The sequence below is a fragment of the Cololabis saira genome, chromosome 3 (assembly GCF_033807715.1).
Source record: "Cololabis saira isolate AMF1-May2022 chromosome 3, fColSai1.1, whole genome shotgun sequence".
Classification (NCBI taxonomy): Eukaryota; Metazoa; Chordata; class Actinopteri; order Beloniformes; family Belonidae; genus Cololabis; species Cololabis saira.
Window position 1 is genome coordinate 53,802,141 of NC_084589.1, and position 144,179 is coordinate 53,946,319.

Here is a 144,179-nt window from a genome sequence, read left to right on the forward strand (position 1 = left end):
TCACCCCAGCCTGCCTTGGATCCAGCCCGCCAGGCCTCAACCCTTTTCCCCCACAAACAGCAATAAAGGCCCTCCCGGGCATTAAACCAAATCTCTGCCATCCTGTGTCGTGCACTTGAGCCCAACGCCTACCGAGACATAACAGAAGATCTGGCCATGGAATTTGACTCAGCCGACACAGGGAGCCTGATGCAAGCTTCGTCCCCTGGCCCCACACTCACGCCTCTCCAAACTCAGGAGAGGGTCCTTGCCGACCACTCCCACGCCCTCGCAGAGGCCTCTACAGCGGTCCGGGCTCTGAACACCCGCCTGGCGGTCCAGGAGGCTAACGAGGAGCGACGTGACGCCCAGGTCCAGCAACTCCTCAACATGACCCAGGCTCTGACGGCACAGGTTACTGCACTTGCAGCTGTCCCCCAACCCCCCGCCCCCCCCGCTGCTCAAGCTGCTCCCCAGGTCCCTGCTCCAGCTGCTCCCCCAGCTGGCCAGCCCCGTGAACCCCGCCTTGCCAGTCCACCCCCCTTCGACGGAACCTTTGCCCATTTCCGAGGCTTCATGATGCAGTGTGAGTTGCTGTTTTCCCACCAACCCAGCCAGTTCTTCTCACCTGCATCCCGTGTCGCCTTCGTCACCAACCTCACCACCGGTGACGCCCTGGACTGGGCGCAGTCCATCCTCTCCACCCGCCCCGACTTGTTCAATGACTATGCTGCCTTCCTCACTGAGTTCAGGAGGGTTTTTGACCACCCCACTGCAGGACAGGATGTCGGGGTACGGCTGATGTCCCTCCACCAGGGAAGCCGGACAGTTGCAGCCTACTCCATCGAGTTTCGCACCCTGGCTGCCAGCAGTGGGTGGAATGATGCCGGGCTGAAGTGTGCTTTCCGCCAGGGTCTGAGTGAGGCTGTCAAGGACGAACTCGTCAGGGACAAGTCCACCACCCTTAATGAACTTGTGGCCACGGCCATCGATGTGGACAGGCGCATCCGGGAGCGCCGGAGAGAAAGAGGACGCCACCAGACAACCTCACCTTGCCTCCCGGATTTCGGCCCACGGTCCACACCCAGAGCTAATCCCCCTTCTGCTGCGGAGCTGAGCGCCACTCTTTCCCCTGGTGAAGAACCCATGCAACTAGGCCGGGCCCGTCTCACAGGGGCTGAGAAGGAACGGAGAAGGGCTCAGGGCTTGTGTCTCTACTGTGGGAGGAAGGGGCACCTCCGTGACACCTGCCCTGTACTACCAAAAGAGTAGGCCCACCCGAGGGGGGATTCCGGGTGAGCCGTGTTACTCATTCCCCACCAACCACCAACCCAGCCAAGTTTAAAGTCACCCTCTCGTGGCCTGGCAGAACTCTCCCTCTGGAGGCCATCATCGACTCGGGGGCAGATGACAACTTTCTGGACGCTCAACTGGCTGACTCAGCGGCAATTCCCCTTGTCACCCTGGAGTCTCCGCTCGCTGTGTCAGCACTGGATGGACACAATCTGGGACCCCTCACCCATCGCTCGAGCCCCCTCACCATGACCATGTCTGGGAACCATGTGGAGGAGGTTCGATTTTACATCCTGAGGTCCCCCCACTCCCCTCTCATCCTGGGTCGACCTTGGTTGGAACTCCACATTCCCCATGTCAGCTATGGTGAGGGACGCATCCTGAGCTGGAGCACGGCCTGTTACGCACGGTGTCTCCGTGCCGCACCAGTCCCATTGTCACCCCCCAAACCGCCTCCTGCTGCCCCTGATCTCTCCTTGGTGCCTGAAGTCTACCACGACCTCGGAGAGGCTTTCAGCAAGGAGCGAGCCCGCACCTTGCCTCCTCACCGGTCTTACGACTGTGCCATTGACCTCCGCCCTGGCAGCGAACTCCCGGTCAGTCGCCTCTACAACCTTGCTCCCCCTGAGAAAGCGGCCATGGACAATTACATCTCTGACTGCCTGGCCGAGGGACTCATCCGTCCTTCACACTCCCCGGTGGCAGCAGGGTTTTTCTTCGTGAAAAAGAAGGATGAGTCTCTCCGGCCTTGCATTGACTTCCGTGGGCTCAACGCCATCACCATCCGGAACACCTACCCTCTCCCCCTCATGAGTTCCAACTTCGAGCCCCTCCTTGGGGCCACCATCTTCACAAAGTTGGACCTCCGGAACGCCTACCACCTGGTCCGGATTCGTGAGGGGGATGAGTGGAAAACGGCGTTCAAGACCCCCCGTGGCCACTACGAATACCTGGTCATGCCCTTCGGCCTCACCAACGCCCCCTCAGTGTTCCAGGCCCTAATGAACGATGTCCTTAGGGACATGTTGGACATCTTTGTGGTCCTCTACCTGGATGACATCTTGGTGTTCTCCAGGAATGCCGAGGAGCACGTCCAACATGTTCGACTCGTCATCCAGCGCCTCCTGGTGAACCGCCTATTCATCAAGGCTGAGAAGTGCACCTTCCATGCCCCCTCTGTGGAGTTCCTGGGGTTCATCGTGGAGGGTGGGCAGACTCGGCCTGACCCTAGAAAGATCCAGGCCATCGTCGAGTGGAGCCAACCCACCACCCGGAAACAGCTGCAGTCCTTCCTCGGCTTCGCTAACTTTTACCGGCGATTCATTCAGGACTACAGTCGGGTGGCTGCCCCACTCACTGCCCTCACCTCCTCTCTGCGCCCCTTCCACTGGACATCTGCAGCCAGCGCTGCTTTTGCTGAGTTGAAGAGGCGCTTCACCTCGGCACCAGTCCTGGTCAACCCGGATCCTTCCAAGCCCTTCATCATCGAGGTGGATGCCTCGGACACTGGCATTGGCGGCGTCCTTTCACAGCGGTCAGCAGACGAGAGGATGCACCCCTGTGCCTTCTTCTCCCGCCGCTATACCCCCGCTGAGGCCAACTATGACATCGGTAACCGTGAGCTGCTGGCTGTCGTGGAGGCATTCCAGGAGTGGCGTCATTGGCTGGAAGGCGCCCAGCATCCCGTCACCGTCTGGTCAGACCACAAGAACCTGACGTACATCAGGTCGGCCAGGCGGCTGAACTCGCGGCAGGCACGCTGGGCCCTGTTCCTCGGGCGATTTGACTTCTCCATCACGTTTCGCCCGGGGGCCCAGAACGCCAAGGCTGACTCCCTGTCGCGGCTTCATGCGGCAGGGGAGGAGGTGACCACTCCCGACACCATCCTTCCTTCCTCCCGGGTCATCGGCATGGTCACCATGGACCTCGAGACGGTGGTAAGAAGGGCCCAGCTTACCCAGCCCGACCCCCGGACGGGTCCACAGGGCCGTCTCTTCGTCCCAGATTCCGTCAGGACCCAGGTGATGCAATGGGGTCACTCCAGCCGCTTTGCCTGCCACCCTGGTATCCGACGTACCCTGTCCTTCCTACGTCGGCGATTTTGGTGGTCCACCATGGCCAAGGACGTCAGGGAGTTTGTTTCTGCCTGTCCCACCTGCGCTCGCAGCAAGGCATCCCACCGACCGCCGTCTGGCCTGCTGCAGCCCCTCCCTGTGCCCAGCCGGCCGTGGTCCCACATCTCCGTGGATTTTGTTACTGGTCTCCCTCCCGCCCAGGGCAACACTGTCATCCTCACCATTGTGGACCGGTTTTCTAAGTCCGTGCGGTTGGTGGCCCTGGCAAAGCTACCGACGGCTGCGGAGACGGCAGACCTCCTCACCACCCATGTATTCCGTCTGTATGGGCTCCCCCAGGATGTCGTTTCTGACCGTGGCCCCCAGTTCACTTCCAAGGTGTGGCAGGCCTTCTGCTCAGGGATTGGGGCCACTGTCAGCCTCTCCTCTGGGTACCATCCTCAGACCAATGGGCAGGCTGAGAGGGCCAACCAGAGCCTTGAATCGGCACTTCGGTGCATGTCCTCCCTTCACCCATCATCCTGGAGCAAGGACTTACCCTGGGTTGAGTACTCACTGAACACCATGGTCAATGACTCCACCGGTCGCTCACCCTTTGAGTGCTCCCTGGGTTACCAGCCTCCCCTACTGCCAGCTCAGGAGACTGAGGCATCGGTACCATCGGTGCAGGCTCACCTCTGTCGTTGTCATAGGGTCTGGACCTCTGTGCGCACTGCCTTGCTCCGGGCCACCGCCCGAGCCACCAGGAGTGCCAACCGACGCCGGTCTCCAGCCCCAGAGTACCAGACTGGCCAGCAGGTCTGGTTATCCACAGCTGATCTCCCTCTCAACGTCTCATCTCGGAAGCTGGCATCAAGATTCATCGGGCCCTACACCATTGACCGGGTCATCAACCCCGCTGCCGTCCGGCTGGTCCTCCCTCACTCCCTCCGACGTATCCACCCAGTGTTCCACGTCTCCCGGTTAAAGCCCTTTGTCACCAGTGACCTGTCACCCCCAGCCCCCCCACCGCCCCCTCCCCAGTTGGTGGATGGCCACCCCCAGTGGGCAGTGAGGAGGCTTCTGAAGGCCCGTCGCTGTGGCCGGGGTTTCCAGTACCTGGTCGACTGGGAGGGGTATGGACCGGAGGAGCGGAGCTGGATTCCCCGGTCCCAGATCATGTCTCCCGTTCTCCTCCAGGAGTTCTACCAGGCCCACCCGGACGCCCCCGGCAGGTCGCCAGGAGTCTCCCGCTCGAGGGGGGGGTCCTGTTACGGTGTCACCTTCACTCATTCCACCTAACACTCACCCTCCACAACAACCAGCCTGCCCCACCCCCACAGCTCGTGCACAGCGTGCTCTTCGCCGCAGGTGATGTGAGTTGTGGGTGATTGGGGAAGGAGCTTCCAGCCAGGTCCAGCACAGCTGCAGCCACTCCTCATCAGATCCCTCTGCCTACTTAAACCCCGGTTTTCCAGCCACTCATCGCCAGATCTTCCCTAAGAATGGCCTGGCAAGTATCCTGTCTGTGTTTGTCGCATACATAGCTGCTCGTTATATGTTGACACTCCTGAAGCTACCTTTTGTGATTTTTTGATAACTGCCTCCTTTTTGTTTGCTCCACAGTTTTTACCCTCACCGTTGTGCTGCAGTCTGGCTTGACCCCTTACCCACCTACTCCACTCCTTCACCCTGCTGTCACCCCAGCCTGCCTTGGATCCAGCCCGCCAGGCCTCAACCCTTTTCCCCCACAAACAGCAATAAAGGCCCTCCCGGGCATTAAACCAAATCTCTGCCATCCTGTGTCGTGCACTTGAGCCCAACGCCTACCGAGACATAACAGGACGCCAGGTCTAAACTGGTTCAATTCAAGATTCAACAGACTCTATTGGACACCTGTGAGAAAGCATAAGGCAGGACTGAGTCTTTCCAACATCTGCTGGCGATGCCATACGGCACAAGGGGATATCACCCATATGTTCTTTGACTGTCCTAATTTAGCTATTTATTGGCATAGGGTCATGAAAAAGATCAATGATAGCCTGAACACCGATGTCGCTCTCACACCCGCGCTTTGTCTCCTGAATAGCCTAAAAGAAAATATGAGAATAGTCGGGAAAAAAGCGCAATGGCTTAAGGTTGCACTCACTACAGCTAAGAGGGTTATACTGAGACACTGGGCGGGGGGTAACGACCCTACTTACTCAGAATGGTTCACAGCTCTGTCAGAAACTGCATCATACGAACGTCTGATATATAAAATAAATGGCAAATTAGACACTTACAATGAAATCTGGGACCCATTTCTAACACAGATCATGGATCAGGGAAATGTAAACTAACATAAAAATGACTGATGAGGATTCAGAAACAAAGTCTACAGTGCACCATGTTCGACTGGCGGGGCGGGGATAGGGTCAGGGGATGGGAGAAAAAAAAAAAAAAAAATTCCTTCCAGATCAAACATTCACTGGGTTAGTTTTTCACGTCTTCATATGTATATGTAAAGCAGGCATATGTTATATGTACTTCTAGGTATAGAATTTTATGTTCAGTCATTAGTTAATTTTGATCTTTTAGTATTATTTCACTTTTTCTGTGTCTTTAGTTTCTATCATCAATGTCAACCTTTGGTGAATTCAGCTGTATCTGCTATTTTTTTTATTTTTATTTATTTTTTTTTTTTTACTTATTTTCATATACCTCTTTATTTGCATATTTTTGCTGCTCTGATTATGCACCTGTGGATGCATTGGACTGTCGTGATTGTCTGTGAAGGAAACAATAAAAAGCATAATTGAAAAAAAAAGAAACAAAATAAAACCATCATCTTCTATTAAATTATTATAATCTAGAAGATCAAGGATTAAGCGAATGTTGTTGTGAATGGATCTACCTTTCACGAAGCCAGATTGGGAGTCACTTATGATTTTATGCAAGTGCTTTTTTAATCTGTTGGCATAGATAAGGGTAACAATTTTGTAGTCGTTGTTTAATAAGGTGATCGGTCTAAGATTTTCTAATATTCTTGGGTTTTTGCCCGGTTTTGGAATCAGAGTTATTATTCCTTGTTTCATACTAGAGGGAAATGTGATATTGTCTGTTGCTTCTTTTAACATAAGAGAGAATGGCTCTTTCAATAAATCCCAGAAATGTTTATAAAAATTTGCAGTAAGACCATCAGTCCCTGGGGATTTGTTCAAAGATAAACTGTTTACTGCGTTGTCAAGTTCAATAGAGGAGATATCGGAATCACATAAATCTGCAAACTCTTTCTCTATAGTAGGAGTGAGACCTTTAATATGGTTAAAAAGGTTGTCAGCTTCATCTCTAGAGAAAGACGAGGAGTATAACTTAGTATAGAAGGAAACAATTTCTTTAGCAATTATAGCTGGATCTGTGACAGTTTGATCATTAATCAACAGTGTTTTGATTGAATTTCTTTCCTGTCGTCCTTTTTCTAATCGACAAAAATATGCTGTGCTCCTCCATGAAGCCGACCCCAAGCTCCCTGCAGACTGCCGAGTCCTTGCTCATCCTCCACAGCGCGTCACGATGCATCCTCTGGGTAAACTGGACGATAACATGCCTTGTTTTGTTTTCCTCACGTCTGCCGAGTCGGTGGACTGAGTCCACAATATGATTAATGTTTGGGGACCATGACGGGGAGATTTTCAACAGAACATTAGCGACCAGTTCACGTGTATTTTCTCCATCCTTTTCTTTTATTCCTCGGATCCGAAGATTCCAGCGGCGCTTGTATCGTTCAATCTCCAGGACTCGCTCCATTAGCTCAGCGTTGTCTTTCTGTAGCGCCGACACTACTCGACCGGTGCTTTGAAGCTGAGTTTTACAGTCTTTGATCTCTGCCGCATTAAACTCGACTGCTGTGGCTATGCTAGTTAGCATTACGGAGTTTTGTTGCATCTGGGAACCGAGTGTATCCACTTTTTCAGTTAGCTGTTTTATAGCTTCCAAGACAACATTCAAAGCTTCATTACCGTTTTCTGCCCCTGTATCCGCTTTTTTAGTTGCTGGTGGGTTCTTGAGTGGCGAGAAGGGGTCTTTTCTTTTGGCGTTCACTGTGGAAGTTTCCATCTTAGCAGCGTAGTCATGTCCGGCGTCGGCAGGCGTGCTGGCGCGGGTTGAAGTAGTATTATTCTTTTTTGTTGACATTATGGTGCAGAATTCTTGGAATATCGTTGTTTACTTAATATCCAATATATGCTCAGTTAAAAGGGGGAATAAAAGCAGAGCTGGATAGTAAAGTTTGTGTACAAATGGGACAGGGAGACAGAGCTTAAAACATTGACTGCACCCGTTCCGCCATCTTGCCGGATCTCCCACTCTGTCACTACCTTATTTCAAATGTGTAGTTTTTTAGTGTGGCAGGGTTCCTACCATGCTCCTCAAAGTTACATAGTGCCAGTGAAGGTGATACAGACCCCTCAGACCATGACAGAGGTTCATTAAACCTGTTGGAAGTTGATGTTCCATCACAATGATGATGATGAAATATGATATTAAGGTGGAAAAGTTACGTAGTGTCGCTTATTATTTATTTATTTATTATTATTATTTCTTTTATTTTTATTAATATTCTTTTATTTTTTATTATTAACCCCATGTTGAAGCGACTCTCCGTGTGAACCGGAAGTGCCGCTCCAGACCGGAAGCAGCGCCCCCTTTAAGACAATAAAATAACATTTGAACCATTTTCAGACTAAAAAATAACATTTGAACCATTTTTCAGACAATAAAATAAAATTTAAACCATTTTTCACACAATAAAATAACATTTCAACCATATTTCAGACAATACAATAAAATTTGAACCATTTTTCAGACAATAAAATAACATTTGAACCATTTTTCAGACAATAAAATAACATTTGAACCATTTTTCAGACAATAAAATAACATTTGAACCATTTTTCAGACAATAAAATAACATTTGAACCATTTTTCAGACAATAAAATAACATTTGAACAATTTTTCACACAATAAAATAACATTTGAACCATTTTTCACACAATAAAATAACATTTGAACCATTTTCAGACAATAAAATAACATTTGAACCATTTTTCACACAATAAAATAACATTTGAACCATTTTTCAGACAATAAAATAACATTTGAACCATTTTCAGACAATAAAATAACATTTGAACCATTTTCAGACAATAAAATAACATGTTTTTATTGAAGCGACTCTCCGCGGGACCAGGAAGTGACGCGCCGGCTCTGCGGCGTGACTTCCGGCCCAGACCGGAAGCAGCGCCCCCTCTCGGCCGCCATGAGAAGCTCGGCTCCGCTAACGGGACAGAAGTCGTGGTTTCCTGCTCGTTAAAGCGTCTCCAGGTAGGAGAACCTGCCCGAACCTTCCCGAACCCTCCCGAGCCTTCCCGCCTTGGACCCGCGGGAAACTCACCTGCCTCACCTGGGCGGCACGTGACCCGGAAGTAGCTGCAACCCGGCCCGAGCTAACGATGCTAATGCTAACGGAATAATCTGTTACTGAAGCAGAAACAAATAAACTCCATAAAACTCTGTTTTTAACCAGAAACTGAGGTTAAAACTCTGTCTTTTTATCAGAAACTGAGGTTAAAACTCTGTCTTTTATCAGAAACTCAGGTTAAAACTCTGCCTTTTATCAGAAACTGAGGTTTTACGGGTTTATTAGAGTTTATTAGTTTATAGATAAATTTTGGACCAAAGTGCAGCAGTTTCTAGGTCACGTGACCTGATCCGGATTTCAGAGTTCTGATCAGCTGATCCGCGTTCCTAAGTTACTAAAGTAACTAAGTTACTGAGAGTTCTGATCAGCTGATGAAGTAACTAAGTTACTAAAGTAACTGAGTTACTGAGAGTTCTCTCACATAAAACATACATAATGTATAAGGCTCTCACACACCTGTAAATGCTGCATATAACAGTAATAACTACAAGAACAACAATATTAATGATAGTCTTTGTCACCTTCATTATTATACAATATATGAAAAAATAGATACATTTAGTGGTGGGGAAAAAAATCCATATTGCAATATATTGTTGTGTCTCTGTCGCAATAAATAATGGATAAACTGACGGCAAATATGGATATTTTATTCCAACACACATAATGGATTTACGCGGTTGTCACCGCACTATTGTTCATGCACTTTAATTAGTCCAACTGTTCAGAGTTTACATTTACAGACTAGCAGCAGTGAGGAAATATAAAAAATGCACTTTCTTTGTACATTGTAGGAAGTTTTGGCATTGAATAAATGCAGAACTGCAGACGTTTTCCTTTTTATGGGTATTTTTTCTTTTTCAGTCACATTTATCGTGATATATCGTTGATGAAATTTCTTACAATATATGGAATATGGTAGATATGGTGTATGTTGATATTATGGTTATCGTGGCCACGTGTCACCACAGTATTGAATGGTGAGTTACCGTATCGTCCCAGCGCTAGTAATAAAGGCTGGATTCTGGTTTTGCGTTAAATCCACACCGAGCCTGCGCCGCAGGTTGCGCCACAACAAGCCCCCCACGGTGCACGCCACGCCATAGCTACGCCGCGCCTGACGCCGCGCCTGACGCCGCGCCTGACGCCGCGCCTGACGCCGCGCCTGACGCCGCGCCTGACACACCTCCCAAAAAATGTAACTCCGCGTGGAGGCGCGCAGACCAAACGCAGACGAAAGGGCTGTGATTGGTTCTTGGAAGCAACGCATTTCCTGTTTCCGGTTTGAAGCAGTCGTGAACTCTCAGCCTCTTTTCTTCATGTATGTGTGATTTTTTTTTTTTTTTGTTTTTTTTTTGTTTTGTTTTTTTGCACAATAGTTGTCCTTATCTCTTTGATTCACTGTGACCGGAAAAGTCGGATAAACCATTCAGAAAAAGATCGCTAACCAGCGGTCGCGGGGGGTTTAGCACCGCAGAGAAATGGAGTGACGGAGAAGTCTGAAGGTTCACGACGGCGTCACAGCAACGGTGGCGTCGCGGCAACGGGGTCACGGCAACAGAGTCGCGGCGATGGCGTTGGCCCCGTTACTGACCTTCACACATCATATCTGGTCCATCACGACAAAATTACATCTAGGCATCCTTTACCGTTCAAGGAACGTACAAGGAAAAGATCAACCGTACAAGGAAAAGAATTGTCACACAACTGTTAAACCTGGATTATGGTTCTGCTCTAAACCAACGCAGAGCGTCGCGGCAACGTGGTCGCGGCAACGGCAAAAAAGAAAACAAGACAAAACACAACAAAAAACACAGAAACATTTGTTTTGGGAGAAATCTCAATTAGGTTCTAGGAGTGGTCGGCTGTACCAAAATGAATCACACACACACACCTCGCCTTTGCTATAAGATATGAATACATTTATTAGCAAAAAGCAAGCATTTACATAGAAGACATCCACAAAACTACTCGTTTGCTACGATAAGGTGCTAAGTTATCCCCCGCAAATGGCTGAGCAATATTCATCACAGACAACTACAAAGGTTTTAAGGCCTCTCTTACCTCGACACGGGACTGGAGAGCCGAACAGTCCTGACAGAGTAAGCCAAGGAAAAAACCGCGCCGGGCGTCCTGCACTGACCCACGGCAGACTCTGAATCCAAACTTCCGGCTATCGCGTCTTTATACCTTTATCTCAGCACCTTGCGGAGGGGGGGGAAGGCCTATTCGCCCCCCCCATCCCCAAGCTCTCAAAGTAAGTTTCGGCTCACACGGGACCAAAATCCCGTGCGAACCAGGCTCTTTCTCACAGAAAAACAGGCATTTGCTATGATAAACAGCAGGTGCATGGCTGACTAAAAACTAAATCTGTTTTGGGAATCCAGGGCATCTTCAGGACACAAAATTTATTTTTTCTCCCTTCAACATTCAACACAGATCAAACCTAGGGCTGTGCGATTAATCGATTTTAAATCTAAATCGGATTTATTAATCACAATCGATGTTAAAAAAAGGAAAATCGGAAAATCGATTTTCCTTTTTTGCAGCTGCATTACAGACAGAGCCCATTTAGTCGTCTTTGTTTGGTCAAGAAAATTGTAAATGTTGTCACTTTACTAAACTCAAGGAGGATTTACAGGATCTTTCAATTGCACTTCATTCCCAATAGGGAAATTTGTTTGCTATTTTTCTTTAAAAATAAATATTTGAAACAATTTATTCCATTGTCTTTTGTAGTTTTACCAAAAAAATCGAAATCGAAAATCGGGTTTTCAGAGAAAAAAATCTGGATTTTATTTTTGTCCAAAATCGCCCAGCCCTAATCAAACCACAGAAAGATAAAACGCAAATGTCCAGTGGACAGGTGTGATTTCAGGTGAAAGTTAAAGCTCCTCTCATTTGAGATCAGTTTGAGGGAAGTGCTCATTCCAGAGACATGTTGCCGTTTATGAAAAAAGTGTTTTTACCGAAATTATTTTTAATCCAGGGAAGACGTTTACCTTTAATTTCCCTCCAGGGGATGTGTTTATCCATAACATTTGTGACTTCAGAGTAGGTCCGTCTCCTAGCAACCTCTAACCGCTGATGTCATCTCTGTCTCCACAGGAGGCGGAGCTTCCCGGTGGTGGGCGTGATGGAGGACCCGCCCCCTGAGCAGGACAGCCCCTCCCCCTCGTCCGCATGCCCCTCCCCGTCATCTGACCCCGCCCCCTTGTCCTCCCCGTCCTCCAGCCCCGCCCCCTTGTCCTCTGGCCCCGCCCCCTCGTCCTCCCCGTCCTCCAGCCCCGCCCCCCCCTCGGCCCCGCCCCTGGGCGTCATCAGCGAGGGCGTGTCCGAGCTGCAGCTGGTGATCGACGCGGAGGTGGCGCGGCGGGCGTGTGAGGAGGTGCTGACGCGGGTCCAGGTCCCGGTCCAGGACCAGGTCCCTGTCCCCCCTGGGGGTCCCCCCCCGGACCCCAAGGCCCCCCCGGGCCCCCCGGACCCCCAGGACCCCGCCCCGGCGGCCGAGGGCCCCGCTGCGGCGGTGAAGAGCGCGCCCAAGCGGCGCCAGCGCAGCAACCCGTCCAAGTCGTCGGAGTCGTGGCTGCTGCGGCTGTTCGAGTCGCGGCTGTTCTCCGTCTCCATGGCGATCTCGTACCTGCACAGCTCCAAGGAGCCGGGGGTGCAGGCGTACATCGGCAACCGCCTCTTCTCCTTCCCCCACGCGCAGGTGGACTTCTACCTGCCGCAGCTGCTCAACATGTACGTGCACGGGGACGAGGACGTGGGCGACGCCATCAAGCCCTACGTGGTGGGTACCGCCGCTAACACTGCTAACGCTGCTAATGCTGCTAACGCTGCTAATGCTGCTAATGCTGCTAACGCTGCTAATGCTGCTAACGCTGCTAACGCTGCTAACGCTCACCTGTAACACACCTGTATCACACCTGTATCACACCTTTTACGTGCACGGGGACGAGGACGTGGGCGACGCCATCAAGCCCTACGTGGTACGTGCTAATGCTGCTAACGCTCATCTGTAGCACACCTGTATCACACCTGTAACTAGGGGTGGGTATGGGGAAGGACCTCACGAGACGATACACATCACGATACTTGAGCCACGATACGATACAAATTGCGATATCCCGATTATGCGATAAATCCCGATATATCGCGATATTCTACATAGTTCACAGAAAAATTTAAAAATGCATTACACATGTTAAAATCCAAGTTGTACAAATGTACATTAGACGATAGTGATAATTCATTGGACAGACTGAGTCAAAACAATGTAATTCAAACTTTCCATTTTAATTATGCAACATATTTGCATGAAAAAACACTGAAACACAATAAAAAGTGCAGTGTGTGCATTATTCTTAGATACAAAATACTCAGAATAAAATCACCCACACTGAAATTGAAATCACAAAAATACAGTACAGCTAGGGGTGAGCAAAAATATTGATACGGCAAAATATCGCGATACATACGTTGGATATCGATATCGTATCGGGAGACTATGTATCACGATATATTGAAGTATGAATATTTTTGCCCACCCCTACTCGTCAGACACAGACCACATCAAGAAGCCAGTTATTTGTATCATTTCAACAAAAATGTCAACAGAGAGATTCATAGGAAATTCAACACTCAACCCACGGACATCTAGTCCCAAAGTGAGAGGACACTTCGCTCTCAGGATTCACCTCTCACCCACGCAGCTCCTGGTGAACGGGCAGCCAGACAGGACACGCAGTGCGCTTACACACACACACACGCACACGCACACGCACACGCACACGCGTACACACACACACACACACACACACACACACACACACACACACACACACACACACACACACACACACACACACACACACACACACGTACACACGTACACACACACACACACACGTACACACACACACACACACACGTACACACACACACACACACGTACACACGTACACACACACACACACACACGTACACACACACACACACACACACACACACACACACACACACACACACACACACACACACACACACACACACACACACACACACACACACACACACACACACACACACACTCCATGACCTTTGGCCCTGCAACTTTGCAGCAGCTCCTTTTTCTGCACTTTCCAATTTCCCATCGAAACACTTTTTGGCTGGAACTTTGTCCCATTTTGCTTTTAGCCTTAAATTACTTACTAAAATTAAATTACTATTTTTTATTATTTTCCCGTCGACTAAGAGTCTTTTGGAAATTATTTTAGGTTCAAACCACGTATTTGTTGTTTTAGCTATCTTTTTAAAATTCTTTCAGCTCATAAGTTTCCGTTTTGACAGTTTGGTTTTAGCACCGATTAATTTAGTGAATAATCGAAACTTTACTTCATAATTTTGGAAACCGCAACATTGTCAATAAACAGTTTCAATCATGAACATTAGACAAAAACCATCATTATTCATTCATTCACATCTTCACTGGTGGTGGTAGCTACGTCTGTAGCCACGGCTGCTACGTCTGTAGCCACGGCTGCTACGTCTGTAGCCACGGCTGCTACGTCTGTAGCCACGGCTGCTACGTCTGTAGCCACAGCTGCTACGTCTGTAGCCATGGCTGCTACGTCTGTAGCCATGGCTGCTACGTCTGTAGCCACGGCTGCTACGTCTGTAGCCACGGCTGCTACGTCTGTAGCCACGGCTGCTACGTCTGTAGCCACGGCTGCTACGTCTGTAGCCACGGCTGCTACATCTGTAGCCACGGCTGCTACGTCTGTAGCCACGGCTGCTACGTCTGTAGCCACGGCTGCTACGTCTGTAGCCACGGCTGCTACGTTTGTAGCCACAGCTGCTACGTTTGTAGCCACGGCTGCTACGTCTTTAGCCACGCTAATGCTAATGTGTCCTAACGTGTCCCCCCAGGTTCACCGCTGCCGCCAGAGCATCTCCTTTAGCCTGACGTGCGCGTGGCTGCTCGGCGCCTACAGCTCCGACATGCACATCTCCACGCAGCGCCACTCCCGCGGCGCTAGGCTACGGAAGCTAATCCTGTCTGACGAGCTGAAGCCGTCGGGGCCGCGGAGCCGGCGGGAGCCGCTGACGCTAACGCCCTTCTGCCCGGCCCTGGCGGCGGCCCCCGCTAGCGGCGCTAGCGCGGAGCACGGCCTGTCCCCGTCCAAACGGACGCACCAGCGCTCCAAGTCTGACGCCACCGTTAGCATTAGCCTCAGCAGCAACCTGAAGAGGACGAGTAGCAACCCCAAGGTGGAGAGCAGCCAGGACGAGGTGAGGACGGGGGGACGGGGGGACGGGGGAGGGACACCTGCACACAGGTCGGGGACAGTCCAAGTTCTACCACTCCCGGTATAAGAGTCCGGCGCTGCAAGGAGAGACCGGCGGCTGCATATTATCCTAAAATACATAGGCCAGGCTAGGTAATGCTAGGCAAAGTTAGGCTAGGCAAGGCCACGTAAGGCAAAGCAAGGCAATACTAGGCTAGGCTAGGCTAGGCTAGGCAAGGCTACGCAAGACAAGGCAAGGCCACGTAAGGCAAAGCAAGGCAATACTAGGCAAGGCTACGCAAGACAAGGCAAGGCCACGTAAGGCTAGGCAAGGCTAGGCAGGGCAATGCAAGGTTAGGCAATGCAGGTCAATGCAATGCAAGGCAAGACTAGCCTAGCCAAGGCTAGGCAGGGCAATGCAAAGAAAGGCTAGGCAATGTAGGACAGTGCAGGGCTAGGTTAGGCAAGTCAAGTCAAGGTTAGGTAATGCAGGGTAAGGCAAGGCTAGGCAGGGCAAGGTTAGGCAAGGTTAGGCAAGACAAGGTGTTTTGGGAGAAAATCTCCCTTTAAGGTTCTAGAGTGGTCGGCTGCACCAAAATGAATCACACACACAACTCACTTTTGCTATAATGACATATGGATCTTTATTACCAGCAAGAAAAGCATTTACATAGAAGACATCCACAACACTACTCGTTTGCTACGATAAGGTGCTAAGTTATCCCCCGCAAATGGCAGAGCAATATTCCTCACACACAACTACAAAGGTTTTAAGGCCTATCTTACCTCGACACGGACTGGAGAGCCGAACAGTCCTGATAGAGTAAGCCAAGAAAAAAGCCGCGCTGGGCGTCCTGCACTAGACCCACAGCAGACTCTGAATCCAAACTTCCGGCTTTCTGTCTTTTATACCTTTCACTCAAGCCCGCCCGCAAGCTCTCACAATAAGCCCTCGTTCCCGTGTGAACTAGCGCTTCTCTCACAGTTACATAAACAACAGGTGCATAGCGGTGTTTTGGGAATTCAGGACATCTTCAGGACACAAAACATATTTTTTCTCCCTTCACAAGGTTAGGCAAGTCAAGGTTAGGCAAGTCAAGGTTAGGTAATGCAGGGCAATGCAAGTCAAGGCTAGGCAAGTCAAGGTTAGGCAATGCAAGGCATTGCAGGGCTAGGCAGATCCAGAAGGGTCCTCTTGGTGTCCTGGACCAGATGGTCCAGTCTTAGTCCTAATCCAGCAGGTCAGCTGGTCCCTGAAGACAGGTGGGGGGTCACCTGTAGGTGGGGTGTCACCTGTAGGGGATGCAGGTGAGTCGTGAGACCAAGACAAACCTGTTCTTCCTCTGACCCCCAGGATGGAAGCTCCAGCTCCGAAAGCCCGGACTCGGGTCCTGGTTCTGGTTCTGGTCCCGTAAGTTTAGGTTCCTCGTCTGGACCGGCACGGTGCAATCTGGGAAATGAAATCTGTGGTTTTGGTCTTGGTTTTGGTGTTGGTTCTGGGTCGGTCCACCGTCGAGGGAAACCCCCGTCGGTGGACCGACCCCTCTGATTCTGATTGGACTAGTCGTCGTGGCTCCGCCCACTGATTACTTGATTGATTGGCTGCTTGCCTGTGTCTCAGGTTCCAGTTCTGATTAAACATTTCATTGTTTCTGACCTTGAACCTGAAACACAGACGACTGCCCTCCTCTGTCTGAGTGGACTCGGGCCCTGGCCCCGCCCCCAGCCCTGGCCCCGCCCCCCCGTCTAACTCCACCTCTCTCCCCCCCCAGCCGGTCCGCCTGGCCCCCCAGCGGGAGTTCATCAAGTCCCTGATGGGCATCGGGAAGCGTCTGGCCACTCTTCCCACCAAGGAGCAGAAGACCCAGCGTCTGAGCTCCGAGCTGTCGCTGCTCAACCACAAGCTGCCGGCCCGAGTCTGGCTGCCCACGGCCGCCTTCGACCACCACGTGGTCCGAGTGCCGCACTCGCAGGCCGTGGTGCTCAACTCCAAGGACAAGGTGAGGAAACAAACCAATACCTTTACCTGATGAGTAACGACGTAGACGCTCAACTCCAACGACAAGGTGAGGAAACAATCAATCAAACAACCGGTAACGACAGGTAATGACGTAAACGCTCAACTCCAAGGACAAGGTGAGGAAACAAACCAATACCTTTACCTGATGGGTAACGACGTAAACGCTCAACTGCAAGGACAAGGTGAGGAAACAAACCAATACCTTTACCTGATGGGTAACAACGTAAACGCTCAACTCCAAGGACAAGGTGAGGAAACAAACCAATACCTTTACCTGATGGGTAACGACGTTAACGCTCAACTCCAAGGACAAGGTGAGGAAACAAACCAATATCTTTACCTGATGGGTAACGACGTTAACGCTCAACTCCAAGGACAAGGTGAGGAAACAATCAATCAAACAACCGGTAACGACGTAAACGCTCAACTGCAAGGACAAGGTGAGGAAACAAACCAATACCTTTACCTGATGGGTAACGACGTTAACGCTCAACTCCAAGGACAAGGTGAGGAAACAAACCAATACCTTTACCTGATGGGTAACGACGTTAACGCTCAACTCCAAGGAGAAGGTGAGGAAACAATCAATCAAACAACCGGTAAAGACAGGTAACGACAAGTAACGACGTTAACGCTCAACTCCAAGGACAAGGTGAGGAAACAAACCAATACCTTTACCTGATGGGTAACGACGTTAACGCTCAACTCCAAGGAGAAGGTGAGGAAACAATCAATCAAACAACCGGTAAAGACAGGTAACGACAAGTAACGACGTTAACGCTCAACTGCAAGGACAAGGTGAGGAAACAAACAATCAAACAGCCAGTAACGACAGGTAACGAGCGAGCGAGCGTGCATGCGTGCGTGCTTTCTTTCGTGCGTATGTGCGTGCGAGCGAGCGTGCGTTCTTTCGTGCGTATGTGCGCACGAAAGTATGCAAGCGAGCGTGCATGCGTGTGTGCGTTCTTTCGTGTGAGCGAGCGTGCGTTCCTTCTTGCATGCGTGCGTTTTTGCGTGCGTGTGTTGTTTTGTGCGTGCGAGCAAGCAAGTGTGCGTTCTTTCGTGCGTGTGTTCTTTCTTGCGAGCGAGCGTGCGTTCTTTCTTGCATGCGTGCGTTTTTGCGTGCATGTGTTCTTTGTGCGTGCGTTCTTCCGTGCGTGCTTGCGTTCGTTCGTGCGTTCGTGCGTGCGTTCTTTCGTGCGTATGTGAGTGCGAGCGAGTGTTCTTTCTTGCGAGCGAGCGTTCTTGCGTGCGTGCGTGCGTACGTGCGTTTTTTCGTGCGTGCGTTCTTTCGTGCGTATGTGCGAGCAAGCGTGTGTTCGTTCTTGCAAGCGTGCGTTCTTTCGTGCGTGCGTTCTTTCGTGCGTATGTGAGTGCGAGCGAGTGTTCTTTCTTGCGAGCGAGCGTTCTTGCGTGCGTGCGTACGTGCGTTTTTTCGTGCGTGCGTTCTTTCGTGCGTATGTGCGAGCAAGCGTGTGTTCGTTCTTGCAAGCGTGCGTTCTTTCGTGCGTGCGTTCTTTCGTGCGTATGTGAGTGCGAGCGAGTGTTCTTTCTTGCGAGCGTGCGTTCTTTCGTGCGTACGTGCATTTTTTCGTGCGTGCGTTCTTTCGTGCGTATGTGAGTGCGAGCGTGCGTTCTTTCTTTCTTGCGTGCGTGCGTTCTTTCTTGCGTGCGTGGGTTTTTTCGTGCGTATGTGCGAGCGTGCGTTCTTTCTTTCTTGCGTGCGTGCATTCTTTCGTCCTGAGGTCCTGGACTGTGACCTTTGACCCCTGTCCCCCCCAGGCCCCCTACCTGACCAGTCATGTGACCTCTGACCCCCTACCTGACCAGTCATGTGACCTCTGACCCCCTACCTGACCAGTCATGTGACCTCTGACCCCCCAGGCCCCCTACCTGACCAGTCATGTGACCTCTGACCCCCCAGGCCCCCTACCTGATCTACGTGGAGGTTCTGGAGTGTGAGAACTTTGAGACGTCGACGGTTCCGGCCCGGATCCCGGAGAACCGGATCCGGGTGACCCGGTCGGTGGAGAACCTTCCGGACTTCCTGACGGACCAGAGAGCCGGGAGTTTCTCCGTCGTCCCGAACTACGACAACGACGAGGAGGCCTGGTCCACGGACGACATCGGAACGCTGCAGGTGGAGGTGGGTAGACCCGCCAGAACCAGGGTCAGAACCAGAACCAGGTCTAGAACTGGATCATCATTACAGCACTTTATTTTTTATTACTTTATTAAACTGCTGTAGAATTTGATTATACTCTTGTAGTAAACAGGCTCAGAAATACTTAGTTGTTTAACTCTCTAACTGCATATATATTAATGGTTAATTCCATGTTGGTAAAAACCTAAGGGATGTATATATATATATATATGTATATATATATATATATATATATATATATATATATATTTTATTATTATTATTCTCCAGCTACCAGAAGGGATAGGTATGTATGTATATATATATATATATATATATATATATATATATATATATATATATATATAGATATTATTATTATTATTATTATTATTATTATTATTATTATTCCAGCTCCCAGAAGGGTTAGGTATATATATATATGTATATATATATATTTTATTATTTTTATTATTATTATTATTCCAGCTCCCAGAAGGGATAGGTATATATATATGTATATATATATTTTATTATTATTATTATTATTATTGTTCCAGCTCCCAGAAGGGATAGGTATATATATATGTATATATATATTTTATTATTATTATTATTATTTTTGTTCCAGCTCCCAGAAGGACACACCAGCAGCTGTGTATATTTATTTTTATTATTATTATTATTGTTCCAGCTCCCAGAAGGGATAGGTATATATATATATATATATATATATATATATATATATATATATATATATATTTTATTATTATTATTATTATTATTATTATTATTATTATTATTCCAGCTCCCAGAAGGGTTAGGTATATATATATATATATATATATATATATATATATATATATATATATATATATATATATATATATTTTATTATTATTATTATTATTGTTCCCCCAATCTGACCAGCGATGACATGTTTAGTCGCATGCTCTCGCTCCGCCGCTGGTTGTCTCAGTGGTGTTCAGAAAACGACGTGGACTTTATTGACAACTGGGAGACATTCTGGGGAAAGCCCGGTCTGATTAGAAGGGACGGCATTCATCCCACCCGGGATGGTGCAGCTCTCATGTCTAGAAATCTGGCCAATGTTATTAGACACTCCCCCTGACAATGCAGGGTCCAGGCCAGGATGCAGAGCTGTAGTTTAACAGGGCTGGAGGCGAGGCTTAGTCAGTTAGAGGTCCGGTTTGGCCAACTAGACCATAGTCCGATAGAATCCTCTGCGGGCCGGCCCGTAGCAGCTGAGCGTAACCGCTCCCCTGCAGCTCCCCGGCAGCCGGCCAGGCAGGGCAGCTGGGTGACGGTTCGGAGGAAGGGTAGTCTTAAAGGGCTCAGCGACACATCTGTTGCTTCTCAAGGACCAACGCCTGCCAACAAAACTGTAGGATTGCATTATGTAATTAGCGACTCTAAAACTGTAGGATTACATGATATTGGCGACTCTGGCCAGGTGCCTAGCAAAATAGAAGTGGTTGCAGTTCCCCGCCCTCCAAAAGTTCACCAGGTGCAGCGTTATAGAGGCGTTAACCAAGATAACCTTGTAAAAATTAAAACCAATGCACATTTGGTACCAATTACAGACCGAAAAATTAGATGCGGACTACTAAATATACGATCATTAAGCTCTAAGTCTCTGTTAGTAAATGATATAATTACAGAGAGCAGGAGTGATATTTTCTGCTTAACAGAAACATGGTTACAGGAGGAAGAGTATGTTAGTTTGAATGAATCAACTCCGCCCGGCTACTTTAATCATCACATTCCTAGAAGCACGGGCCGAGGCGGAGGAGTCGCAGCAATTTATAACTCCGGTCTCCAAACAAAAATTGAACCCAAGTGCAACTATAATACATTTGAAAGCCTCATGCTTGGTCTGAAATTTCCGAGCCGGAAATCAGAGAAGCCAGTTGTGTTAGTGGTAGTGTACCGGCCCCCTGCTGGTGCGTATCTGGAGTTTTTGTCTGAATTTTCAGATTTCCTTTCTGGATTATTGATCAGCACAGATAAATTCATCATAGTGGGTGATTTTAACATTCATATGGATGTTGAAAGCGATAATCTTAAATTAGCCTTCGATTCTCTTCTAGAATCAATGGGTATCTCACAAAAAGTGGATAAACCGACGCACTGTTTTAATCATACTCTCGATCTCGTTCTCACCTACGGTGTTGAAACTGATGGTCTGTTGGTGTCACCTGTAAACTCCCTTTTATCCGACCATTACTTAATAACGTTTGAATTTAATTTTGTTGATGTTGAAGTGCAAAATAGGAGGTATTATTTTAGCAGATGTTTGTCTGATGAAGTTATTGTTAAATTTAGGGAGGCCATTGCTTATCTTACGACAGTGCGAAATAGTGATGTAGTCGAGGCCAGTGACCTGGGTTCTACCTCTGCAGATGTTGATTTCCTTGCTAGTAACACTGCTGATTTGTTGCATTCAGCTTTAGATGAAGTTGCTCCTTTGAAAAGGAGGGTTTCTAGCCACAGGAGCTTAACTCCCTGGTACAATTCAGATATCCGCATGTTGAAACAAAACGTGCGTAAAATGGAAAGGAAGTGGTACTCTTGTAGGTCTGTAGACTCTCATCGTGAATGGAAAGATATTCTAATAGTATATAAAAAAGCCATTCGCAAAGCCAGAACAGCTTATTATTCAACGCTGATAGAGGATAACAAAAGTAACCCACGTTTTCTGTTCAGCACTGTAGCCAGGCTGACAAAGAGTCACAACTCTGTTGAGCCGTGCATTCCTGCAGCTCTCAGTAGTGAGGACTTTATGGGCTTCTTCAACAGTAAAATCGCGAGAATTAGAGAAGAAATCAACCAGCCGGTTGTAGGTGTTTCTTCAGCTTTAGCGACTTCCCTAGGCTCTGACTTGTCTCTAGACTGTTTTGATCCTATAGACCTCCCTGAGCTGACTTCACTCGTTAATAGAGCTAAGTCAACCACATGTATGTTAGACCCCATCCCGACTCGTCTATTCAAACATGTTTTTTCTCTTATTGGTACGACAATACTGGACCAAATTAACCTATCCCTAAGTTTAGGATATGTACCACAGGTTTTCAAAGTCGCAGTAATTAAACCTTTACTTAAAAAACCTTCTCTTGACCCAGACACCTTAGCTAATTATAGACCAATTTCCAACCTTCCATTTGTGTCTAAAATTCTGGAAAAGGCAGTTTCAAGCCAGTTATGTGACTATTTGTATAGAAATGATCTGTTTGAAGTCTTTCAGTCAGGGTTCAGAATGCATCATAGCACAGAGACAGCACTTGTTCGAGTCACGAATGACCTCCTTATGGCCTCAGATAAGGGATTAGTGTCCATACTGGTTCTACTGGACCTCAGTGCTGCTTTTGACACTATAGATCATGGCATTTTACTGCACAGGTTAGAGCATGTTGTTGGGATTAAAGGGACAGCTCTATGTTGGTTTAAATCATATCTATCTGACAGGTTCCAGTTTGTTCATGTACATGAGGTTTCTTCAGAACAGTCAAGGGTCTGTTATGGTGTTCCGCAGGGTTCAGTGCTAGGGCCAATCTTGTTCAGTTTATACATGCAGCCGTTGGGAAGTATAATCCAGAATCACGGCATACACTTTCATTGTTATGCTGATGATACGCAGCTCTATTTGTCTATGAAGCCGGATGAAACAGAACCGTTAGTTAAACTTCAGGCATGTCTTAGGGACATCAAGGACTGGATGTCCAGAAATTTCCTGCTTCTAAATTCAGATAAAACAGAGGTTATCATTCTTGGTCCAGAGCATCTTAGGAAGGGATTAGATGGTGTTGCGATGGCTTCCAGTGCAACTGTGAGAAATCTTGGTGTTATTTTCGATCAGGATTTGTCGTTTAAACCATATGTCAATCAGGTTTGTAAAATAGCCTTTTTCCATCTCCGTAATATTGCAAAGATTAGGAAAATCCTCTCACAGAGTGATGCAGAAAAACTAGTCCATGCGTTTGTATCTTCTAGACTAGATTACTGTAATGTGTTGTTAGCAGGATGTCCAAGTAATTTGCTGAATAGGCTCCAGCTGATCCAAAATGCAGCAGCACGAGTACTGACAGGAATTAGCAGGAGAGACCACGTCTCTCCAGTGTTAGCGTCGCTCCATTGGTTACCCGTAAAATTCAGAATCCAATTTAAAATTTTATTACTTGCGTATAAAGCCCAAAACGGCTTAGCTCCGCATTATTTGCAAGACCTGATAGTGCCTTATGTTCCTGTCAGAGCTCTCCGTTCTCAGAGTGCAGGTTTACTCGTAGTTCCTAGAGTATCTAAATGTAGATTTGGAGGGCGGGCGTTCTGCTATCAGGCACCATTACTTTGGAACCAACTTCCAATCTGGGTTAAGGAGGCTGACTCCACCTCCACCTTTAAAACTAAACTTAAAACCTTTCTGTTTAGTAAAGCCTATAGTTAGTGTTTAGTAAACCTCTAGCTGGTGTTGGTAAATCTCTAGGTAGTGTAAACTTTAGTGTGTCAGAGTCGCTCCTGTAGTTTCTTGTGCTGGCCCCCCCTTCTCCTCCCTTTTCTCTCTTTTGTCCATGTTGCAGCATCCTTTGCCGGACACCGGAACCTGCAGGTGGTCGTGGGTGGCTTGTAGCTTGCATTACGGAGCACAAGTCTTTCCCTGACCCTGCACCCCAACCTGGGACTTGCTGATTGGGCCGGAGCTTCGGGAGCTGTGTGCTGGCCTGCGGTCCCCACCCCTGGTCATCCCGTTGCTGCCCCCCCCTTCTCCTCCCTTTTCTCTCTTTTGTCCTGCAGGTGGCCATGGGTGGCTTGTAGCTTGCATTACGGAGCACAAGTCTTTTCCTGACCCTGCACCCCAACCTGGGACTTGCTGATTGGGCCGGAGCTTCGGGAGCTGTGTGCTGGCCTGCGGTCCCCACCCCCGGTCATCCCGTTGCTGCTTCCACCTGCCTGCTGTGCTGTTGCCGTCCCTGACCCACCAGTCTGGCCCTCGGCAGGAGGGTCCCCCCTGATGAGCCTGGTCCTGCTCAAGGTTTCTTCCCTCCTAAAGGGGAGTTTTTCCTTGCCACTGTTTGGCTTAAGGTTTTTCTCCCACTAGGGGAGTTTTTTACCTGCCATTGTTTATGTAATATCTGCTCGGGGGTCATGTTCTGGGTATGGGTCTCTGTAAAGCGTCTAGAGACAACTCTGTTGTATTAGACGCTATATAAATAAAATTGAATTGAATTGAAATTGTTCCAGCTCCCAGAAGGGTTAGGTATATATATATGTATATATATATTTTATTATTATAATTATTATTATTGTTCCAGCTCCCAGAAGGGTTAGTTATATATATATATGTATATATATATTTTATTATTATTATTATTATTATTGTTCCAGCTCCCAGAAGGACACACCAGCAGCTGTGACAACATCAGCCAGTTCTCCGTCGACAGCATCACCAGCCTGGAGGGGAAGGAGCCGGTTTACATCGCTGCAGGAGACATCAGGTAGGCCCCGCCCACCGGGACATCAGGGACTGGGACACGGTAGTGGGCGTGTCCTAACCCCCCTCTAACCCCTCTCTGTTCCAGGCGGCGTCTCTCGGAGCAGCTAGCTGTGGCTCCAACAACCTTCAAGAGAGATCCTGAGGATCCATCAGCTGTAGCTCTGAAGGAACCGTGGGAGGAGAAGGTTAGGTAGGTCTGGGAGGAGAAGGTTAGGTAGGGAGGAGAAGGTTAGGTAGGTCTGGGAGGAGAAGGTTAGGTAGGTCTGGGAGGAGAAGGTTAGGTAGGGAGGAGAAGGTTAGGTAGGTCTGGGAGGAGAAGGTTAGGTAGGTCTGGGAGGAGAAGGTTAGGTAGGTCTGGGAGGAGAAGGTTAGGTAGGGAGGAGAAGGTTAGGGAGGTCTGGGAGGAGAAGGTTAGGTAGGTCTGGGGGGAGAAGGTTAGGTAGGTCTGGGAGGAGAAGGTTAGGTAGGTCTGGGAGGAGAAGGTTAGGTAGGTCTGGGAGGAGAAGGTTAGGTAGGTCTGGGAGGAGAAGGTTAGGTAGGTCTGGGGGGAGAAGGTTAGGTAGGGAGGAGAAGGTTAGGTAGGTCTGGGAGGAGAAGGTTAGGTAGGTCTGGGAGGAGAAGGTTAGGTAGGTCTGGGAGGAGAAGGTTAGGTAGGTCTGGGAGGAGAAGGTTAGGTAGGTCTGGGAGGAGAAGGTTAGGTAGGTCTGGGAGGAGAAGGTTAGGTAGGTCTGGGAGGAGAAGGTTAGGTAGGTCCGGTAGGAGAAGGTTAGGTAGGTCTGGGAGGAGAAGGTTAGGTAGGTCTGGGAGGAGAAGGTTAGGTAGGTCTGGGAGGAGAAGGTTAGGTAGGTCTGGGAGGAGAAGGTTAGGGAGGTCTGGGAGGAGAAGGTTAGGTAGGTCTGGGAGGAGAAGGTTAGGTAGGTCTGGGAGGAGAAGGTTAGGTAGGTCTGGGAGGAGAAGGTTAGGTAGGTCTGGGAGGAAAAGGTTAGGTAGGTCTGGGAGGAGAAGGTTAGGTAGGGAGGAGAAGGTTAGGTAGGTCTGGGAGGAGAAGGTTAGGTAGGTCTGGGAGGAGAAGGTTAGGTAGGTCTGGGAGGAGAAGGTTAGGTAGGTCTGGGAGGAGAAGGTTAGGGAGGTCTGGGAGGAGAAGGTTAGGGAGGTCTGGGAGGAGAAGGTTAGGTAGGTCTGGGAGGAGAAGGTTAGGTAGGTCTGGGAGGAGAAGGTTAGGTAGGTCTGGGAGGAGAAGGTTAGGTAGGTCTGGGAGGAGAAGGTCTGGGAGGAGAAGGTTAGGTAGGGAGGAGAAGGTTAGGTAGGTCTGGGAGGAGAAGGTTAGGGAGGTCTGGGAGGAGAAGGTTAGGTAGGTCTGGGAGGAGAAGGTTAGGGAGGTCTGGGAGGAGAAGGTTAGGTAGGTCTGGGAGGAGAAGGTTAGGTAGGTCTGAGAGGAGAAGGTTAGGTAGGTCTGGGAGGAGAAGGTTAGGTAGGGAGGAGAAGGTTAGGTAGGTCTGGGAGGAGAAGGTTAGGTAGGTCTGGGAGGAGAAGGTTAGGTAGGTCTGGGAGGAGAAGGTTAGGTAGGTCTGAGCTGCTCCTCAGCCAATGTCCTTGATGTTATCAGACGGCTCGGTCAGTTCTGAAACAGGTCCACAGATGTTCCTGAGAGGGGAGGGCTAGTGGGGGCAGAGCCACCTTGTTTACATTCCACCAGGGAGATTGTGACCAGAGTGATCGGCCAAACCGCCCTGTCAAGGTCAGATTATAGAATCAACAATTATATTGCAAACAGACAGACTCAGTAATTTTCCGTCTGCCTTCAGTCTCGGGTTCATCAATGGCGACTCCAATCAGACGAATTTGTGATCAATTCCCGCCAAGCCGAGCTTCCAACTTCTCCAAGGTCTTCTCCATCTTGGAGAAGCCAGCCAGCCTGCGATTCTGTTCGAGAATCACATCCAGCTTACGGCTTTGCTCCCCGAACGTTAAAGTCTGAGAGTTGATCACCTTGCTTGATCCTTCAGCCACGTCCAGCAGCTCTGAAAGAGCCAGAACAGCTGTCGACGACTTACGCGTTTGTCGGTAGACCAGGAATCCCCCTCCTCCGATCAGGAGAAATCCTGCTATCATAAATCCAATTATGAAGCATCTTCAACGTCCTCGACAGACAGAATCACCAAACACAACGGTTTCCAATGTTTCCAGGAATCCATTGTGTATCCAGTAAAAAAACCTCCCATGGGGGCAGGAGGGCTCCCTTACCCCCTGACTTCTGGTTGTGCTGAGAGACCAGTTAATCAATTCCATGATTGTAGAGTTTGGGAGGAGTGAAAAGGAGAGGCTCTGAAGACGAGACAGGACAAAAGCAGCAGCAGATAGGGAGGGAGAGGAGCAGAGACAGGTGCCCCCCCCCCCCTCCCTCCAGGTGCACAGGTGCCCCCCCAGGTGCTAACAGGTGTGTGTCCCCCCAGGAGGATCAGGGAGGGCTCCCCGTACGGACACCTCCCCCACTGGAGACTGCTGTCCGTCATCGTTAAGTGCGGGGACGACCTTCGTCAGGAGCTGCTAGCGTCGCAGGTGCTGCAGACGCTGCAGGTAAGGAGGCTGTGACATCATCACCACAGGTGTTAGGCCCCGCCCCCTGGTCCTCACCTGTCCCCCCCCCCCCTCCCCCACCAGGCCATCTGGCAGCAGGAGCGCGTCCCCCTCTGGATCAAGCCCTACAAGATCCTGGTGCTGTCGTCGGACAGCGGGATGATTGAGCCGGTAGTGAACGCTGTGTCGCTGCACCAGGTGAGTTACAGAGCCAGCTAGCTGCTCCGCTAGCGCTGCTCCGCTAGCGCTGCTCCGCTAGCGTTGCTCCGCTAGCGGGATGATTGACTGGTGGTGAACGTGATTGAGCCGGTAGTGAACGTGATTGAGCCGGTAGTGAACGTGATTGAGCCGGTGGTGAACGTGATTGAGCCGGTGGTGAACGTGATTGAGCCGGTAGTGAACGTGATTGAGCCGGTGGTGATTGAGCCGGTGGTGAACGTGATTGATCGGTAGTGAACGTGATTGAGCCGGTGGTGAACGTGATTGATCCGGTAGTGAACGTGATTGAGCCGGTAGTGAACGTGATTGATCCGGTGGTGAACGTGATTGAGCCGGTAGTGAACGTGATTGAGCTGGTAGTGATTGAGCCGGTGGTGAACGTGATTGATCGGTGGTGATTGAGCCGGTGGTGAACGTGATTGAGCCGGTGGTGATTGAGCCGGTAGTGAACGTGATTGAGCCGGTGGTGAACGAGATTGAGCCGGTGGTGAACGTGATTGAGCCGGTGGCGAACGAGATTGAGCCGGTGGTGATTGAGCCGGTGGTGAACGTGATTGATCCGGTGGTGAACGTGATTGATCCGGTGGTGAACGTGATTGATCCGGTGGTGAACGTGATTGAGCCGGTGGTGAACGTGATTGATCCGGTGGTGAACGTGATTGAGCCGGTAGTGAACGTGATTGAGCCGGTGGTGAACGTGATTGAGCCGGTGGTGAACGTGATTGAGCCGGTGGTGAACGTGATTGAGCCGGTGGTGAACGTGATTGAGCCGGTGGTGAACGTGATTGAGCCGGTGGTGAACGTGATTGATCCGGTGGTGAACGTGATTGAGCCGGTGGTGAACGTGATTGATCCGGTGGTGAACGTGATTGAGCCGGTGGTGAACGTGATTGATCCGGTGGTGAACGTGATTGAGCCGGTGGTGAACGTGATTGAGCCGGTGGTGAACGTGATTGATCCGGTGGTGAACGTGATTGAGCCGGTAGTGAACGTGATTGAGTCGGTGGTGAACGTGATTGATCCGGTGGTGAACGTGATTGAGCCGGTGGTGAACGTGATTGAGCCGGTGGTGAACGTGACTGAGCCGCTGGTGAACGTGATTGATCCGGTGGTGATTGAGCCGGTGGTGAACGAGATTGAGCCGGTGGTGAACGTGATTGAGCCGGTGGTGAACGTGATTGAGCCGGTGGTGAACGTGATTGATCCGGTGGTGAACGTGATTGAGCCGGTGGTGAACGTGATTGAGCCGGTGGTGAACGAGATTGAGCCGGTGGTGAACGAGATTGAGCCGGTGGTGAACGAGATTGAGCCGGTAGTGAACGTGATTGATCCGGTAGTGAACGTGATTGAGCCGGTGGTGAACGTGATTGATCCGGTGGTGAACGTGATTGAGCCGGTGGTGAACGTGATTGATCCGGTGGTGAACGTGATTGAGCCGGTGGTGAACGTGATTGATCCGGTGGTGAACGTGATTGAGCCGGTGGTGAACGTGATTGAGCCGGTGGTGAACGTGATTGATCCGGTGGTGAACGTGATTGAGCCGGTAGTGAACGTGATTGAGTCGGTGGTGAACGTGATTGATCCGGTGGTGAACGTGATTGAGCCGGTGGTGAACGTGATTGAGCCGGTGGTGAACGTGACTGAGCCGCTGGTGAACGTGATTGATCCGGTGGTGATTGAGCCGGTGGTGAACGAGATTGAGCCGGTGGTGAACGTGATTGAGCCGGTGGTGAACGTGATTGAGCCGGTGGTGAACGTGATTGATCCGGTGGTGAACGTGATTGAGCCGGTGGTGAACGTGATTGAGCCGGTGGTGAACGAGATTGAGCCGGTGGTGAACGAGATTGAGCCGGTGGTGAACGAGATTGAGCCGGTGGTGATTGAGCCGGTAGTGAACGTGATTGAGCCGGTAGTGATTGAGCCGGTAGTGAACGTGATTGAGCCGGTGGTGAACGTGATTGAGCCGGTGGTGAACGAGATTGAGCCGGTGGTGAACGAGATTGAGCCGGTGGTGATTGAGCCGGTGGTGAACGTGATTGATCCGGTGGTGAACGTGATTGATCCGGTGGTGAACGTGATTGAGCCGGTGGTGAACGTGATTGAGCCGGTGGTGAACGTGATTGAGCCGGTAGTGAACGTGATTGAGCCGGTAGTGAACGTGATTGAGCCGGTAGTGAACGTGATTGAGCCGGTGGTGAACGAGATTGAGCCGGTAGTGATTGAGCCGGTGGTGAACGTGATTGAGCCGGTAGTGAACGTGATTGAGCCGGTAGTGATTGAGCCGGTAGTGAACGTGATTGAGCCGGTGGTGAACGTGATTGAGCCGGTAGTGAACGTGATTGAGCCGGTAGTGAACGTGATTGAGCCGGTAGTGAACGGGATTGAGCCGGTAGTGAACGTGATTGATCCGGTAGTGATTGAGCCGGTAGTGAACGGGATTGAGCCGGTAGTGAACGTGATTGATCCGGTAGTGATTGAGCCGGTAGTGAACGTGATTGAGCCGGTAGTGAACGTGATTGAGCCGGTAGTGAACGTGATTGAGCCGGTAGTGAACGTGATTGAGCCGGTAGTGAACGTGATTGAGCCGGTAGTGAACGTGATTGAGCCGGTAGTGAACGTGATTGATCGGTAGTGAACGTGATTGAGCCGGTAGTGAACGTGATTGAGCCGGTAGTGAACGTGACTGAGCCGGTAGTGAACGCCGTGTCTCTGCACCAGGTGAGGAAGCAGAGCCAGCTCGCGCTGCTCGACTACTTCCTGCAGGAGCACGGAGCCGCCACCACCGAGAACTTCCTGTCGGCGCAGCGGAGCTTCGTGCAGAGCTGTGCCGGCTACAGCCTCATCTGCTACCTGCTGCAGGTGAAGGACAGGTGAGTAACGCCCAGGTGCTTCCCCCCGTGGTATAACGAGCCTCAGCCGTGGTATAACGAGCTTATACCACGGCTGCTGCTCTAAAGCCTTAGCATAAAAAAGCCGAAATGTCAAGAAAAAAGTCAAAATTTTGTGAATAAAGTTGAAATGTCGAGGAAAAAAGTTGAAATGTCGAGAAAAAAGTCAAAATTTCTTGAATAAAGTTGAAATGTTGAGAAAATAGGCGAAATTTCAACATTATTCTTGAAATTATATTTCAACATTGATCTCAACATTTTGCCTTTTTTCTCGAAGTGCACAATAAAAAAAAATCTTCCCCTCTCAGATATTTTTTCCCTGATACTTCCACAGTGGGGATATTTTTACTGGATAATATGTATTTCTGATTAATTAAAAACTACATGAATAGATTGTGTATTCCTCTTTCATATTTACATTATTGGTAATCGTTTTATAAAAGCAACACATCACTCCAGGCCGTGGTATACGCTCATTATATGTATGTATACTTTGTGTCGGCCGGAGACGCCGCTCAGCTGTGACGATAATAAACTATAATGATCGTAAACCACGGCCTGGCGGGATGTGCTGCTTAAATACTAATATTTAATGTACCGTATTTTCTGGACAATAAGCCGCTACTTTTTCCATAGGTTTTCAACCATGCGGCTTATACAAAGGTGCGGCTATTCTGTGGATTTTTCTTCCACCGCTAGGGGGCGCACTAACCAGAATTAGAATCAAAACTAAGACAAAATAAAAGCAAAGAAGAATACGCTACTTCTTCTTTAGCAGATAGAAGTAGAATCAGATTTCAAACAGATGAATAGATAAATAAAACCAGTTATTTTCTCTTGGTTCTGTCCCGTTTTAATCAGCAAAGTTGCTGCCGTGTTAAAAGACACTGTTAGGAAAGATCTATTTAGGTACAAACATGTACATCAATTACAGTTCAGAATCCTTCTGTACATGTAGTAAATATCTAATCTAACAACAGAAATATCTGCGGCTAAATATCTTTTTTTTTATATATAGCGCGGATGCGGCTTGTATACAGGTGCGGCTTATAGTCCAGAAAATACGGTATATTATATGAATATTATTACATAATGAGGACAGGTAACCCCCACCCCCTCCCCCCCTGAGATGTCTCTAACTCCCCCCTCCCCCCCCCCGATGTCTCTAACTCCGCCCCCCTCCCCCCCTGATGTCTCTAACTCCGCCCCCTTTCCCCCCCAGGCACAACGGGAACATCCTGCTGGACGCCGACGGCCACATCATCCACATCGACTTCGGCTTCATCCTCTCATCGTCTCCCCGGAACCTCGGGTTCGAGACGTCGGCCTTCAAGCTGACGGCCGAGTTCGTGGACGTGAGTCACCGGGGGGGTTGGGGGGGGGGGGGGGTTACCGTGGTTACTGGGGGGAGGTTGGGGGGGGAGGACACCCTGAAGGACGAGTCCTCAAACCTGAAAAAACTTGAAAAAAAAACAGAAAAAACATGAAAAAACATGAAAAAGACCTGAAAAAAACCTGAAAAAACTTGAAAAAAAATCTGAATTTTTTTTTAAAAACCTGAAAAAAACTGAAAAAACTTGAAAAAACCCTGAAAAAACTGAAAAAAAACCTGAAAAAACCTGAAAATGTTCTTGAATCAAGAATCAATTCTTGACATTTGAATGGGTCCCTCAGTGTCGTCTGGCAGGTGACGGGTGTTTTAACCCCTCCTCTTGTCTTGCAGGTGACGGGTGTTTTAACCCCTCCTCTTGTCTTGCAGGTGATGGGTGTTTTAACCCCTCCTCTTGTCTTGCAGGTGATGGGTGTTTTAACCTTCTGTCTTGTCTTACAGGTGATTTCTGGGTGTCTTAACCCTCTGTTTTGTCCTGCAGGTGATGGGCGGCCCCGACGGCGACATGTTCAACTACTTTAAGATGCTGATGCTGCAGGGATTGATCGCTGCCAGAAAACACATGGACCGAGTCCTGCAGGTGGTGGAGATCATGCAGCAGGGTGAGGCCCCGCCCCCTTTATAACCCCGCCCCCTAACCCTCTCTAACCCCGCCCCCTCTGGACCGAGTCCTGCAGGTGGTGGAGATCATGCAGCAGGGTGAGGCCCCGCCCCCTCTCTCTCTAAACCCCGCCCCCATGCAGCAGGGTGAGGCCCCGCCCCCTCTCTGACCCCGCCCCTCTTTCTAACCCCGCCCCTCTCTCTAACCCCACCCCCTCTCTTCCTGCTCTGTGATTGGCTGCCTGTCTAACCCCCCTGCTCCCCCAGGCTCCCAGCTGCCCTGAAGGGTTTTATTGATCATGTATTGATCTGTTTCGGAACCCATTGGGAGAACTTTGGGGCCTCACCACTCGCACACCGTTACTCGAAAAATTCTGAACCGATTTAGAAAGTTGAAGACCCTGAATTTAACTACAGTCCTGTGGATTTTCAGAACGATGGCACAAATAGTTTTTGCACGAAGTGCAAAAACATTTCCAAATTTCCAAACTAATGGGGAACTATTTTCCCATGTATTTCTATGGCCTCATTCAAAGCGGATGGGAAAATGTCGAGAAAAAAAGACAAAATTCCCCTTTTTTCTGAGTCACGTATCTTTCTCATACTTGCACGTAGAAACGTCATTCAAACTTCAAAACGGAGGAAAACTTCTCTCTCCAAACCTGAAACAGTTTTTTCCTAAAATGTACACTTTTCAAGACATGAGTGCTCAAGCGAGGGCTGGAAATCACTTTTTTGTCAAATTTAGAGTGGAGCTCTAATTTTTTAAAGTGGGAGAAACAGTCAAAAAATGACCTTAATTTTTATTTGTAACTCGAGCTCACGGCCAAACCGTGAAAGCTAGAAAGATCATTTTTGGTCAGAATGTAGACATAGATGTTGGGATTCATAAAATGTGACTTTGACAGGCGGGGTATGCACAAAATTTAAACAGGGGGGGATGAAGCTGGGCCAATTCCTGCCTCAGTCCCCATTGACTGCAATATAAACAAAAGTTTTCTTCAAACAAATCTCACTTTGTTTTCAAACTGCCGTTACTAACACATTCTAAGGAATATCTGAATAAAATTAAGATTGTCAGAATCTGCCGGGTTCTGTCTCTCTCACGATGTCTTTGTTTTTCTGCTACGAGCTACGGTTTTCTCACAAGTCAGAGTTATTTGAGAACTTGTCACAAGGCAAAAGCTGGGGTTTTTCTCACAGCCATCCCGGGATGTTCTGAAGTCGAGGTTCTTGTTGCCCGGGCAACCAGAGCACAGCTGCTGACTGATTAGACTGAGCATGACTGGTCATGACTGGTCACATGACCCAGTCAGTACAGACTTCATATACTTTAACCTGGAAAATGGAGGAATCTGAACCCTGACCTTTTGACCTTAGATGATCCCCAGTCCTGCTGGGAACCGGTTCATGGGATATATATATATATATATATATATATATATATATATATATATATATATATATATATATATATATATATATATATATATATATATATATATATATATATATATATATGTACATATATATGTACATACATTTGTATATTATATATACAAATTAGCCCCGCCCCTTCTTCTGATTGGCCGATACGTGAGTCCTTCCGTGGCACTCTCGAAATTTCTGCGAGGAAATTGTCTAGTTGATCATATATTGATCAGATATTGATCTGTTTCAGGTTCCCAGCTGCCCTGAAGGGTTTATTGATGAGATATTGATCTGTAGGGTGTTACTGATCAGATATTGATCAGATATTGATCTGTAGGGTTATATTGATCAGATATTGATCAGATATTGATCTGTAGGGTGTTATTGATCAAATATTGATCAGATATTGATCAGATATTGATCTGTTAGTGTTATATTGATCATGTATTGATCTGTAGGGTCTTATTGATCAGATATTGATCAGATATTGATCTGTAGGGTTTTATTGATCAGATATTGATCTGTTAGGGTTTTATTGATCAGATATTGATCAGATATTGATCTGTAGGGTTTTATTGATCAGATATTGATCTGTAGGGTTTTATTGATCAGATATTGATCTGTAGGGTGTTATTGATCAGATATTTATCAGATATTGATCTGTAGGGTGTTATTGATCATGTATTGATCAGATATTGATCTGTTCAAGGCTCCCAGCTCCCCTGAAGGGTTTATTGATCAGATATTGATCTGTAGGGTTATATTGATCAGATATTGATCATGTATTGATCAGATATTGATCTGTTAGGGTGTTATTGATCAGATATTGATCTGTTCCAGGCTCCCAGCTCCCCTGAAGGGTTTTATTGATCAGATATTGATCAGATATTGATCTGTTCCAGGCTCCCAGCTGCCCTGAAGGGTTTTATTGATCAGGTATTGATCAGATATTGATCTGTTAGGGTTACATTGATCAGATATGGATCAGATATTGATCTGTTAGGGTGTTATTGATCAGATATTGATCAGATATTGATCTGTTAGGGTGTTATTGATCAGATATTGATCAGATATTGATCTGTTAGGGTGTTATTGATCAGATATTGATCAGATATTGATCTGTTCCAGGCTCCCAGCTCCCCTGAAGGGTTTTATTGATCAGATATTGATCAGATATTGATCTGTTGGGGTTACATTGATCAGATATTGATCATGTATTGATCAGATATTGATCTGTTAGGGTGTTATTGATCAGATATTGATCTGTTCCAGGCTCCCAGCTCCCCTGAAGGATTTTATTGATCAGATATTGATCAGATATTGATCAGATATTGATCAGATATTGATCTTTTCAGGCTCCCAGCTGCCCTGCTTCCACGGCTCGTCCACCATGCGGGCCCTGAAGGATCGGTTCCACATGAGTCTGACGGAGGAGCAGCTGCAGTTATTGATCGATCAGCTGGTGGACGGATCAATGAGGTCGATCACCACCAAGCTGTACGACGGCTTCCAGTACCTGACCAACGGCATCATGTGACCAACGGCATCATGTGACCAACGGCATCATGTGACCCACGGGGTCATGTGACCCGCCGACGGGGTCATGTGACCCACGGGGTCATGTGATCGATCAGCTGGGGGACGGATCAATGAGCTCCATCATGTGACGCCTTGTAGCTCCTAATGTAATAATATCCTGTAACGTTATAATTTACTATAACGTTATAATTTACTGTAACGTTATAATTTACTATAACGTTATAATTTACTGTAACGTAATCATTTCCTGTAATGTAATAAAACCCAATAATGTAATAAAATATCCTGACTGATTTTGTAATAACATTTTTTATGTAAAACCTTCTTAAATTATTGGGAATTTATTACATTTTCATTGGGTCTTTTTTTTTTCTCCAAAACTGATAATGTAATATTTACAGATAATGTAAGAGTTCTACATTTAGTGTTTTAATGATCTAAGAATGTTTTATACGCTGATTTAAACACCAGAATGATTATTGGCTTAAATTACAGACTTTAGTTCTGTGTAATAAATTCTCAATAATGTAATAAGGTTTTACATTATCGGTAAAAATGTTATTACAATATCAGGATATTTTATTACATTATTGGGTTTTATTACAGTTTTGATTGAGTTAAGAGCAGATTTTATTACATTTTCAGTAAATTATTCCATTATAGAAATTATTCCATCAGGAGCTCCAGGCCTCGTGTTTCTCCGTCTTCCTCCCGGGCCGAGGCCTCTGATTGGCTGATCAGCAGACTCTGCTCTGATTGGCTGCTCAGACTCTGCTCTGATTGGCTCAGCAGGATCTGCTCTGATTGGCTCTCAGCAGACTCTGCTCTGATTGGCTCAGCAGGACTCCCGGCCAATCAGGGCCCGGTAAACGGTAAACGGTGGATTCTGACCCGTGTTTTTGGACCAGTGTGTTTTTCTTGTTAAACGTTTGTAAAAACCCGTTTTTGTGTTTGAGCCATTAAAACCTGCAGCTGCTGCCGAGTCTCCGCCCCTTCCTGTCCACGCTCCGCCCCCTCCGCAGAGTCTCCGCCCCTTCCTGTCCACGCTCCGCCCCCTCCACAGAGTCTCCGCCCCTTCCTGTCCACGCCCCGCCCCCTGCACCGCTGGCCCCGCCCCTTCCTGTCCACGCCCCGCCCCCTCCGCAGAGTCTCCGCCCCTTCCTGTCCACGCCCCGCCCCCTGCACCGCTGGCCCCGCCCCTTCCTGTCCACGCCCCGCCCCCTCCGCAGAGTCTCCGCCCCTTCCTGTCCACGCCCCGCCCCCTCCGCAGAGTCTCCGCCCCTTCCTGTCCACGCCCCGCCCCCTCCGCAGAGTCTCCGCCCCTTCCTGTCCACGCTCCGCCCCCTCTGCAGAGTCTCCGCCCCTTCCTGTCTATTCTCCGCTGCTGGCCCCGCCCCTTCCTGTCCACGCCCCGCCCCCTCCGCAGAGTCTCCGCCCCTTCCTGTCCACACCCCGCCCCCTCCAGCGCTGGCCCCACCCCCGGAGGACGAGCCGGTTTAAACCAGACTCTAACTCAGACTCTAATCCAGACTCTAATCCCCGGCTGATGTCGTTCCTGCTGGGCGTTGTGTTTCCGATCAAAGAGTTTTATAATTCTAATGTTTTTACTAAACCATGTTTGACTGCAGTATTTCCTGTAAAGATTAGTTTTAGTTTGATTGTTTGTGTTTTAGATCAGAGTTTTTAAGTTTTACTTTTTAACTTTTAGTTTTTAAAGGGAAAGTTCGGTTTTTTACAACCAGGACCTTATTTATGACATTTTTTATGGTCGTATACTCACCCAGGCAAGTTTGGTGTCATTTGGAGTCCTTCGGAAGATACTAGGAGGTTTTTTGCGAGCCGCTTCTCCATGTAATGGAGCGCATGAGGGCATAGACGGACGCAGACGATGCAGCGTCTAAATAACACATGATTGCCACGAAACTCGTTCATTTCTTTTATGAATCACTAGATCTGCTTCCAGGACCTGTTGTAACATTGTGGCGCTGTCTGTGTAATAAATAAATCAGTTTGTAAACAAGACCTCTGAACTCAGGACGTCATCTCTGTGCGCGCATCGCAGACATAGCTCCGTGTACAGAAACCTCACGCTACTGTTAGTTTACTGTTAGTTATTTGAAACATGTCTGAATATTTGTCACATTCTGAGGTTGTGGACGACGACTTTGAATATGATGGCCGTCCTTACGGTTTTGAGCCGGAGTTACGGCTGAAGAGCTCACTGAACGGAGGACAGAGTGCTGCACAGAGATGACGTCATGAGGTCAGAGGTCTGGTTTACAAACGGATTTATTTGTTACACACACAACCCCGGATGTAGACAACAGATCCTGGAAGCAGATCTAGTGATTCATAAAATAAATGAAGAGTTTTGCGGCAATCATGTGTTATTTAGACGCTGCATCGTCTGTGTCCGTCTATGCCCTCATGCGCTGCCGTTATATGGAGACGCAGCTCGCAAAAAACCTCCTAGTATCTTCCGAAGGACTCCAAATGACTCCAAACTTTTCTGGGTGAGTATACGACCATAAAAAATGTTATAAATAAGGTCCAGGTTGTAAAAAACCGAACTTTCCCTTTAAGTTTTAGTTTGATTGTTTTAATGATTTAGATTTCAATTTTTCATTGTTTTAGAGTTTAATTGTTTTAGAGTTTTAGATCTTCTACCTCAGTAAATGTGGTCCAGACCTGCAGGTTCATCTTCCACCAGCAGGAGGCGCTGGGGGGAGGAGCTTAAGGAGGGGGAGGAGCTAAAGGAGGGGGAGGATTCAGAATCAGGGGAGGAGCTAAAGGAGGGGGAGGAGCCAGTGAGGTTTCCGGACCTGCAGGTTGATCTTCCACCAGCAGGAGGAGCCGGTTCCTCCTCGGTCTGCACTGAAACCTGAGAGGGGGAGGAGCCAGAATCAGGGGGAGGAGTCAGGGAGGGGAGGGGCTAGTGAGGGGGAGGAGCCAGGGAGGGGGAGGAGTCAGAATCCGGCTGGGGGAGGAGCCAGGGTGGATTCCAGATCTGGAACCAGATCTGACTCTAGACCAGGTTCTAGACCAGGTCCAGGTTCTAGACCAGGTTCAGGTTCCAGGTCCGGGTTCTTTTCTCCTCAGTGAAATAAACACTTGAAGCTTTATTATTATTATTATTATTATTATTATTATTATTATTATTATTATTATTATTACAAACATTAAAAAAATCGTAATAAATTGATCATTTTCTGTTTCTGTTTTTGATTAAATTAAAATTCCACCCAAAATGTTTGTTGCTCTTTTTTTTAACTGACTGAAATGTTTACCTGGTTTTTACTCAGTAATTAAAGTGAAACTGGACGGTAAAAAGAAAGCGTGTGTTGTTTCCATAATATTACCTGGTAATTGTAGATTATAATTATAAAGATTTGAACAAACACACTCCACCACCACCTTGTAACAAATACGCCAAAACAGGTGATCTGTCAAAGATTTTTTTTTCTTCCAAAGGATAAAGAAAAAAATAAAAAGTTGTGTATAAAAACATATTGTACAGTGTAAAACGTATTAGTGTAAAACATAAAACTGCACAGTGTTGAAAATATAGACACATTCAGTCAATCAATGCAACAAATAAAAAATACAGTGCATTCAATAACGATATAACAACATATTTAGATCTGAAACTGGCATGTCAAGGACATATTTATTATATATATATATTATTATTGTATTATCTGCCCCTTGTGTTTAAGTACCTGGTATTACCGGGTTATTACTGTAAAAGAGAGGGTTACCGAAAAAACATCGTCTTTACGTCCGGTTGAGTCTGTTTCTGTTTTTATGGTTCGTTCTTTCATTTCATTTTCATTTTATTCTTTATTTCATTCAAAAAACAATTCAATACAAACACAAATACAAATGTTCCTAACTTCTGAATGAAAGGGAGCAGAAAGAAGAAGAATCTTATCTGATCTGCCCCTTTCACAAATAACATACATTAAAAATAATAATAAAAAAACAACAAATAAGTGAATAAAAACAACTAAAATAAAATTACCACTGCCTACGGGGATGTCAATCAAACTCAACATTTTTCGTTATATTTCCTTAACATACAGGCTTTAATTGTTCTTTTGAATGTAATGTTTGATTTGATTCTTTGTTTTCTTTATTCAGATTGTTCCATAAACTGATTCTTTCACAGAAACACAACGTTCCATCAATTTAGTCCTGAATCTTGGTTTATAAAAATCTCTGTTCCTTTTAAGTTTTACTTGCTTTTTCCTTTTTCAAATCTTTTCTGAACGTTGATTGATTCTTAGTTTCGTTTTATTGATGTTCATTAGTTTTAAAAGCAATAAACAATTATTTTACTATTTATTTCTTGTAAATTATCTTATTTACAAGAAATAAATACTAAAGTTATTCCAAATGTTGTATTTATTTGTGTCCAGAACTTTGTTTCAGCTGCGGTTGTTGTAAAGTGCTTTATAAATAAAGTTGAGTTGAGTTGAACTACATTACCCAGAGTTCCACGGTGCAGAGGGGGCGGGGCCTCACTCGAGGGGGCGTGGCCTCACAGAGGGGGTGGGGCCTCACCCCCAGGGGGCGGGGTCTCCCCAGGGGGCGGGGCCTCCCCCAGGGGGCGGGGCCTCACCTGGGGGCGGGGCCTCACCTGCAGGGGGCGGGGCCTCCCCTGCAGGGGGCGGGGCCTCACCTGTCCACACCTGCAGGGAGTTGAGCTGAAGACGCAGGAAGTGCAGGAAGGAATGGAATGAATGTTGAGAAAAGTGAAGCGATCTGAAGATTCTGAGCCGGATTAGCAGGACCAGGACCTGGAACTGGTCTAGCTGGACCCCCTTTACCCCCCGGACCCCCTGGACCCGGTTTACCTGGACCCCCTTTACCACCGGGACCAGAACCGGCAGCTTTAACTCTGGGCTGAAGCAGGAAGTGGATCAGACATGGTGAGTTCAGACGGGAGGGTCCTGGTCCAGGACCTGGACCTGGACCTGGACCTGGACCTGGACCTGGACCTGGACCTGGACCTGGACCTGGACCTGGACCTGGACCGGGTCCAGGGTCAGGTCTGGACCCTGGACCAGAGACCAGAGATCAGAGACCGGTTCCTGATCAGGAACCGGTCTCTGATCTCCCGGTCGGATCTCCTGATCCAGGATTTATTTAATGTATTTATTTATGTATTTATTTCAGATCCCCATTAGTTGCTATTCTTCCTGGGGTCCAACACAAACATACATTTCTATAAAACTTCAACAGTACAATATAAAATGTTAGTTAAACAGAATAAAACAAAGTACAAAGAACAACAACTAAAAAGAAAAACAAGACAAAAAAGGAAAAACAAATTAAAACTAAAGATAATAATGAGCAGAAAACAATGAAAAAAGAAAATTAATTTTCCTAAATGAAAAAAAAAAACAAATAACCAAAAACAGATAGATTAAAGATAAATCCAAGTACAACTAAAGATAAATAAGTGCATACTAAATGAGGCAAATACAAAACAAAAACAAAGAAACATATTTCAATGGAAGAAAATTTAAAAATAGTGAAAATAACCGGAAACGTCACAAAACTTCAGCCAAATAAAATACTAAGAATTAAAATTAAATGCAGAACAAGAAAATATGTTTATTTATAAAAACACCTAACATAAATGATATGAAACTAAATGTGATTGATGGTATTGATCATTAATATATTCACACAAAAATAAAATAAATCTGAATCTGAACCGGTTGTTTTTTCTTTTGTTGCCGTGGAAACGTCCTGACTGCTGATTGGGTCGTTAGTTTTTTGTTGATCCGTGTTGATCGACCAATCAGACGCCGGGACAGGGATGGGCGTCGTCTTTCAATTCAATTCAATTTTATTTGTATAGCGTCTAGTACAACAGTTGTCTCTAGACGCTTTACAGAGACCCAGAACATAAACATAAACCCCCGAGCAGTTATTACATAAACAATGGCAGGTAAAAACTCCCCTAGTGGGAGAAAAACCTTAAGCCAAACAGTGGCAAGAAAAACTCCCCTTTAGGAGGAAGAAACCTGGACCAGGACCAGGATCATCAGGGGGGACCCTCCTGCCGAGGGCCAGACTGGTGGGTCAAGGACGGCAACAGCACAGCAGGCAGGTGGAAGCAGCAACGGGATGACCAGAGGTGGGGACCGCAGGCCAGAACGCAGCTCCCGAGGCTCCGGCCTGCAAACATGCACAAAAGAGAAAAAAGGGGGCCGGCACAAGAAACTACAGGAACGATGGACAAAAATGATAGCTATGAGATATTTATAATAAATAAAAATGTAAATGGAGAAGAGAGGAAGAGGAGAGGAGAAGAAGGGTGAGAGGCACCGCCCAGCGGATCATGTCGGTGCACAGAGCGAGAGACAGAGAAACTACCCGGGTCCTAATAGGGCCCCCCTGGTCTTACAGGGGCCCCTGTAGGACCCGGGGGCCCTGTAGTTCGCATTCTCTGACTGTTTACAACCGGAAGTAAATTTCCTCGGTGCGCAGCAGACGCATCACATAAGCGTGTCGTTTAGTTTATCTGTGTTCCATTTTCATCCAGTATATGGTGCTATCGAGTCAATAATAGGCACAACTGTCCTTGAATGAATAAAGAAAGAAAGTAAAACAGCTTCCTTTGTTGGGCCAGAGAAGCTTAGGTAGCTGCAGTAGCACATGGCTACTTAATATGCAGAATGACATCATTCTGCATTTTGTTTTGTTTTGTTCTCTTACTCTTTATCTAGAGAGTTTTGATGACTGCGTTTGTTCTATTGATGTCACAAACATTTAGTGACTTTTTTTTCCTGGTCCTGTCACCTGACGGAGATTTGAATGTGAAATTAACATTTTCAGGCAGTATTAAAGACAAAAGTAGCAAATATAATTAGGAAGTAATGTGAGTGTGAAGAAGGAGAAAGAAGTGAGAAGACTTCTTTCCACTGCAGGCAGGTGATGACATCGACAGGTGACTAAGAAGGATCCATGATGCACTGAAACATACACATGTAACATATCAAAGTGTTGTTCTCTCTCAACAGTCATATTTAAGATAATCTCACACAGCGCTGTCAGTAGCAGTAACGTAAGTTACACACGTTTCAGACTGCTATCATAAATATGCACTGCACTGCGGTGTGAATAATTATAATATTTAATGTAACTGCATTACTGAGGATCTGCAGGTTGTTGAGTCTCAAATTACTTCAATGCATATAAATAACCGCTGCAGTAATAATTACATGGCTGCAAACCAGAATCTATAAAACATGTAATGTTAATTAAAAACATGAACTGTTAGCTACCATCACAGCTTGTTAACGTTAGCAAGTGACATTGATATAAACTCGTAACTGAAGTTATGTGACAATCTAAATCCAGCTGAATAGATTTGCAGTCTGATGTGCAGTCTGATAGCTGGTCCAGCGCATGGCTACTGCACGCTATAATACTAAGCTTCTCTGGCCCCACAAGCAAAGCTGTCTTTATTTCTTTCTTTCTTCATTTAATGAGGCTTACATTAGTCATTTACAAGTGTTGAAATATATGAAAACCATAACTCAATGAACGAGTGTCTGTATAGTGTATTATTGACTTGATGGCACACACACACCTACAAACACACACACACTTATACACACACACACACACACACACACACACACACACTTATACACACACACACACACACACACACACACACACACACACACACACACACTTATACACACACACACACACACACACACACACACACACACACACACACACACACACACACACACACACACACACACACACTCCCAGGCGAGTTGTTGCAGGACTGAGGAATTCTGGGAATCCAGCAGCTGATGACATCACTGACACGGAGACGCAGCAGCCAATCAGAGCGCAGCTCCACTTCCTGCAGACGGGGGTTATTTTAAATGTAGATTTTAAAATCTACATTGAAGAGCTTCTGATTGCTGTCAGGAAGTGTTTTATTGGTGTTTTTACACATAAATTGTGCTGTTTTAAGGTCTACTAAATCTCTGAATTTAAGCACATTTGAATTTAGGAATAATCTATTAGTTGGTTCTTGATAATCTGCTTTGTTTATAACTCTGATGGCTCTTTTTTGTAATAAGTGATGAATGGGACGATGAAGCAGCTGTAACATGTTCAGGGAGTCATGAGTGACGATGTCCTGGTTCTGATCAATATTCCGATTGATTTAGAAGCCTTTGATTGATTTAGAAACCTTTGCCTTTAAATAATCAACATGTCTCTTCCAGCACAATTTATGGTCGATAACCCCTGTTGTTTTGGGAGAAAATCTCACTTTAAGGTTCTAGAGTGGTCGGATGTGCAAAAATAAATCACACACACACAGACACACACACACACACACACACTCGCTTCTGCTATAATGAATACATTTATTAGCAAGCAGTGCACACAAAAAGACTCACACACAACTGCCCTTTGCTAGGATAACTGTGTCAGGTTATCCCCCGTGAATGGCAGAGCAACAGACAATAACACAGGGGCTAGGCCTTGATAACTCTCACCTCGACACACAAAGGACTGGAGAGCCGGACAGTCCTGGCAGAGCAGCCATAAACCCGCTGGGCTACCGTGCACTAGACCCGCAGCTGACTCCGACTTTAACTTCCGGCTGTCCCGTCTTTATAACTTTCCTAGCTGGTGAGGGGGGGAAAAGGCACCTTCACCCCTACGCGAGCTCCCACACCAAATCGCTTCCCACGGGAACCCAGCCCCGTGTGAACAAGCCACACATCACAGCTATATTTGTTTTTTTTGTGATCTAATTTTTCTTTCTTTTTTCTGAAAAAACAACATGATGCATGTATATGATATTTTAACAAAAAAACACCAATACATAAAAACAACAAATGAATAGATAAATGTAATAACAAAAAGCAAATACAAAACAAAAAAAAAGTAATGCCCATATTATTAAGTATAACAATGCAAAATTAACACATAAATTAAGGGCAAAAATAAATGAATATATAAATAAATAAATAAAAATGAAATCATAACCCCAGACATTACCCACCCCACCCCCTGGATCCTATTGAACACAGCTACATTTGTTAACAAACAGCAGGTGCAGACTGTGTTTTGGGAACTCAGGGCATTTCAGGACACAAAAACATATTTTTTCTCCCTTCACCTGTATCTGCCCCCCCCCCCCCCCCCCCCCCCCCCCCCTCTATGTGCCCCCCCCCAGGGCAGTAAGGAACTAACGCCTGTATCTTCCCCCCAGGGCAGTAAGGAAGGTTTTCCTAACCCCTGTACCTGCCCACCCCCCCCCCACCTCCCCCCCCCCCCCCCCGTTACCCTCCCCAGGGCAGTAAGGAGCGCTACCACTGGCAGGCCCAGAACGTGAAGGTTTTCCTAACCCCTGTATCTGCTCCCCCCCTGTATCTGCTCCCCCCAGGGCAGTAAGGAAGGTTTTCCTAACCCACCCTGTATTTGCCCCTCCAGGGCAGTAAGGAGCTAACCTCTCTATTTGCCCCCCAGGGCAGTAAGGAGCTAACCTCTCTATTTGCCCTCCAGGGCAGTAAGGAGCGCTACCACTGGCAGGCCCAGAACGTGAAGGTCTCCGGCGTGGACGACATGGTTCTGCTGTCCAAGATCAGCGAGGAGGGAATCACCGACAACCTGAAGAAGAGATACATGGACGACTACATCTTCGTATCCTTTACTGGTCCTGGTCCTGGTCCTGGTTCTGGTCCTGGTTCTGGTGAGTCCTGGTGAGTCCAGAGACCAAGACCAGGACCAGAGATACATGGACGACTACATCTTCGTATCCTTTTCCTGGTCCTGGTCCTGGTCCTGGTTCTGGACCTGGTCCTGGTCCAGAACCAGAGATAGATACACAGAACCCTCCGGTTAACCCAGATTTTGGCTTCTGACAATGTCTCAAATCAGTAGCTCGTAGCAGAAAAACAGAAACATCGTGAGAGACACAGAACCCAGCAGATTCTGACAATCTTAATTTTATTCAGATATTCTTTATAATGAGTGAGTAAGCTCAGTGCGAAGACAGAGTGAGATTCTTTTGAAGAAAATGTTTGATTACATTACAGTAAATGGAGACCGAAACAGGTATTGGCGCCGCTCTATCCTCCCCACACCCCCACCCGTTTAAATTTGTGCATACCCTGCCAAGTCACATTTTATGAATCCCAACACCTATGTCTACATTCTGACCAAAAATTATTTGTCTCCTTTCTACGGTTTGGCCGTGAGCTCGAGTTACAAATAAAAATTTGGGTTATTTTTTGCTGTTTCTCACACTCTACCAACCGACACCCGCACTCTAGATTTGACGAAAAAGGGATTTCCAGTCCTCGCTTGAGGGCTCATATTTTGAAAAGTTTACACCTTACGAAAAAACTGTTTGGGTTTGGAGAGAAGAGAAGTTTTCCTCCGTTTTGAAGTTTGAATGACATTTCTACGTGAAGGTATGAGAAAGTTAGGTGACTCAGAAAAAAGGTGAATTTTGGCTTTTTTTACCTCCTCCCATCCACAGTGTGACATTCCGTGCCACACACATACAGTACATGGGAAAATCTCCCCATTAATTTGGAAATGTTTTTGCACTTCGAGCGAAAACTATTTGTGCCATCGCTCTGAAAATCCCCAGGACTGAAGTTAAATTCAGGGCCTACAACTTTCTAAATCGGTTCAGAATTTTTTCGAGTAACGGTGTGCGAGTGGTGAGGCCCCAAACGTCTCCCAATAAGTTCTGGATGGCGCCAAAAGCGCATGTTTTCGCACATTGCGCAAAAACGTGCCCGCCAATCGCTAATAAAAGTCATACCACCCGATTCCCGCTTAAGGGGCACGTTTCTAAATTTTTACTTAAGTTGTGGGACTAGTTATGCGCCGAAGTTCGTCCGGAAAATGAATAATAATAAGATGAAACGCACACAATAACCACAGTGCCTCTGGCTGCGCCAAGAGGCACTGCTCCTCCATTGCTATTGCATAGCTATGGAGGAGGCGTGCCACTTGGCACAGCCGTGGCACTAACTAGACAATTTCCTAGCAGAAATTTCGAGAGTGCCACGGCGGGCTGCTGCACATTTGTGTACATTGCTTGATTTTGCAAGCAATAAACGTGAATACTCACATATCGGCCAATCAGAAGAAGGGGTTGGGCTAATTGGCACCAATGAAGGTGAAGGACTCAATACCAAGTCCAATGACACCACCTATGACTCTCTATGTCAAACCATTCAAAAGATATTTGAATATCACATATCGGCCAATCAGAAGAAAGGGCGGGGCTAATTTGTATATATAATATACAAATGTATATATTTATATATATAATATATATATACCCCATGCACCGGTTCCCAGCAGGACTGGGTATAATCTAAGGTCAAAAGGTCAGGGTTCATATTTCTCCATTTTCCAGGGTAAAGTATATGAAGTCTGTACTGACTGAGTCATGTGACCAGTTCTGGGTCAGTCTAATCAGTCAACAGCTGAGCACTGGTTGCCCCGGCAACAAGAACCTCGACTCTAGGAACATTCCGGTATGGCTGTGAGAAAAACCAAGATTTTTGCCTTGTGACAAGTTCTCAAATAACTCCTAGCAGAAAAATAAAGAAATCGTGAGAGACACAGAACCCGGCAGATTCTGACAATCTTAATTTTATTCAGATATTCCTTAAAATGTGTTAGTAACGGCAGTGCGAAAACAAAGTGAGAGTTTTTTGAGAAAATGTTTTATTACATTACAGTCAATGGAGACCGAGGCAGGAATTGGCGGAGGAGGAGTAGCAAACCGAAATCTGTCCGGAAAATGAATAAGAATAAACATGCAGGATAACAATAGTGCAGGATAACAATAGTGTCTCTGGCTGCGCCAGAGACACTATTGTTATCCTGCACTCCTCCTCCATTGCTATGTCATAGCTATGGAGGAGGAGCCTCTTGGTGCAGCCATGGCACTAAGTAGAAAATTTCCTCGCAGAAATGTCAAGAGTGCCACCCACGGCGGCTGCTGTCCATCTGTCTACATTGCTGCAATTTGCAGCAATAAAAGTGAAGGACTGAAAACCAAGAAATAATTTACCTGACAAAAAGTCATAGCACACCATTCCCGATCGAGCCGCACGTTTTGATATATGATGCGTCTCGGTCGTCTGAAATCTGTAGGAGTAGCAGCAAACCGAAACCTGTCCGGAAAATGAATAAGCAGATGAATAATAAATCCACACAATAATAATACATGCCTCCTCCTCCATTGTTATGGCATAGCGATGGAGGAGGCGTGCCACTTGGCGCAGCCGTGGCACTAATAATAATGATAATAATAATGATAATAATAATAATGATAGCTCTGAAAACAGAAAGTGAAAAGATGTTATATATTACTATAGTTTTAGATAATTTTCTATTTACGGTATTAATGTTTGGCTTCCATGTTTTTCATCAATAATTATTCCTAAGAATTTCGTAATGTTTGTTTGTTCTAATTTTATGTTATTGATGATTAAGTTCATTACGTTCTGGTCCTGGTCCAGGTTCTAGTTCTGGTCCAGGTCTCTAGTTCTTGTCCAGGTCCTGGTTCTAGTCCAGGTTCTGGTTCTGCTCCTGGTTCTGGTATCTGGTCTTCAGTTCTGGTCCAGGTCCAGGTCCAGGTCTCTAGTTCTGGTCTCTGGACCTGGTCCTGGTTCTGATCTCTGTCTCTGGTTCTGGTCCTTGACCCGTGTCCCAGACCTACATCGGTCCGGTTCTGATCTCGGTGAATCCGTTCAAGCAGCTTCCGTATTTCACCGACCGGGAGGTGGAGCTTTACCAGGGAGCGGTGAGGCCACGCCCCCTTTACCTGTCTGTACCTGTAACCCCGCCCCCTCACCTGTACCTGTAACCCCGCCCCCTCACCTGTACCTGTAACCCCGCCCCCTCACCTGTACCTGTAACCCCGCCCCCTCACCTGTAACTCACCTGTAACCCCGCCTCTTTACCTGTACTTGACTCACCTGTACCTGTAACCCCCCCCTTCACCTGTACCTGTAACCCCGCCCCCTCACCTGTACCTGACTCACCTGTACCTGTAACCCCGCCCCCTCACCTGTATCTCACCTGCAGGCCCAGTACGAGAACCCCCCCCACATCTACGCTCTGGCCGACAACATGTACCGGAACATGATGATTGACAACGAGAACCAGTGTGTCATCATCAGGTGGGCGGAGCCTCGATTCATGTACATGTACCTGTACCGGACTCACATGTACCTGTACCATGTTTACACCAGAACAAGAACCAGGTGACTGACATGTTTGTTTTGTTCTGGTTGCCATGGCAGCGGAGAAAGTGGTGCTGGGAAAACCGTCGCCGCCAAATTCATCATGAGCTACGTGTCCAAGGTGTCGGGGGGAGGACAGAAAGTACAGGTTAGTACTACTACTGTAGTACTACTACAGTACTACTACAGTACTACAGGTCAGTGTCGGGGGGAGGACAGAAAGTACAGGTTAGTACTTCTACTGTAGTACTACCATAGTACTACAGGTCAGTGTCCAAGGTGTCGGGGGGAGGACAGAAAGTACAGGTTAGTACTACGGTACTACAGAGTTTAAAGACCAGTTGATGTTGTCTCCACGGTAACGGTGGTTGATGATGCTTGTCTCCACGGTAACGGTGGTTGATGATGCTTGTCTCCATGGTAACGGCTGATGTTGTGATGATGTTGTCTCCACGGTAACGGTGCAGCACGTGAAGGACATCATCCTGCAGTCCAACCCGCTGCTGGAAGCTTTTGGAAACGCCAAGACGGTCCGCAACAACAACTCCAGCAGATTCGTGAGTACAAGTACACACTAGTACCACCAATTATACACGCTAGTACACACCAGTACCACGTTATACACACTAGTACCTGTACTGATACTACCACTCTCTCAGGGGAAGTACTTTGAGATCCAGTTCAGTCGGGGAGGAGCTCCGGACGGAGGGAAGATCTCCAACTTCCTGCTGGAGAAGAGTCGGGTGGTGTCGCAGAACCAGGGGGAGCGGAGCTTCCACATCTACTACCAGGTACTACTACAGTACTACAACCAGGCTTCCTACAGGTGGAAGCAGCAGTGGGATGATCAGAGGGGGGGCTGCAGGTGGAAGCAGCAGAGGGATGATCAGAGGGGGGGCTGCAGGTGGAAGCAGCAGTGGGATGATCAGAGGGGGGGCTGCAGGTGGAAGCAGCAGAGGGATGATCAGAGGGGGGGCTGCAGGTGGAAGCAGCAGAGGGATGATCAGAGGGGGACTGCAGGTGGAAGCAGCAGAGGGATGATCAGAGGGGGCTGCAGGTGGAAGCAGCAGAGGGATGATCAGAGGGGGGGCTGCAGGTGGAAGCAGCAGAGGGATGATCAGAGGGGGGGCTGCAGGTGGAAGCAGCAGAGGGATGATCAGAGTGGGGGCTGCAGGTGGAAGCAGCAGAGGGATGATCAGAGGGGGGGCTGCAGGTGGAAGCAGCAGAGGGATGATCAGAGGGGGGACTGCAGGTGGAAGCAGCAGAGGGATGATCAGAGGGGGGGCTGCAGGTGGAAGCAGCAGTGGGATGATCAGAGGGGGGACTGCAGGTGGAAGCAGCAGTGGGATGATCAGAGGGGGGACTGCAGGTGGAAGCAGCAGTGGGATGATCAGAGGGGGGACTGCAGGTGGAAGCAGCAGTGGGATGATCAGAGGGGGGCTGCAGGTGGAATCAGTAGTGGAATGATCAGAGGGGGGCTGCAGGTGGAAGCAGCAGTGGGATGATCTGAGGGGGGGGGCTGCAGGTGGAAGCAGCAGTGGGATGATCTGAGGGGGGGCTGCAGGTGGAAGCAGCAGAGGGATGATCAGAGGGGGGCTGCAGGTGGAAGCAGCAGTGGGATGATCAGAGGGGGCTGCAGGTGGAAGCAGCAGAGGGATGATCAGAGGGGGCTGCAGGTCATGCAGCTCCTGAAGCTCTGGCCTGCAAACATACACAAATCTACCGAAGCTGTTTGAGAATAACTATTATAGTTCTGTAGCTGCAGCTTCTGACTCTTAACACACTAGAGTTTACACTAGCTAGAGGCTCTGTGTGACCTCTCTGTGACCTCTATGCCCCCCTCGACCCCTGTATGACAACCCCCCCCCCCCCCCCCCCCCACCCCCTCCCCGTGTCCCCCCAGCTGCTGGACGGTTATGTTTATACCCCATGTATGACCTCTGTGTGACCTCTGTCTGATCCCACCGTGACCTCTGTATGACCTCCAGCTGCTGGACGGTTATGTATGACCTCTGTGTGACCCCTGTCCCACCTCGTGACCTCTGTATGACCCCTGCCCCCCCCCTCGTGACCTCTGTACGACCCCACCATGACCCCCCCGTGACCTCTGCCCCCCCCAGCTGCTGGACGGGGCCTCGGCGGAGCAGAGGGAGAGTCTGGGCATCACCACGGCTGATTACTACAACTACCTGAACCAGAGCCAGACCTACACGGTGGAGGACGTGGACGACAAGGGGGACTTCAGTCTCACCACGGTGAGGACACGTCTGTCTGTCTGTCTGTCTGTCTGTCTGTCCACCTGAACCAGTCCCAGACCTACATGGTGGAGGACGTGGACGACGAGGTTTTTAGTCCTTGACCTTTATTGGTGAAAATTGCACGTGCGAGGGCCCGTTCATCCTTTCATCGCTGCTGCAGCTTTAGTTATCGCCACGGCTGCACCAAGAGGCTCCTCCTCCACAGCTATGCCATAGCAATGGAGGAGGAGTGCGGGATAACAATAGTTCACTCCTCCTCCATTGCTATGCGATAGCAATGGAGGAGGAGTGCAGGATAACAATAGATGCCTCCGGCTGCACCAGAGACACTATTGTTATCCTGTACGTTTATTTTTATTCCTTTTTTGGCCAGATTTCGGTTCGCTACTCCTCCTACATATTTCGGAGGACCCAGGCGAATCATATATCAAAACGTGTGTCTCGACCGGGAATATAGTGCTATGACTTTTGGTATTCTCAAAAAACGGCCAAAAAAACCCATTGAGAGCGGATGGGAAAACGTCAAAAAAAGCGCCAAAATTCACCTTTTTTCTGAGTAACCTAACTTTCTCATACTTGCACGGAGAAATGTCATTCAAACTTCAAAATGGAGGAAAACTTCTCTTCTCTCCAAACCTGAAACTGTTTTTTCCTAAAATGTACACTTTTCAAGATATGAGCACTAAAGCGAGGACTGGAAATCACTTTTTTGTCAAATCTAGAGTGCGAGAAACAGTGAAAAAATAACCAGAATTTTTATTTGTAACTCGAGCTCACGGCCAAACCGTAAAAGCTAGACAAATCATTTTTGGTCAGAATGTAGACATACGTGTTGGGATTCATAAAATGTGACTTTGACAGGCGGGGTATGCACAAAATTTAAAGCGGTGCCAATTCCTACCTTGGTCTCTATTGACTGTAATGTAGTCAAAAGTTTTTTTAAAAAAATCTCACTTTGTCTTCGCACTGACCTTACTCACTTATTTTAAGGAATATCTGAATAAAATTAAGATTGTCAGAATCTGACAACTTCTGTGTCTCTCACGATGTTTTTGTTTTTCTGCTAGGAGCTACGGTTTGATCTCAAATCAGAGTGATTTGAGACCTTGTCAGAAGCCAAAATCTGGGTTTTTCTCAGAGCCAAACCGGAAGGTTCTGAAGTGGAGGTTCTTCCTGCAACTTTTGAATTGTTTGACATAGAGAGTCATGGGTGGTGTCATCGGACTTAGTTTTGAGTCCTTCCCCTTTATTGCTGAAAAATGCAGCAATGTACACAAATGGGCGGCAGCCCGCCGGGGCACTCTCCAAATTTCTGCAAGGAAATTTTCTAGTTATTATTATTACCTGTCTGTCCACCTGTACCCCCCTGTCCCCCCTCTAGGAGGCCATGGCGGTGGTGGGTCTCTCGGGGGACGAGCAGGACTCTGTCCCCCTGTCTAACCACCTGTCCCCCCTCTAGGAGGCCATGGCGGTGGTGGGTCTCTCGGGGGACGAGCAGGACTCTGTCCCCCCCTGTCTAACCACCTGTCCCCCCCTGTCCCCCTTTAGGAGGCCATGGCAGTGGTGGGTCTCTCGGGGGACCAGTAGGACTCTGTCCCCCCCTGTCTAACCACCTGTCCCCCCCTGTCCCCCCTGTTGTGCAACTCAGGTAGCTTGGCTGATCAGTTATCGAAGGCTTATTAATAATTTTTTTCAAGAATTATTAATAATTAATAAAGTCGACTATTTATCAAATTGAATGACCAATATGATAAATAAAATCCTCGGGGCACCACCCTAGGGCCTTAATCCAGGGAAATGATAACTTAACAGCAGAATATCAGTCTCAAAGTAATTACTATACCCAGTTATTAACTTGAAGGAGTGAGATCCGAACACTAGGCTCTGTCAAACAAATCAATTGTGACCAAACTTTATATGAAATAACAACCACTCATTAAAAATCAATCAGGATTTATTTACATACAAGTGTCAAAAGATGATAAACGCAACACCCCAAATAAAATCCTGATGGCACACTTACATTATTATAACACCATTAGCTAACTAGAAAAACAACAATCAATAAAAATGAAATGAAGGTTAAATGCATGGAATGAAAAGAAAAGAATCAAATGTAATGATAAACATGGTATCAACGAACATCTACAGTTCAAACGTGGCTGCAGTGTTTAAAGAAGCCGGGGCTCCTGTGGTCTTTTAAAGATGGCAGAACCCTCTTTAAGCCACGCGCAAATCTAGACCGGATGTTACTCCCGGTGTTTTAAACTGTGATCAACTGGCGAAACGGCGCCACCAAATGAACAAATAACCGTAATATGCACACAGTAATTTCATTAAACATAAATTCAGGTCTACACCAGTGACTGATCGCCCAGAACACAGCCTCACGCGTCCTCGGGAGTCCGGATCTGAAGCTGCAGGCTTCGTCGCCTGCGGGCGCGGTCCTGCAGGAATTTCCCCGTCAGTCTCCCGGCTCACGTGGGTCGGCTTTTGATCCCCCCGCCGATCGCTTCTGGCGGGGATTCGTCAGTCTCAGCGGCCGCTCAGTCCCTCTCTCCTGCTCCTTAACTTCAAAGAAAAGCAACAGTTGCTGGAGCAATCTCACCCCGGCTCCTACTGGTCCTGCGGCCTCAACACGCCGCCTCGCTGCGCACGGGGGCCGGTTCCTCCCTTCGGAACGTCGGCTCGTCCCGTGTTGTGTCGCCGGGCAGCAGGAGGGTCTCGCGGTCCAAAGGCTGGAGCTCCTGGCGGGGTTTGGCTCCCGGAGCGGTCGTCCTGAATGAACGACAGGGCTCAGAGGAAAAAGAAAGGAGTTAAGACAGGGAGAGAGTCCAGAGCGCAGGGCTCTGGGATCGGATCTTGCGCCCGGTCTCGACGGCTCCTTGAAACCCCCCCCCCCCACAGCTCTTAAAAGCTGCTGGACAGCAAAGCGCGTCCCGGATCGTTTGCTGAAGAGAAGAGAGAGATCTCGGTGCAGCACGGAGTTTTGTATTTCCGCGCGCTGCGGTGACGTCATCAGTGCCTCGCTCGGGATTGGGTGCGCGTCGCTCTCAGGCACCGCCCCATCCCGCAAGGCATGCTGGGATTGTAGTTCATGGCGCAGCGGCCATTTTAGGAGGCACATTAAAGCGGGTTTCAGGCTGGGGGGGTTGACCAGGATTTCAAAGTTTGAATATACATTCACAAAATGTTCATAAACCTTTATAACAGTCCACATGATCACTGGGTGTGGCCCAACACCCCTCTAGGAGGCCATGGCAGTGGTGGGTCTCTCGGGGGTCCAGCAGGACTCTGTCCCCCCCTGTCTAACCACCTGTCCCCCCCTGTCCCCCCTCTAGGAGGCCATGGCGGTGGTGGGTCTCTCGGGGGATGAGCAGGACTCGGTCCTGCAGCTGGTGGCAGGAATTCTCCACCTGGGGAACATCAGCTTCAGGGAAGAGAACAACTACGCCGTGGTGGAGAGCCAGGACTGTAAGAGGGGGGGGGGTCATGTGACCTCTGACCTGGGGGGGGGGTCAGCTGGGGGGAGAGTCAGGTGTCTAACCCTGGATTCACATTGAAAGTGTCACAGGCGTCGCTACCATTCATGTCTATGAGAGCTGCTACCATTCATGTCTATGAGAGCTGCTACCATTCATGTCTATGAGAGCTGCTACCATTCATGTCTATGAGAGCTGCTACCATTCATGTCTATGAGAGCTGCTACCATTCATGTCTATGAGAGCTGCTACCATTCATGTCTATGAGAGCTGCTACCATTTGTCTATGAGAGCTCGAGTAGAGTTGTGTGTTGTTGTTGTTGTTCTGGTGTTTGACTGATGCTCGGACCCATGACCCTCCTCTCCTTCCTTTTGAATAAAGTCGAAATTTCGTGAATAAAGTTGAAATTTCGCCTTTTTTCTCAACATTTCAACTTTATTCACGATATTTTGACTTTTTTCTCCAAATTGTACTTCAACATTAATCTCAACATTTCCACTTTTTTCTTGACATTTCCACTTTTTTCCCCAGTCCTGGCGTTCCCGTCCTACCTGCTGGTCTCTGACCTCCCTGTCCCCCCAGTCCTGGTCTGACCCCCCTGTCCTCTGTCCCCCAGTCCTGGCGTTCCCGTCCTACCTGCTGGGGATCTCCCAGGATGGTCTCTGCAGTAAACTGACCAGCCGGGTTATGGACAGCAAGTGGGGCGGCCGGACCGAGTCCATCGCCGTGACCCTGAACACGGAGCAGGCCGTTTTCACCAGGGACGCCCTGGCCAAGGCGCTGTACGCCCGGCTCTTCGACTTCCTGGTGGACGTAGGTGACCCGGCTCTGGGTCTGGGTCTGACCCGGTTCTGGTTCTGACCCGGGTCTGACCCGGTTCTGGTTCTCCCTGCAGTGCATCAACAAGGCCATGCAGAAGGACCAGGAGGAGCTGAACATCGGAGTCCTGGACATCTACGGCTTCGAGATCTTCCAGGTACAAACACCTGCTTTAAATCTAATGCTACTGCTAATGCTACTGCTACTGCTACTGCTAATGCTACTGCTAATGCTACTGCTAATGCTACTGCTACTGCTAATGCTACTGCTTATGCTACTGCTACTGCTAATGCTACTGCTAATGCTACTGCTACTGCTAATGCTACTGTTACTGCTACTGCTAATGCTAATGCTACTGCTACTGCTAATGCTACTGCTAATGCTACTGCTAATGCTACTGCTACTGCTAATGCTACTGCTACTGCTAATGCTACTGCTAATGCTACTGCTAATGCTAATGCTACTGCTAATGCTACTGCTACTGCTACTGCTAATGCTACTGCTTATGCTACTGCTACTGCTACTGCTACTGCTAATGCTACTGCTACTGCTACTGCTAATGCTACTGCTACTGCTAATGCTACTGCTAATGCTACTGCTACTGCTACTGCTAATTTAGCAGAGACTTGTATCTAAAGCGACTTTAGCATTAGGGTTAAGTCCTTGCTCAGGGACCCAAGGTGGTTCATTTTGCTTGTCATTCCGGGGCTTAAACCTGGGACCTCCAGACCAGAACCTGGATCCCCCAGACCAGAACCTGGATCCTCCAGACCACCTCTGTAGCCACTAGACTACCACACCCCGGTAGAGGAGTGGTACTCTCCCCAATCTAGAGGCACAGTCCCCAATATCCATAACATCCCCCAATATCCCCAATATTCCCCAACATCCCCCAATACTCCCCAACATCCCCCAATACTCCCCAACATCCCCCAATACTCCCCAATATCCCCAATATCTCCAATATCTCCAACATCTCCAACATCCCCAGTATGTCCAACATCCCCAACATCTCCAATATCCCCAACATCTCCAGTATCCCCAGTATGTCCAACATCCCCAACATCTCCAATATCCCCAACATCTCCAGTATCCCCAGTATGTCCAACATCTCCAATATCCCCAACATCCCCCAATACTCCCCAATATCCCCAATATCTCCACATCCCCAACATCCCCAGTATGTCCAACATCCCCAACATCTCCAATATCCCCAACATCCCCCAATACTCCCTAATATCTCCAACATCTCCAACATCCCCAGTATGTCCAACATCCCTAATATCCCCAACATCTTCAACATCTCCAACATCCCCAACATCCCCAGTATGTCCAACATCTCCAATATCCCCAACATCTCCAATATCCCCAACATCTCCAGTATCCCGAGTATGTCCAACATCCCTAATATCCCCAACATCTCCAGTATCCCCAGTATGTCCAACATCTCCAGTATCCCCAGTATGTCCAACATCCCCAATATCCCCAACATCTCCAGTATCCCCAGTATGTCCAACATCCCTAATATCCCCAACATCTCCAGTATCCCCAGTATGTCCAACATCCCTAATATCCCCAACATCTCCAGTATCCCCAATATCCCCAACATCTCCAGTATCCCCAGTATGTCCAACATCCCTAATATCCCCAACATCTCCAGTATCCCCAGTATGTCCAACATCCCTAATATCCCCAACATCTCCAGTATCCCCAGTATGTCCAACATCCCTAATATCCCCAACATCTCCAGTATCCCCAGTATGTCCAACATCCCTAATATCCCCAACATCTCCAGTATCCCCAGTATGTCCAACATCCCTAATATCCCCAACATCTCCAGTATCCCCAGTATGTCCAACATCCCTAATATCCCCAACATCTCCAGTATCCCCAATATCCCCAACATCTCCAGTATCCCCAGTATGTCCAACATCCCTAATATCCCCAACATCTCCAGTATCCCCAGTATGTCCAACATCCCTAATATCCCCAACATCTCCAGTATCCCCAGTATGTCCAACATCCCTAATATCTCCAATATCCCCAACATCTCCAGTATTCCCAATATCCCCAATATCCCCACTATGTTCAACAACCTCAATATCCCCAACATCCCCAGTATGTTCAACATCCCCAATATCCCCAACATCCCCAGTATCCCCAATATCCCCAGTATGTTCAACAACCCCAATATCCCCAACATCCCCAGTATCCCCAGTATACCCAATATCTCCAGTATCCCCAACATCCCCAATATCCCACCATGTCCCCCACTATCCCCAATATCCACACCACAGTCGTTTCCAACAAAACAAATCCCTACAACCTCCGGAGCGTGAAGGAACTCGGGGTGGATCTCACCCCCCTCTGGTGCCAAACCACCCAGGGGCATCGGTGGGTCCCCCCCTCCGGTGCCGGTAACCCTAACCCTAACCCAGGGGACCAGCTTCTCAACATCCTCGGGGAGCCCCCCCCCCCACCACCGTCTCACAACGTCCCTATTCAGCGTCAGCAGCGCAGCATGCCCACTATAGGGGATGCTGGTCCCCCTCCTGGGCCACCGGATGGGGGACCAGAATCTCTTTAACTTGTCCAGGAGTCCACGGCATCTCCACACTCCTCCCACCACTGGGTTCTTGCCTCGGCAACCACCGAAGCCTTTGTTCTGCCGGCCTGCTGGCACCTATATTCTGCCTCGGGAGTCCCTCAGGTCAAAGGGGTCTATAGGACTCCCGATCCACTGTAGCCCAGCAGCGTGGTCGGGGATTAACGCCAGGACAGGCACCGACAACCTAGCGGCCACAGCCTTGGTCAGCTGGCTCGCCAATGGAGGCGTGGAACGTGGTCCACACAGACTCCGTGACCCCCACCTCCATGACCCCCACCTCCATGACCCCCACCTCCTCAGGGATGGGGTTGAAGCTCTGCCGGAGAGGGGTGATAAAGTTCTATCAGACAGGCTAGCGCTGAGTTTGGAACCGCGCTTTCTGATTCCACGGAAAAGAACTGGCTCCGGTTCCAAGGTAGCAGCAACTCTTTGCTGGCGTTTTTAAGGACGATCTGTGATGAGCACAGAAGTTAATGGCTTTACAACACAAACACATCCAATCTATAATTTCCTTCATCTTCTCTTGACTATTTTTTATTTTTTCTTCCAGAAAAATGGATTTGAACAGTTCTGCATCAACTTCGTCAACGAGAAGCTGCAGCAGATTTTCATCGAGCTCACCTTGAAGGCTGAACAGGTTGGTCTGTTTAAATCTGAGGTTCCTCCCTGGGCCGGGGGACGTTGTCCTCTTCCTCCGGGGGACGTTGTCCTCTTCCAGCCGGTTCCTACCGGATCTGGGAGCTTCAGGGTTCTAGACTCTAATGCTGGTCCTAGGACCCAGATCTTTGATGATTAATCAACCACCACGTCGTCAGGTGGATGACGGATCTGAGCTCTCCTGCTAATCTCACCTGAGTCTGGTTTAGGGTTGTGTTTTAGCTTGAAGACGTCCAGACGTCCAGCTGCAGTAATCCAGTCTAAAAGTAACTTTTACAGCTGCAGTAATCCAGTCTAAAAGTAACTTTTACAGCTGAAGTAATCCAGTCTAAAATGACCAGACACATTTACTTTTACATTTCAGAGGTGAATCAGTTTGCAGACGATTGTTTAGTGTGATTTAAAGAATCAGAATCAGAAAGGGGTTTATTGCCAAGTTTTCACACGAGGAATTTGTTATGGGGATTGGTGCAACACAATACAAATATAAAAACAAATATATAAGAGATAAATGCAGGTATTAGTGTGATTTAAAGGAGGTATTAGTGTGATTTAAAGCAGGTATTAGTGTGATTTAAAGCAGGTATTTGTGTGATTTAAAGCAGGTATTAGTGTGATTTAAAGCAGGTATTAGTGTGATTTAAAGCAGCTATTAGTGTGATTTAAAGCAGGTATTAGTGTGATTTAAAGCAGGTATTTGTGTGATTTTTAAGCTGGTATTAGTGTGATTTAAAGGAGGTATTAGTGTGATTTAAAGCAGGTATTTGTGTGATTTTAAGGAGGTATTAGTGTGATTTAAAGCAGGTATTTGTGTGAATTTAAAGCAGGTATTTGTGTGATTTTTAAGGAAGTATTAGTGGGATTTAAAGGAGGTATTAGTGTGATTTAAAGCAGGTATTAGTGTGATTTAAAGCAGGTATTAGTGTGATTTAAAGCAGGTATTAGTATGATTTAAAGCAGGTATTAGTGTGATTTAAAGCAGGTATTAGTATGATTTTAAGGAGGTATTTGTGTGATTATTAGTGTGATTTAAAGGAGGTATTTGCTGATTGTCTCTCTGCAGGATGAATACGTCCAGGAAGGAATCAAGTGGAGACCGATCGAGTATTTCAACAACAAGGTGGTCTGTGACCTCATCGAGTCCAAACTGGTGAGTCGTTGGTGGAAGAAACGGATAAAGTATTTGATATTTTCAACCAAAACTCAATACATGTGGACTCCAGGACGATGACCAGTTACCGGGATAATAGAGAGCAGGTTGTTGATGTAAACGGTGTCTCATCTACTAAAGTGTTCTCTCTGGAGTTCCACAGGGATCCATCCTGGGCCCGTTACTGCTTCTAATTTACATTAATGACTCACGGCCTTTAAGGAGCTGAACCGTCAACCCTCCTGCGTGTGTGTGATTTCCCAGAATCCTCCTGGGGTCATGATTGTGTGTGATTTCCCAGAATCCTCCTGGGATCATGAGCATGTTGTGTGTGATTTCCCAGAATCCTCCTGGGGTCATGATTGTGTGTGATTTCCCAGAATCCTCCTGGGGTCATGAGCATGTTGTGTGTGATTTCCCAGAATCCTCCTGGGGTCATGAGCGTCTTGTGTGTGATTTCCCAGAATCCTCCTGGGATCATGAGCGTCCTGGACGACGTGTGCGCTACGATGCACGCTAAGGGCGAGGGCGCCGACCAGACGCTGCTGCAGAAGCTGCAGGGACAGATCGGTTCCCACGAGCACTTCAGCAGCTGGAACAAAGGCTTCGTGGTGCACCACTACGCCGGCAAGGTCCGTTCACACGTTCATACGTTCATACATTCACACGTTCACCCGGTCACCTGGTCACCCTTTAACCTGTTAACACTTTCACCTGATCACACGAGCACTTCAGCAGCTGGAACAAGGGCTTCGTGGTGCACCACTACGCCGGCAAGGTCCGTTCACACGTTCACCTGGTCACACATTCACCCTTTAACCTGTTAACACTTTCACCTGATCACACGAGCACTTCAGCAGCTGGAACAAGGGCTTCGTGGTGCACCACTACGCCGGCAAGGTCCGTTCACACGTTCACCTGGTCACACATTCACCCATTCACCCTCTCACCTGTGTCCAGGTCTCCTACGATGTGGGCGGGTTCTGTGAGCGGAACAGAGACGTTTTGTTCAACGACATCATCGAGCTGATGCAGAGCAGCGAGTTGTGAGTAATCAGAGTACTCAGAGTAGAGTTGTAAGTAATCAGAGTACTCAGAGTAGAGTTGTAAGTAATCAGAGTAAATGTTGCTTTTTAAAACGTCTAAAACGTTTTTAAAAGTGGTATCTGTGGTGTGTTTGTGTCAGTCCGTTCATCAGAGCTCTGTTTCCGGAGAACCTGGAGGCCGAGAAGAGAGGGAGGCCGTCCACGGCTAGCAGCAAGATCAAGGTGAGATAAATATATACACACATGTCTGTCTGTCTGTCTGTCTGTCTGTCTGTCTGTCTGTCTAGTATCTCTCTAGACGTCTAGTATCTCTCTAGACGTCTAGGCAGGTGTGTGTGGATCCACGTGGCTCTCTCTGCAACCTTGACTGCTGTCTCCGTCACCAGAAGACTTGGAACGGTTTAGCCACTTTTGCACTAGTATCGGATCAGCCCGGCTCTGCTCGGCGCGGCACGGCACGATTCCACACGTGTGTTTTCGCACTGCCAGGGGAGAAGCGGGCAGGTTGTGGTGAAGCTGCTGTGACGTACTCGATTGCGCAACACCTTTGTTCATGTCAGCGCTGATCAGAAATCAGCTGGAGCCGCGAGCGGCTGAGAGTAAAACAGCCCGTCTACATCCCTTTTTTAATTCTCTCGTCAGCCACCAGGTTTATGAACATCTGCACCTCAGAGTTGGATCACCAAACACACGTTTTGCGCTTTATAATAAAATCGCTGCGAGCCGCGAGTCCCCTCGCTCTGACTCCCGCTTCCTGATTCAAACGTCTGACGGCCCCGCCCCCCGACCAATCAGAGGCGCGGAGGGTGATGACGTCAGAAATAGTCCCTGCTCGGCAAGCTTTCAGAACCTCACTGAAATGGTTACAGAAAAAGGTATCGACTTGGAGCGGCTCTACTCGTCTCAGCCCTAGTGCGAAAGCGCGAAACGGGTAGAACCGAGTTAAGGTGGTACTAATGCAAAAGCGCCATTTGTTCCACCTCCGAGCTTTCCAGTGTTTACGTCTGAAGTCTTTCACCACGATGTAGTCTCCACTCCGAGGTCATGGAGTTTTGTCTCTGCCGGTTTGGGGAGGGCGACCTTAACCTGTTTGTGAATATCAGAACAGAACGACAAGGTTGCACAATATCGTAACATTTCATCTTCTTAAAGGCCAGTCTCTTGCAGCTGCCTCTTAACGGGCCCAGTCCCTGTTTAGAGGTCTCCCAAACAGGATCTCAAGGGGCTCAGGCCATTTCTGCTTCTCTGGCAGCCCTCATGTGCATCAGCACAATGGGGAGCGCTTTGGTCCAGGGCAGTTTTGTAGACTCACACACTTTAGCAAGTTTGTTTTTCAAAGCCATTTTCCCTTTCACATGCGCCACAGGAGGACGGATGGTAGGAGCAATGTCGTCTTATATCAGTGCCCATATACCGTATTGTCCTAAATATAAGACGGTGTTTTCTGCATTGAAATAAGACGGAAAAAGTGGGGGTCGTCTTACATTCGGGGTCTAGACGTTATACCCATTTACAACGCTAGATGGCGCCAGATATCTTTAAAGCGAATGCTGAACTTAACTCCCCAGGCCAAAGGAACCCCTGTCACGAAGAAGAAAAATAAAAAATAGTATAAGAAAGAAAAGAGAAGAAAATAAGAGAAGAGATAACAGAAAGTGGAGAAACGTAGCGACAATCTGGAGAAAAGTGTGTGGAAGTTCGGCAGGTGAACCGGCAGCTGAGGAGAAGTTATGATGCAAACTTCAAGATAATGATTTCAAATAGTCAAAATAACAGGCTTTTTCTCTCCAATATATTGTTATAATCATTTGTTTCAGATTTACTGTAATTATTTTCTGTATAGAAATTGAATTTGGTGTTCAAAAAGTCTTTCTTCAAACTTGAGTCTTGAAAAAGAGGCTCGTCTTATAATCGGGGTCGTCTTATATTTCGGGACAATACGGTACTCACCAACCTGTTTCAGTGCAGCACTCACAAAAGGAGTGTCATTGTCTGAGCTGATGTTTGCTGGAACTCCCCACCTGGGAATTATCAGGTGCATCAAAACCTTCTCCACTGCAGCGGAGTCCTGTTTTGTTGTGGGGAAAACATGCAAACGATAACCAAAACAAACTTTTTGCCTTCACTGGGTGTAGGTTCAATGAAATCCATCTGCAAATGCTGAAACGGTCTGTCTGGTGGGGAGTGAACCGCCTGTGGCACCTTTAACCCCCTCCCCACATTGTTTGAGGAGCAGATCACCTCGTGAACCAGTGTCTTCATATTTCACTCACCATCCCCCCCTTTGACACATGGTCCAATCCGTGTATCAATTTAGCATAGGGAGGGAAAAGACATTTCTCCAGAAACAAGCTAACGTCCTGGTCCAGACCCTGATGAAATGATTTATCTCTCCAGAAACAAGCTAACGTCCTGGTCCAGACTCTGATGAAATGATTTATCTCTCCAGAAACAAGCTAACGTCCTGGTCCAGACCCTGATGAAGTGATTTATCTCTCCAGAAACAAGCTAACGTCCTGGTCCAAACCCTGATGAAGTGATTTATCTCTCCAGAAACAAGCTAACGTCCTGGTCCAGACTCTGATGAAGTGATTTATCTCTCCAGAAACAAGCTAACGTCCTGGTCCAGACTCTGATGAAATGATTTATCTCTCCAGAAACAAGCTAACGTCCTGGTCCAGACTCTGATGAAGTGATTTATCTCTCCAGAAACAAGCTAACGTCCTGGTCCAGACCCTGATGAAGTGCACCCCCCACTACATCCGCTGCATCAAGCCCAACGAGACCAAGCGTCCCCGGGACTGGGAGGAGAGCCGGGTCCAGCACCAGGTGGAGTACCTGGGTCTCCGGGAGAACATCCGGGTCCGGCGGGCCGGATACGCCTACCGGAGAGCCTTCAACAAGTTCCTGCACCGGTGAGACCTGGTCCCTGCTGGAACCAGAACCAGGACCAGGACCTGGACCAGGACCTCCTCAGCTGGACTAACCAACCCTCTGGTTCCAGGTACGCCATCCTGACCCGGGAGACCTGGCCCACCTGGAAGGGGGACGAGCGCCAGGGCGTCCTGCACCTTCTGCAGTCGGTCCACATGGACCAGGACCAGTTCCAGCTGGGCAAGAACAAGGTCTTCATCAAGGCCCCGGAGTCGGTAGGTAGAGCTGACCCGGATCAGAGGCTCCTGGAACCAGATCCTGGACCTGGAACCAGATCCTGGTCCTGGAACCAGATCCTGGTCCTGGAACCAGATCTGGACCTGGAACCTGATCCTCCATCAGAGGTTCCTGGGGGGTCAGATCTGGTCCTGGAACCAGATCTGGTCCTGGAACCTGAACGCAGATAGAACATGTTAATGTTTCCTGTTCCAGCTGTTCCTGCTGGAGGACATGTTTCGTGCGTGCTTTTATTCATGCGTTCCTTCAAGCGTGCATGCGTTTTTTTGTGTGGGTGCGTTTTTTTTGTGCGTTCTTTCATGCATGCATGCGTTTTTTCGTGTGAGTGCGTTTATTTTGTGCGTTCTTTTGTGCGTGCATGCGTTTTTTTGTGTGCGTGCATTTTTTTCGTGCATTCTTTTGTGCGTGCATGCGTTTTTTCGTGTGCGTGTGTTTATTTTGTGCGTTCTTTTTTGTGCGTGCGTGCGTTTTTTCGTGCGTGCGTGCATTTTTTCCGTGCATGCGTTTATTTTGTGCGTTTTTTCGCGTGCGTGCGGTTTTTTCGTGCGTTCTTTTGTGCGTGCATGCATTTTTTCGTGTGAGTGCGTTTATTTTGTGCGTTCTTTTGTGCGTGCGTGCGTTTTTCCATGCGTGCGTTTTTTCATGCGTGTGTGCATTTTTTCTGTGCATGCGTTTATTTTGTGCGTTCTTTTGTGCGTGCAAGCGTTTTCCCGTACGTGTGTTTTTGCGTGCGTTCCTTCATGCGTGCGTGCGTTTTTTCGTCTGCGTGCGTTTTTGCGTGCGTTCCTTCATGCGTGCGTGCATTTTTTTCGTGCGTGCGTTTATTTTGTGCGTTCTTTCATGCGTGCATGCGTTTTTTCATGTGGGTGCGTTTTTTTGTGCGTTCTTTCATGCGTGCATGCGTTTTTTCGTGTCCGTGCATTTTTTTTGTGCGTTCTTTTGTGCGTGCATGCGTTTTTTTGTGTGCGTGCATTTTTTTCGTGCATTCTTTTGTGCGTGCATGCGTTTTTTCGTGTGCGTGTGTTTATTTTGTGCGTTCTTTTGTGCGTGCGTGCGTGCATTTTTTTCGTGCGTGCGTTTATTTTGTGCGTTCTTTTGTGCGTGCATGCGTTTTTTCGCGTGCGTGCGGTTTTTTCGTGCGTTCTTTTGTGCGTGCATGCATTTTTTCGTGTGAGTGCGTTTATTTTGTGCGTTCTTTCGTGCGTGCATGCGTTTTTTCGTGTGCGTGCGTTTTTTGTGCGTTCTTTCGTGCGTGCATGCGTTTTTTCGCGTGCCTGCGGTTTTTTCGTGCGTTCTTTTGTGCGTGCATGCACTTTTTCGTGTGCGTGCGTTTATTTTGTGCGTTCTTTCGTGCGTGCGTGCGTTTTTTCGTGTGCATGCGTTTTTTGTGCGTTCTTTTGTGCGTGCATGCGTTTTTTTGTGTGCGTGCATTTTTTTCGTGCATTCTTTTGTGCGTGCATGCGTTTTTTCGTGTGCGTGTGTTTATTTTGTGCGTTCTTTTGTGCGTGCGTGCGTTTTTTCGTGCGTGCGTGCATTTTTTTCGTGCGTGCGTTTATTTTGTGCGTTCTTTCGTGCGTGCATGCGTTTTTTCGCGTGCGTGCGGTTTTTTCTTGTGTTCTTTTGTGCGTGCATGCATTTTTTCATGTGAGTGCGTTTATTTTGTGCGTTCTTTCGTGCGTGCGTGCCTTTTTTCCCGTACGTGTGTTTTTGCGTGCGTTCCTTCATGCGTGCGTGCGTTTTTTCGTCTGCGTGCGTTTTTGCGTGCGTTCCTTCATGCGTGCGTGCATTTTTTTCGTGCGTGCGTTTATTTTGTGCGTTCTTTCATGCGTGCATGCGTTTTTTCATGTGGGTGCGTTTTTTTTGTGCGTTCTTTCATGCGTGCATGCGTTTTTTCGTGTCCGTGCATTTTTTTTGTGCGTTCTTTTGTGCGTGCATGCGTTTTTTTGTGTGCGTGCATTTTTTTCGTGCATTCTTTTGTGCGTGCATGCGTTTTTTCGTGTGCGTGTGTTTATTTTGTGCGTTCTTTTGTGCGTGCGTGCGTGCATTTTTTTCGTGCGTGCGTTTATTTTGTGCGTTCTTTCATGCGTGCATGCGTTTTTTCGTGTCCGTGCATTTTTTTTGTGCGTTCTTTTGTGCGTGCATGCGTTTTTTTGTGTGCGTGCATTTTTTTCGTGCATTCTTTTGTGCGTGCATGCGTTTTTTCGTGTGCGTGTGTTTATTTTGTGCGTTCTTTTGTGCGTGCGTGCGTGCATTTTTTTCGTGCGTGCGTTTATTTTGTGCGTTCTTTTGTGCGTGCATGCGTTTTTTCGCGTGCGTGCGGTTTTTTCGTGCGTTCTTTTGTGCGTGCATGCATTTTTTCGTGTGAGTGCGTTTATTTTGTGCGTTCTTTCGTGCGTGCATGCGTTTTTTCGTGTGCGTGCGTTTTTTGTGCGTTCTTTCGTGCGTGCATGCGTTTTTTCGCGTGCCTGCGGTTTTTTCGTGCGTTCTTTTGTGCGTGCATGCACTTTTTCGTGTGCGTGCGTTTATTTTGTGCGTTCTTTCGTGCGTGCGTGCGTTTTTTCGTGTGCATGCGTTTTTTGTGCGTTCTTTTGTGCGTGCATGCGTTTTTTTGTGTGCGTGCATTTTTTTCGTGCATTCTTTTGTGCGTGCATGCGTTTTTTCGTGTGCGTGTGTTTATTTTGTGCGTTCTTTTGTGCGTGCGTGCGTTTTTTCGTGCGTGCGTGCATTTTTTTCGTGCGTGCGTTTATTTTGTGCGTTCTTTCGTGCGTGCATGCGTTTTTTCGCGTGCGTGCGGTTTTTTCTTGTGTTCTTTTGTGCGTGCATGCATTTTTTCATGTGAGTGCGTTTATTTTGTGCGTTCTTTCGTGCGTGCGTGCCTTTTTTCATGTGCATGCGTTTTTTGTGCGTTCTTTTCGTGCGTGCATGTGTTTTTTCGCGTGCGTGCGTTTATTTTGTGCGTTCTTTCGTGCGTGCGTGCGTTTTTTTGTGTGCATGCGTTTTTTGTGCGTTCTTTTGTGCGTGCAAGCGTTTTCCCGTACGTGCGTTTTTTTTGTGCGTTCTTTTGTGCGTGCGTGCATTTTTTCGTATCGTCTTTCTTGCTGTTCCAGCTTTTCCTGCTGGAGGAGTTTTTTTCTAGTTCAGATTTGTTGCAGATTTATGTTAATGTTTTCTAGAACATGTTAATGTTTCCTGCAGCTGTTCCTGCTGGAGGAGATGTTTTCTAGTTCAGATTTGTTGCAGATTTATGTTAATGTTTTCTAGAACATGTTAATGTTTCCTGTTCCTGCTGGAGGAGATGTTTTCTAGATGTTTTCTAGAACATGTTAATGTTTCCTGCAGCTGTTCCTGCTGGAGGAGATGCGGGAGAGGAAGTACAACGGTTACGCCCGGCTCATCCAGAAGGCTTGGCGCAAACACATCGCCGTCCGCAAATACGTCAAGATGAGGGAGGAAGGTGAGGCGCAGCCGCTAACCCGGTCCTTGCCGTCTGAGGTCGTCTGACTCGTCAGCGTTTGTGTCTTTAGCCTCCGACGTCCTGCTGAACCGGAAGCAGCGTTTGTTTCCAGAGTTAGGAACAGTTCTATAAAGGTTTTTGGAACAGTTCTATAAAGGTTTTTGGAACAGTTCTATAAAGGTTTTTGGAACAGTTCTTGTAAAGGTTTTTGGAACAGTTCTTGTAAAGGTTTTTGGAACAGTTCTTGTAAAGGTTTTTGGAACAGTTCTTCTAAAGGTTCTTGTCTCCAGCGTCTGACGTCCTGCTGAACCAGAAGCAGCGTTTGTTTCTGGAGTTAGAACTAAAGATTTTACTCGTTTGTGTCTGGAGTTAGGAACAGTTCTTCTAAAGGTTTTTGTTTGAGTTAGGAACAGTTCTTATGAAGGTTTTTGTTATTAGCCTCCGACGTCCTGCTGAACCAGAAGCAGCGTTTGTTTCCAGAGTTAGGAACAGTTCTATAAAGGTTTTTGGAACAGTTCTATAAAGGTTTTTGGAACAGTTCTATAAAGGTTTTTGGAACAGTTCTATAAAGGTTCTTGTTCTTAGCGTCGGACGTCCTGCTGAACCAGAAGCAGCGCCGCAGGAACAGCATCAACAGGAACTTCGTGGGCGACTACATCGGCACCGACAACCACCCCGAGATCCGGCAGTTCGTCGGCCGACGGGAGAGAATCGACTTCGCCGACGTCGTCGTCAAGTTCAACCGACGCTTCAAGGTAAAGACGGGAAACCTGAGGGTTCTGGGGTCCAGAGAAGAACCTGCACAGCAGGAACCGGGTCTCAGGTTCTGCTCTCTCCACAGACCACCGTTGAGGAATTTATCAAAATCAGTTCATAAGTCCGCTCGTGGTATAGTGAGTTTTTATTCAGCCGGCGGTGAGCAGGACCAGCACAGATCAGGTCTGAGTTGGTGTGCCAACCCAGAGAGACAGGGTTTTTATACAAGAAGTTCAATCAACAAAAGGTAGGAATAAACAAGCCAAGTGAGAGACAAAAAGTAATTTACAGTCAGGTGTGATCTTTCAGTTTGGGACTACCCCCTGAGGAGTCAGGAAGTCCATGATATGGCATCTCCGTGGATCAACTCCTCGTCTCTGCAGGAGCTGGAAGTCAAAGCCACTTCCAGGGTCCCTGTCTCAGCAGGGATTCAGGACGCCGGGGGTTGCAGGGGTATGAGGCTGGGGCAACCTGCGCGGCGTCGTTCCCCTGCAGGGGTTTCAGGAAACTGGAACTTGCATGACAATGCGTCTCGACACCACCAAGCAGGACCTGGTCCTCACCCCCCGGTTCTGACCCGGTTCTGACCCGGTTCTGACCCGGTTCTCTCTCCACAGACCACCAAGCAGGACCTGGTCCTCACCCCCCGGTTCTGACCCGGTTCTGACCCGGTTCTGACCCGGTTCTGACCCGGTTCTCTCTCCACAGACCACCAAGCAGGACCTGGTCCTCACCCCCCGGTTCCTGTACCTGATTGGTCGGGAGAAGGTGAAGACGGGCCCGGATAAGGGACAGATCCGGGAGGTTCTGAAGAGGAAGATCGAGGTCGACAAGGTCCAGTCCGTCTCCCTGAGGTAGGAACCAGAACCAGAACCATGAGAACTGAACCAGAACCAGAACCATGAGAACTGAACCAGAATCAGAACCTGAACCAGAACCAGAACTAGAACTGTCATCTGCATAGAGTCTTAGGGAATAAAGTTCTGTCATCAAGAAGCTTCACAGTTTTTACTCGCTGAATTGTTTCTATCGATTTGCATGTTCATGTGGTGAGGACGTCTCTTGGACGTCTCTTGGACGTCTCTTGGACGTCTCTTGGACGTCTCTTGGACGTCTCCTGGGAGGTGTTTCAGACATGTCCAACCAGGAGGTGTCTCTGAGGCCGACCCGGGACCCTCTGGTCTGGAGACGCCTCAGGTTCCTCCTCAGATCTGGAGGAGAACGGAGGAACCTCTCTGCTCCCCAACAACCACAACCCTAACCGTTGTCCTTGTCCTCGTGTCCGTCTTTAGCACCAGGGTGGATGTTTGACGGACAGATGTCTCTAACTTGTCCTCGTGTCCGTCTCTAGCACCATGCAGGACGACATCTTCATCGTCCACGAGGAAGAGTACGACAGCGTCCTCCAGAGCGTCTTCAAGACGGAGTTCCTGAGTCTCCTGGTGAAACGATACCAGGAGAAGACGGACAGGAAGCTGCCGCTCAAGTTCAACAACCTGTGAGTTCCACCGGTCCTCCTGTATACGTGTCCATCTGTCCACACCTTTCCACATCTGTCCATCTGTCCACATCTTTCCATCTGTCCACATCTTTCCATCTGTCCACATCTTTCCACATCTGTCCACATCCGTCTCAGTCCTGTCTCCAAAACCTCCCCCATGTCAAACTGACGTAGACCCTGTAGGTCCTCAGTTGTCGTCCAGGTCAGGTTTTTCATGTTTTTAAGGACTCTCATATCCCCATATCCCCTGCAGCCTGGAGTTTGCATTTTTTCGTGCGTTCTTTGGTGCGTGCATGCGTTTTTTCGTACGTTTTTTCGTGCATGCCTGCGACCTTTCGTGCGTGCGTGCATTTTTCCGTGCGTGCATGCGTTCTTTCGTGCGATCTTTCGTGCGTGCATTTTTTCGTGCGTGCGTGCGTTCTTTTGTGCGTGCGTTTTTTCGTGCGTGCGTGCATTCTTTCGTGCGTGCGTTTTTTTTCGTGCGTGTGTGCGTTCTTTCGTGCATGCGTTAATTTTTGTCATTTGTTTTTTCGTGCGTGCGTGCGATCTTTCGTGCGTGCATTTTTTCGTGCGTGCGTGCGTTCTTTTGTGCGTGCGTTTTTTCGTGCGTGCGTGCATTCTTTCGTGCGTGCGTTTTTTTTCGTGCGTGTGTGCGTTCTTTCGTGCATGCGTTAATTTTTGTCATTTGTTTTTTCGTGCGTGCGTGCGTTTTTTTGTGCATGCATGCGTTTTTTTGTGCGTGCATTCTTTCGTGCGTGCGTTTTTTCGTGCGTGCGTGCATTCTTTCGTGCGTGCGTTTTTTTTCGTGCGTGTGTGCGTTCTTTCGTGCATGCGTTAATTTTTGTCATTTGTTTTTTCGTGCGTGCGTGCGTTTTTTCGTGCATGCATGCGTTTTTTTTGTGCGTGCGTGCATTCTTTCGTGCGTGCGTTTTTTCGTGCGTGTGTGCGTTTTTTCATGCGTGCGTGTTCTTTTGTGCGTGCGTTTTTTTTGTGGGTTCTTTCGTGCGTGCGTTCATTTTTTTCGTTTGTGCGTGCATGCTTTTTTTTTGTGCGTGCGTGCATTCCTTCGTGTGTGCGTTTTTTCGTGCGTGCGTGCGTTTTGTTTCGTGCGTGTGTGAGTTCTTTTGTGCATGGGTTTTTTTCATGCGTGCGTGCGTGCGTTCTTTGGTGCGTGCGTTTTTTTGTGCGTTCTTTCATGCGTGCGTCCGTTTTTCCGTGCGTGCGTTCTTTCGTTCGTGCGTGCATTTTTTTTCGTGTGTTCTTTCATGCGTGTGTGCGTTTTTTTGTGCGTGCATGCGTTTTTTTCGTGTGTCCTTTCGTGCGTGCGTGCGTTTTTTCGTGCGTTCTTTCGTACGTGCTTTTTTGTGCGTGCGTGCGTTCTTTCGTGCGTGCGTTTTTTAGTGCGTTCTCTCATGCGTGCGTACGTTTTTTCGTGCGTGCGTGCGTTTTTCCGTGCATGCGTGCGTTTTTTTCGTGCGTTCTTTCATGCGTGCGTTTTTCCGTGCGTGCGTGCGTTCTTCCGTGCGTGAATGCGTTTTTTCCGTGTGTTTTTTCGTGCATGCGTTTTTTTCATGCGTTCTTTCATGTGTTTTTAAGGTTTTTAAGGTTTTTAAATGTCCCCTGTCCCTCCAGACTTGAGTTTAAGGTGAAGAAGGGCGGCTGGGGGCCCTTCAGCTCCGCCGGGTCCAGGCAGATCCAGTTCCACGCGGGTCAGGGCGACGAGGCGGTCCATAAGCCCAGCGGGAAAGTCCTGCAGGTTTCTATCGGACCAGGTCTGCCCAAGAACTCCAGTAAGTTATTATTATTATTATTATTATTATTATTATTATTATTATTATTATTATTATTATTATTATTATTATTATTAGGGCCCTAGCCCTATTGTATCTGTAGGAATTGTTCTTGTTCTCGTTTTTATTTTCCTCGTTTTTCTTCCGACTAAATGAGGGTCTTTTTCCCCCTAAACGTTCCCCAAAAGTCACCAAATGTTTCACCAAGCCAGGCCTGGTGATAAATGTGATATTTAATGGTTTGCATTAATGGTCGTGGCCTAACGGCTCAACAGCGCCCCCTAGAAAACTTTGTTCCTCAAGCCCCACAATACGGTTTGACATACATGCACGAAAATCACTACACACCTGTATCATGTCACAACTCAAAGAAAAGTCTCTTGGAGCCATGGCCGAAACCCAACAGGAAGTCGGCCATTTTGAACATTTTGAATTAATCGTGTAATTTTCGCGCACTTTATGCCATTCCTTCGACAGTTAATACGGCCCGAACCGTAACGTGCATCCAGGTGTGTTATACATCAAAATGTGCGTCTCCATCCTGCGACACCACGCATTACTTTTCTCAGTCAAAAGTGTTACCGTGGCGACGCTAGACATAATAATTATTAGGGCCCGAGCACCTTCAGTGCGAAGGCCCTATTGTATCTGTAGGAATTTTTCTTTCTTTCTTTCTTTCTTTCTTTCTTTCTTTCTTTCTTTCTTTCTTTCTTTCTTTCTTTCTTTCTTTCTTTCTTTCTTTTTTCTTCTGACGAAAGGAGGGCCTTTTTGCCCCCCTAAACGTGCCCAAAAAGTCACCAAATTTTGCATGCAAGTCAGGCCTGGCGAAAAATTTGATATTTAATGGTTTGCATTAATGGGCGTGGTAAAATGGCTCAACAGCGCCCCCTTGAAAACTTTGTGCCTCAAGCCCCAGAATGCGGTATGTCGTACACGCACGAAAATCGGTACACACCTGTATCATGGCGCAACTGAAAGAAAAGTCTCTTGGCGTCATGCCCAAAACCGAACAGGAAGTCGGCCATTTTGAATTAGTTGTGTCATTTTGGCGAAATTTATGCCATTCCTTCGAAAGTTAATTCAGCCCGAACCGTAACGTGCACCCAGGTGTGTTATACATCAAAATGTGCGTCTCCATCCTGCGACTACACGCATTACTTTTCTCTTTCAAAAGCGTTACCGTGGCGACGCTAGACGCCAAAAAGCGCGGCCACCCTTCATCTGGTTGGTTCAGACAGAAAAAACTTTGCGCCTCAAGCCCCATAATACGGTTTGACGTACATGAACGAAAATTGGTACACTCCTGTATCATGTCGCAACTAAAAGAAAAGTCTCTTGGCGCCATGGCCGAAACCGAACAGGAAGTCGGCCATTTTGAACATTCTGAATTAATTGCGTAATTTTGGAGCAATATATGCCATTCCTTCGAGAGTTAATTCAGCCCGAACCGTATCGTGAACCCAGATGTGTTATACATCAAAATGTGCGTCTCCATCCTGCGACTGCACGCATTACTTTTCTCTTTCAAAAGTGTTACCGTGGCGACGCTAGACGCCAACAAGCGGACCCCCCCTTCATCTGATTGGTCCATATTTGATAGTTCCCCAAAAGGCACCAAATTTGGCACGCAAGCCAGGCCTGGCGATAAATTTGATCTTTCATGGTTTGCATTAATGGGCGTGGCAAAATGGCTCAACAGCGCCCCCCGGAAAACTTTGTGCCTCAAGCCCCACAATACGGTATGTTGTACACGCACGAAAATCGGTACACACCTGTATCATGGCGCAACTGAAAGAAAAGTCTCTTGGCGTCATGCCCGAAACCGAACAGGAAGTCGGCCATTTTGAATTAGTTGTGTCATTTTGGCGAAATTTATGCCATTCCTTCGGCAGTTAATTCAGCCCGAACCGTAACGTGCACCCAGGTGTGTTATACATCAAAATGTGCGTCTACATCCTGCGACACCACGCATTACTTTTCTCTCTCAAAAGTATTACCGTGGCGACGCTAGACGCCAAAAGGCGCGCCCCCCCTTCATGTGATTGGTCCATATTTGATAGTTCTCCAAAAGTCACCAAATTTTGCATGCAAGCCAGACTTGGCGATAAATTTGATATTTCATGGTTTGCATTAATGGGCGTGGCCTAACGGCTCAACAGCGCCCCCTAGAATACTTTTATCTGCCATAACTTTTGAATGGTTTGACATAGAGAGTCGTGGGTGGTGTCATCAGATTCTTTATGGAGTCCTTGACCTTCATTGGCCTGAATTAGCCCCGCCCTTTCTTCTGATTGGTTGTCCCTTTTTTCTGCTATAACCTTTGAATGGTTTGACATAGGAAGTTGTGGGTGGTGTCATTTCTGATATGCTTATGGGGGGCGGTGGACGTGAGTGCGAGGGCCCGTTCATCGCTGCTTGCAGCTTTAATTATTATTATTATTGAGTATTGAAAGGTGATACGTGGTAGATTCCGGTAGAATATCGTTGTAGACGAAGCCACTACAACCATCACTGTGTTGTGTTGGTGTTTGAGTGAAGGTTGGAGGAAGCCTGTTGGATATTGTTGAAGCTAGTTAGCTAGGAAGTCCAGGCAGCATCCAGGGAGGGACTGGACGTAGGGCTGGGTGATATGGACCAAAAGTCATATCTGGATATTTTCTATCTGAATGTTGATACTCGATATATATCAATATTTTTTCTGTGCCATAATTGGGGTTTCCCCCAAAGCATTATAGCTTAGCATCTCTGTTAGCATCTCCGTTAGCATCTCTGTTAGCATCTCTGTCAGCATCTCTGTTAGCATCTCTGTTAGCATCTCTGTTAGCATCTCTGTTAGCTTCATTTTTTTCTGAGGCAAACCCTTAAAAAACAGTCAGTTTTAATACAAAGCCTCGTGCCAAATGTCACACAGGTTCCTTTATTAACAGAGGTCTGCACAATATCAACATGTATAAAACAAATGAAATAAAAATAAACTGCCTGCATATATAGAATAAAAATGCTTCTTGAATAAAATAAAACAAATATCCCTTTCCTGCATAACAATTAAATTAAAATACACTGTAATTAATACAATGTAGACAGTAACAGGCAGAATTTTCCACTGAGGTTGACAGTTGTGCAAATAACAAAACATTTGTGCAAATCTCAAATAAAACATTCAAGTCAATTTGTCACAAAATAAGCTATATCAAAATCATTAAAAAAAAATATTTTTTTTTTTAATAATCGATATAAACGATATCGTCTCGTACCATATCGCGTTTGAAAATATATCGATATATATTAAAATCTCGATATATCGCCCAGCCCTAACGGGACGTGGACAAGACGGTATCGTCGGCGTACAGAATGACTGTGTGAACCGCCTGCAGAGGAAGCAACGTTGTTTATGTAGGTTTTAAACAGGTTGGACCTGGAATGGACCTAGATCTGGTCCAAACACACCTGACCTGTTTCGACGGCAAACTACCGACTTCGTTAGAGCCGTTTTTTTTTTATTGTATTTTTATATTTTCAAACACAAAAAGAGGGGTATACCTTAGATACATAGAACACAAAACCCCCACAACTCAACTTCCAAAAAAAAAAAAAGTCAAAGTCCATACGTACCAAAACATATTTCATAGTGCTATAATCATGCCAAATATACTAACCAAAAATTCTACTCACTGCACTAATTGAGAATACCAGATAGTACTAACATATCTGTTCTATCAATGACTCTGAAATAATAATTAAATAGTTAAATAATATTCCTACCCTCCTTAATGATGAAGGGGACTTATCAAAAAAAAAAAAGGTAGGAAACACTTAATGTCATTACTTTCTTATCCTAAGTTGGGGCTTGTCCGTTAAAGAACCAAAATGATATCCAAACATAAACCCTCAAAACACAACAAAAACAAAACCAAAAACCTAACAAAACAAACAGACATAAATGGTGGGAAAACCCACTTAAAACAAACATGACAACAAAACTAAACAAACCATTACACTCAGGTCTTATCATTGTCACTATGCCTTACATTGACCTACGGAATTCTTAAAATCAAATTCTGTATGAGATTGCCATATTTTTAGAAAGTCTGAGGATCTGCCTTTACTCTCGTAGTAAATATGAAGTGTACGGAGCTTGAGAGTTCGTTCCACCGGTGGACTAATACTGGGGGTTTAGAGCCGTTTTAAACTAAGACACTTCCTGTCTGTGTTTGTGCAGGACCGACCCGGAGGGACAACCGGAAGAGCCGCTACATGGGCGGCCAGGCCCCGTCCTCGGACCAGAACCGCTCAGGACCCGGGTCCAGAGGGGGCGGGGCTCGGCCCGGAGGGGGCGGGGCTCCCCAGGGCTCCTCCTCCAGAGGGGGCGGGGCCAGAGGCTCCTCCTCCAGAGGGGGCGGGGCCAGAGGCTCCGTCCTCAGGCAGCAGTCGTCCATGGACCAGCCCACGCTGCCCCGCCACCACAACCACAACCAGAACCAGAACCGGTCCCAGCGGCCCCCCCAGCAGGACATGGGCTTCATGGACGTCCCGGACCACGGAGCCGCCGGGTGAGACGCCCTGACCCAGTACCAGTACCGGTCCGGTACCACCAGTACCGGTCCAGTAATGACCTGATGGAACCAGTACCGGTTCCCGGTCTAACGGTTCCCGGTCCGGTTGAACAGCCTCACGTTGACCTTTAACCCCGTTCCTCCTCTTCCTCAGGCTCCACCGGCGCCGGTCCAAGGAAAGTAAACCGGTTCCGGGGGCGGGTCGGCCCAAACCGCGGCCCCGGTCCCCCCAGTGCCGGGCCCTGTACGCCTACGACGCCCAGGACACGGACGAGCTGAGCTTCAACACCGACGACGTCATCGACATCATCACTGAAGGTAGAACTGGTCCGGACCGATCGTGGGGGCGGGTGCACCTGCCCGCGTCGGCGGCCGGGGCGGCTCTGTCTCTCCGGGCAGGCTGGCCCCCTGCCGGGTGGGGGTCGTTGGCCTGGAGGGTGAGGGCCTCCTGGCCACGTGTCCGGCCCGGACCGGGTGGCCGGGGATTGCCCTAACCCTAACCCTAACCTGATTATAAGACGACCTCCTCTATTGTTTGAAAAAAACTTTTTCAACACCAAATTTTTATACAGAAAATAATGACGGAACATCTGAAACAAATGATTATAACAATATACTGGAGAGAAAAAGCCTGTTATTTTGCCTCATTCAAACCATCGTCCCAGTTTCTTAGAGACAAGTGGAAGAGAAAGTGGAGCTGAGAAAACGTCAACATAAAGACCTTAAATTCGGATCATTAGTCTGTGATAATTGTTGGAAACGCAGGATAGAAAAAGGAGCCTCGTTGTTTCGTTTGTGCATCAGGCTACAACAAAGAAAAACTAGTTGAACAAAAGCTAAATTAGCAGATCCACTGACTTTAACCTGTCAAACTCTACACTCACACTTTCATACGTCTCTATATTTAATTTATTTACCAGGAAACGGCATCAATACCTGAATTTTAGAGATGAACTAAGGCCGCGTTCAGACTGCCAGCCAATATCCGATTTTTAGCCCATCCAGATTGAAACTGGATGACTCTTTTGAAGTCTGAACAGTCCCAAACCGCATGAGATCCGATTTTTGCAAACCAGATCAAACCAGATCAAACCAGATCAAACCACCTCCGGGAGGAAGTTTCATATCCAATCATTATCACATTTGTGCAGATGCGTGTCAGTCTGAACATCCAAACACTCAGATCGGATATGACTGTCCCAGACGCTCCAAACCACCCGCCCATTTCCAGTTGTGGAGCTACTCATCCTTTCACAGAGAGCATGTACAGTCTCTGATGTCACGTCAAAAACTATTATTTGTAGTTTAAGTGTTGCAAATTCACATTACAAATCATGTTTTAATAGCAGAAAAAAAGACCGCATTTCCACGTACGGTGCGCGTCGCCACGTCCCCTACGCCGTAGGTCTGCGTTGGTGTAACGCGGAACCATAAATCAGCCTTCAGTCGCGCTGTGAGCCTGAACCTGCAGCCCGTCAGCTCATCAGGAGGAGGTTAAAGGTTAAAGACGGGGCTGCCAGTTGTTCATTGCTGGTTGGCTTTGTTAACTCTGAGCTTTGTTGGTTGGTTTGTTAGTTTGCTGGTGGTTTTTGTTCTGAACACTTTTCTCTGTTTCTCATTTTGCTGGGACGCCGGTCCCTCCACCGAGACACAACTTTTGCGGTATGCGTTCATTTTTATACTAAAAATGATGCGCAGTGCCGACCCAATCAGAAACGGTACAGATATTTTGGGATTTTTCTATATATATAAAAAAAAATACATGACTTCACACAATACACGCGCTGGGTGACGCCTCCGCTCCGACGTCGTTGCTACGGCAACCCGTCAGATCAGTCAATGATGTGGCCCAGTCTGAACAGCCAGATCCCATTTGGACACTTGCTAAAAACAGTGTGGACAGTCAGTCCTGAAAATATACGGATATGAGAAGGAATCAGATATGAATCAGATTTACCTGCAGTCTGAACGCGGCCTAAGTGTTGCCATCTAGTGGTTGTTGGAGGAACTGCAGCTCAAAACTGCGTGCCGATCTTCCACCCACTTTTCTCCACTTTCTGTTGTCTTTTCTCTTATTTTCTTCTCTTTTCTTTCTTACCGCTCTATTCTATTCTATTGTATTCTATTCTCCTCTGTTCTATGACATCACTAACGTTCTGGTTCTGGTTCTGTTCCAGACCCGTCTGGTTGGTGGTTCGGTCGGTTACGAGGCAAAGAGGGGATGTTTCCTGGGAACTACGTGGAGAAGATCTAGAACCTCGGGTGGAAACGTGCTGAGAGTCCTGCAGCGCCCCCTGGAGGCCCCAGCCGTCACTACAGCCATCATTACACCTCCCAGGATCCCCCACCGGCGCCCCCTCAGGCTCCAGCCGGAACTACAACCCCCAACAGAACTCTGGGCCGTAACCTGCTGATCACATGACCTGCTGATCACATGACCTGCTGATCACATGACCTGCTGATCACATGACCTTTGCTCTCATCACAAGATCAAAACACATAAACTCCATAATTGTATTAATACAGATAAATGTTTCCATCCTGTTTCATCACTTTTCCTGTCACATGATCAGTGTTTCCTGTCACGTGATTGTGTTTCCTGTCACGTGATCAGTGTTTCCTGTCACATGATCAGTGTTTCCTGTCACGTGATCAGTGTTTCCTGTCACGTGATCAGTGTTTCCTGTCACGTGATCAGTGTTTCCTGTCACATGTTTGTTTATTGTCACATGATCAGTGTTAAACTGTCCCATCAGCTGATCCTGGATCAGGTTAAAGACTGAAATTTCAGGATATCAGAGATGATATCGTTGTCTTTTATCAGCTAATGAACTAAACAGAAAAGGAACCAAAACACACCTCATTCTTTCTCATTTTTTCCCAATTTTTTTTATTTTTCTTTCAACTTTTTGCATTTTTCATTTACAAACACGTCAAATTCTTCCTTTTTTTCCCCAAATTTTTTATTTTTCCCTCAACTTTACACTTTCTTTGAGGATATTGCTTTAAAAAGTTGATTACATTTAAAATGTTTAAGAAAAGTCTGATTTTAGGACAAAGTTGTTCCAGTATTAGCACATGTGGTGACGGAGGTCACATGACCCGAGGAAACTGTATAAGTTTATTTACTACTTTAACCGAGAATTTACAACTTTAATGAATAAATGTTGATTTTAATAAACTGTGTCAAAGTTCATCTTGTGATGGATGGGTGATTGATGGATGGATGATGGATGGATGATGGATGGTTGCCATGGCAACACCTTGTCAGGTAAATTATTCCTTGGTTTTCAGTCCTTCACTTTTATTGCTGAAAAATGCAGCAATGTACACAGATGGACAGCAGCCGCCGTGGCACTCTTGACATTTCTGCGAGGAAATTTTCTAGTTAGTGCCACGGCCGCACCAAGAGGCTCCTCCTCCACAGCTATGCCATAGCAATGGAGGAGGAGTGCAGGATAACAATTTACATGCAGGATAACTATTGTTATCCTGCCCAATGGTGAACATCGAACATCATGCCCCGGGGCAATGACGCGAGTATTAATATAATATGTATCAATATAATATATTAATTAATGTATATTATTACATGTATAGTATTACATATATTATTAATCTATTAATATAATTACATAATATATATTAATATAAACATCCATGAATGCACGGACACGGCTGTGACGTCAGCCGTGACGTCACGCCCAGAAAGAGACTTTTCTTTGACTTTTCTGGCCGTTATAAAACATTTTTGACGGATATAAAGTCCATGACTTAAAAATATAGAATACAAAGATTAGTAATTGCCGGTGATTCCAGCTGGAGGTTCCTGTGAACAGTTTTAGAGGCTTCTCTTTTACTATTGCGGTCTATGGGAAAAAAGCTTTCTGGGCCCCATGGGGTTTTCTGTTGCAGTACCGCGGCTGGACACTGGGGGGAACCGGCATGCCTTCTGAGCGCCAGACCGGGGGGCTGTTTCATATACTTTAACCTGGAAAATGGAGAAATCTGACCCCTGACCTTTGACCTTAGCCGATCCCCAGTCCTGCTGGGAACCGGTTCATGGTGTATATATATATATATATATATATATATATATATATATATATATATATATATATATATTTATTATTATTATTATTATTATATATATTTTATAAATACCCCCCTTACACACACACACAGACACACACACAAAAAATCACTTCAAATCGAAAAAAATATTTTCCATGAGATAAAAAACACTTAAATCAATTTTTTACATTTTTTTGTTTAAATGAAAAATTTGTTTTGATTGAAGCAACTTTTTAGGGGATTGAATAATAAAGACACAAATGTCGTACCCATAATACGGCCCAAACACAAAAACTTCACTTCAATCAAAGAAAACATTTTCACTCCAAAAAAAAGTGTTCAAATGCACAGTTTTGGGTCTCAAATATTTTTTGCATTCAAACACTTTTTTCTTTGACTGAAAAAGTTATTTTTATTGAAAATATTTTTTTTGATTGAAAATATTAAATTTTTTTTAAGCAACTTTTGATTAAATGATAAAGACACAAATATCCATCCCATAATAATACGGCCCAAACACAAAACAGCTTCAAACAAATAAAACTTCACTTCTATCAAAGAAAACATTTCCAATCAAAGAAAAAGTGTTCAAATGCAAATGTTTGAGTCTCAAATATTTATTTGCATTCAAACACTTTTTTTCTTTGTTAGAAACAATTTTGTTTGATTGAAGTGCACATTATTTTTCTTGAAAATGTATTTTTTGATTGAAGAAATCTTTTTTTTGATTGAATAATTAATATTTTTAAACCGGGACCTGGAAACCAGCGAGTCTCTAAACTCCGACGGCCCCTGAATGCGCCCTGACCCTTCACCGAGCAGCGGCCGTGACGTCACGCGAGGCAGCGCGTGTTTGACCCGCAGCTGATTTCCCTCGGAACCGGTCAGAACCGGGTCAGATCCTGGTCCAGAGCCGGGTCCAGATCCTGGTCCAGATCCTGGTCTAGAACCGGACCAGAACCGGACCGGGTTAGCCTCCCGAAGCTAACGGTTACGGAGATGGAGGAGTTTCTGCGCAGCTGCGGGCGGTCCGTGAAGGTAACACGGCTGCGCATGCGCAGCAGCAGCTGCTCCGTTATTACTATTATTATTATTATTGTGGTTTTATTATTAGGAATATAATATTATCTGAACATAAACCGGAAGCTGAGGCGGAGAGAAACCTTTCAAAGTAAACTTCCGGTCAGGTGCATCCTTCAAAGTTTCCTTTCAGAATAAGTCTCTTTATTAAAAACATGTTTTATTTCTTCAAACTTCTATTTCTGCCAAATATTTATGATATAAACCGATTATTCATCCCCAGGTAAATATAATAATCAAATATATCATTGCAATATATATATATATATATATATATATATATATATATATATATATATATATATATATATATATATATATATATATATATAAATGACCAATTCTAATTCTAATATTTATTCCTGGCATTATCATGATATATTGTTTTATAGAGTATTATTATATTATGTTATGAGATCTCATGGGATGTTTTATTATAATATTATTATATTGTTATATATTATAGTATTGTGATATATTTTTGTTATATGTTATAATATTATAATCATTATTATGTTATATTAGTATATTATTATATTATATGCTATTATAGTATTACATATATTACTTTATATTATATTGTGTTATATTATATCACTCTATATGATAATTATTCATTTATTTATTTTTGAAATTCATATTCTTAATTTATTTATTTAGTTTCATTATTTACACGCACGCACACACACTTAGATACATGTCATTGTAACTCAATGTCGTCTTTTGTTGTTTGTACTGTATGTTAATAAAAAAGTAATTCATAAATAAATCATAATAAACATAAAACCCCTATTCCACTAAAGTTGCACGCTGTTTAAAATGTTAATAAAAGCAGAATTCAATTGTCAAATCTACATTTTATTCCCAACACAAGATATCAGATGTTGCAGTGTTTAGTACAGGTTAGTGCTGGGCGGTATGAGCAAACATTTATATCACAGTATTTTGTTTTCATGCACAACTGGGTGTTAACCACATTTTCTAATGATTTGGAAAGGAATTGCTGCAGTAAATTGGCTTAGAATGGCCCATTTTACTGTCATGAGGAGGAAATATTGTAGAAAAACATGAATGTCCACACTAGTATAAATACAGGTTTACACTAGTATAAATACAGGTTTGCACTAGTATAAATACAGGTTTACACTAGTATAAATACAGGTTTACACTAGTATAAATACAGGTTTACACTAGTATAAATACAGGTTTGCACTAGTATAAATACAGGTTTGCACTAGTATAAATACAGGTTTACACTAGTATAAATACAGGTTTACACTAGTATAAATACAGGTTTACACTAGTATAAATACAGGTTTACACTAGTATAAATACAGGTTTGCACTAGTATAAATACAGGTTTACACTAGTATAAATACAGGTTTACACTAGTATAAATACAGGTTTACACTAGTATAAATACAGGTTTAGACTAGTATAAATACAGGTTTACACTAGTATAAATACAGGTTTACACTAGTATAAATACAGGTTTACACTAGTATAAATACAGGTTTACACTAGTATAAATACAGGTTTATTACACTAGTATAAATACAGGTTTACACTAGTATAAATACAGGTTTACACTAGTATAAATACAGGTTTACACTAGTATAAATACAGGTTTACACTAGTATAAATACAGGTTTACACTAGTATAAATACAGGTTTACACTAGTATAAATACAGGTTTACACTAGTATAAATACAGGTTTACACTAGTATAAATACAGGTTTGCACTAGTATAAATACAGGTTTGCACTAGTATAAATACAGGTTTGCACTAGTATAAATACAGGTTTACACTAGTATAAATACAGGTTTACACTAGTATAAATACAGGTTTACACTAGTATAAATACAGGTTTACACTAGTATAAATACAGGTTTGCACTAGTATAAATACAGGTTTACACTAGTATAAATACAGGTTTACACTAGTATAAATACAGGTTTACACTAGTATAAATACAGGTTTAGACTAGTATAAATACAGGTTTACACTAGTATAAATACAGGTTTACACTAGTATAAATACAGGTTTACACTAGTATAAATACAGGTTTACACTAGTATAAATACAGGTTTATTACACTAGTATAAATACAGGTTTACACTAGTATAAATACAGGTTTACACTAGTATAAATACAGGTTTACACTAGTATAAATACAGGTTTATTACACTAGTATAAATACAGGTTTATTACACTAGTATAAATACAGGTTTAGACTAGTATAAATACAGGTTTATTACACTAGTATAAATACAGGTTTACGCTAGTATAAATACAGGTTTGCATGGCCGGCACTTCTGATTCTAATGAAGTTAGAGAATCAGTCAGACAACACTTAAAGACTTTAAGTGTTGTCTCACTGATCTTTTACAAAATTACAAGGTAGAAAATATTTATTGAACATAAAAAACTGAACATGTTTTAATTCCCAGCATTATGTTGTTTTGGTTCCACCTGCTGGTGAATGTTGGTAAAATTCTTATGTGGTTACTTTTTGGTTGGCCAACGATTTATGTTTGTGTTGCAACCGTTACGGAGCGACCAGGTTATTTCCTTATTTTACAACGCCGTTATTAATGGTTTGGTTTTTTTCCCACTTATTCCACCGAACACCCAAAGTGTTTTTTTACCATTTTCGGCCGAACAATTTGGGTTACCGAACAATCGGTGCATCACTGCTGCTAAACAGTCCCCTCACAAACAGTGTCCAGCGGCGCTAGCGTAGCGGCGCTAGCGTAGCGCTACGTTCCCAACGTTGTGTAGCTACTGTACAAACTCACCGGTATTACGGTATATGAAACATTCATATCATAAGAAAAATAAACACCGGTATTCGGTATGAACCGGTATGAACCGGTATGGACCGGTATGACCCGGTATGAACCGGTATGACCCGGTATGAACCGGTATGACCCGGTATGACCCGGTATGGACCGGTATGGACCGGTATGGACCGGTATGATCCGGTATGGACCGGTATGAACCGGTATGAACCGGTATAAACCGGTATGACCCGGTATGGACCGGTATGGACCGGTATGGACCGGTATGAACCGGTATAAACCGGTATGACCCGGTATGGACCGGTATGGACCGGTATGATCCGGTATGGACCGGTATGGACCGGTATGACCCGGTATGAACCGGTATGGACCGGTATGACCCGGTATGAACCGGTATGGACCGGTATGGACCGGTATGACCCGGTATGGACCAGTATCCCGCCAGCACTAACTCCTTTTATCACGTTGTGCTGGAGCAGGAAACACCTAAAACCTGCAGGACGCCGGCCCTCCAGGACCCACTTTAAACCCCTGCTTTAGTATTTTGGGGGATTTATTGTAGTAGTATTGTAGAACCTGGGTCGTCCCAGGTTCTGGTTCTGGTTCTGGTCTCTAACTGTGTTCTGGTTCTGCAGGACCTGGACCTGGACCGGGCCGGTCCCCCCTACCACGTGGTTCTGGGTAACGAGGCCTGTGATCTGGACTCCATGGTGTCGGCGCTGGCCGTCGCCTACTTCCTGTCCAAGGTGAGAACCGGTCCTGGTACCAGTCCTGGTCCTGGTACCGGTCCTGCTGGACCTGGACCTGGACCAGGACCAGGACCAGGCAGGTGGAAGCAGCTCCTGAAGCTCCGGCCTGCTAACATGCTAACATGCTAACATGTTACCGGTCCCCCCCCCAGACGACCCACCAGAACCTCGCGGTCCTGCCGGTTCTGAACATCCGGCACCAGGACCTGGTCCTCCGGTCCGACAACCTGCACCTGCTGGACCAGACGGGTCTGGACCAGAACCTGCTGCTGTTCCGGGACCAGCTGGACCTGCAGGACCTGCAGGACACGGGCCGGCTAACGCTAACGCTGGTGGACCACAACGTGCTGCCCAGGTACGAGCTAATGCTAACGCTAACGCTGGTGCACCACAACGTGCTGCCCAGGTACGAGCTAACGCTGGTGGACCACAACGTGCTGCCCAGGTACGAGCTAATGCTAACGCTTACGCTGGTGCACTACAACGTGCTGCCCAGGTACGAGCTAGGCTAGGCTAATGCTGGTGGACCCAAACGTGCTGCCCAGGTATGAGCTAGGCTAGGCTAACGCTGGTGGACCACAACATGCTGCCCAGGTACGAGCTAACGCTAACGCTGGTGGACCACAACGTGCTGCCCAGATACGAGCTAGGCTAGGCTAGGCTAGGCTAACACTGGTGGACCACAACGTGCTGCCCAGGTACGAGCTAGGCTAGGCTAATGCTGGTGGACCACAACGTGCTGCCAAGGTACGAGCTAACGCTAACGCTGGTGGACCACAACGTGCTGCCCAGGTACGAGCTAATGATAATGCTAACGCTAACGCTGGTGGACCACAACGTGCTGCCCAGGTACGAGCTAACGCTAACGCTGGTGGACCACAACGTGCTGCCCAGGTACGAGCTAACGCTAACGCTGGTGGACCACAACGTGCTGCCCAGGTACGAGCTAGGCTAGGCTAGGCTAACGCTGGTGGACCACAACGTGCTGCCCAGGTACGAGCTAACGCTAACGCTGGTGGACCACAACGTGCTGCCCAGGTACGAGCTAGGCTAGGCTAGGCTAGGCTAACGCTGGTGGACCACAACGTGCTGCCCAGATACGAGCTAGGCTAGGCTAACGCTGGTGGACCACAACGTGCTGCCCAGGTACGAGCTAGGCTAGGCTAACGCTGGTGGACCACAACGTGCTGCCCAGGTACGAGCTAACGCTAACGCTGGTGGACCACAACGTGCTGCCCAGGTACGAGCTAACGCTAACGCTGGTGGACCACAACGTGCTGCCCAGGTACGAGCTAGGCTAGGCTAGGCTAATGCTGGTGGACCACAACGTGCTGCCCAGGTACGAGCTAACGCTAACGCTGGTGGACCACAACGTGCTGCCCAGGTACGAGCTAGGCTAGGCTAGGCTAGGCTAACGCTGGTGGACCACAACGTGCTGCCCAGATACGAGCTAGGCTAGGCTAACGCTGGTGGACCACAACGTGCTGCCCAGGTACGAGCTAGGCTAGGCTAACGCTGGTGGACCACAACGTGCTGCCCAGGTACGAGCTAACGCTAACGCTGGTGGACCACAACGTGCTGCCCAGGTACGAGCTAACGCTAACGCTGGTGGACCACAACGTGCTGCCCAGGTACGAGCAAAATACTACGATAAATACCCCAAAATACTACAATAAATCCCCCAAAATACTACGATAAATCCCCCAAAATACTACAATAGATACCAATATATACTACAATAAATCCCCCAGAATACTACAATAAATCTCCCAAAATGCTACAATAAATCCCCCAAAATACTACAATAAACCCCCCAAAATACTACAATAAATCCCCCAAAATACTACAATAAATCTCCCAAAATACTACAATAAATCCCCCAAAATACTACAATAAATCCCCCAAAATACTACAATAAATCCCCCCAAATACCACAATAAATCCCCCAAAATACTACAATAAATCCCCCAAAATACTACGATAAATCCCCCAAAATACTACAATAAACCCCCCAAAATACTACAATAAATCCCCCAAAATACTACAATAAATCCCCCAAAATACTACAATAAATCCCACAAAATACTACAATAAATCCCCCAAAATACTACAATAAATCCCCCAAAATACTACAATAAATCCCCCAAAATACTACAATAAATCCCCCAAAATACTACAATAAATCCCCCCAAATACCACAATAAATCCCCCCAAATACTACAATAAATACCAATATATACTACAATAAATCCCCCAGAATACTACAATAAATCTCCCAAAATGCTACAATAAATCCCCCAAAATACTACAATAAACCCCCCAAAATACTACAATAAATCTCCCAAAATACTACAATAAATCCCCCAAAATACTACAATAAATCCCCCAAAATACTACAATAAACCCCCCAAAATACTACAATAAACCCCCCAAAATACTACAATAAATCCCCCAAAATACTACAATAAATCCCCCAAAATACTACAATAAATCCCCCAAAATACTACAATAAATCCCCCAAAATACTACAATAAATCCCCCAAAATACTACAATAAATCTCCCAAAATACTACAATAAATCCCCCAAAATACTACAATAAATCCCCCAAAATACTACAATAAATCCCCCCAAATACCACAATAAATCCCCCAAAATACTACAATAAATACTACAATAAATCCCCCAGAATACTACAATAAATCCCCCAGAATACTACAATAAATCCCCCAAAATACTACAATAAATCCCCCAAAATACTACAATAAATCCCCCAAAATACTACAATAAACCCCCCAAAATACTACGATAAATCCCCCAAAATACTACGATAAATCCCCCAAAATACTATGATAAATCCCCCAAAATACTACAATAAATCCCCCAAAATACTACAATAAATCCCCCAAAATACTACAATAAATCCCCCAAAATACTACAATAAATCCCCCAAAATACTACAATAAATCCCCCAAAATACTACGATAAACCCCCCAAAATACTACGATAAATCCCCCAAAATACTACGATAAATCCCCCAAAATACTACAATAAATCCCACAAAATACTACAATAAATCCCACAAAATACTACGATAAATCCCCCAAAATACTACGATAAATCCCCCAAAATACTACGATAAATCCCCCAAAATACTACAATAAATCCCCCCAAATACTACAATAAATCCCACAAAATACTACGATAAATCCCCCAAAATACTACGATAAATCCCCCCGAATACCACAATAAATCCCCAAAATACTACAATAAATACCAATAAATACTACAATAAATCCCCCAGAATACTACAATAAACCCCCCAAAATACTACGATAAATCCCCCAAAATACTACAATAAATTCCCCAAAATACTACAATAAATCCCCCAAAATACTACAATAAATCCCCCAAATACCACAATAAATCCCCCCAAATACTACAATAAATACCAATATATACTACAATAAATCCCCCAGAATACTACAATAAATCTCCCAAAATGCTACAATAAATCCCCCAAAATACTACAATAAACCCCCCAAAATACTACAATAAACCCCCCAAAATACTACAATAAATCCCCCAAAATACTACAATAAATCCCCCAAAATACTACAATAAATCCCCCAAAATACTACAATAAATCCCCCAAAATACTACAATAAATCCCCCAAAATACTACAATAAATCTCCCAAAATACTACAATAAATCCCCCAAAATACTACAATAAATCCCCCAAAATACTACAATAAATCCCCCCAAATACCACAATAAATCCCCCAAAATACTACAATAAATACTACAATAAATCCCCCAGAATACTACAATAAATCCCCCAGAATACTACAATAAATCCCCCAAAATACTACAATAAATCCCCCAAAATACTACAATAAATCCCCCAAAATACTACAATAAATCCCCCAAAATACTACAATAAATCCCCCAAAATACTACAATAAATCCCCCAAAATACTACGATAAACCCCCCAAAATACTACGATAAATCCCCCAAAATACTACGATAAATCCCCCAAAATACTACAATAAATCCCACAAAATACTACAATAAATCCCACAAAATACTACGATAAATCCCACAAAATACTACGATAAATCCCCCAAAATACTACGATAAATCCCCCAAAATACTACGATAAATCCCCCAAAATACTACAATAAATCCCCCCAAATACTACAATAAATCCCCCAAAATACCACAATAAATCCCCAAAATACTACAATAAATACCAATAAATACTACAATAAATCCCCCAGAATACTACAATAAACCCCCCAAAATACTACGATAAATCCCCCAAAATACTACAATAAATTCCCCAAAATACTACAATAAATCCCCCAAAATACTACAATAAATCCCCCCAAATACCACAATAAATCCCCCCAAATACTACAATAAATACCAATATATACTACAATAAATCCCCCAGAATACTACAATAAATCTCCCAAAATGCTACAATAAATCCCCCAAAATACTACAATAAACCCCCCAAAATACTACAATAAACCCCCCAAAATACTACAATAAATCCCCCAAAATACTACAATAAATCCCCCAAAATACTGCAATAAATCCCCCAAAATACTACAATAAATCCCCCAAAATACTACAATAAATCCCCCAAAATACTACAATAAATCTCCCAAAATACTACAATAAATCCCCCAAAATACTACAATAAATCCCCCAAAATACTACAATAAATCCCCCCAAATACCACAATAAATCCCCCAAAATACTACAATAAATACTACAATAAATCCCCCAGAATACTACAATAAATCCCCCAGAATACTACAATAAATCCCCCAAAATACTACAATAAATCCCCCAAAATACTACAATAAATCCCCCAAAATACTACAATAAATCCCCCAAAATACTACAATAAATCTCCCAAAATACTACAATAAATCCCCCAAAATACTACAATAAATCCCCCAAAATACTACAATAAATCCCCCCAAATACCACAATAAATCCCCCAAAATACTACAATAAATACTACAATAAATCCCCCAGAATACTACAATAAATCTCCCAAAATGCTACAATAAATCCCCCAAAATACTACAATAAACCCCCCAAAATACTACAATAAACCCCCCAAAATACTACAATAAATCCCCCAAAATACTACAATAAATCCCCCAAAATACTACAATAAATCCCCCAAAATACTACAATAAATCCCCCAAAATACTACAATAAATCCCCCAAAATACTACAATAAATCTCCCAAAATACTACAATAAATCCCCCAAAATACTACAATAAATCCCCCAAAATACTACAATAAATCCCCCCAAATACCACAATAAATCCCCCAAAATACTACAATAAATACTACAATAAATCCCCCAGAATACTACAATAAATCCCCCAGAATACTACAATAAATCCCCCAAAATACTACAATAAATCCCCCAAAATACTACAATAAATCCCCCAAAATACTACAATAAATCCCCCAAAATACTACAATAAATCCCCCAAAATACTACAATAAATCCCCCAAAATACTACGATAAACCCCCCAAAATACTACGATAAATCCCCCAAAATACTACGATAAATCCCCCAAAATACTACAATAAATCCCACAAAATACTACAATAAATCCCACAAAATACTACGATAAATCCCACAAAATACTACGATAAATCCCCCAAAATACTACGATAAATCCCCCAAAATACTACAATAAATCCCCCAAAATACTACAATAAATCCCCCCAAATACTACAATAAATCCCCCAAAATACCACAATAAATCCCCCAAAATACTACAATAAATCCCCCCAAATACTACAATAAATCCCCCAAAATACCACAATAAATCCCCCAAAATACTACAATAAATCCCCCCAAATACTACAATAAATCCCCCAAAATACCACAATAAATCCCCCAAAATACTACAATAAATACCAATAAATACTACAATAAATCCCCCAGAATACTACAATAAACCCCCCAAAATACTACGATAAATCCCCCAAAATACTACAATAAATCCCCCAAAATACTACAATAAATCCCCCAAAATACTACAATAAATCCCCCCAAATACCACAATAAATCCCCCCAAATACTACAATAAATACCAATATATACTACAATAAATCCCCCAGAATACTACAATAAATCTCCCAAAATGCTACAATAAATCCCCCAAAATACTACAATAAACCCCCCAAAATACTACAATAAACCCCCCAAAATACTACAATAAATCCCCCAAAATACTACAATAAATCCCCCAAAATACTACAATAAATCCCCCAAAATACTACAATAAATCCCCCAAAATACTACAATAAATCCCCCAAAATACTACAATAAATCTCCCAAAATACTACAATAAATCCCCCAAAATACTACAATAAATCCCCCAAAATACTACAATAAATCCCCCCAAATACCACAATAAATCCCCCAAAATACTACAATAAATACTACAATAAATCCCCCAGAATACTACAATAAATCCCCCAGAATACTACAATAAATCCCCCAAAATACTACAATAAATCCCCCAAAATACTACAATAAATCCCCCAAAATACTACAATAAACCCCCCAAAATACTACGATAAATCCCCCAAAATACTACGATAAATCCCCCAAAATACTATGATAAATCCCCCAAAATACTACAATAAATCCCCCAAAATACTACAATAAATCCCCCAAAATACTACAATAAATCCCCCAAAATACTACAATAAATCCCCCAAAATACTACAATAAATCCCCCAAAATACTACGATAAACCCCCCAAAATACTACGATAAATCCCCCAAAATACTACGATAAATCCCCCAAAATACTACAATAAATCCCACAAAATACTACAATAAATCCCACAAAATACTACGATAAATCCCACAAAATACTACGATAAATCCCCCAAAATACTACGATAAATCCCCCAAAATACTACGATAAATCCCCCAAAATACTACAATAAATCCCCCAAAATACTACGATAAATCCCCCAAAATACCACAATAAATCCCCAAAATACTACAATAAATACCAATAAATACTACAATAAATCCCCCAGAATACTACAATAAATCCCCCAAAATACTACAATAAATCCCCCAAAATACTACAATAAATCCCCCAAAATACTACAATAAATCCCCCAAAATACTACGATAAATCCCCCAAAATACTACAATAAATCCCCCCAAATACTACAATAAATCCCACAAAATACTACGATAAATCCCCCAAAATACTACGATAAATCCCCCCGAATACCACAATAAATCCCCAAAATACTACAATAAATACCAATAAATACTACAATAAATCCCCCAGAATACTACAATAAATCCCCCAAAATACTACGATAAATCCCCCAAAATACTACAATAAATTCCCCAAAATACTACAATAAATCCCCCAAAATACTACACTACACTACACTACCACCCCCTCCGGCCTGGAGGGGGCGGTAGTGAAGTTGATGTAGCTAACCGCTAACCGCTAACTCTCTCCTGCAGGGCTGACTCCGGCCTGGAGGGGGCGGTAGTCGAGGTGATGTAGCTAACCGCTAACCGCTAACTCTCTCCTGCAGGGCTGACTCCGGCCTGGAGGGGGCGGTAGTCGGGGTGATGTAGCTAACCGCTAACTCTCTCCTGCAGGGCTGACTCCGGCCTGGAGGGGGCGGTAGTTGAGGTTATGTAGCTAACCGCTAACCGCTAACTCTCTCCTGCAGGGCTGACTCCGGCCTGGAGGGGGCGGTAGTCCAGGTGATGTAGCTAACCGCTAACCGCTAACTCTCTCCTGCAGGGCTGACTCCGGCCTGGAGGGTGCGGTAGTCGAGGTGATCGACCACCACGTGCTGGAGAGAGAGCCGTCTCCTTCCTGCCCCGTTACCATGGAGACGGTGGGATCCTGCGCTACCTTGGTAACGGAGCGGATCCTCCGGGAGGCCCCGGGGATCCTGGACCAGCAGCTAGCGCACCTGCTGTACGGTACGTAGCTGTTAGCATAGCTGCTAGCTCACCTGCTGTACGGTACGTAGCGGCTAACGTAGCTGCTAGCGCACCTGCTGTACGGTACGTAGCGGCTAATGTAGCTGCTAGCGCACCTGCTGTACAGTACGTAGAGGCTAACGTAGCTGCTAGCGCACCTGCTGTACGGTACGTAGAGGCTAACGTAGCTGCTAGCTCACCTGCTGTACGGTACGTAGCGGATAACGTAGCTGCTAGCGCACCTGCTGTACGGTACGTAGCTACTAACGTAGCTGTTAGCTCACCTGCTGTACGGTACGTAGCTGCTAACGTAGCCGCTAGCGCACCTGCTGTACGGTACGTAGCTGCTAACGTAGCTGCTGCTAGCTCACCTGCTGTACGGTACGTAGCTGCTAACGTAGCTGCTGCTAGCTCACCTGCTGTACGGTACGTAGCTGTTAGCGTAGCTGCTGTACGGTACGTAGCTGCTAACGTAGCTGCTGATAGCTCACCTGCTGTACGGTACGTAGCTGCTAACGTAGCCACTAGCTCACCTGCTGTACGGTACGTAGCTGCTAACGTAGCTGCCGATAGCTCACCTGCTGTACGGTACGTAGCTGCTAACGTAGCTGCTGCTAACTCACCTGCTGTACGGTACGTAGTGGCTAACATAGCTGCTAGCGCACCTGCTGTACGGTACGTAGAGGCTAACGTAGCTGCTAGCTCACCTGCTCCAGGTTATTGATTATTGATCTCTGTATTGATCGTAGCGGCGGTGGTGGTGGACTGCGTCAACATGGCCCCCTCGTGTCTCCAGGTTATTGATTATTGATTGGTTATTGGTTCCAGCGGCGGTGGTGGTGGACTGCGTCAACATGGCCCCCTTGTGTCTCCAGGTTATTGATTATTGATTGGTTATTGGTTCCAGCGGCGGTGGTGGTGGACTGCGTCAACATGGCCCCCGCGGCGGGGAAGGTGACCCCCAAGGACAGCCAGGTGGCGGCGGCGCTGGAGACGCGGTTCCCCTCCCTGCCACCGAGGGGCGCTCTGTTCACCACGCTCAGCAACGCCAAGTTTGACGTCTCAGGTCAGTTTACTAACTAACTAGAGGTTTAAACACTAACTAGAGGTTAACTAACACTAACTAGAGGTTTACTAACACTAACTAGAGGTTTAATAACACTAACTAGAGGTTTACTAACACTAACTAGAGGTTTACTAACACTAACTAGAGGTTTACTAACACTAACTAGAGGTTTAAACACTAACTAGAGGTTTAAACACTAACTAGTACCTGAACACTAACTAGAGGTTTACTAACACTAACTAGAGGTTTACTGACACTAACTAGAGGTTTAAACACTAACTAGTACCTGAACACTAACTAGAGGTTTATTAACACTAACTAGTACCTGAACACTAACTAGAGGTTTAAACACTAACTAGAGGTTTACTGACACTAACTAGAGGTTTACTAACACTAACTAGAGGTTTAATAACACTAACTAGAGGTTTACTAACACTAACTAGAGGTTTACTAACACTAACTAGAGGTTTACTAACACTAACTAGAGGTTTAAACACTAACTAGAGGTTTACTAACACTAACTAGAGGTTTACTGACACTAACTAGAGGTTTAAACACTAACTAGTACCTGAACACTAACTAGAGGTTTATTAACACTAACTAGTACCTGAACACTAACTAGAGGTTTAAACACTAACTAGTACCTGAACACTAACTAGAGGTTTATTAACACTAACTAGAGGTTTACTAACACTAACTAGTACCTGAACACTAACTAGAGGTTTATTAACACTAACTAGAGGTTTACTAAACACTAACTAGTACCTGAACACTAACTAGAGGTTTACTAACACTAACTAGTACCTGAACACTAACTAGAGGTTTAAACACTAACTAGTACCTGAACACTAACTAGAGGTTTATTAACACTAACTAGAGGTTTACTAAACACTAACTAGTACCTGAACACTAACTAGAGGTTTACTAACACTAACTAGTACCTGAACACTAACTAGAGGTTTATTAACACTAACTAGAGGTTTACTAACACTAACTAGTACCTGAACACTAACTAGAGGTTTACTAACACTAACTAGTACCTGAACACTAACTAGAGGTTTATTAACACTAACTAGAGGTTTACTAACACTAACTAGAGGTTTACTAGCACTAACTAGAGGTTTAAACACTAACTAGTACCTGAACACTAACTAGAGGTTTATTAACACTAACTAGTACCTGAACACTAACTAGAGGTTTATTAACACTAATTAGAGGTTTATTAACACTAACTAGAGGTTTACTAGCACTAACTAGAGGTTTACTAACACTAACTAGAGGTTTACTAACACTAACTAGAGGTTTACTAACACTAACTAGAGGTTTACTAACACTAACTAGAGGTTTACTAACACTAACTAGAGGTTTAAACACTAACTAGAAGTTTATTAACACTAACTAGTACCTGAACACTAACTAGAGGTTTATTAACACTAACTAGAGGTTTACTAACACTAACTAGAGGTTTACTAACACTAACTAGAGGTTTAAACACTAACTAGAGGTTTACTAACACTAACTAGAGGTTTAAACACTAACTAGAGGTTAACTAACACTAACTAGAGGTTTACTAACACTAACTAGTACCTGAACACTAACTAGAGGTTTATTAACACTAACTAGAGGTTTACTAACACTAACTAGAGGTTTACTAGCACTAACTAGAGGTTTAAACACTAACTAGTACCTGAACACTAACTAGAGGTTTATTAACACTAACTAGTACCTGAACACTAACTAGAGGTTTATTAACACTAATTAGAGGTTTATTAACACTAACTAGAGGTTTACTAGCACTAACTAGAGGTTTACTAACACTAACTAGAGGTTTACTAACACTAACTAGAGGTTTACTAACACTAACTAGAGGTTTACTAACACTAACTAGAGGTTTACTAACACTAACTAGAGGTTTACTAACACTAACTAGAGGTTTAAACACTAACTAGAGGTTTACTAACACTAACTAGAGGTTTAAACACTAACTAGAGGTTTACTAACACTAACTAGAGGTTTAATAACACTAACTAGAGGTTTACTAACACTAACTAGAGGTTTACTAACACTAACTAGAGGTTTAAACACTAACTAGAGGTTTAAACACTAACTAGAGGTTTACTAACACTAACTAGAGGTTTACTAACACTAACTAGTGTGGTGGCAAAAATAGTTGTTGGTTCAATAAAGTGTTCAGAAAGAATGTCAGGACACGTCAGCTCTTTCTGGAGTTTAAATAAAGGCATTCATGAATGGGGTCACATAGTGCAGTCTGACTAGACTAGACTGGACCTCAGCAGGACAGAGAGCTGGACAGAGAGCTGGACCTCAGCAGGACAGAGAGCTGGACAGAGAGCTGGACCTCAGCAGGACAGAGAGCTGGACAGAGAGCTGGACCTCAGCAGGACAGAGAGCTGGACCTCAGCAGGACAGAGAGCTGGACCTCAGCAGGACAGAGAGCTGGACCTCGGCAGGACCTCAGCAGGACAGAGAGCAGGACCTCAGCAGGACAGAGAGCTGGACCTTGGCAGGACCTCAGCAGGACAGAGAGCAGGACCTCAGCAGGACAGAGAGCTGGACCTTGGCAGGACCTCAGCAGGACAGAGAGCTGGACCTCAGCAGGACAGAGAGCTGGACCTCAGCAGGACAGAGAGCTGGACCTCGGCAGGACAGAGAGCTGGACCTCAGCAGGACAGAGAGCTGGACCTCGGCAGGACAGAGAGCTGGACCTCGGCAGGACAGAGAGCTGGACCTCAGCAGGACAGGGAGCTGGACCTCGGCAGGACAGAGAGCTGGACCTCAGCAGGACAGAGAGCTGGACCTCAGCAGGACAGAGAGCTGGACCTCAGCAGGACAGAGAGCTGGACCTCGGCAGGACAGAGAGCTGGACCTCGGCAGGACAGAGAGCTGGACCTCGGCAGGACAGAGAGCTGGACCTCAGCAGGACAGGGAGCTGGACCTCGGCAGGACAGAGAGCTGGACCTCAGCAGGACAGAGAGCTGGACCTCAGCAGGACAGAGAGCTGGACCTCAGCAGGACCTCAGCAGGACAGAGAGCTGGACCTCAGCAGGACCTCAGCAGGACAGAGGGACCTCAGCAGGACAGAGAGCTGGACCTCGGCAGGACAGAGAGCTGGACCTCAGCAGGACAGAGAGCTGGACCTCAGCAGGACAGAGAGCTGGACCTCAGCAGGACAGAGAGCTGGACCTCAGCAGGACAGAGAGCTGGACCTCAGCAGGACAGAGAGCTGGACCTCAGCAGGACAGGACTGTCCTGTCCTTTAGTCTTAAACCAGACGAGATGTTTTACTAACATTTCCCATTACACTAGAATCTAAATCTAATCTAAGTCTATTTGTTGGTATTTATTGTAGTATTTCCGGGTATTTATTGTAGTATTTCCCCCAGGCCTGAACGTGGAGCAGATGTAGGTGTATGTGTTGTATTATTTGGTAGTATTTATTGTAGTATTTATTGTAGTATTTCTCCAGGCCTGAACGTGGAGCAGATGTAGGTGTATGTATTGTAGTATTTGGTAGTATTTGTGAGTATTTATTGTAGTATTTCTCCAGGCCTGAACGTGGAGCTGATGTAGGTGTATGTATTGTAGTATTTGGTAGTATTTATTGTAGTATTTATTGTAGTATTTCCCCAGGCCTGAACGTGGAGCAGATGCTACTAAAGGACATGAAAGTCGTCACAGGAAGTTTGAACGTTGCAATCAGTGTCCTGTACATCACCCTGGAGGTTAGTACTACACAGTACTACACAGTACTACACAGTACTACACAGTACTACACACTACTACACACCTGTACATCACCCTGGAGGTGAGTACTACCCAGTACTACACAGTACTACACACTACTACACACCTGTACATCACCCTGGAGGTTAGTACTACACAGTACTACACACTACTACACACCTGTACATCACCCTGGAGGTGAGTACTACACAGTACTACACAGTACTACACACTACTACACACCTGTACATCACCCTGGAGGTGAGTACTACCCAGTACTACACAGTACTACACACTACTACACACCTGTACATCACCCTGGAGGTTAGTACTACACAGTACTACACACTACTACACACCTGTACATCACCCTGGAGGTGAGTACTACACAGTACTACACAGTACTACACAGTACTACACACCTGTACATCACCCTGGAGGTGAGTACTACACAGTACTACATTGTTGATTCTATAATCTGGCCTTGACAGAGCGGTTTGGCCGATCGCTCTGGTCACAATCTCCCTGGTGGAATGTAAACAGGTGGCTCTGCCCCCACTAGCCCTCCCCTCTCAGGAACATCTGTGGACCTGTTTCAGAACTGACCGAGCCGTCTGATAACATCAAGGACATTGGCTGAGAGCAGCTCTGAGTGAAGTTCACGGACTTACCGCTACACACACACTTGCTGATAACCACCTCCCTCAATTCAACGCCTTCCTCGGCCCCTCCCTCTTATCAGCCCCCCCCCCCCAACAGTCTCCGGGTTTCGAGCGCCACGAAGCCGCAGCGATCACTTGGATGTGCCGGGATCCCCCCAACCCCCCCCCATCCCAGTGGAAAAACAGGCGCATAAAACCATCGTGTCGCCGCCGGTGTATCCGAAGTCAAAAACAGTTTTTCTGAACTGCCAATAATAAACCTGATTCTGATTCTGATTCTGATTTGTATATAAATGTGTATATTTACAGGAGTTCCTGAAGGGGGCGGGGCTGGAGGCGGAGCTTTCCTCCTTCTGTCAGAGATCAGGGTTCGACCTGCTGGTTCTGATGACCATCAGTTTCTCCGGGTCAGAACCGAACCGGGACCTGGGAGTGTTTAGTACCAGTACCAGCTACAGGGAGCAGGTATGTACTAGTACACACCTGTACACACCTGTACACACCTGTTCACACCTGTGTATATACCTGATACACACTAGATACACACCTGTCCTCCCCCCTCCCTCCCTCCCCAGGTGAGCCGGTACCTGGAACAGACCAGAAGCCCCGCCCTCGACCTCCGTCCAATCAGCAGCCCCCACTCGCTCATCACCGCCTTCCACCAAGGTAGGTCCTTCTTTCTTTCTTTCTTTCTTTCTTTCTTTCTTTCTTTCTTTCTTTCTTTCTTTCTTTCTTCTTTACGAAAAAACGCACACACGCCCAAAAAAACGCACGCACGAACGAAAAAACGCACGCATGCACGAACGAAAAAACGCACACACGCCCAAAAAAACGCACGCACGCACGAAAAAACACACGCACGTACGAAAAAACGCACACACGCACAAAAAACCCAAGCATGCCCAAAAAAACGCATGCACACCCAAAAAAAACGCACGCACACACAAAAAGAAACGCACGCACGCACGAAAAAACGCACACACGCACAAAAAACCCAAGCATGCCCAAAAAAACGCATGCACACCCAAAAAAAAAACGCACGCACACACAAAAAGAAACGCACGCACGCACGAAAAAACGCACGCACGCCCAAAATAACGCACGAACGAAAAAACACGCACGCACGGAAAAACACACGCACAAACGAAAAAACACACGCACACACGCACGAAAAAACGCAAGCACGCCCGAAAAAACGCACACACGCACAAAAAACCAAAGCATGCCCAAAAAAACGCATGCACACCCAAAAAAACGCACGCACGCACGGAAAAAAACGAACGCACGCACGAAGAAACACACGCACACACGAAAAAACGCACACACGCACAACAAAACCCAAGCATGCCCAAAAAAACGCATGCACACCCAAAAAAAACGCACGCACGCACAAAAAAAAACGCACGCACGCACGAAAAAACGCACGCACGCCCAAAATAACGCACGCACGAACGAAAAAACACGCACGCACGGAAAAACGCAAGCACGCCCGAAAAAACGCACACACGCACAAAAAACCCAAGCATGCCCAAAAAAACGCATGCACACCCAAAAAAACCACGCACGCACGGCAAAAAACGCACGCATGCACGAAAAAACGCACGCACGCCCAAAATAACGCACGCACGAACGAAAAAACGCAAGCACGCCCAAAAAAACGAACGCACGCACGAAAAAACACACGCACTTACGAAAAAACGCACACACGCACAAAAAACCCAAGCATGCCCAAAAAAACGCATGCACACCCAAAAAAAAACGCACGCACGCACAAAAAGAAACGCATGCACGCACGAAAAAACGCACGCACGCCCAAAATAACGCACGAACGAAAAAACACGCACGCACGAAAAAACGCACACACGCACAACAAAACCCAAGCATGCCCAAAAAAACGCATGCACACCCAAAAAAAAACGCACGCACGCACAAAAAAAAACGCACGCACGCACGAAAAAACGCACGCACGCCCAAAATAACGCACGCACGAACGAAAAAACACGCACGCACGGAAAAACGCAAGCACGCCCGAAAAAACGCACACACGCACAAAAAACCCAAGCATGCCCAAAAAAACGCATGCACACCCAAAAAAACGCACGCACGCACGGCAAAAAACGCACGCATGCACGAAAAAACGCACGCACGCCCAAAATAACGCACGCACGAACGAAAAAACGCAAGCACGCCCAAAAAAACGAACGCACGCACGAAAAAACACACGCACGTACGAAAAAACGCACACACGCACAAAAAACCCAAGCATGCCCAAAAAAACGCATGCACACCCAAAAAAAAACGCACGCACGCACAAAAAGAAACGCACGCACGCACGAAAAAACGCACGCACGCCCAAAATAACGCACGAACGAAAAAACACGCACGCACGAAAAAACGCACACACGCACAACAAAACCCAAGCATGCCCAAAAAAACGCATGCACACCCAAAAAAAAACGCACGCACGCACAAAAAAAAACGCACGCACGCACGAAAAAACGCACGCACGCCCAAAATAACGCACGCACGAACGAAAAAACACGCACGCACGGAAAAACGCAAGCACGCCCGAAAAAACGCACACACGCACAAAAAACCCAAGCATGCCCAAAAAAACGCATGCACACCCAAAAAAACGCACGCACGCACGGAAAAAAACGCACGCACGCACGAAAAAACGCACGCACGCCCAAAATAACGCACGCACGAACGAAAAAACGCACGCACAAACGGAAAAACACACGCACGAAAAAACGCAAGCACGCCCAAAAAAACGAACGCACGCACGAAAAAACGCACACGCACGAAAAAACGCTTGCACGCACGAAAAAACGCACGCACGCCCAAAATAACGCACGCACGCACGAAAAAACGCACGCACAAACGGAAAAACACACGCACGAAAAAACGCAAGCACGCCCAAAAAAACGAACGCACGCACGAAAAAACGCACACGCACGAAAAAACGCTTGCACGCACGAAAAAACGCTTACACGCGAAAAGGAAAATAAAGAGTTTTGTCCCCGGGACGGAGCCCTGAGGAACTCCATCCTCACATCCTCCTCTCCTCCTTTAACAGGAAACGCTCTGGCATCCAGGAAGAAGCTCCTCCCCCTGGTGAAAGACTTCCTGTCTGAGCGGGCGGGCGGGGCCTGTTGCCCCGGCGACGGGGAGGGGGAGGAGCCAGACGTCCCCCCCACCCCCATGAACAGCCTGGTGGACGGATGTCCCCTGGACGGGGGTCTGCCCCGGATCAGCTCCCGGGACCTGCAGGACCTGCAGGACCGGTTTGGGCGGATGGGGGACGCCTGAGGACCTGTCAATCATCCTGGTCGCCACGGCAACGGGCCGTCAATCACCCCGGGGTCTCCGGTCGCCATGGCAACAGGCTGTCAATCACCCCTGCATGGCAACGCCTGACCAAGGCAACGACGGACACTTGTAAACTTCACGGTTGGTTTGGGGTCCAGATTGTGGTCCAGCAGGTCCAGCAGGTCCAGCTGGTCCACAATCTGGACCTGCAGGTCCAGATTGTGGACCAGCTCGTCCAGCAGGTCCAGCAGGTCCACAATCTGGACCTGCAGGACCAGGTTCTGGTCCACCTGGTCCAATCCGACCCTTTCCGACCACCACGTTTCTGTTTTTGTGAATCTGATGAATAAAACAAAAGCTGAGGACAATCTGGACTTTGAGACGCACCAAAGACGACCCGGGAGTCCTGATGGTCCTGAACCCCCCCCTTATTATAATCCTTCAAAATAAAAGCTCCTGGATGAAACCTTCAGAGTAAAGCTGCTTTTATTAAAACAACCATTCACAGCCCTTCAGAATAAAAGCCTGTATTAAAACAACCATTCACAGCCCTTCAGAATAAAAGCCTGTATTAAAACAACCATTCACAGCCCTTCAGAATAAAAGCCTGTATTAAAACAACCATTCACAGCCCTTCAGAATAAAAGCCTGTGTGAACCAGTCATTCACAGCCCTTCAGAATAAAAGCCTGTGTGAAACAACCATTCACAGCCCTTCAGAATAAAAGCCTGTGTGAAACACCAGCGTTCTTGAGGTTCGGTCCTCAAGGTCCTCAAGGACCTCAAGGCCTGTCTGGTCCACTGATGTGAGCCAGGTGTTGGAGCAGGAAGTGGTTCCTGAGGATCCTGGGGATCCTGAGGTTCCTGAGGTTCCTGAGGATCCTGAGGTTCCTGAGGTTCCTGAGGTTCCTGAGGATCCTGAGGATCCTGAGGTTCCTGAGGTTCCTGAGGATCCTGAGGATCCTGAGGATCCTGAGGTTCCTGAGGATCCTGAGGTTCCTGAGGATCCTGAGGTTCCTGAGGATCCTGAGGTTCCTAAAGTTCCTGAGGATCCTGAGGTTCCTGAGGATCCTGAGGTTCCTGAGGTTCCTGAGGATCCTGAGGTTCCTGAGGTTCCTGAGGATCCTGAGGTTCCTGAGGTTCCTGAGGTTCCTGAGGTTCCTGAGGTTCCTGAGGTTCCTGAGGATCCTGAGGTTCCTGAGGTTCCTGAGGTTCCTGAGGTTCCTGAGGTTCCTGATGATCCTGGACCAGGAAGTGGTTCCTGAGGATCCTGAGGTTCCTGAGGATCCTGAGGTTCCTGAGGTTCCTGAGGTTCCTGAGGTTCCTGAGGATCCTGAGGATCCTGAGGTTCCTGATGATCCTGGACCAGGATTAAACTGAGGGACCTGGCAGGTGGGACAGAATAAAAGCATGGACGACTTTGTGGAGATTATCAGGAGATAAAAAGGTTTGATTTTGTAAAGACTGGACAACTTTCTTACATTGTTAATTAAAACAAAGGAGTCAAATAAAACACGGGTTCCTAGCAGTCGGTCTGATGTGAGAGGGTTCCAGGATTTGGGAGTGGCAGATAAAATAATTTAGGGTTTTTTGTGATCATTTTTTTATTAAGAATCTCAATATGAACATAGTACGGTCATAAACGGCCACCCCTGGATTAGAAGAACCTGGAGAGACCGGTCCAACTCACAGGTCTGGACTAGGACCAGGTTGCAGTACCAGGAGTTACCACCAGAGGGAGTACAGTACCCAGAAATACCACAATACATACTACAATAAATACCAACAAATACTACAATAAATACCCACAATTACTACAATAAATACCAACAAATACTACAATAAATACCCACAATTACTACAATAAATACTACAATAAATACCCACAAATACTACAATAAATACCAACAAATACTACAATACATACTACAATAAATACCAACAAATACTACAATAAATACCCACAAATACTACAATAAATACCAACAAATACTACAATAAATACCCAGGTACCACCAGTTAAAAGTTAAATCCAAACCGGAACTTTTGGAATAATAATAATAGTAATAATAATAATGATAATAATAATAATAATAATAATAATAATAATAATAATAATAATAATAATAATAATAATAATAATAATAATAATAATAATAAAACAATAATAATATTAATATAAAAGTGTTCAGTACCAGCTACAGGGAGCAGGTATATACTAGTACACACCTGTCCCCCCCCTCCCTCCCCAGGTGAGCCGGTACCTGGAACAGACCAGAAGCCCCGCCCTCGACCTCCGTCCAATCAGCAGCCCCCACTCGCTCAATAATAATAATAATAATAATAATTAATATAATAAAAACAATAATAATATTAATCTTAATAATAATAAAAATAATAATAATAATAATAATAATAATAATAATAATACAATAATAATATTAATATTAATAATATTAATAATAATAATATTATTACTTGCGTATAAAGCCCAAAACGGCTTAGCTCCGCAGTATTTACAAGACCTGATAGTGCCTTATGTTCCTGGCAGAGCTCTCCGTTCTCAGAGTGCAGGTTTACTCGTAGTTCCTAGAGTATCTAAATGTAGATTTGGAGGGCGGGCGTTCTGCTATCAGGCACCATTACTATGGAACCAACTTCCAATCTGGGTTAAGGAGGCTGACTCCACCTCCACCTTTAAAACTAAACTTAAAACATTTCTGTTTAGTAAAGCCTATAGTTAGTGTTTAGTAAACCTCTAGCTGGTGTTGGTAAATCTCTAGGTAGTGTAAACTTTAGTGTGTCAGAGTCGCTCCTGTGGTTTCTTGTGCTGGCCCCCCCTTCTCCTCCCTTTTCTCTCTTTTGTCCATGTTGCAGCATCCTTTGCCGGACACCGGAACCTGCAGGTGGTCGTGGGTGGCTTGTAGCTTGCATTACGGAGCACAAGTCTTTTCCTGACCCTGCACCCCAACCTGGGACTTGCTGATTGGGCCGGAGCTTCGGGAGCTGCGTGCTGGCCTGTGGTTCCCACCCCTGGTCATCCCGTTGCTGCTTCCACCTGCCTGCTGTGCTGTTGCCGTCCCTGACCCACCAGTCTGGCCCTCGGCAGGAGGGTCCCCCCTGATGATCCTGGTCCTGGTCCAGGTTTCTTCCTCCTAAAGGGGAGTTTTTCCTTGCCACTGTTTGGCTTAAGGTTTTTCTCCCACTAGGGGAGTTTTTACCTGCCATTGTTTATGTAATAACTGCTCGGAGGTCATGTTCTGGGTCTCTGGAAAGCGTCTGGAGACAACTCTGTTGTATTAGACGTTTTCAGTTTGTTTCCTCTTAAAATCAAAATTTTAGACGTCATCACAAAAAGGGTCTTTAAGGTTTTGTCTTTTTAATCCCAAGATTATCCAACAATAAAGAAAGAAAATAATTTATTGCTATTAATATATATATATATATATATATATATATATATATATATATATATATATATATATATATATATATATATATATATATATATATGTATATATATACCAGTCCAAGAACAAATGAGGAAGGAAGAAGCAATAAAGACGTTAATGTGGAAATAGACAGTTAAAAACCGCTTCCATTTATATACTTTGTTTTGTAAAGTAAACTCCTTAACTCTCCCCAAATGTGTAAATGTATGTTCTATCACTATCTTTTAGAGAAAGTTGTAGTTTCATATATTTGATACTTTAATTCACTTAGTTCTCTGTTTCTTACAGTTTCTTTGTTGCAAAAGTTGTTTCTTCATCTGTGGAAGAGCAGGCACTAGGACCCTGGGGACGCCCCGCACTTCCTCCAGCTGTGAACAGCCCCGGCCTCTGATTGGCCGGGATTAACCAGGTGCAGCTGCTGGGCTGCTCACCTGCTCACCTGTCTGCACCGGGCAGGTGAGCGTCGGCCAATCAGAGGCCTGCGAATGCAGCCGAACCAGTCGGACGGGTGAGTCGCTTAGAGACAGAGTAGAGCTGTGACAGAGAGAGAGAGAGAGAGAGGAAGAGGAAGACAGTCCGTCTCTAATCCTCCGATACTCTGACAGCAGACGGGTCGTATCTGCTGGTCAGCAGACGCTGTGACATCACCGTGACATCACCGTGACATCACTGTGACATCACCGTGACATCATCGTGACATCACCGTGACATCATGAGCTCCCCCACCAGGTACGCAGGAGACAGGTGAGAACCCACACCTGTGTGTGTTCCAGACAGGAAGTTGAGTTTCTGTGATGTTTTTGGTGCTGAAACTGTTTTTTCCGGGCGGTCAGTGAAGGCATCGCTGTGGTGCGTTCGCTGCCTCTCGTCCTTGTTTCCTCATCATTGCTCAGTGATTGATCAGTAATCGATGATCCATGTCTCAGCTGGTGAGTCTCAGTCCCTGACCGGGTCCCGGTAGTCCAGTCAACGAGCTTAGGAAGGTTTTCGTGAGGGACCAGGTCCAGGGGGGGTCCGGTTCTCAGGTCTGGTTCTCAGGTCTGGTTCTCAGACAGAGTACCGACCTGGTACTGACCTGGTTCTGACCTGGTTCTGACCTGGTTCTGACCTGGTTCTGACCTACCAGGACTTAACACTATTCCTCGTCTCCTTCTTCATTAATGGAAGATGAAAACGTGAAGTCGAAATGTCGAAAAACGCACGCACGAAAAAACGCACGCACAAAAAACGCACCAAAAAAGGCACGCACGAAAAAACGCATGCACGCATGAAAAAACGCACGCACGAAAAAATGATGCACGCATGAAAAAATGCACACACGAAAAATCGCACGCACCAAAAAACGCACACACGCACCAAAAAGCGCACCAAAAAACACACGCACCAAAAAACGCACGAACGCACAAAAAAATGCATGCACGAAAAAACGCACGAAAAAATGCATGAACGCACAAAAAAACGCACCAAAAAACGCACGCACGCACCAAAAAACGCATGCACCAAAAAATGCACGCACGCACGCATGAAAAAATGCACGCACGCACGAAAAAACGCACACACGAAAAATCGAAGGCACGAAAAAACGCACGCACGAAAAAACGTACGCACGTACCAAAAAACGCACCAAAAAACACACATACACCAAAAAACGCACGCACAGTAGATCTGGTGGTTCCTTATCTCCTCTAGATCTTTTTAATTCTCTCCTAGATCTGGTGGTTCCTTATCTCCTCTAGATCTTTTTAATTCTCTCCTGGTAGATCTGGTGGTTCCTTATCTCCTCTAGATCTTTTTAATTCTCTCCTAGATCTGGTGGTTCCTTATCTCCTCTAGATCTTTTTAATTCTCTCCTAGATCTGGTGGTTCCTTATCTCCTCTAGATCTTTTTAATTCTCTCCTAGATCTGGTGGTTCCTTATCTCCGTCTAGATCTTTTTAATTCTCTCCTGGTAGATCTGGTGGTTCCTTATCTCCTCTAGATCTTTTTAATTCTCTCCTGGTAGATCTGGTGGTTCCTTATCTCCGTCTAGATCTTTTTAATTCTCTCCTGGTAGATCTGGTGGTTCCTTATCTCCTCTAGATCTTTTTAATTCTCTCCTGGTAGATCTGGTGGTTCCTTATCTCCTCTAGATCTTTTTAATTCTCTCCTAGATCTGGTGGTTCCTTATCTCCCTCTAGATCTTTTTAATTCTCTCCTGGATCTGGTGGTTCCTTAAGGATCAACAGACTCCATGGAACGTGCACAGGTATCTCTGACGGTCTCTGGACCAGGTGGGTTTTCTAGTCGGAGCCTGAAGGCTCCACCAGGAAAACCTGATCTTCCGGTGACGTACAGGTACGCTCACCTGCTCAGGTGTGTTTACAGCCCCGCCCCTTCACCCGCTCAGGTGTGTTTACCTGTGACAGGTAACAAACAGCCCCGCCCCTCACCTGCTCAGGTGTGTTTACCTGTGACAGGTAACAAACAGCCCCGCCCCTCACCCGCTCAGGTGTGTCTGTGGTTCAACAGGTCTGACCTGATCAGGTTCCAGGTCGGCCCCGGCTGAGGAGCCTCACCTGTTGCCAGGTGACTCTCACCTCTCACCTGTTGCCAGGTGACTCTCACCTGTTGCCAGGTGACTCTCACCTCTCACCTGTTACCTGTCGGCAGGTGAGGGTCACATGACCTGGTCTGAAAATGCTGGAAAACAGAGACGGACCCTCAGAGATCAGGGAGATCAGGGATCCCCGTGTTGCTAAACATTAGAAATATTACTTTATAAACAATATCAATGTCATAAATGTTATAAATACTATTGTAAATGTGTAAATACTGTAAAACACATAAACATCATCGTAACTCAGAGAACAGCGTTTACTAAGTTCAGTAAACTGAGACCCAAATTATGGGTTTAATGTTTCTGCACAAACCTGATTAACCAATCAGAGCTCAGCGTTGGTCAGCTGACCAATCAGAGCTCAGCGTTGGTCAGCTGACCTCTCAGGTGTGTTTTACCCCCCCAGGGCTGCTGCCGGGGCCGCGGGGACCAAGGACCAGATCCAGGACCAGATCCAGGACCAGATCCAGGACCAGATCCAGGACCTGGAGCTGAGGGAGGAGTGGCAGGACGACGGCTTCCCCAGGTAACCATGGAGACGCTGGACACGCCCCCTGGACACGCCCCCCGTGACCTCATCATTCCTTCTGAAGGATTTAACGCTGGTCTGTGTCCAGTTAGGTGTTGGTTCTGGTCCATGGGTTCTGGTTCTGTGTCCATGGGTTCATGGGTTCTGGTTCTGTGTCCATGGGTTCATGGGTTCTGGTTCTGTGTCCATGGGTTCATGGGTTCTGGTTCTGTGTCCATGGGTTCATGGGTTCTGGTTCTGTGTCCATGGGTTCATGGGTTCTGGTTCTGTGTGCAGGCCTCTGCCGGAGTCGGGGGTCCTGGGAGAATCTGGAGGTCTGCAGGAGTCCGGGGGTCCAGCAGGGGGAGACACTCACCCAGGTAAGATCTTCTTCCTCTCTGCTGCAGGAAGTTCACACATGTAGAATATGCAATAACTAGACAATTTCCTCGCAGAAATTTCGAGAGTGCCACGGCGGGCTGCTGCACATTTGTGTACATTATTGCATTTTGCAAGCAATAAAGGTGAAGGACTCAAAACTAAGTCCAATGACACCACACAGGATATTCTATGTCAAACCATTCAAAAGTTATAGCAGAAAATAGAGACAACCAATCAGAAGAAGGTGCGGGGCTAATTTGCACCAATGAAGGTCAAGGACTCAATACTGAGTCCAATGACACCACCCATGATTGTCAATGTCAAACCATTCAAAAGATATTGGACTATAACATATCGGCCAATCAGAAGAAGGGGCGGGGCTAATTTGTATATATAATATACAAATGTAAATATTTATATGTATAATAATAATAATATACATATATATTCTATGAACTGGTTCCCAGCAGGACTGTTGATCATCTAAGGTCAAAAGGTCAGGGTTCAGATTTCTCCATTTCCCAGGTTAAAGTATATGAATTCTGTACTGATTGAGTCATGTGACCAGTTCTGTCTCAGTCTAATCAGTCAACAGCTGTGCTCTGGTTGCTAGGGGCAACAACAACCTCGAAATGAGGAATGTTCCGGGTTCGCTTTGAGAAAACCCCAGCTTTTGCCTTGTGAAAGTTCTCAAATAACTCTGATTTGTGAGAGAAAATAAGTAGCAGAAAAATAAAGACATCGTGAGAGACACAGAACCCGGCAGATTCTGACAATCTTAATTTTATTCAGATATTCCTTAAAATGTGTCAGTAACGGCAGTTCGAAAACAAAGTGAGATTTTTTTGAAGAAAACTTTTTTATTTTTTTTATTACATTGCAGTCAACGGAGACCGAGGCAGGAATTTGCATGGCTGTTAGCCCCCCCGTTTGAATTTTGTGCATACCCCGCCTGTCAAAGTCACATTTTATGAATCCCAACACGTATGTCTACATTCTGACCAAAAATTATCTGTCTACCTTTTACGGTTTGGCCGTGAGCTCGAGTTACAAATAAAAAATAAGGTAATTTTTTGACTGTTTCTCTCACTCTAAAAAATTAGAGCTCCACTCTAAATTTGACAAAAAAGTGATTTCCAGCCCTCGCTTGAGCGCTCATATCTTGAAAAGTGTACATTTTAGGAAAAAACAGTTTCAGGTTTGGAGAGAGAAGAGAAGTTTTCCTCCGTTTTGAAGTTTGAATGACATTTCTACGTGCAAGTATGAGAAAGATACGTGACTCAGAAAAAACGTGAATTTTGTCTTTTTTCTCGACATATTCCCATCCGCTTTGAATGGGGCCATAGAAATACATGGGAAATTTAGATCCCCATTAGTTTGGAAATTTGGAAATGTCTTTGCACTTTGTACAAAAACCATTTGTGCCATCGTTCTGAAAATCCACAGGACTGTAGTTAAATTCAGGGTCTACAACTTTCTGAATCGGTTCAGAATTTTTCGAGTAACGGTGTGCGAGTGGTGAGGCCCCAAAGTTCCCCCAATGCATTCCGGATGGGGGTAAGCGCGCACGTTTTTGCACGTTGCGCAAAAACGTGCGCGCCAATCGCTAATAAAAGTCATAGCACACGATTCCCGCTTAAGCCGAACGTTTCTACGTTTTTACTTTTCGCGTTTTCTCAAAGCTGGGGACTAGTTATGCGCCAAAGTTTTGTCCGGAAAATGAATAAGATGAAACGCACACAATAACAATAGTGCCTCTGGCTGCGCCAAGAGGCACCTCCATTGCTATTGCATAGCTATGGAGGAGGCGTGCCACTTGGCGCAGCCGTGGCACTAACAACATGTGTAATATCTGTCTACCTCTTTCTTTCTTGTATGGCACTACTTTTATTTTTCATTCCAATGTATAGACTGTTTATATTTTCTAGTTAGTGCCAAGGCTGCACCAAGAGGCTCCTCCTCCATAGCTATGCCATAGCAATGGAGGAGGAGTGCAGGATAACAATAGTTCCTCTGGTGCAGCCAGAGGCATCTATTGTTATCCTGCGCGTTTATTTTTCATTTTCCGGCCACATTTTGGTTCCCTACTCCTCCTACAGATTTCGGAGGACCCAAGCAAATCATATATCAAAACGTGCGGCTACATCGGGAATAGTGTGCTATGACTTTTGGTGTTGAAATTCCCATTTTTCCCAAAGTTATTCCCAAAAAACAGGCCAAAAAAACCCATTCAAAGCGGATGGGAAAAAGTTTTTAAAAAAGCCAAAATTCACCTTTTTCTGAGTCACCTAACTTTTTCATACTTGCACGTAGAAAGAAACTTCAAAACGGGGGGAAAGTTCTATTCTCTCCCCAAAACACCAAACAGTTTTTTCCTAAAATGTAAACCTAAAGACTGGAAATCACTTTTTTGTCAAATCGAGAGTGTGGGTGTCGGTTGGTAGAGTGCGAGAAACAGTGAAAAACTAAGCAGAATTTTTATTTGTAACTCGAGCTCACGGCCGAACCGTAAAAGCTAGACAAATTATTTTTGGTCAGAATGTAGACATAGGTGTTGGGATTCATTAAATGTGACTTTGACAGGCGGGGTATGCACAAAATTTAAACGGGGGGGGGGGGCTAGAGCGGTGCCAATACCTGTCTCAGACCCCATTCACTGTAATGTAATCAAAAGTTTTCTTCAAAAGAATCTCACTCTGTCTTCACACTGAGCTTACTCACACATTTTAAGGAATATCTGAATAAAATTAAGATTGTCAGAATCTTCCGGGTTCTGTGTCTCTCACAATGTTTTTGTTTTTCTGCTACGAGCTAAGGTTTTCTCACAAATCGGAGTTATTTGAGAACTTGCGATAGACTAGCGTCCTCTCCCGGAGGTGGTTACCATGGTTACCAACTGTTCGTTTGCGCTACAGAAACCAGAGATAAACTCTGGCTCTATGGACCACAAGGCTCAGAAAGGACATACTACTACTACTATTTAACATAGATATTTAATATATCATATATATTTTTAAATGTCTCTGTGATCTTGACTCCGCCCCCCTCCTGCATTAGCCCCGCCCACCACCCTGGCCCTCTCCGGTACGCCGGGGGGCGGAGCTAAGCGGCGGCTGGTGGCGCCGTCTCTCAGCCTGACGCTGAGCCGCCGCGGCTCCCGCGACCGGAACGGCGACGGCTTCTCGGCGGCGGGGCTATCGACCCCCGAGGACACGCCCCTGGACACGCCCTCCCTGGACGTCTACCTGGACGCCCTAGAGACGCCGTCGGACAGCGAGACGGGGACGATACCGGACACCCTGGACCTGGACCTGGAGTGGGAAGGTAAGACCTGCACCTGCCGCACCTGCAGGTGCCCCGTCTGCAGCTAGCTAACCCCCCTCTGTCCCACAGACGACCTGCCTCGCACCGGGAGGGGCGGGGCCGGGGGCGGGGCCGGGGGCGGGCCCAGGGGCCCAGGTGAGGCCTCCGAGGGCCTGATGCAGCTGGACCAGGTGGACAGCAGGGGGCGTCGCTGGAGACGGTTCTGCGTCTCCGGACACGAATTCCACGTCAACATGAGCGTCCTGGAGCCGTACCTGCAGGTGCTGTCGCACGGAGGTGAGTCACACCTGTACACACCTGTACACACCTGGAAACACCTGAAACACACCTGGAACACACCTGTACACACCTGAACACACCTGGAACCCCGTCACCATGGCTGTTCTTCTGTTGCAGGTTACTATGGCGACGGGATGAACGCCATCATCCTGTTCACTTCCTGCTACCTGCCGGAGAACAACGTGGAGAACTACGAGTACGTGATGGACAACCTGTTCAGGTGAGTCTTACCTGGACCAGGTCTTACCAGGACCAGGTCTTACCTGGACCAGGTCCTACCTTTACAGTTTTAGAGTCGCTAATTACATAATGCAGTCCTACAGTTTGATTGACAGGTGTTGGTCCTCGAGAAGCAGCAGAGAAGCGTCTAAGACTGCAGCTCTGCATCCTGGCCTGGACCCTGGATTGTCAGGGGGAGTGTCTAATAACACTGGCCAGATTTCTAGAAATAAGCGGGTGGGATGAATGCCGTCTCTTCTAATCAGACCGGGCTTTCCCCAGAACGTTTCCCAATTGTCAATAAAGTCCACGTCGTTTTCTGAACGCCACCGATACAACCAGGCGACGGAGCGAGAGCATGCGACTAAACATGTCATCGCTGGTCAGATTGGGGAGGGGACCAGAGAAACCTACGGAGTCCGACATGGTTTTGGCGTAGTTACACACCGAGACAATATTCATTTTAGTTACTTCCGACTGGCGAAGATGGGAGTCGTTAGCTCCGACATTGATGATAACTTTACCATATTTACGATTACCCTTTGCCAGTAGCTTCAAATTTGCTTCTATGTCACCCGCTCTGGCCCCCGGGACACACCTAACTATGGTGGCTGGAGTCGGCCTCACATGCCTGACTATGGAGTCTCCAATCACCTAACTATGGTGGCTGGAGTCACCTCACATGCCTGACTATGGAGTCTCCAATCACCTAACTATGGTCGTTGGAGTCGCCTCACATGTCTGACTATGGAGTCTCCAATCACCAGGGTCGGCTTCTCAACGGGTGTGTCGCTGAGTGGGGAAAAACGGTTAGACACATGAAGCGGGTGGTGGTGTTCCGTGAGCCCGTTAGGACTACGCTTCCTTCAAACCGTCACCCACCGGTCCTGACTGGACGGCTGCTCGGGAGCTGCAGGGGAGCGGCTACCAGCAGCTGCTACAGGCCGGTCCGCCGCTAGCTTAGCCTGGTTAGCTGAGGAGGCTATCGGACTATGGTCAAATTGGCAGAACCGGACCTCTAACTGACTGAGCCTCGCCTCCAGCCCTGTAAATAAACTACACTTTAAGCACTTACCGTCTTCACTAAAGGAGGCAGAGGAATAGCTAAACATTTCACACACTGAGCAGCAAAGAGGAGAATCGGTGGGAGACGGAGAGGCCATGCTAAGATGCTAACAGAGGCTAACGGACAGAAAATGTATCGGTGATTGGTGACAGTGAAAGTTACGGAAGAGAAAATGAGCGAGTGTTGAAATAAAGACAGTAATGTACCAGATATAGTGCTATTTTACCAGAAAACAATCTAAGTTTTAGACAAAAAAGTCGGGAGAGATCTGAGCCTGCACACCGTGCAGCAGCAACAGACCGCAACACCAGGAAGTGACGCGATGCGTGACGCAATACGTTACCCAATCACGAACCCAAAGGGAGAGTCAAGCTCACAGCCAAAATGTGAAGAACAAAGTCAAAATGTCGAGAAAAAAAAAAAAAAATTATATATTAATAGTATAATAATGCAGACGATACTGTTATATATAGTCAGTATAATAATGTATGCAGACGATACTGTTATATATATTCAATATAACACTGTATGCAGACGATACTGTTATATATAGTCAGTATAATAATGTATGCAGACGATACTGTTATATACAGTCAGTATAATAATGTATGCAGACGATACTGTTATATATAGTCAGTATAATAATGTATGCAGATGATACTGTTATATATAGTCAGTATAATAATGTATGCAGACGATACTGTTATATATATTCAATATAACACTGTATGCAGACGATACTGTTATATATAGTAACAACACTGTATGCAGACGATACTGTTATATATAGTCAGTATAATAATGTAAGCAGACGATACTGTTATAGTCAGTATAATAATGTATGCAGACGATACTGTTATATATAGTCAGTATAACACTGTATGCAGACGATACTGTTATATATAGTCAGTATAATAATGTATGCAGACGATACTGTTATATACAGTCAGTATAATAATGTATGCAGACGATACTGTTATATATAGTCAGTATAATAATGTATGCAGACGATACTGTTATATATATTCAATATAACACTGTATGCAGACGATACTGTTATATATATTCAAGATAACACTGTATGCAGACGATACTGTTATATACAGTCAGTATAATAATGTATGCAGACGATACTGTTATATATAGTCAGTATAATAATGTATGCAGACGATACTGTTATATATATTCAGTATAATAATGTATGCAGACGATACTGTTATATACAGTCAGTATAATAATGTATGCAGACGATACTGTTATATATAGTCAGTATAATAATGTATGCAGACGATACTGTTATATATAGTCAGTATAATAATGTATGCAGACGATACTGTTATATATAGTCAGTATAATAATGTATGCAGACGATACTGTTATATATAGTCAGTATAATAATGTATGCAGACGATACTGTTATATATAGTCAGTATAATAATGTATGCAGACGATACTGTTATATATATATATATAGTCATTAATAATAATGTATGCAGATGATACTGTTATATATAGTAACATAATAATGTATGCAGACGATACTGTTATATATAGTCAGTATAATAATGTATGCAGACGATACTGTTATATATAGTCAGTATAATAATGTATGCAGACGATACTGTTATATATAGTAACAACACTGTATGCAGACAATACTGTTATATATATAGTCATGGTAAAAGCTACAGAGGTTGCCAAGAAATGAACAAAGGCAATGCCAAAGGTTGCTGCTGGTTACATCACTCATATCTGTCTTTATACTATAAAACTGAAAACTGTCAACACAAGTGTGTTCTCACTGTTGCTGTTTTGAAATAAATAAATACATTACAAAATTAAGATTACCAGGACCAGGTCTAACCTAGACCCCCTGTCCCCCCAGGTACATGGTGGGGACCCTGGACCTGATGGTCTTGGAGGACTACGTCCTGGTCTACCTGGTCCTGGTTCTGGTCCTGGTCTACCTGGTCCTGGTTCTGGTCCTGGTCTACCTGGTCCTGGTTCTGGTCCTGATCTACCTGGTCCTGGTCTACCTGGTCCTGGTTCTGGTCCTGGTCTACCTGGTCCTGGTTCTGGTCCTGATCTACCTGGTCCTGGTCTACCTGGTCCTGGTTCTGGTCCTGGTCTACCTGGTCCTGGTCTACCTGGTCCAGGTCTAGCAGGACCAGGTCTAACCTAGACCCCCTGTCCCCCCAGGTACATGGTGGGGACCCTGGACCTGATGGTCTCCGAGGACTACGTCCTGGTCTACCTGTGCTCGTTGTCTCCCAGGAACAAGGTCCCGTCCATCAAGTGGCTGCACCAGTGCTACACGTCCATCGACAGGAGGTGCGTCGGTTAAAGAACTATCAATAATAATAATAATAATAAATAAATAACCCACTGGCCTAATCTTCTAACAAATCACTCAAAGAAAATATAATTATGATTATATTATTATATGACCATATATTATATGTATTATTATATCTATTATATATTATTATTAAACTACTATTAGGTAAACTTTACGTAGACTTATGTAAACTTTACATAAACTTCACGTAGACTTTACGTTAACTTTATGTAGACTTTACATAAACATTACATAAACTTTACATAAACTTTACATAAACTTTGCGTAGACTTTACCTAGACTTTACGTAGACTTTACATAAACTTTACGTAGACTTTACATAAACTTTACGTAGACTTTACATAAACTAAAAACAAAGGAGGTGCGTCGGTTTTTATCACCGGCGCGGCCCTTCGGGGGGCGGAGCTACCGACCTACCAGAGCACCTCCCCGTTGCCATGACGACGGCTAACGTCCCTGTCTGTGTCCAGGCTGAAGAAGGACCTGAAGGGTCTGCTGGTGGTCCATCCTGCCTGGTACGTCCGGGCCGTGCTCACCGTGGTCAAGCCCTTCATCAGGTAACGTACAAACACCTGGCAGGTTACCGGGGCAACGGTCTGAGTTCAGGTCTCACCTGTCTCTCACCTGTATCTCACCTGTCTCTCACCTGTATCTCACCTGTTGTCTCACCTGTATCTCACCTGTCTCTCACCTGTGTCTCACCTGTGTCTCACCTGTCTCTCACCTGTCTCTCACCTGTATCTCACCTGTCTCTCACCTGTATCTCACCTGTTGTCTCACCTGTATCTCACCTGTCTCTCACCTGTGTCTCACCTGTGTCTCACCTGTCTCTCACCTGTCTCTCACCTGTATCTCACCTGTCTCTCACCTGTATCTCACCTGTTGTCTCACCTGTATCTCACCTGTCTCTCACCTGTGTCTCACCTGTGTCTCACCTGTCTCTCACCTGTCTCTCACCTGTATCTCACCTGTCTCTCACCTGTGTCTCACCTGTGTCTCACCTGTCTCTCACCTGTCTCTCACCTGTATCTCACCTGTCTCTCACCTGTATCTCACCTGTTGTCTCACCTGTATCTCACCTGTATCTCACCTGTCTCTCACCTGTGTCTCACCTGTCTCTCACCTGTTGTCTCACCTGTATCTCACCTGTATCTCACCTGTCTCTCACCTGTGTCTCACCTGTCTCTCACCTGTATCTCACCTGTCTCTCACCTGTCTCTCACCTGTATCTCACCTGTTGTCTCACCTGTATCTCACCTGTATCTCACCTGTCTCTCACCTGTGTCTCACCTGTCTCTCACCTGTATCTCACCTGTATCTCACCTGTCTCCTCCACAGTGACAAGTTCAGCAGAAAGATCCGCTTCATCCAGAATCTCCAGCAGCTTTCAGAGTTTATCCCCACAGACCGACTGCAGATCCCCGACGCCATCCGCCAGTAAGATTACTCTGTAACTGTAACTGTAACTGTAACTCTACTCTATTCTACTGTAACTGTAACTGTAACTGTAACTTTACTCTACTCTACTGTAACTCTACTCTACTGTAACTGTAACTCTACTCTACTGTAACTCTACTCTACTGTAACTCTACTCTACTCTACTGTAACTCTACTGTAACTCTACTCTACTCTACTGTAACTCTACTGTAACTCTACTCTACTGTACTGTAACTCTACTCTGCTGTAACTCTACTCTACTCTACTCTACTGTAACTCTACTCTACTGTAACTCTACTCTACTCTACTGTAACTCTACTCTACTGTAACTCTACTCTACTGTAACTCTACTGTAACTCTACTCTACTGTAACTCTACTCTACTGTAACTCTACTCTACTGTAACTCTACTCTACTCTACTGTAACTCTACTGTAACTCTACTCTACTGTACTGTAACTCTACTCTACTGTAACTCTACTCTACTCTACTCTACTCTACTCTACTCTACTGTAACTCTACTCTACTGTAACTCTACTGTAACTCTACTCTACTGTAACTCTACTGTAACTCTACTCTACTGTAACTCTACTCTACTCTACTGTAACTCTACTGTAACTCTACTCTACTGTAACTCTACTCTACTGTAACTCTACTCTACTGTAACTCTACTCTACTCTACTGTAACTCTACTGTAACTCTACTCTACTGTAACTCTACTGTAACTCTACTCTACTGTAACTCTACTGTGACTCTACTCTACTGTAACTCTACTCTACTCTACTGTAACTCTACTGTAACTCTACTCTACTGTAACTCTACTCTACTGTAACTCTACTCTACTGTAACTCTACTGTAACTCTACTGTAACTCTACTCTACTGTAACTCTACTCTACTGTAACTCTACTCTACTGTAACTCTACTGTAACTCTACTCTACTCTACTGTAACTCTACTCTACTGTAACTCTACTCTACTGTAACTCTACTGTAACTCTACTCTACTGTAACTCTACTCTACTGTAACTCTACTCTACTGTAACTCTACTGTAACTCTACTCTACTGTAACTCTACTGTAACTCTACTCTACTGTAACTCTACTCTACTGTAACTCTACTCTACTGTAACTCTACTCTACTGTAACTCTACTGTAACTCTACTCTACTGTAACTCTACTGTAACTCTACTCTACTGTAACTCTACTCTACTGTAACTCTACTCTACTGTAACTCTACTCTACTGTAACTCTACTGTAACTCTACTCTACTGTAACTCTACTCTACTGTAACTGTAACTGTAACTTTACTCTACTGTAACTCTACTGTAACTCTACTGTAACTCTACTCTACTGTAACTGTAACTCTACTCTACTGTAACTCTACTGTAACTCTACTGTAACTCTACTCTACTGTAACTCTACTCTACTGTAACTCTACTCTACTGTAACTCTACTCTACTGTAACTCTACTGTAACTCTACTGTAACTCTACTCTACTGTAACTCTACTCTACTGTAACTATACTGTAACTCTACTCTACTGTAACTCTACTCTACTGTAACTCTACTCTACTGTAACTCTACTCTACTGTAACTCTACTCTACTCTACTCTGCTGTAACTCTACTCTACTGTAACTCTACTCTACTGTAACTCTACTCTACTGTAACTCTACTGTAACTCTACTGTAACTCTACTCTACTGTAACTCTACTCTACTGTAACTATACTGTAACTCTACTCTACTGTAACTCTACTCTACTGTAACTCTACTCTACTGTAACTCTACTCTACTGTAACTCTACTCTACTCTACTCTACTGTAACTCTACTCTACTGTAACTCTACTGTAACTCTACTCTACTGTAACTCTACTCTACTGTAACTCTACTCTACTGTAACTCTACTGTAACTCTACTGTAACTCTACTCTACTGTAACTCTACTCTACTGTAACTATACTGTAACTCTACTCTACTGTAACTCTACTCTACTGTAACTCTACTCTACTGTAACTCTACTCTACTGTAACTCTACTCTACTCTACTGTAACTCTACTCTACTGTAACTCTACTCTACTGTAACTCTACTCTACTGTAACTGTAACTGTAACTTTACTCTACTGTAACTCTACTGTAACTCTACTGTAACTCTACTCTACTGTAACTCTACTCTACTCTACTGTAACTCTACTCTACTGTAACTCTACTCTACTGTAACTCTACTCTACTCTACTGTAACTCTACTCTACTGTACTGTAACTCTACTCTACTGTAACTCTACTCTACTCTACTGTAACTCTACTGTAACTCTACTCTACTGTAACTCTACTGTAACTCTACTCTACTGTAACTCTACTCTACTGTAACTCTACTCTACTGTACTGTAACTCTACTCTACTGTAACTCTACTCTACTGTAACTCTACTCTACTCTACTGTAACTCTACTGTAACTCTACTCTACTGTAACTCTACTCTACTGTAACTCTACTCTACTGTAACTCTACTGTAACTCTACTCTACTGTAACTCTACTCTACTGTAACTGTAACTGTAAATTTACTCTACTGTAACTCTACTGTAACTCTACTGTAACTCTACTCTACTGTAACTCTACTCTACTCTACTGTAACTCTACTCTACTGTAACTCTACTCTACTCTACTGTAACTCTACTCTACTGTACTGTAACTCTACTCTACTCTACTGTAACTCTACTCTACTGTACTGTAACTCTACTCTACTGTACTGTAACTCTACTCTACTGTAACTCTACTGTAACTCTACTCTGCTGTAACTCTACTCTACTGTACTGTAACTCTACTCTACTGTAACTCTACTGTAACTCTACTCTACTGTAACTCTACTCTACTCTACTGTAACTCTACTCTACTGTAACTCTACTCTACTGTAACTCTACTCTGCTGTAACTCTACTCTACTCTACTGTAACTCTACTCTACTCTACTGTAACTCTACTCTACTGTAACTCTACTCTACCTCTACTGTAACTCTACTCTACTGTAACTGTAACTCTACTCTACTGTAACTCTACTCTACTGTAACTCTACTCTACTGTAACTCTACACTACTGTAACTCTACTCTACTCTACTGTAACTCTACTCTACTGTAACTCTACTCTACTGTAACTCTACTCTACTCTACTGTAACTCTACTCTACTCTACTGTAACTCTACTGTAACTCTACTCTACTGTAACTCTACTCTACTGTAACTCTACTCTACTCTACTCTACTGTAACTCTACTCTACTGTAACTCTACTGTAACTCTACTCTACTCTACTCTACTGTAACTCTACTCTACTGTAACTCAACTCTACTCTACTCTACTGTAACTCTACTCTACTGTAACTCTACTCTACTCTACTGTAACTCTACTCTACTCTACTCTACTGTAACTCTACTCTACTGTAACTCTACTCTACTCTACTGTAACTCTACTCTACTTTCTGCTGCAGGTTTGATGAGAAGTTGAACCGATGACGGCGGTGACTCAGCAGGTTCCTCCCACCGTGGAGGTCAGAGGTCACCAGGAGGCCGAGGCCTGCTAGCTGCTAGCTGCTATTTGCTAGCTGCTACCTGCTAGCTGCTACCTGCTAGCTGCTACCTGCTAGCTGCTACCTGCTAGCTGCTAGCTGCTAGCTGCTATTTGCTAGCTGCTACCTGTACAGACGAACATTAACGTGTATTTAAGCTGCCGGTTGTTGGTGTTGGGGACTTGAACTGGTACTGGTGAAATAAAAAATAAAATAAAATAAAAAAATTATGAAAAATATAATGACTCACTGTATCCATGGCAACGCCTCCTCTCAGACTGTGGTTTCCTGTCTGCTCTGTCCTGGTTCCCATGGTAACAATATCAAGTCATCATCAATCGGTTCGATCAGATCTGATCTATCTATAATCTGGTGTCCAGGATGACGGGGTGGAGGGATCTGATTGGCTGTTGTCTCGACTTTTCCTGCTGCACTTCCTGTAAAAAAACCTGCAATTAAACAAGTTTAAAACTCGACTGGTGTCTTTAATGGAGAGATGAGGAAGTAGATCTGGATCTGGATCTGGTCTGAATCTGGATCTGGATCTGGTCTGAATCTGGATCTGGATCTGGTCTGGATCTGGATCTGGTCTGAATCTGGTCTGGATCTGGATCTGGATCTGGTCTTGACTTCCAATCACTACAGGTAAATCAGGGACTACCATCACTACAGGTAAATCAGGTACTACCATCACTACAGGTAAATCAGGGACTACATTCACTACAGGTAAATCAGGGACTACCATCACTACAGGTAAATCAGGGACTACATGCACTACAGGTAAATCAGGGACTACCATCACTACAGGTAAATCAGGGACTAGTGCACTACAGGTAAATCAGGAACTACCATCACTACAGGTAAATAAGGGACTACATGCACTACAGGTAGATCAGGAACTACCATCACTACAGGTAAATCAGGGACTACCATCACTACAGGTAAATCAGGGACTACCATCACTACAGGTAAATCAGGGACTAGTGCACTACAGGTAAATCAGGGACTACCATCACTACAGGTAAATCAGAGACTACCATCACTACAGGTAAATCAGGAACTACCATCACTACAGGTAAATCAGGGACTACCATCACTACAGGTAAATCAGGTACTACCATCACTACAGGTAAATCAGGAACTAGTGCACTACAGGTAAATCAGGTACTACCATCACTACAGGTAAATCAGGGACTACCATCACTACAGGTAAATCAGGGACTACCATCACTACAGGTAAATCAGGTACTACCATCACTACAGGTAAATCAGGAACTAGTGCACTACAGGTAAATCAGGGACTACCATCACTACAGGTAAATCAGGGACTAGTGCACTACAGGTAAATCAGGGACTACCATCACTACAGGTAAATCAGGGACTACCATCACTACAGGTAAATCAGGGACTACATGCACTACAGGTAAATCAGGGACTACCATCACTACAGGTAAATCAGGTACTACCATCACTACAGGTAAATCAGGGACTAGTGCACTACAGGTAAATCAGGGACTACCATCACTACAGGTAAATCAGGGACTACCATCACTACAGGTAAATCAGGGACTACCATCACTACAGGTAAATCAGGAACTACCATCACTACAGGTAAATCAGGGACCACCATCACTACAGGTAAATCAGGGACTACCATCACTACAGGTAAATCAGGGACTACCATCACTACAGGTAAATCAGAGACTACCATCACTACAGGTAAATCAGGGACTACCATCACTACAGGTAAATCAGGGACTACCATCACTACAGGTAAATCAGGAACTACCATCACTACAGGTAAATCAGGGACTACCATCACTACAAGTAAATCAGGGACTACCATCACTACAGGTAAATCAGGGACTACCATCACTACAGGTAAATCAGGAACTACCATCACTACAGGTAAATCAGGGACTACCATCACTACAGGTAAATCAGGAACTACCATCACTACAGGTAAATCAGGGACTACCATCACTACAGGTAAATCAGGGACTACCATCACTACAGGTAAATCAGGGACTACCATCACTACAGGTAAATCAGGGACTACCATCACTACAGGTAAATCAGGGACTAGTGCACTACAGGTAAATCAGGAACTACCATCACTACAGGTAAATCAGGAACTACCATCACTACAGGTAAATCAGGGACTAGTGCACTACAGGTAAATCAGGAACTACCATCACTACAGGTAAATCAGGAACTACCATCACTACAGGTAAATCAGGAACTACCATCACTACAGGTAAATCAGGAACTACCATCACTACAGGTAAATCAGGGACTAGTGCACTACAGGTAAATCAGGGACTATAACCAATACAGGTAAATCAGGGACTACATTCACTACAGGTAAATCAGGAACTACCATCACTACAGGTAAATCAGGGACTACATGCACTACAGGTAAATCAGGGACTACCATCACTACAGGTAAATCAGGGACTACCATCACTACAGGTAAATCAGGGACTAGTGCACTACAGGTAAATCAGGGACTACATGCACTACAGGTAAATCAGGAACTACCATCACTACAGGTAAATCAGGGACTACCATTACTACAGGTAAATCAGGGACTACCATCACTACAGGTAACTCAGGAACTACCATCACTACAGGTAAATCAGGGACTACCATCACTACAGGTAAATCAGGGACTACCATCACTACAGGTAAATCAGGGACTACATTCACTACAGGTAAATCAGGGACTACCATCACTACAGGTAAATCAGGGACTAGTGCACTACAGGTAAATCAGGTACTACCATCACTACAGGTAAATCAGGGACTACCATCACTACAGGTAAATCAGGGACTAGTGCACTACAGGTAAATCAGGGACTACCATCACTACAGGTAAATCAGGGACTACCATCACTACAGGTAAATCAGGGACTAGTGCACTACAGGTAAATCAGGGACTAGTGCACTACAGGTAAATCAGGAACTACCATCACTACAGGTAAATCAGGGACTAGTGCACTACAGGTAAATCAGGGACTACATTCACTACAGGTAAATCAGGTACTACCATCACTACAGGTAAATCAGGGACTACATGCACTACAGGTAAATCAGGGACTACCATCACTACAGGTAAATCAGGGACTACCATCACTACAGGTAAATCAGGAACTACCATCACTACAGGTAAATCAGGGACTACCATCACTACAGGTAAATCAGGGACTAGTGCACTACAGGTAAATCAGGAACTACCATCACTACAGGTAAATCAGGGATTAGTGCACTACAGGTAAATCAGGGACTAGTGCACTACAGGTAAATCAGGGACTACCATCACTACAGGTAAATCAGGGACTACCATCACTACAGGTAAATCAGGGACTACCATCACTACAGGTAAATCAGGAACTACCGTCACTACATGTAAATCAGGGACTAGTGCACTACAGGTAAATCAGGAACTACTTTCTAACTTGTTCATACTTGCACGTAGAACTGTCATTCAAACTTCAAAACGGAGGAAAACTTCTCTTCTCTCTCCAAACCTGAAACAGTTTTTTCTAAAATGTACACTTTTCAAGATATGAGCGCTCAAGCGAGGACTGGAAATCATTCATTCATTCATTCATTCATTCATTCATTCATTCATTCATTCATTCATTCATTCATTCATTCATTACCAACGTCAGCATTCATTCATTCATTCATTACCAGCTTCAGCATTCATTCATTCATTCATCTATTCATTCATTTGTTCATTCATTACCAGCTTCAGCATTCATTCATTCATTCATTCATTCATTACCAGCTTCAGCATTCATTCATTCATTACCACCTTCAGCATTCATTCATTCATTCATTCATTCATTCATTCATTCATTCATTCATTCATTCATTCATTACCAGCTTCAGCATTCATTCATTCATTCATTCATTCATTCATTCATTCATTCATTCATTACCAGCTTCAGCATTCATTCATTCATTCATTCATTCATTACCAGTTTCAGCATCCAGCATCCTTCAGTCATTCATTCATTCATTACCAGCTTCAGCATCATTCATTCATTCATTCATTCATTCATTCATTCATTCATTCATTCATTCATTCATTCATTCCCAGCTTCAGCATCCAGCATCATTCAGCCATTCATTCATTCATTACCAGCTTCAGCATCCAGCATCATTCATTCATTCATTAATTCATTCATTCATTCATTCATTCCCAGCTTCAGCATCCAGCATCATTCATTCATTCATTCATTCATTCATTCATTCATTACCAGCTTAATTAATTAATTAATTAATTAATTAATTCATTCATTCATTCCCAGCTTCAGCATCCAGCATCATTTATTCATTCATTCATTCATTACCAGCTTCATTCATTCATTCATTCATTACCAACTTCAGCATTCATTCATTCATTCATTACCAGCTTCAGCATTAATTAATTAATTTATTCATTCATTCGTTCATTCATTACCAGCTTCAGCATTCATTCATTCATTCATTCATTACCAGATTCAGCATTCATTCATTCATTCATTCATTCATTCATTACCAGCTTCAGCATTCATTCATTCATTCATTCATTCATTCATTCATTCATTCATTCATTCATTCATTCATTACCAGCTTCATTCATTAATTCATTACCAGCTTCAGCATTCATTCATTCATTCATTCATTCATTCATTCATTCATTCATTCATCCATTCATTACCAGCTTCAGCATTCATTCATTCATTCATTCCCAGCTTCAGCATTAATTAATTTAATCAGAATTTTTTGAGTAACGGTGTGCGAGTGGTCGCTAATAAAAGTCATAGCACACGATTCCCACTTAAGGCGCACGTTTTTACGTTTTTACTTTTCGCGTTCTCTCAAAGATGTAGTAGTAGTAGCGAACCGAAGTTTTGTCCGGAAAAGACAATATTTCAGTTGATTTGTAATGAATCCAGAATGTATGACAATTTTGCATTACAGAAAATAAAGAACTTTATCACAATATTCTAATTTTCTGAGACAGTCCTGTATATATGTATATATATATATATATATATATATATATATATATATATATATATATATATATATATATATATATATATATATATATATATATAGACTGTGTTGTCTGGTTGTGTTTCTCTCCATCTATGACTGCGCTGATGTATTTAGCTGCGTCTAAAGCTGATACTCATTACTCTCATTACTCTCATTACTCGCATTACTGTCATTACTCTGACCAGCTCTGATTCAGCTGAACCTCCTCTCTGATTCTGCTGGTGTTTTTCTCTCAGATGTATAAAGGTAGACGCTTTTATACATCTGATCAGCTCTGATCAGCTCTGATCACTAATCAATAACCCCGGTGGGTCCAGCTGAGTCATTGTTGTGGTCTCCAGGGGGGACCGGGGGGGTCCCGGGTCCCGGGAACTGGGTCGAGGGTCGGTGTGTGACTCCGACAGCTGCTGTTTACAGTAACTCAGCTGCCCCATCACCCCCCACCCCGGTCCTTCACCCCCCACCCCGGTCCTTCACCCCCCACCCCGGTCCTCCTCCAGCACCCTAGGGATCTGCAGCCCAGCGGCACCTGCGCCCCCCCACCACCTCTCCTGCTGCCCACGCGCTGCCCCCCCACCCCGGTCCTTCACCCCCCCACCCCGTCCTCCTCCAGCACCTACACTGTTACAAATATTGTGCTGGATCTACTTAAAAAATGAAGGCAACTTTTCATATGAGATTTTTATGTAGATCAAGAAAGATTTAATTTCATTAATTAATTTTTTGTATGTAAATAATACAATTTGCAAGTACAGTCAACTTAATTGTGTTAACTTTACTTTATTTATCAAAATTAAGTTGACTTTACTTGCAAATGAATTTTGTACATACTAAAAATTAAGTAGTTTATACAAAGACTAGTCTTTCTTGATCGACATAAAAATCTAATGCAAAAAAGTCGCCTTAATTATTTTAAATAGATATTTTTTACTGTGGTTTCTACTTAAACAAATAAAACATGTTTCATCTAAACGTTGGTCAATCTGCCCAATAGATTAAAACTGTTAAAGGAAAGGTAAATAGAACAAGATCATTGCTTGTTGTTTGTGTGTAAATGTAAAGATTACTGGGATTAATTACATAAATACTGCTTGTTAAGGAAAAAATACACAATGTCTTGTTTTTTGAACAAATGCAGATTAAGTTAAAAACTAAATGTTTTCATGTAAAGCAACAAACTTCATTTTTAATTGTTAATATCACAGATTTAAATATGTTATATTTACATGCGCTTAGATGTATTTTTTTCAGTGTAGGGACCTGCAGCACCCGCGCCCCCCCACTCCCTCTCCCGCTGCCCACGCGCTGGCCACGCGCCCTGATTGGCCGCCCCCGGTGTGCACGCGGGGGGCCCGTGCAGGTAACGGGACACCGGGAACCCCCCCGGAGACCCCCCCCCCGACCGCCGCTCCACAGCCCATATAACACCGCCCTCCGGCGGCATCCGAGCCCAGACTTCCCCCTGGTGTTTACTGCTGACCCGGTTCTCCTCCGGTCCTGACCGGCAGTCCCTTCAGCATTTACCCGCTCTCCTCCGCTTCTTACCCGGCGGAAAAATTCAACATTTACCGGTCCTCCTCCGGTTCTCCTCCGGTTCTCCTCCGGTGGTCCCTACAGTATTTACCCGTTCTCCTCCGCTTCTGACCCGGCGGACCACTTCAGCATTTACCGGTCCTCCTCCGGTTCTACCCCGGTGACCGCCCACCATGATCCTGTCCTCCGGGAACAAGCCGCGGGTGTTCCGCCTGCAGCTCTCGGCCGCCGGCCGCTCCTTCTACTGCAGCGGGGACAAGCTCTCCGGCTCCGTGCTGCTGGAGGCCGACGCGCCGTGCCGGCTGGCCGGCCTGCGGGTCACCGCCGCCGGCTGCGCCCGCGTGGAGGGCCGGCGCCGCGGCCACCACTGGAGCCGCGAGGTGGAGTACCTGAAGTTCGAGGAGGAGCTGCGGCTGGAGGAGGAGCTGAGCGCAGGTATCGATCAGAAATCAAGTATTGATCGGAGTGATTACTAATGCATTGATTAGAGTGATTACTAATGCATTGATCAGGTCTATTAGTAAATCATTGATCAGGTCTATTAGTAATGTATTGATCAGGTCTATTAGTAAATCATTGATCAGGTCTATTAGTAAATCATTGATCAGGTCTATTAGTAAAGCATTGATCAGGTCTATTAGTAAATCATTGATCAGGTCTATTAGTAATGTATTGATCAGGTCTATTAGTAAATCATTGATCAGGTCTATTAGTAATGTATTGATCAGATTGATTTCTAATGCATTGATCAGATCTATTAGTAAAGTATTGATCCGATTGATTACTAATGCATTGATGAGGTCTTTTAGTAAATCATTGATCAGATCTATTAGTAAAGCATTGATAAGATTAGTAATGTATTGATCAGGTCTATTAGTAAATCATTGATCAGGTCTATTAGTAAATCATTGATCAGGTCTATTAGTAATGTATTGATCAGGTCTTTTAGTAAATCATTGATCAGATCTATTAGTAAAGCATTGATAAGATTAGTAATGTATTGATCAGATCTATTATAATAGAATAGAATAGAATAGAAGACTTTATTGATCTCGTGCAGCAGCCAAAACAAACACACACTTTATACAAAAAATGTAAAATAGAAATAACCAATAAGTAGTTAAATAATAAAAAAGAGCAATTTAAAAAGTAGAAAAAGAGTATGTACAAGAGAGTAAAGTAAAGTAAAGTATTGATCAGATTAGTAATGTATTGATCAGATCTATTAGTAAAGTATTGATCAGGTCTATTAGTAAATCATTGATCAGGTCCAGTACTGATGTATTGATCAGGTGTATTGATTAGGTGTATTGATCAGGTGTATTGATCAGATGTACTGATCAGGTGTATTGATCAGGTGTATTGATCAGGTGTGTTGATCAGGTGTATTGATCAGGTGTATTGATCAGATGTACTGATCAGGTGTATTGATCAGGTGTATTGATCAGGTGTGTTGATCAGGTGTATTGATCAGGTGTATTGATCAGATGTATTGATCAGATGTACTGATCAGGTGTATTGATCAGATGTATTGATCAGGTGTATTTATCAGATGTATTGATCAGGTGTGTTGATCAGGTGTATTGATCAGATGTACTGATCAGGTGTATTGATCAGGTGTGTTGATCAGGTGTATTGATCAGATGTATTGATCAGGTGTACTGATCAGGTGTATTGATCAGGTGTATTGATCAGGTGTGTTGATCCGTCTCTTCCAGACCTGGACGGGTGTTTTCTTCTTCCAGCTGGAAAATCCTGCAGTTTCAAGTTCGGCTTCGAGCTCCCGGCTCCTGGGTGAGTTATTGATTATTGATCTCTGATTGATTAGCAGCTGATTATTGATCTCTGATTATTGATCTCTGATCATAACTCTGATTATTGATCTCTGATCATAACTCTAATTATTGATCTCTGGTCATAACTCTGATTATTGATCTCTGATCATATCTCTGATTATTGATCTCTGATCATTGATCTCTGATCATATCTCTGATTATTGATCTCTGATTATTGATCTCTGATTATTGATCTCTGATCATATCTCTGATTATTGATCTCTGATCATATCTCTGATTATTGATCTCTGATCATATCTCTGATTATTGATCTCTGATTATTGATCTCTGATCATATCTCTGATTATTGATCTCTGATTATTGATCTCTGATCATAACTCTGATCATAACTGTGATTATTGATCTCTGATCATATCTCTGATTATTGATCTCTGATTATTGATCTCTGATTATTGATCTCTGATCATATCTCTGATTATTGATCTCTGATTATTGATCTCTGATCATAACTCTGATCATAACTGTGATTATTGATCTCTGATCATAACTGTAACTGATCACTGATATTGATCGCCCACAGCCACCTGGTCTCGTCCTACCGGGGGAAGTTCGGCTCGGTCCGCTACTACGTGAGGGCGGAGCTTCTCCGTCCGTCCCAGCATGCTTTGCACTGCGAGCAGGAGTTCGAGGTGGAAGAACCGCTGGACGTGAACCAGCCGGACCTGCTGGTAAGAACCGGGGCCGGGACCAGAACCGGGGCCGGGACCAGAACCGGGACCAGAACCGGGGCCGGGACCAGAACCGGGACCTGCTGGTTCTCTGCCCCTCAGGCCGGTACTCATCCCCCCCTCCCCCATTTTCCCCCCAGGCCCCGGCCGCCGGATCCCGGCAGAAGAAGGTGACCTGCATGTTCATCCCTGACGGACAGGTGTCAATCACGTCCCAGATCGACAGGAAGGGATTCTGCGAGGGCGAGGACATTTCCATCAACGCCAAGTTCGAGAACTCCACGTCCCGCATCGTGGTGCCCAAGGCCGCCATCGTGGCCCAGCACTCGTACACGCTGGAGGGCAAGACCAAGGTGAGAACCAGAACCAGAACCACAACCAGAACCAGAACCAGAACCAGAACCCAGAACCAGACCCTCTGAACCTCAGACCCGATTAATAATTAATTAAATATTAATATTTAAGCAAGTCATCCCGACAGGCCGTGGTATACGCTCATTATACCACAGTTAACAACCAATCAGATCATTATACCACAGTTAACAACCAATCAGATCATTATACCAGCTAACAGCCAATCAGATCATTATACCACAGTTAACAACCAATCAGATCATTATACCACAGTTAACAACCAATCAGATCATTATACCACAGTTAACAACCAATCAGATCATTATACCACAGTTAACAACCAATCAGATCATTATACCACAATTAACAACCAATCAGATCATTATACCACAGTTAACAACCAATCAGATCATTATACCACAGTTAACAACCAATCAGATCATTATACCACAGTTAACAACCAATCAGATCATTATACCACAGTTAACAACCAATCAGATCATTATACCACAGTTAACAACCAATCAGATCATTATACCACAATTAACAACCAATCAGATCATTATACCACAGTTAACAACCAATCAGATCATTATACCACAGTTAACAACCAATCAGATCATTATACCACAGTTAACAACCAATCAGATCATTATACCACAGTTAACAACCAATCAGATCATTATACCACAGTTAACAACCAATCAGATCATTATACCACAGTTAACAACCAATCAGATCATTATACCACAGTTAACAACCAATCAGATCATTATACCACAGTTAACAACCAATCAGATCATTATACCAGCTAACAGCCAATCAGAGTGACTGATTTAAGCCCCGCCCCCCCAGGTGTGGAAGCAGAAGCTGTCGTCGGTCCGGGGAAACCCCATCATCTCAGGAATGTGTGACATGTGGGCCGGCCGGACCATCCGGGTCCCCCGGCTCAAGCCCACGCTGCGCGGCTGTGACATCATCCAGGTGGACTACTTCCTGCTGGTGAGTCGCCATGACATCACACATCTATCACAGCCAATCATCAAACATGGGGCTCCACAGGGTTCTGTTTTGGCGCCTCCTGGAGGGGAGCCACTGAAGTGCAGGATGGAGTATGTGGGAGGGGTCCTTGATGACTTTAGCTGCCTGGCTGAGGGCCTGCTGGTTGAAAACCACAGACAGAGTTCTGACAGAGTTAACAACCAATCGGATTGCAGGATTTAACCTTTCCGTTTCCTAATGGTACTTTTATGTATCCTAGAGAGCATTTGTGGTGTGAGTCATCATGACTCAGCAGTTCTAACCGCCCCCCTCCTCTGACCCCCAGATCTACCTGCACATCCCCGGTAGCGAGAAGCTAACGCTGGAGCTGCCGCTGGTGATCGGCACCGTCCCGTTCATGGGCAGCCGGACCAGCAGCGTGAGCTCCCGGGTGGGCGGGGGCTCCACCTGCAGCTGGGCCTCCTTCCTGTCGGCCCCCCCCAGCTACGGCAACATCGCCCAGGACCTGGGGGTGGGGGGGCCCTGCACGCCGCTGCTGCACGACTACGACGGCCAGGACAACGACGACGAGGACCGGGGGCTGTTCATGACGGCGCCGGAGGGCGGGTTCCCAGGGGGCTACCAGCCCGGCTACCAGCCAGCCCCAGGGGGCTACCCGCCCCCCCCAGCCTACGCTGAGGTAAGCCCCGCCCCCACACATGTGACCCGGTCCAGGAACCAGGAAGTAACTGTGTTCTAGTTGCAGCTACACTTCTGTATTTGTGTTTTTAAATGATTGTTTTTAATTTAAACTATTTGTCCTCAGACGGACCCGGACTACGTCCAGCCGGCGCCGGCGGTCCAGGTCTTCTGAAGACGCCTGGAAGACGAGCATTAACGGAACGCCGAGTCATCCTGCCCCTCGGTGTCATGAGGGGGCGGAGCTAAAGCCGCGACCCGTCCAATCACTGAGCTCAACGATGACTCAGCTGGTTTCCAGCCTCTCTGCAGTCAGGACTCAGCAGTGTAAAGTCATGACTCAGCAGTGTAAAGTCAGGACTACGCAGTTTATAGTTATGACTAGTGACCTGTTTTCATGACTCAGCAGTGTAAAGTCATGACTCAGCAGTGTAAAGTCATGACTACGCAGTTTATAGTTATGACTAGTGACCTGTTTTCATGACTCAGCAGTTTATAGTTGTGACTGGTAACCTGTTATCAGTAACATAACAGTTTATATATTTATACAGTTTATAACAGTGATATTTATGTGTAAACATCACTGACTCAAAGACGATATAATTTGTTGTGACTCTTGTGCTTTGAAACAGGAAGTTACAGATGTGTATATTTTGTAAATAAAAGCAGAGTTCTATTTTTGTATTCCTCCAATAAAACTTCACATTTGTGTTTAATAGTTCTACAGCTGGTGATTGTATTGATTGATTGTATTGATTGATAGACACCAGGGTTAAACACAACACTGTGGTGCATTCAAGTGCAGACAGGGAAAAGTACATTTACAACATTTACAACATTACAACAGGGGAGTCAAAACCACCTGAAGTAAATCTGCTCCCATATACCTAAACTATACCTGTACATGCACATATACCTGTACCTAAACTAGAAAAAAAACATCTTCACACTGAATATCATACAATACACAGTATCAAGTTGCAAAAAAACCCCTCAGCAGCACACAGAACAACAGACATCACAGGACTTGCATGTGTGTGTGGGGTGGGGGGTCCCCGCACAGTACTTCCAAGTGATCGCAAGTCAAGTCTGGCGCTCGAACCCAGAGACTGTTGGGGGGCCTGATAAGAGGGAGGAGCCAATAAGGCGTTTGAATTGAGGGAATTGTGTGTGCTTATCAGTAAGTGTGTCTGTGAAGCGATGAGTCCGTCCGTGAACCTCCGCGCAGATCTGCTCTCAGCCAATGTCCTTGATGTTATCAGGCGGCTCGTACAGTTCTGAGACAGGGATCCGCAGGTGTCGTGGGAGAGGGAGAGGGTTAGTGGGGGCAGAGTCATCTTGTTTACATTCCACCAGAGAGATTGTGACCAGAGCGATCGGCCCAAGACCACTCTGTCGAGGGCAGATTATAAATCAGCAATTATATTGAAAACAGGCAGCCTCAGTCATTTTCCGTCTGCCTTTCAGTCTCTGGTTCATCAGCGGCGACTCCAATCAGGCAAATTGTGATCAATTCCGGCCAAGCTGAGCTCCCAACTTCTCCAGATTGTTATCAATCTTGTTAATGAGCTCAAAGACCGCCGCCAGCCTGCGGTTTTGTTCGAGAATCATATCCAGCTTACGGCACTGCTCCCCCACCGTTAGAGTCTGAGCGTTGATCGCCTTGCTTGTCCCTTCAGCACGTCCGGCAGCTTGAGATAAAAGTGTTAATAAAAGATTGAATTTCCCAGAGATAAAAGTGTTAATAAAAGATTGAATTTCCCAGACAGATAAAAGTGTTAATAAAACAGCTGCTGATCCAAATGTGGATCTTTCCTAGAAGACGAAACCTGAAACTGGACTAAAGTTCAGCCTAACAGAAATAAAAATAGGAATAAAAATAGGAACTACGTGAGGAAGTGAAACTGGACCAGCAGCTAACAGCTAAACAACCCTAACCCCCACCAGGAACTGTGGCACACTTCTGTAGTTAGTGTTAGTAAACTCTAGTTAGTGTTAGTAAACCTGTAGTTAGTGTTAGTAAACCTCTAGTTAGTGTTTAGTAAACCTCTAGTTAGTGTTTAGTGTTTTGTATTTAGAAAACCTGTAGTTAGTGTTTAGTAAACCTCTAGTTAGTGTTTAGTAAACCTCTAGTTAGTGTTTAGTGTTTTGTATTTAGTAAACCTGTAGTTAGTGTTTAGTGTTTAGTTTTAGGTGTAGTTTACTCTTTAGTTCAAACTCCCAGATGAAAACAACAACAGCGTCACAGCTGAACGTTAAACATGGAACATTCTTAACGTGCAGTAAAGCCCTGCAGGGTGTGTGTGTGTGTGTGTGTGTGTGTGTGTGTGTGTGTGTGTGTGTGTGTTGTGTCAGCAGTGTAATGGGAGTGGTTTCAGCTGCCTCACTCGTCCATCTCATCCATTCAAGTTATGCAGAAACATCAACACCTCAGAGTCCTGGTGATGACATCACAGTGACATCACAGTGACATCACGGTGACATCACAGCGACATCACAGTGACATCACAGTGACATCACAGTGACATCACAGTGACATCACAGTGACATCACAGCAACATCACAGTGACATCACAGTGACATCACTGGTTCTGACCCAGATCAGAATCATGTTTATTTGTCCAGGTCGGTCAGACGAGATATGGAACTGGACTCGGTTGTTATTGCTCACTCTACAGTATCAATGAAATGAATGAATGAATGAATGAATGAATGAATGAATGAATGGATGGATGGATGGATGGATGGATGGATGGATGGATGGATGATGGATGGATGGATGGATGGATGGATGAATGAATGAATGAATGAATGAATGAATGAATGAATGAATGAATGAATGAATGAATGAATGAATGCCCCCCCATTCTTACATTTCAAAATGTAAAAAAGTTATTTTGTCTGATGTTTGAGACATTTTCCTCCATGAAATACAACAAATGAATAAAAATACAACAAATGAATAATAACTAACAACCTACACATGTATATACATATACACACGCTTATACACATGTATCCATATATGTACATACATATACACATGTATCCAAACAAACAGACATCTTTAGCTTAGTCTTTAAAAGAACACAAAGGTCAGGGGGTCACATAGGTCAAATGCCTTCCTGAACTAAAACAGGAACTTTCATGGGGGTCTTGAAACAGATGCGTCCAACTAACAATGGGACAGTTGTGGACAGCCGACCCCCCCTGACAGAACTCAGGAAGTGCTGCCCTGTTGTCTGTTAACATGTGATAAGCATGAGGACTAACAGGCAGTTTTCTAAGCTGACCTAATAAACCTGATTCTAATAGTTTCATAAGGACAACTAGGTCAAAACTTTGATTAATCTTTGTCATTTTGAAACTTCAACAGTAACCAAAATAAAACACTCCAGTGTCATCAAAACATACAGGTAATGAAAACATAGAACAGAACAAGGACAGTAATAGTCGGAATCATAATTTCAGTCACTATGTCAGCATGACTCAGTAGTGAAAAAGTCTCTTCCATCTCTCAGAGATCCCCTCCAGCTGTCTTAGCCAGTCAGTTTGGGCTAGTCTTCTTCTTCAGGCCCGTGCTGGTGAGTAGGCATCAGGTGAGTTCAGCGGACAAGGGTTTTAATACCGTCCAGCTTCCAGCACTACTCAGGGCCTGGAAACGTTGTCTACTAGCCTTCACTGCCACTGGTGAATGCAGTAGATCGTTCAGCAATCTTTACTACTGTCGGTGCTGTCGGTGTCCTGATCTGGACAGCAAAAAGGGCCTCTTGACGGGGTAATGACCTTTCACCACTCAACTCAGGATCTGGTCACCCAGTTTCAGCAGTTCCTGCTTAGGAGAGGGAGAGGATGAAACAGCAGCTCACAAGAACTTTGAACATTTCCCCAGCAAACAATTTGCTCATCCTCATCGAGAGTGGATATCTTCGGCTTAGATTTAGCTGAGCTGAGCCTTAGCTTTAACAGTGCCATTAGTTCCTTTCACTAGGCCTGCTCCTACAAATACAATTAAAGGGTATTTAGTTTAGTTTAGCTGGTGGTGTACCATACCCTGACTCCCTCCCGTTGAGCCATGGAAACTCCTCATGGCTCAACTCAGCCACCAGGAGGAACAAATTCCTTGGAAGCACTGATTTGCTTCGCATCACACAGAGGCTTTCTGTAGTTACAGTAGCACCTTCATTTAGCCAAATGTCTGTCTCTCTTTAAAGAGCATTGTTTCACATGTCAACAGGGGTAGGGGCCTCGTTGTCATCAGATCCCCTCCTTGTTGACCTTTCCCTGGAAGGGTCAGGGCTGTAAAGTCCTGACTTCTCCCCAGATAAGTGGCCCTCCCACTTCTTGACCTCTGCATCCTGGCAGGTCGGAGGTTTGACTTAATGGTCCTCTAGGGTCAGTTATCTATGTTCCTCAGATCCCCCAGATCCCCCCTCCCATCACCTTAGATTAGATGGGGGCAAAAACCTGTTAAATTCTGTCTCCTATCCGAGTCAAGGACCACAGAATTTTCTTATTTCAAAATGTTCTTATTTCAACCCAAGTGGGTTATGGTTTTATTAAAGTAACACCACACAAGTTAACAACATAATGGTTCAGTAACAAAACGGATTGTCACATAACGGTCCTGGCCATTCATGCTCGGATGCTTCACAGACAAAACTGTCCATGCAGCAACTCTCCTGCAACGTAAACAGTAGTCTCCTAGTGAACTTATATAAACAATAAGTCATTGTCACAAAACGTCGGACTAAAGGAGCATTCTATCAAATAATGCCCTCTCAACTGTTGTTGAGCTCTATTGTAGCAAATTAGAAAGGAATGCCAAAAAATTGTCAGAAAATTGTCTCCATATGAAACGTATAGTCTTCAGGAGATTCTTAATCTTTTGTTTGCATGCTGTAATGCAAATAATAATAATAATAATAATAATTCATTTTATTTAACGGCGCCTTTCATGTCACCCAAGGTCACCTTACAGAATAAAAACAAAACAATACAATACAGGAAATATAATAGTAATACAGTAGAAATTATAATACATACACACATACACAATACATACAAAACACAATACATACAAATGCATGCTCTTCTATGAAGACACAACAATTTGATTATTTAATTTTAAATCCAAATCTACCCAGCCAACTGCAAACTGGTCTGCATCCCAAAATGGATCTGCAAGACCATCAGCAGCTTTCCCCCATTTCACCTATTTATTTATTTATTTATTTATTTATTAATTTTAGCCTTCTTTCTGTTTACTCCTATTTCTCATTCAAAGTAAATCAGAACGTACTTATAGAAGTCTTAAGAAAATTGTGGGATAAATTCCGATGCGTAAACTACACATAGACAAAAAACCACTAATATTAAACACAAACCTCAGATCATCTGTATGTGGGTTGTGGACGAAACCCAACCTGATGACGCTGTCAATCGTCAGTAGTGATTTTACAACAGACAAAATAAAGAAAAAGGATTGACATATTTCATGCTTGTATTAAAGTCAAATCCAACCTTTACACATCTCATACTCACAAATGGCAAGAATCACATTTCTATATGATCCAGGTCAAATACAGTATTACAAAAGTAATCTTCAAACATTCGAATGGTGAATTAACCCAATTTGAAAATTCTATGATTCTATGCCTCCATTCAGGGCTTAGAATGATAGAAAAAACTATATTTCTATATTTTTTCCAAGAGGAGAGCTTCACCTCACTTCACTTCACCACTGAAACTCCCATTTTTCAGCAGACAAGTCTCCCTCAGACACAAAGCCTGCAGCCGCTCGTAAAACGCTGCACCCAATGCTGGAGCCTTACACACACAGACTTGTATAATGCTGCAGCCTGCAGCAGCCCCCACTTCTCTCCAATCTCCCCACCAAACCATCTCTCTCCATGCAATTTTTACAGGTTCGCAACTTTCTTGTTTTTTCTTTTCCTCTTGCTAAACCTTGTCCCGTTTTCAACATTTAATCAGTTTTCATTTTAAGTTTTGTATATTATTTCGCAAGATTTTGTCTCCACTTTTCTTCATCTAAAGTTTGAGGGACGTCTCCCCATCAGCATTTTTTTAGAGATTATTTTAAGCATAAATTTCAGCTTAACCACGCGTCGGCTTTGTTAGCCAGTTATTTTTCTTTCTTAAGTTTCTCTTTTTTGACAGTTTGGTTTTAGCCTGATCGTTTAGTGAACAATTTAAATTTTGCCTCACAATTTTGGAATCCCCAAACATTGAACATCGACAGTTTCCTGTCATAAACATCAGACAAGACAAACAGTAGACAAACATGAAACACAACCCATTAAAAATCATTCCAATAGAAACCTCTTCTTGTTTATTCTGTACTTTTAAAGTCCCCTCGAACTTAAAAGCCGGTCCTCGACCGAGTGAGTGTTGGCTTTTGCACTAGCCCCAGGCAATAGTGTCTTTTAAAAGTCCCCTGACTTAAAAAAATGGTCCCAGACCTCGGCCACACTTTTTTCACTATCCCCCGGTTAGTATACACAGAATTTCACTAAGAAGAGGTCTCACCAGCCTCCTAGTGCCTTCTCTGGCTCGGGGATCTCCTCACCTGGACTCCGGAACAGCGCAGGACCAAATCTGGGCCCCGTCCCTGAAGTCAGAACGGCTGTCGACAGGTTTAGATGGCCTGTTGGACCTACGCCGCCCCAATCGTCAGAGCTTGAGAGATCCTGGGTTTCGGCACCAAATGTTAAGTCCCTAAATCAACATAACATAAATTCATAACTTAGGAAAGACAGAGAGACTGTATAATGATTTTTTAAGGCCTTCTGCGCAGAAGGGAAGCAAAGTCGGAGCCCTGCAGAGCAACATGGCTCTCCATGGCTCTCGACGAAATGCTTGCTGGCTCCTCCTTTGCATCACGATTTTATTGAGAAAACTGTGACAGGAAATTACCATTTTAAGACAGCCAATAGTAGACAGTTGAATGCACAATGGGAGGAAACAGATGGTCACACATGTGACATTTTCAGTTGAAGAGGCTTGGTATAAAGAAACAAACAGACATCTTTAGCTTAGTCTTTAAAAGAACACAAAGGTCAGGGGGTCACATAGGTCAAATGGCTTCCTGAACTAAAAAAGGAACTCTCATGGGGGTCTTGAAACAGATGCGTCCAACTAACAATGGGACAGTTGTGGACAGCCGACCCCCCCTCACAGAACTCAGGAAGTGCTGCCCCGTTGTCTGTTAACATGTGATAAGCATGAGGACTAACAGGCAGTTTTCTAAGCTGACCTAATAAACCTGATTCTAATAGTTTCATAAGGACAACTAGGTCAAAACTTTGATTAATCTTTGTCATTTTGACACTCCAGTGTCATCAAAACATACAGGTAATGAAAACATAGAACAGAACAAGGACAGTAATAGTCGGAATCATAATTTCAGTCATTATGTCAGCATGACTCAGTAGTGAAAAAGTCTCTTCCATCTCTCAGAGATCCCCTCCAGCTGTTTTAGCCAGTCAGTTTGGGCTAGTCTTCTTCTTCAGGCCCGTGCTGGTGAGTAGGCATCAGGTGAGTTCAGCAGACAAGGGTTTTAATACCGTCCGGCTTCCAGCCGTGGACTGTGTTAATCTCACAGTATCCATACATGTACACACATATATACACATGTATCCATACATGTACATACATATACACATGTATCCATACATGTACACATATATTTTTTCTGTGTGTGAGCGCCGCGTGAGTGGCAGCTCGTTACAGCAGCTCCTGCTCACCTTTGAGCTTTTTCTCCTTTTTTTCTCCTTTAATTTTGTAATCTTGTTATTTTTTGTAAGTGTGTATATATTATTTATTACTCTGCACCATGGAGACCAAAACAGCAGTCTTGATCTCAACTTCTTCACTACTTTTTTCGCCGTTTACGCCCGTGTCCGGGGGTCCCGCAAGCAGTCCTATTGTTTACAGCAGGGATCAGCTGCTGGCGCTCCGCAACACCGCGCTGCTGCCGCCACGGGAGAGACCCGACGTCCCCCCCGAGATCAAGAGGAGGAGACGGGGATGCCGTGGCGGAGCTCAGCGCCGCATCAGGAGGAGGAAGTACAGACCTGTTCTCCCGTCTGTTTTAATGGGGAATGTAAGATCTCTCCCTAACAAGATGGATGAGCTGGCGGCGCTGAGCCGGCATCAGCGGGAATACAGGGAATGCAGCGTAATGGTTTACTCAGAAACCTGGCTCACTGCGGCGATCCAGGACACGGTGGTGGAGCTGGACGGATTTAAGTTGGTGCGGGCGGATCGGACGAGAGAGAGCGGAAAGAGGAAAGGAGGGGGCTTGGCGGTGTTTGTGAATGAAAAGTGGTGCAAACCCGGGCACATCACCGTTAAAGAACAACACTGCGACAGGGACATTGAGCTGCTGGCCGTTAGTATGAGGCCGTACTATCTGCCGCGGGAATTTACGCATGTTATCATGATGGCTGCATATATTCCCCCTTCTGCTAATGGTGATGCAGCATGTGATGTCCTGAACTCAGTCACCAGCAGGCTGCAGACACAGCACCCGCAGGCTCTCTTTCTGATCTCTGGAGACTTTAATCACGTATCTTTGTCCTCCACTCTGCCAACTTTCACCCAGTATGTAACATGCTGCACCCGGGACAATAAAATTCTGGACCTTTTTTATGCCAACACCAAGGAGGCATACACCTCATCACCTTTCCCCCCGCTGGGCAGATCCGACCACAACTTGGTTAATCTCCAGCCTGTGTACAGACCCCTGGTGCACAGGGAACCAGCTGTCTCCCGCACAGTGACGAGATGGTCCAGCCAAGCTGAAGAAGCTTTGCAGGACTGCTTTAACACTACTGTGTGGGAGGAACTCTGTGACTCTCATGGGGACGACATTGATGGTCTCACTGACTGTATCACAGACTACATCAACTTCTGTGTGGAAAACACCGTACCCACAAGGACAATAAGGTGTTTTTCAAACAACAAACCCTGGATTAATCCTGGCATAAAGGCCCTCCTGAAGGAGAAGAAGCGGGCCTTTAGATCAGGTAATAAAGAGGAGCTGAAGACTGCTCAGAAGGAACTAAGGAGGAGGATCAGGGAGGGGAAAAACTGCTACAGGAAAAAGATGGAGGAACAACTGCAGCAAAAGAACATCAAAGGAGTCTGGAAAGGCTTGAAAACCATCTCTGGTCACAAGAAGAAACCAGACTCCCAGGCTGGGGGGGATCAACAGTGGGTGAACGATCTAAATTTGTTTTTCAATAGATTTGATCAGTCTTCTCCCCCTCCCCCAACCCAGCTCACACTGCTGCAACCCCCTTCATCTGCTTCTACAGGGCACCCCCCCTCCCCCTCCTCCTCCTCCTTCAGCTCAACAACAGCCCCCCCACTGTCATCGACACCTTCACCTTCACCTCCAGCTCCACCCCCACCCCCACCCCCACCTCCACTCCCAAAACAACAAAGCTCATCCCACAGCCGACCCCCCGCTGTTCCTGCACTCTGCTCTACCCCCCCACCCCCCTCCACTACCTCTGATACACCCCCCCCCTGCTCCAGCTTGTCCCTCACAACCCTCCAGGTGAGAAATCAACTCAGGAAGATGAACGCGAGGAAGGCTGCGGGTCCAGACGGCATCAGCTCCAGGCTCCTGAAGTCCTGTGCAGACCAGCTGTGCGGGATTGTTGGACACATGTTCAACCTGAGCCTGAGGCTGGGGAGGGTACCACCACTATGGAAGACATCCTGTGTGGTACCTGTTCCCAAGAACCCGCACCCCAAGGACCTCAGCAGCTTCAGGCCGGTGGCTCTGACATCCCACCTGATGAAGGCCCTGGAGCGGCTGCTCCTCCGACATCTCCGCCCCATGGTGAGCCCAGCGATGGACCCACTACAGTTTGCTTACCAACCTGGCATTGGGGTGGATGATGCCGTCATCTTCATGTTACATCGTGCCCTGTCTCACCTGGAGAAACCTGGGAGCACTGTGAGGATCATGTTCTTTGATTTCTCCAGTGCGTTCAATACCATCCAGCCGGCACTTCTGGGGGACAAGCTGGAGAATGCAGGGGTTGACAGTCACCTCACATCCTGGATTCTGGACTACCTCACCAACCGTCCACAGTATGTGAGGACACGGGACCACACATCGGACCTGGTCGTCTGCAGTGTGGGGGCCCCACAGGGAACGGTCCTGGCGCCGTTCCTCTTCACTCTCTACACTGCTGACTTCTCCTACAACTCCCCAACCTGTCACCTTCAAAAGTTCTCTGATGACTCTGCTATCGTCGGCCTCATCACTGATGAAGACGATAGCGAGTACAGAGAACTGTCCCAGGACTTTGTGGACTGGTGCCTGCAGAACCACCTCCAGATCAACGCGGGGAAAACCAAAGAACTGGTGGTGGATTTCCGCAGGTGTAATAAATCCCCCCCGACACCGGTGAACATCCAGGGAAAGGACATTGAGATGGTGACATCTTATAAGTACCTGGGTGTTCACCTCAACAATAAACTGGACTGGACTACTAATTCCTCTGCACTCCACAAAAAAGGCCAGAGCAGACTCTATCTGCTCAGGAGACTGAGGGCCTTTGGTGTGGAGGAAACACTCCTAAAAACATTCTACGACACTGTGGTGGCATCAGCCATTTTTTACGGAGTGGTCTGCTGGGGCAGCAACATCACAGCTGCAGACAGAAGGAGGCTGGACAAAACAATCAAAAGGGCCGGCTCTGTCGTGGGTTGCTCTCTGGACACAGTACAGGTGGTGGGAGAGAGGAGGATGATGGCTAAGCTGTCATCCATGATGGAGAAGGACTCCCACCCCATGAAGGACACCTTCAGAGCGCTGGAGAGCTCCTTCAGCGACAGGCTCCTTCACCCTAGGTGTGTGAAGGAGCGCTACAGAAGGTCCTTCCTCCCTGCAGCTGTGAGACTACACAACCATCACTGCTCACAGTAGACCACAAACAAAAATGTGCAATACCATTCTCTGGTATTGTAAATATCCTGTAATATCATCTGTAAATATCCATCTGTTTTTCTTTTTGTATACTAGTATTTTTTTATTTTATTACTATTTTATTCTCCTTCTTATTTTTATTATTATTATTATTGTATATACTGTTTATAGTGTTTTTCTATTATTATTACTATTGTATATACTGTTTATAGTGTTTTTCTATTATTATTATTATTGTGTGATATTGATGCCTCTTGTGTTTTGCACTATCCACTTTGCTGCTGTAATCTGGAAATTTCCCCTCTGGGGGACTATTAAAGGATTTCTTATCTTATCTTATCTTATATATACACATGTATCCATATATGTACATACATAGATGTATCCATACATGTACACACATATATACACATGTATCCATACATGTACATATATATACACATGTATCCATATATGTACACACATATATACACATGTATCCATATATGTACACACATATATACACATGTATCCATACATGTACACACATATACACATGTACCCATACATGTACACACATATATACACACATGTACATACATGTACACACATATATACACATGTATCCATACATGTACATATATACACACATGTACATACATGTACACACATATATACACATGTATCCATACATGTACACACATATACACATGTATCAATACATGTACATACATATACACATGTATCATATATGTACACACATATATACACATGTATCCATACATGTACACACACATATATACACATGTATCCATACATGTACACACATATATACACATGTATCCATATATGTACACACATATATACACACATGTACATACATGTACACACATATATACACATGTATCCATATATGTACACACATATATACACATGTATCCATACATGTACACACATATATACACATGTATCCATACATGTACACACATATATACACATGTACCCATACATGTACACACATATATACACACATGTACATACATGTACACAAATATATACACACATGTACATACATGTACACACATATATACACATGTATCCATACATGTACACACACATATATACACATGTACATACATGTACACACATATATACACATGTATCCATACATGTACACACATATATACACATGTACCCATACATGTACACACATATATACACACATGTACATACATGTACACACATATATACACATGTATCCATACATGTACACACATATATACACACATGTACATACATGTACACAAATATATACACACATGTACATACATGTACACACATATATACACATGTATCCATACATGTACACACATATATACACATGTATCCATACATGTACACACACATATATACACATGTACATACATGTACACACATATACACATGTATCCATATATGTACACACATATATACACACATGTACATACATGTACACACA

The 144,179-nt window shown here is 45.5% G+C and overlaps 5 protein-coding genes across 14 annotated transcripts; all 5 read left to right on the plus strand.

Moving 5' to 3' along the window:
* Positions 1–8,592: 8,592 nt before the first annotated feature.
* Positions 8,593–35,769, plus strand: pi4kb (phosphatidylinositol 4-kinase, catalytic, beta). Of its 4 annotated transcripts, XM_061717831.1 has the most exons (15): positions 8,593–8,691; positions 11,897–12,581; positions 14,720–15,082; positions 16,433–16,489; positions 16,851–17,078; positions 19,023–19,244; positions 24,642–24,751; positions 24,836–24,940; positions 27,204–27,327; positions 27,412–27,525; positions 30,265–30,416; positions 31,657–31,789; positions 32,306–32,426; positions 35,211–35,395; positions 35,468–35,769. In XM_061717831.1, exons 2-14 carry the CDS (start codon positions 11,925–11,927, stop codon positions 35,390–35,392), a joined length of 2,568 nt encoding a protein of 855 aa, XP_061573815.1. In that variant the 5' UTR covers positions 8,593–8,691; positions 11,897–11,924; the 3' UTR covers positions 35,393–35,395; positions 35,468–35,769. The 4 variants fall into 4 exon arrangements, with proteins under 4 accessions (XP_061573815.1, XP_061573814.1, XP_061573816.1 ...); XM_061717830.1 differs by having other exon boundaries at positions 35,211–35,768; XM_061717832.1 differs by lacking the exon at positions 16,433–16,489 and having other exon boundaries at positions 35,211–35,767.
* Positions 35,770–40,096: 4,327 nt separating this feature from the next.
* Positions 40,097–79,092, plus strand: myo1eb (myosin IEb). Of its 3 annotated transcripts, XM_061717823.1 has the most exons (27): positions 40,097–40,325; positions 44,953–45,090; positions 48,134–48,223; positions 48,508–48,602; positions 48,726–48,813; positions 49,133–49,222; positions 49,325–49,456; positions 50,786–50,920; positions 54,265–54,397; positions 55,023–55,219; positions 55,302–55,382; positions 58,384–58,470; positions 59,554–59,640; positions 60,105–60,272; positions 60,601–60,686; positions 60,827–60,908; positions 63,396–63,601; positions 63,691–63,835; positions 67,197–67,311; positions 67,897–68,066; positions 68,776–68,921; positions 69,419–69,565; positions 71,201–71,358; positions 75,578–75,706; positions 75,737–75,908; positions 76,066–76,229; positions 78,089–79,092. In XM_061717823.1, the coding sequence occupies exons 1-27, from the start codon at positions 40,323–40,325 to the stop codon at positions 78,163–78,165; spliced, it is 3,321 nt and encodes a 1,106-aa protein (XP_061573807.1). In that variant the 5' UTR covers positions 40,097–40,322; the 3' UTR covers positions 78,166–79,092. The 3 variants fall into 3 exon arrangements, with proteins under 3 accessions (XP_061573807.1, XP_061573806.1, XP_061573808.1); XM_061717822.1 differs by having other exon boundaries at positions 75,578–75,908; XM_061717824.1 differs by lacking the exons at positions 40,097–40,325; positions 44,953–45,090 and adding an exon at positions 45,112–45,202 and having other exon boundaries at positions 75,578–75,908.
* Positions 79,093–80,799: 1,707 nt separating this feature from the next.
* prune (prune exopolyphosphatase) lies at positions 80,800–101,888 on the plus strand. 3 transcript variants are annotated; one of them, XR_009782355.1, is made up of 10 exons: positions 80,800–81,023; positions 84,504–84,614; positions 84,770–84,972; positions 92,454–92,638; positions 93,546–93,704; positions 97,356–97,447; positions 98,420–98,575; positions 98,686–98,776; positions 101,190–101,613; positions 101,695–101,888. XR_009782355.1 is itself a non-coding variant. In XM_061717849.1 (10 exons), the coding sequence occupies exons 1-10, from the start codon at positions 80,985–80,987 to the stop codon at positions 101,420–101,422; spliced, it is 1,269 nt and encodes a 422-aa protein (XP_061573833.1). In that variant the 5' UTR covers positions 80,800–80,984; the 3' UTR covers positions 101,423–101,888. The 3 variants fall into 3 exon arrangements, 2 of the variants coding, with proteins under 2 accessions (XP_061573833.1, XP_061573831.1); XM_061717849.1 differs by adding an exon at positions 92,165–92,198 and having other exon boundaries at positions 92,488–92,638; positions 101,190–101,888; XM_061717847.1 differs by having other exon boundaries at positions 101,190–101,888.
* Positions 101,889–105,261: 3,373 nt separating this feature from the next.
* bnipl (BCL2 interacting protein like) lies at positions 105,262–121,043 on the plus strand. 3 transcript variants are annotated; one of them, XM_061717868.1, is made up of 11 exons: positions 105,262–105,381; positions 105,482–105,617; positions 107,876–107,995; positions 108,275–108,357; positions 111,416–111,682; positions 111,752–111,958; positions 112,079–112,181; positions 115,446–115,577; positions 116,076–116,162; positions 116,944–117,042; positions 120,510–121,043. In XM_061717868.1, the coding sequence occupies exons 2-11, from the start codon at positions 105,586–105,588 to the stop codon at positions 120,532–120,534; spliced, it is 1,155 nt and encodes a 384-aa protein (XP_061573852.1). In that variant the 5' UTR covers positions 105,262–105,381; positions 105,482–105,585; the 3' UTR covers positions 120,535–121,043. The 3 variants fall into 3 exon arrangements, with proteins under 3 accessions (XP_061573852.1, XP_061573851.1, XP_061573853.1); XM_061717867.1 differs by lacking the exon at positions 105,262–105,381 and having other exon boundaries at positions 105,432–105,617; XM_061717869.1 differs by lacking the exon at positions 105,262–105,381 and having other exon boundaries at positions 105,432–105,602.
* A 6,060-nt stretch (positions 121,044–127,103) lies between these two features.
* Positions 127,104–132,454, plus strand: LOC133440551 (thioredoxin-interacting protein-like). The gene is made up of 7 exons (XM_061717859.1): positions 127,104–127,610; positions 128,894–128,969; positions 129,552–129,699; positions 129,840–130,052; positions 130,909–131,055; positions 131,381–131,734; positions 131,861–132,454. Exons 1-7 carry the CDS (start codon positions 127,349–127,351, stop codon positions 131,906–131,908), a joined length of 1,248 nt encoding a protein of 415 aa, XP_061573843.1. The 5' UTR covers positions 127,104–127,348; the 3' UTR covers positions 131,909–132,454.
* The last annotated feature ends 11,725 nt before the right edge of the window (positions 132,455–144,179 follow it).

Excerpts from the sequence above, each read along its gene's own strand:
- pi4kb (XM_061717831.1), top strand. The coding sequence starts at position 11,925 with ATGGAGGACCCGCCCCCTGAGCAGGACAGCCCCTCCCCCTCGTCCGCA. Across the intron at positions 17,079-19,022 it reads TGCTCAACTCCAAGGACAAG|GCCCCCTACCTGATCTACGT; the intron begins GTGAGGAAACAA and ends CTGACCCCCCAG. Across the intron at positions 27,526-30,264 it reads ACGCTGTGTCGCTGCACCAG|GTGAGGAAGCAGAGCCAGCT; the intron begins GTGAGTTACAGA and ends TCTCTGCACCAG.
- myo1eb (XM_061717822.1), top strand. Across the intron at positions 45,091-48,133 it reads ACATGGACGACTACATCTTC|ACCTACATCGGTCCGGTTCT; the intron begins GTATCCTTTACT and ends CCCGTGTCCCAG. Across the intron at positions 49,223-49,324 it reads ACAACAACTCCAGCAGATTC|GGGAAGTACTTTGAGATCCA; the intron begins GTGAGTACAAGT and ends CCACTCTCTCAG.
- prune (XM_061717849.1), top strand. The coding sequence starts at position 80,985 with ATGGAGGAGTTTCTGCGCAGCTGCGGGCGGTCCGTGAAG. Across the intron at positions 93,705-97,355 it reads CGCCAAGTTTGACGTCTCAG|GCCTGAACGTGGAGCAGATG; the intron begins GTCAGTTTACTA and ends GTATTTCCCCAG. Across the intron at positions 98,777-101,189 it reads CATCACCGCCTTCCACCAAG|GAAACGCTCTGGCATCCAGG; the intron begins GTAGGTCCTTCT and ends CTCCTTTAACAG.
- bnipl (XM_061717868.1), top strand. The coding sequence starts at position 105,586 with ATGAGCTCCCCCACCAGGTACGCAGGAGACAG. Across the intron at positions 107,996-108,274 it reads CAGGACGACGGCTTCCCCAG|GCCTCTGCCGGAGTCGGGGG; the intron begins GTAACCATGGAG and ends TTCTGTGTGCAG. Across the intron at positions 111,683-111,751 it reads CCTGGACCTGGAGTGGGAAG|ACGACCTGCCTCGCACCGGG; the intron begins GTAAGACCTGCA and ends TCTGTCCCACAG.
- LOC133440551 (XM_061717859.1), top strand. The coding sequence starts at position 127,349 with ATGATCCTGTCCTCCGGGAACAAGCCGCGGGTGTTCCGCCTGCAGCTC. Across the intron at positions 127,611-128,893 it reads GGAGGAGGAGCTGAGCGCAG|ACCTGGACGGGTGTTTTCTT; the intron begins GTATCGATCAGA and ends CGTCTCTTCCAG. Across the intron at positions 131,735-131,860 it reads CCCCCCCAGCCTACGCTGAG|ACGGACCCGGACTACGTCCA; the intron begins GTAAGCCCCGCC and ends ATTTGTCCTCAG.